Source organism: Scedosporium apiospermum (assembly GCF_000732125.1).
Source record: "Scedosporium apiospermum strain IHEM 14462 chromosome Unknown SEQ_SAPIO_0097, whole genome shotgun sequence".
Lineage (NCBI taxonomy): Eukaryota > Fungi > Ascomycota > Sordariomycetes > Microascales > Microascaceae > Scedosporium > Scedosporium apiospermum.
The window spans coordinates 54,677-191,089 of record NW_015971798.1 but is presented as its reverse complement, the minus strand read 5'-3'; the positions used below and the strand labels follow the sequence as shown (position 1 = coordinate 191,089).

At 51.3% G+C, this 136,413-nt stretch overlaps 30 protein-coding genes and 5 pseudogenes across 30 annotated transcripts; 21 read left to right on the top strand and 14 right to left on the bottom strand.

Annotated features, from left to right (window-relative positions):
- Positions 1–1,678: 1,678 nt before the first annotated feature.
- On the bottom strand, positions 1,679–2,782 carry SAPIO_CDS5124 (uncharacterized protein; the record flags this gene model as incomplete). The annotated part of the gene is made up of 3 exons (XM_016787515.1): positions 1,679–1,878; positions 1,980–2,642; positions 2,716–2,782. The coding sequence occupies 3 exons, from the start codon at positions 2,780–2,782 to the stop codon at positions 1,679–1,681; spliced, it is 930 nt and encodes a 309-aa protein (XP_016642846.1).
- A 1,655-nt stretch (positions 2,783–4,437) lies between these two features.
- Positions 4,438–5,842, top strand: SAPIO_CDS5123 (uncharacterized protein; the record flags this gene model as incomplete). The annotated part of the gene is made up of 5 exons (XM_016787514.1): positions 4,438–4,542; positions 4,700–4,799; positions 4,961–5,471; positions 5,536–5,585; positions 5,658–5,842. The coding sequence occupies 5 exons, from the start codon at positions 4,438–4,440 to the stop codon at positions 5,840–5,842; spliced, it is 951 nt and encodes a 316-aa protein (XP_016642845.1).
- A 744-nt stretch (positions 5,843–6,586) lies between these two features.
- Positions 6,587–7,469, bottom strand: SAPIO_CDS5122 (uncharacterized protein; the record flags this gene model as incomplete). The annotated part of the gene is made up of 3 exons (XM_016787513.1): positions 6,587–6,896; positions 7,027–7,085; positions 7,224–7,469. 3 exons carry the CDS (start codon positions 7,467–7,469, stop codon positions 6,587–6,589), a joined length of 615 nt encoding a protein of 204 aa, XP_016642844.1.
- A 1,059-nt stretch (positions 7,470–8,528) lies between these two features.
- On the bottom strand, positions 8,529–9,102 carry SAPIO_CDS5121 (uncharacterized protein; the record flags this gene model as incomplete). The annotated part of the gene is made up of 2 exons (XM_016787512.1): positions 8,529–8,837; positions 8,974–9,102. 2 exons carry the CDS (start codon positions 9,100–9,102, stop codon positions 8,529–8,531), a joined length of 438 nt encoding a protein of 145 aa, XP_016642843.1.
- A 1,573-nt stretch (positions 9,103–10,675) lies between these two features.
- SAPIO_CDS5120 (uncharacterized protein) lies at positions 10,676–11,270 on the top strand (the record flags this gene model as incomplete). Its single annotated transcript, XM_016787511.1, has 3 exons — positions 10,676–10,687; positions 10,784–11,098; positions 11,187–11,270. The coding sequence occupies 3 exons, from the start codon at positions 10,676–10,678 to the stop codon at positions 11,268–11,270; spliced, it is 411 nt and encodes a 136-aa protein (XP_016642842.1).
- Positions 11,271–11,947: 677 nt separating this feature from the next.
- On the bottom strand, positions 11,948–12,465 carry SAPIO_CDS5119 (uncharacterized protein; the record flags this gene model as incomplete). The annotated part of the gene is made up of 3 exons (XM_016787510.1): positions 11,948–11,980; positions 12,036–12,316; positions 12,456–12,465. The coding sequence occupies 3 exons, from the start codon at positions 12,463–12,465 to the stop codon at positions 11,948–11,950; spliced, it is 324 nt and encodes a 107-aa protein (XP_016642841.1).
- Positions 12,466–13,696: 1,231 nt separating this feature from the next.
- Positions 13,697–15,321, top strand: SAPIO_CDS5118 (Fumarate hydratase, mitochondrial; the record flags this gene model as incomplete). The annotated part of the gene is made up of 3 exons (XM_016787509.1): positions 13,697–13,895; positions 14,040–15,063; positions 15,132–15,321. The coding sequence occupies 3 exons, from the start codon at positions 13,697–13,699 to the stop codon at positions 15,319–15,321; spliced, it is 1,413 nt and encodes a 470-aa protein (XP_016642840.1).
- Positions 15,322–17,373: 2,052 nt separating this feature from the next.
- SAPIO_CDS5117 (Acetyltransferase) lies at positions 17,374–18,014 on the top strand (the record flags this gene model as incomplete). The annotated part of the gene is made up of 2 exons (XM_016787508.1): positions 17,374–17,654; positions 17,771–18,014. 2 exons carry the CDS (start codon positions 17,374–17,376, stop codon positions 18,012–18,014), a joined length of 525 nt encoding a protein of 174 aa, XP_016642839.1.
- Positions 18,015–19,670: 1,656 nt separating this feature from the next.
- SAPIO_CDS5116 (uncharacterized protein) lies at positions 19,671–21,207 on the top strand (the record flags this gene model as incomplete). Its single annotated transcript, XM_016787507.1, has 4 exons — positions 19,671–19,784; positions 19,987–20,726; positions 20,825–20,957; positions 21,034–21,207. 4 exons carry the CDS (start codon positions 19,671–19,673, stop codon positions 21,205–21,207), a joined length of 1,161 nt encoding a protein of 386 aa, XP_016642838.1.
- Positions 21,208–21,350: 143 nt separating this feature from the next.
- On the bottom strand, positions 21,351–22,361 carry SAPIO_CDS5115 (2-dehydro-3-deoxy-D-gluconate 5-dehydrogenase; the record flags this gene model as incomplete). The annotated part of the gene is made up of 3 exons (XM_016787506.1): positions 21,351–21,797; positions 21,897–22,109; positions 22,239–22,361. The coding sequence occupies 3 exons, from the start codon at positions 22,359–22,361 to the stop codon at positions 21,351–21,353; spliced, it is 783 nt and encodes a 260-aa protein (XP_016642837.1).
- A 2,047-nt stretch (positions 22,362–24,408) lies between these two features.
- Positions 24,409–27,682, bottom strand: SAPIO_CDS5114 (uncharacterized protein; the record flags this gene model as incomplete). The annotated part of the gene is made up of 2 exons (XM_016787505.1): positions 24,409–27,160; positions 27,231–27,682. 2 exons carry the CDS (start codon positions 27,680–27,682, stop codon positions 24,409–24,411), a joined length of 3,204 nt encoding a protein of 1,067 aa, XP_016642836.1.
- Positions 27,683–28,624: 942 nt separating this feature from the next.
- On the top strand, positions 28,625–29,746 carry SAPIO_CDS5113 (Uncharacterized protein; the record flags this gene model as incomplete). The annotated part of the gene is made up of 3 exons (XM_016787504.1): positions 28,625–28,757; positions 28,834–29,164; positions 29,290–29,746. 3 exons carry the CDS (start codon positions 28,625–28,627, stop codon positions 29,744–29,746), a joined length of 921 nt encoding a protein of 306 aa, XP_016642835.1.
- Positions 29,747–30,256: 510 nt separating this feature from the next.
- On the top strand, positions 30,257–31,778 carry SAPIO_CDS5112 (uncharacterized protein; the record flags this gene model as incomplete). The annotated part of the gene is made up of 4 exons (XM_016787503.1): positions 30,257–30,316; positions 30,498–30,868; positions 30,975–31,395; positions 31,455–31,778. 4 exons carry the CDS (start codon positions 30,257–30,259, stop codon positions 31,776–31,778), a joined length of 1,176 nt encoding a protein of 391 aa, XP_016642834.1.
- A 199-nt stretch (positions 31,779–31,977) lies between these two features.
- Positions 31,978–33,210, bottom strand: SAPIO_CDS5111 (20-alpha-hydroxysteroid dehydrogenase; the record flags this gene model as incomplete). The annotated part of the gene is made up of 4 exons (XM_016787502.1): positions 31,978–32,174; positions 32,285–32,531; positions 32,596–33,032; positions 33,153–33,210. 4 exons carry the CDS (start codon positions 33,208–33,210, stop codon positions 31,978–31,980), a joined length of 939 nt encoding a protein of 312 aa, XP_016642833.1.
- Positions 33,211–34,563: 1,353 nt separating this feature from the next.
- Positions 34,564–35,698, bottom strand: SAPIO_CDS5110 (Integral membrane protein sed5; the record flags this gene model as incomplete). The annotated part of the gene is made up of 3 exons (XM_016787501.1): positions 34,564–34,588; positions 34,652–35,381; positions 35,461–35,698. The coding sequence occupies 3 exons, from the start codon at positions 35,696–35,698 to the stop codon at positions 34,564–34,566; spliced, it is 993 nt and encodes a 330-aa protein (XP_016642832.1).
- Positions 35,699–37,483: 1,785 nt separating this feature from the next.
- SAPIO_CDS5109 (Uncharacterized protein) lies at positions 37,484–39,254 on the top strand (the record flags this gene model as incomplete). Its single annotated transcript, XM_016787500.1, has 2 exons — positions 37,484–38,846; positions 38,935–39,254. The coding sequence occupies 2 exons, from the start codon at positions 37,484–37,486 to the stop codon at positions 39,252–39,254; spliced, it is 1,683 nt and encodes a 560-aa protein (XP_016642831.1).
- Positions 39,255–42,161: 2,907 nt separating this feature from the next.
- Positions 42,162–43,649, top strand: SAPIO_CDS5108 (annotated as a pseudogene; the record flags this gene model as incomplete).
- A 4,605-nt stretch (positions 43,650–48,254) lies between these two features.
- On the top strand, positions 48,255–48,966 carry SAPIO_CDS5107 (uncharacterized protein; the record flags this gene model as incomplete). The annotated part of the gene is made up of 2 exons (XM_016787499.1): positions 48,255–48,341; positions 48,451–48,966. The coding sequence occupies 2 exons, from the start codon at positions 48,255–48,257 to the stop codon at positions 48,964–48,966; spliced, it is 603 nt and encodes a 200-aa protein (XP_016642830.1).
- A 462-nt stretch (positions 48,967–49,428) lies between these two features.
- On the bottom strand, positions 49,429–50,673 carry SAPIO_CDS5106 (annotated as a pseudogene; the record flags this gene model as incomplete).
- A 5,606-nt stretch (positions 50,674–56,279) lies between these two features.
- On the top strand, positions 56,280–58,538 carry SAPIO_CDS5105 (annotated as a pseudogene; the record flags this gene model as incomplete).
- A 1,521-nt stretch (positions 58,539–60,059) lies between these two features.
- Positions 60,060–60,525, top strand: SAPIO_CDS5104 (uncharacterized protein; the record flags this gene model as incomplete). The annotated part of the gene is made up of 2 exons (XM_016787498.1): positions 60,060–60,173; positions 60,292–60,525. The coding sequence occupies 2 exons, from the start codon at positions 60,060–60,062 to the stop codon at positions 60,523–60,525; spliced, it is 348 nt and encodes a 115-aa protein (XP_016642829.1).
- A 1,759-nt stretch (positions 60,526–62,284) lies between these two features.
- On the top strand, positions 62,285–62,774 carry SAPIO_CDS5103 (uncharacterized protein; the record flags this gene model as incomplete). The annotated part of the gene is made up of 2 exons (XM_016787497.1): positions 62,285–62,383; positions 62,502–62,774. 2 exons carry the CDS (start codon positions 62,285–62,287, stop codon positions 62,772–62,774), a joined length of 372 nt encoding a protein of 123 aa, XP_016642828.1.
- Positions 62,775–64,002: 1,228 nt separating this feature from the next.
- Positions 64,003–73,686, top strand: SAPIO_CDS5102 (uncharacterized protein; the record flags this gene model as incomplete). Its single annotated transcript, XM_016787496.1, has 2 exons — positions 64,003–66,753; positions 67,348–73,686. The coding sequence occupies 2 exons, from the start codon at positions 64,003–64,005 to the stop codon at positions 73,684–73,686; spliced, it is 9,090 nt and encodes a 3,029-aa protein (XP_016642827.1).
- A 2,941-nt stretch (positions 73,687–76,627) lies between these two features.
- SAPIO_CDS5101 (uncharacterized protein) lies at positions 76,628–77,339 on the bottom strand (the record flags this gene model as incomplete). The annotated part of the gene is made up of 2 exons (XM_016787495.1): positions 76,628–77,139; positions 77,225–77,339. The coding sequence occupies 2 exons, from the start codon at positions 77,337–77,339 to the stop codon at positions 76,628–76,630; spliced, it is 627 nt and encodes a 208-aa protein (XP_016642826.1).
- A 10,622-nt stretch (positions 77,340–87,961) lies between these two features.
- SAPIO_CDS5100 (uncharacterized protein) lies at positions 87,962–89,475 on the top strand (the record flags this gene model as incomplete). The annotated part of the gene is made up of 2 exons (XM_016787494.1): positions 87,962–88,995; positions 89,109–89,475. 2 exons carry the CDS (start codon positions 87,962–87,964, stop codon positions 89,473–89,475), a joined length of 1,401 nt encoding a protein of 466 aa, XP_016642825.1.
- A 2,438-nt stretch (positions 89,476–91,913) lies between these two features.
- Positions 91,914–95,086, top strand: SAPIO_CDS5099 (Dolichyl-phosphate-mannose-proteinmannosyltransferase; the record flags this gene model as incomplete). Its single annotated transcript, XM_016787493.1, has 4 exons — positions 91,914–92,167; positions 92,267–92,556; positions 92,621–94,374; positions 94,475–95,086. The coding sequence occupies 4 exons, from the start codon at positions 91,914–91,916 to the stop codon at positions 95,084–95,086; spliced, it is 2,910 nt and encodes a 969-aa protein (XP_016642824.1).
- Positions 95,087–96,628: 1,542 nt separating this feature from the next.
- Positions 96,629–99,307, top strand: SAPIO_CDS5098 (Uncharacterized protein; the record flags this gene model as incomplete). The annotated part of the gene is made up of 2 exons (XM_016787492.1): positions 96,629–97,195; positions 97,256–99,307. The coding sequence occupies 2 exons, from the start codon at positions 96,629–96,631 to the stop codon at positions 99,305–99,307; spliced, it is 2,619 nt and encodes an 872-aa protein (XP_016642823.1).
- A 911-nt stretch (positions 99,308–100,218) lies between these two features.
- On the bottom strand, positions 100,219–102,349 carry SAPIO_CDS5097 (uncharacterized protein; the record flags this gene model as incomplete). Its single annotated transcript, XM_016787491.1, has 2 exons — positions 100,219–102,277; positions 102,342–102,349. The coding sequence occupies 2 exons, from the start codon at positions 102,347–102,349 to the stop codon at positions 100,219–100,221; spliced, it is 2,067 nt and encodes a 688-aa protein (XP_016642822.1).
- Positions 102,350–105,564: 3,215 nt separating this feature from the next.
- Positions 105,565–106,500, top strand: SAPIO_CDS5096 (annotated as a pseudogene; the record flags this gene model as incomplete).
- A 1,692-nt stretch (positions 106,501–108,192) lies between these two features.
- On the bottom strand, positions 108,193–110,454 carry SAPIO_CDS5095 (uncharacterized protein; the record flags this gene model as incomplete). Its single annotated transcript, XM_016787490.1, has 4 exons — positions 108,193–109,618; positions 109,733–109,934; positions 110,016–110,108; positions 110,193–110,454. 4 exons carry the CDS (start codon positions 110,452–110,454, stop codon positions 108,193–108,195), a joined length of 1,983 nt encoding a protein of 660 aa, XP_016642821.1.
- Positions 110,455–111,178: 724 nt separating this feature from the next.
- On the top strand, positions 111,179–112,048 carry SAPIO_CDS5094 (annotated as a pseudogene; the record flags this gene model as incomplete).
- A 975-nt stretch (positions 112,049–113,023) lies between these two features.
- Positions 113,024–115,737, bottom strand: SAPIO_CDS5093 (uncharacterized protein; the record flags this gene model as incomplete). Its single annotated transcript, XM_016787489.1, has 8 exons — positions 113,024–114,069; positions 114,135–114,287; positions 114,355–114,496; positions 114,553–114,744; positions 114,802–114,917; positions 114,982–115,100; positions 115,384–115,540; positions 115,668–115,737. The coding sequence occupies 8 exons, from the start codon at positions 115,735–115,737 to the stop codon at positions 113,024–113,026; spliced, it is 1,995 nt and encodes a 664-aa protein (XP_016642820.1).
- Positions 115,738–117,304: 1,567 nt separating this feature from the next.
- Positions 117,305–118,906, top strand: SAPIO_CDS5092 (UBX domain-containing protein; the record flags this gene model as incomplete). The annotated part of the gene is made up of 2 exons (XM_016787488.1): positions 117,305–117,433; positions 117,530–118,906. The coding sequence occupies 2 exons, from the start codon at positions 117,305–117,307 to the stop codon at positions 118,904–118,906; spliced, it is 1,506 nt and encodes a 501-aa protein (XP_016642819.1).
- Positions 118,907–121,502: 2,596 nt separating this feature from the next.
- On the top strand, positions 121,503–122,554 carry SAPIO_CDS5091 (uncharacterized protein; the record flags this gene model as incomplete). Its single annotated transcript, XM_016787487.1, has 4 exons — positions 121,503–121,684; positions 121,753–122,031; positions 122,118–122,333; positions 122,446–122,554. 4 exons carry the CDS (start codon positions 121,503–121,505, stop codon positions 122,552–122,554), a joined length of 786 nt encoding a protein of 261 aa, XP_016642818.1.
- A 149-nt stretch (positions 122,555–122,703) lies between these two features.
- SAPIO_CDS5090 (uncharacterized protein) lies at positions 122,704–124,712 on the bottom strand (the record flags this gene model as incomplete). Its single annotated transcript, XM_016787486.1, has 4 exons — positions 122,704–123,150; positions 123,497–123,583; positions 123,714–123,906; positions 124,672–124,712. 4 exons carry the CDS (start codon positions 124,710–124,712, stop codon positions 122,704–122,706), a joined length of 768 nt encoding a protein of 255 aa, XP_016642817.1.
- Positions 124,713–136,413: the final 11,701 nt, after the last annotated feature.

The window sequence follows — 136,413 nt, the reverse complement described above, 5'->3', positions numbered from 1 at the left end:
ACACTTCAATACTTCAATACACTCAATGTTGTTCGTCGATCTGGCTAAACGGCTCTCTCCAGATTGATCGTCTCTGTCCTCTGGAACGGAGAACATTGTTGATGTTTACCACTCATGTCGATCTATATATTATATCCGGTTGCAGTTGTATTTTTTTTTTCTTTTTTTTTACCCTTCTCAATGCATCAACTTCCTCGATATCAGTTGATTCTTTAGCTGCAAAATCCCGTCTTTTCCGGATCACATATCTCCCAAGACCCCTTCTCTTGATGTGATTTCAATCTCGATCCCCCGTCCGCCTTGCTCGCCGGCCCGAAACTCTAAGTGCAGACCCGACCAGGAGAACAAGGTTTCGTCGCACCTTGGAACAAACCCTTCTCTTTCCCCGATTTCTTCTTGCCTTGCAAATTTTAAGCTAAAGGAGAGACAAGCCCCTTATTCTCTCAGCCCTTGGAAGACACAAGAAAAACGTGGGATTCTGTGAGTAACGAAGCAGGGTATCTGCAACCAGGATGCATTGTCCAGTCTGATACAAACCTCGTGTTTTGAGCCCACGGGTATGAAACGAAGTTTACCTTTGCCCTTGGACACAGGCACACTCTTCTCCCTCTCACTCCTAAACCTTGCATCCCCACATGACAGGTTTGAGAAAAGACAAATAATTGTCAACTATTACATATCGGCCCCTCGCTAAAGACCGCTGTCAGATTGCTCTACTGCTACTGTAACGTAAAAAGAGATGAGATTGGAGCCCCCTCTTGCCTTGCCCTTGTCCCTTTCACCGATTGAGGACTCGGGGACCACGAGTACGAGGGAATCATCCTCGCCGATCTGCAAACTCGATTCCTCCCTCTTCTTGGAACATAGTGAAACGTTCAAGTTGAAAGAAAGCCAGACGAATAAAAGAGAAACGTGAAGGAGGATTCCTGCCCAACCCCGGCGCGTCCAAATCTTTGAGGATCTCATGAGAAGGTCACAGCTTCAGAATCCTGGTTTTCGTTGGCAAAAGAATCTCACAGTGCAATAGATTATATTTATTGTGTTAATTTTTCTCCCTGAGGTTAATGGTATAGGAGGGTGTGGGATTCGGTGTTATTCCTTCCCTCTAACTGCCCTTTGAACGAAGGCTGCGTACGGAGAATGCCAAACGTATGTTCACTCTCAAAACACTGAATGTTTGTGATATTTCACAGCTCTGGATTTTCTATATTTTATCCCAGAAAACCAGCAAGTGCTGCCGACAAAAAAAAAAAATGATCCTCACGTTTCGTTCCGGCTCATTGCCTTTTTTTATGGCGAACGATCTCGCATCATCCGGCTGGCCGGAAGGGCAATCGATAGCGACATTGATTCTCACCCCGTCGATCAGCTTATTGTGGGGTGTTCTACATGATCGACTTGCTCGTTTGTAGTAGATCGAAGCCCGGAAACAGAGGGCTTCTACTATCAAGTGTTATGCATACTTTTCCAACATCGCTGGAATTGGGTAATGGGATTATCGTGAGATCTGAACATTGAGTTCTATGGTATGGCAACTGCGCCAAGTGCTGACTTCATCATTGTCGTCTCTATACCTGTTGCAATAAATTATATCCTAGCAGTGATCCTGACTTGTACATGCCCGTGTCAAAAGAAATCCAAAACTTTCATCAAAAATCCAGAAAATCGGAACTCCATCTTATAGTTCCTCTGAGATGACATTGCTGCTGGCGCTGCCATGGCTCGTCTTCTCGAGGTAACCGTCCACAATGAGGTCAAGGAAGGCAGCAAGCCTATAACCGGCCTGTGCCACGAGGAGCTCCACGACGGGAGCGGCGCGCTCGTAGTAATCACCGGATAGCTCTTTGCCTTGGATGGCGACGGGGCCCTCAGGGAATACTAGATAAGAGATGAAGAGGTTAGCATCAAGCTCCGACTTTGTCGAGCCACCTATCCCCCATCCAACTAAATCGGGATGTAGGGATAAAGAAAATACTCACCATGAGAACAGACGTAAGCATTGCACTCCCTCGACCAAGTAAGCGCCGTGCCGACAACATCATCAATATTGACATCCTTCAGCCAGGCGTCCTTCTGCGCAGCGTACTTTCCCTCCCTAATCTCACGAGCGAGCTGCTCTGACCACCTCTTCGCCATCTCAAACGGCTTTCCCCTCCTCCTCCCATTAACCCACTGCTCAGCAATAGAGCTATCCCACACCCGATGGAGATTCACCTCCGAGCCATGCCACAGCACATGTATCCCATTCCCACCCCTCGCCACATTCTCGTTATGTAGCGGCTGGTGCAAGTCGCCAATAAAGTGAATAACAAACTTGGCCGCAATATTCCGGTCGGGCCACCCCAAAGAGGCATCGAGAGACTGCTGGGTATAGTTCGCAAGCGATGTGACGACGCAGCCGGTCTCCTTGCAATCGCGCTCGAGGTCGACGTTGCACGATCGGGGCGGGTCGTCCTTGGCGTCGATGAAGTGGAAGGTTTTGGTGAAGCGGCCCCAGCGGGTGTAGCGGACGGAATCGGCCCAGGTGGCGATGTTGGCCATGTAGTCGGAGGTTTCGTTGTAGAGGAGGTCTTTGAGGTAGGCTTCCGTGGTGTTGGAGACGAATTCGGAGGCGAGGTAGGCGGTGGTGATGTGACCCAGACCTTGAAGGGATTCTTTGTTAGCTAAAGGGGCCTTTCGGGAATGCCTTCTGGGTTCTGGTGATTTTTAACATACTTCCCCAGGCGAGAGCCTGTGGTAGGCCGAGGGCACCGAGTGCCAGGAGGCCGGAAGAGAGCCTCATGGTCGGCGATCAAAGAGACCTGACAGCTTGGGGTAGCTAGTTATGGCTTGATTTTGGAAGAGGGCTCGAGATATTGGCGCGTCGCGAAATATTTATACGACGATTGATGATTATCCAAGAACAACAAGGTTTTCGCAAAGAGGACCAAAAAGGCAAAAATAAAAACAAAGATTCTGTCGTCTACGAGTCGGAATCCTTGGGTGAGTTGTGATAGAGGAGCTGGCCTTGTCAAGCGGCCGCGCAGAGTTGCTGGAGGAACAGGCACCAGACGATCACCAGTTAGAGTTCAGGCTTCTCTGACGTGGAGCCGCAGCTAGGATTGCTGACGGGCGTGGGGTGCATGGGGTGCAGTTCAGTTGGTGTTGTCAGAAGGCAGCACAGGACCTCAGCTCCAAGGAATGGCGCATGGCGGCCCCACGTGAAGCCTCAGTGGTGTGCAATTGTGTTCTGGCGGTTCCCTTTTTATCCAGTCGCGGTGGTCGTGTGGAGAGCCTGCAGGACCCTTTCCGGCCGTGTCGTCATCACGTCACCAGTCACCAGTCACCGGCCTTCCGAGAAGGGTCTTCCAGATTTTGACAAGATTGGCGGGAAGAGAACTTTACTTGTGCAAGTTCGGATCCGGGTTTGGTGCGGGTGGTGCTGCATAATAAAACTGGGGATCAACATGAACATGTTGCGATCGTATCGAGATTATGTGATCGCGAACTCAATCGGAGATTTTAAGTGTGAGGCACTCTGAGTCAATGCCGAAGTCAATCATGGGGAAAAGTTGTGGGATCAAATGTGTTTACTTTGGATATCTTGTAAATCGCTGAAGACTCCAAGACTCCGTGTACTCATGGTCATTCCCCGACGTTGCTAACTAGTATCGCATCGGGAGAATACATCGAAGATGCCCATCTCTTACGCATAGTTCAGATGCACTCGGTGCATATTGGATGTTCTCTTGTGCAAGTGGCAAAAGTGGTCTCGGAGGATTAGCCAGCCCTTGTCTCTGGACTTTATCAGTGGTGCCGGTCTCGGTCGGATTGGCTCCCACCAAAAAGGACAAGCCAAGCCTGCCTGGGCACCACTTTTGCACTTATCGCGTGGCCTATGATAAGTCTCTTATTCCCGATTATGGTATCAATACTCAATACTCGCTGCTGAAAGGTACAACTTCTCGACAGATGAGCACTCAAGTCCGATTGTCCGTCGAAAAGACCCCAAGTGTTCAGACTTCTTCGTAGCCTAGCCAGCCACTCGGCAGCCGTTCTTCTTTCTTATCAGTCCCGCCGCGCGACTTGGACTTGCCAGAATAAAGCACGAGCAGCGCAAGCACAGGCTCTTTGCGCTTGCAAGGGTCTTTCTTTCTTACCCCACACACCAACGCCTCCCACACAAACCCTTGCAATCTCCAACTCTCCAACTCCCGCCCTGGATGACTCTACCTATCTGCGCAGGTGACCACTTCTCTGCCTCCCTCCTCGATTTCTTGTTTCCTCTCCTCTTCTTCCTCTCTTCTAGCTAAATACCCTTGATCTTCTTACTCTGGGCCTCTCGCTCCTCGAACCTATCCGATTGTCTCGTTTGCCCATGCCCCTTTAAGGACAGCCTTCTGCCTCTCTCAGAATTCACCCTTGCTCGCGGTCCTTGCAAGGCCCTTACCCTCGACGATGGTATTACCCAGCATCGCGGCCTTCGTTAAGCCGCCTACTCTTGACGAGGCTCTTTCTGGTATTTTTGGAAGCATTAGTTTGACAGCATGGATTTGCTTACTGGTAAGTTTTAAAATTTCCTCGTTGCGATAAGTTAATTTTTGGTGGATCGGGGACGCCGCGATAGTGAATGGCGATGATTAGTGGGATGAACTCAAAATTCTCAAATCCCAAGTTGCGCGTGACAATGACGCTGACATCATACTCGAATCCGCCCTAGCTCCCACAACTCATCACCAACTACAAGGCCCAGCGAGCAGATGCTCTGTCAATGGGATTCCTGTTTATCTGGCTCCTCGGTGATGTTTCGAATTTAACCGGTGCGTTGCTAACTTTACTCAATCCGTCCCAAAATGAGCCCGCGACGGGCGAGGTCCCTTGTGTCACCTTGTGTGCCGAGTTCGGCGCACACGGCTCGAGATAGGGAAGGATGGTTCATAGAAGAGAGTCGACTAACAAACTGGCGGGGAATCCCAAACAGGCGCTCTCTTTACGAACCTAGCACCCACCGCGATCGCCCTGGCGAGTTACTTCTGCATGGCCGACCTGATCCTCATTAGCCAGGTCGCCTACTACAACGCCAAGAACGCCCGCGCTGCCCTCCGTCCCCGTGGTCGACGAGTTTCTCGAGAGGACACCATTTCGCCCGACTCCACCGAGCACTCTCCCCTCCTTGCCCGACGACGAAGCACGTCCTTGGGCCTCCCCGGGTCGTACCGCCGACACTCGACCCATCATGAGTCGAGTCTCGAGCCGCTCCGGAAAGTGGTCACCGGAGAGGATGAGACCCCCGATAGTAACCCTTGGCTCCATAATAGCATTAGCTTGCTCGCTGTCTACACCGTTGGCGCCCTAGGGTGGTTCATCTCCTACAAGGCTGGTGCCTGGGACACAGGGGCCAGCCCCGGCCAGTCGCCTGCCGTTCCTGAAGATGAGCCCACGCACCAGATTGGAAGTGTTTTGGGCTATATCAGCGCTCTGTGCTATCTCTGGTAAGTTTGCTCTTACCTGTAAGCTTCTGCGATGCCTGGAAATGAAGCTGACCTGATGTTCTAGCGCCCGAGTTCCTCAGATTATCAAGAACTACCGTGACAAGTCGTGCGAAGGTGAGACATACTGTTAAACAACTTCCGCAACATATCTTCTTCCGGAATATTCTAACCTTTATGCTTATTTAGGGCTCGCCTTGCTTTTCTTCCTGCTCTCCCTCACCGGAAACATGACGTACGGGCTCAGCCTCCTCTCTTATTCCCAGGACCCCAAGTATCTTCTCACCGCGTTACCCTGGCTCCTTGGCTCCCTTGGCACTATGGTCGAAGACTGCATTATCTTTGTTCAGTTCCGCATCTATGCGTCCTCCTGATGAGGCTCACCACAACCTCCGTTACCGGGGTCCCCCAAATTACTTTGCATTAAACTCCCTCCTCTAGGGGGTACGGCGCATATTCGCCACTGGGTAGATGGGTAGATGTTGTGTTTGCATTCTTCTGGTTCTGCATCATTTTGTTTCTGGGCGTTGGGCGACGCTTCATGGCACGCGCTGCGATCATATGTTTCCGCACCTCCGTTTCATCGAAGTCTGGCTTTTTCGGATCTTGGATTTTGGGTTTAATATAGGGGTTTGCATAACTCGCGGCAGTTCATTGACGGTTCGTTTTCTTCGGGAAGAGCTCGGATATTGCCTGTATGGTGAATGGGATACTTTACATTCAATCTTCGTTCTAGATACGACTACTGTGACCTTGGACTTTACCTGATGTGACTACCCCTGAAGGACGCAAATAACCGTTCATGGCACCATCTGAATGCGTTTAGCCATATCCTCAGGAACTGGTTTGGCCTTAGTCATGTTCATGGTCACATTTACAGACGAGCAGCAAGGCCAAAAGGATGGTTTCAACCGGTCTTCAGACACGGTCCTTTTTTTATTCTCCATGATTTCTATACCTTCACGAGGAAAAGACCAAGGAAAGAAAAGAAAAAGGTAACTAAAAACCAAATACAGCTGTTTTCCTCAGCCTGAAATTCCATTTTTGTTTCAACGCAAACGATTGAAATCCACGCCCTTTCCGATCCAGCACATAAACCTACCCCGGTCCTACAAGTACTAGATACTCAAAGCCATGATAGAGTTGACGATATCGTTATCGTTCTCCTTGAGGGCCTTGATAGCCTTGTTTCGGGAGACGTTGGCCTGGGTCATGACGAGTTCGATATCCTTGTCCTCGATGCCATCGGCGTCGACCTCCTCCTCGTCTTCCTCGTCCTTCTTGTCCTCGGCTACCTCCTTGCCCTTGCTGGACTCGCCGTGGTTGTGGCCGGTGTGGTCTTCCTGGGCGGCGGCGTGGGAGAGCTGGGCGGCGGCGGCCTGCTGAGCGGCAGCGTTAATGTCCTCAATCTTGGCGTCGCCGAAGACACTGGAATTTCCTTATGTTAGCAGACAGGTTTGCCCCCCATTATGCGAGTAAGATAGATCGGCGGCAGCGTAGATATCGCATTCCAAGTAAGAAGGGTCTTAAATCCATAGACTTGGGCAGGTCCACTTACATGTAGGTGTTGCTGTTGGGCGACTTGTAGACCTCGGGCTGGTTGATGACGAAGAGGATCTATAAAGATAGCCGCATTAGCAAACCGGTTCCTTAACTAAACCCCTCCCACGCGACAGCATCTCCTCTCCCCCGCTCATTCGAGAGCCGGCAACCACGCCAAATCTCCAAATCCTCCATTCGGAATGAAACACTCACGTTCTTGGGTCGGCGGAGAGTAACACGGGTGATACCGGGCACACGGGTCAAGTGAAGCTTCTCGATAGCCTTGCGAGCCTTCTTCTCGTTACGGGAGAGAACGAGACCGGTAGATCCGGCAGGGAGATCACCGCCGGCCTCCTCGACCTCGGACTCATCCTCGCTGACGTCGTCCTCCTGCTCCTCGACGGTGGGGTTCTTAGTGGGCTCGTCGCTAGGGAGCTCCTCGACGCGGGGGTTCGCCATGTTGGATGGTATTTAAAAGGAGGATTTTTCTGTAGAAAATTTGCAAAAATTCGTCTGGTTAGCTCGAAATTGCGCTCCTTCTCGTTTTTCCCCCGATATTCCCTTTCTGTTTGCAGCCATCAACTTCCACCCTGCCGCCCGCACCAAAAGCTCTTCGGATTTTTACGATCAATTGAACTCAGGCCGAGATGACATGGGGGCCTGCAATTGACGGTCTGCTTCCATGATTGGGCTCCCGATGCAAGGGACGCTTACCGGATACGAAGTCGGAGATATGGAGGTTGGCTTGGGAGAGAGCCGTTACGTCGTTTTCAATGGACGGGGTTAGTTTGGGGTTGAAGGTGATGGTTGAAAACTATGTTCCCAAATGCCAAAAAATCTAGGGCTTGGGTACGTACTTTCGCACTGCTTTGCCATGCAGTGAATCACCCACTTCCTGCACAGCAAAAAGAGTGGTCATTATGTAAGCACACTCTGATGAGCCAACCTCATCGTCGCGGTTGATTTCACCATTTACTACGAAGTGAGAATGCCGAAGAGGGGAGCATGAATGCGGTCAAGCAAGGGACAAACATAAAGGATCATTGGGTTTCAAAACAGGCGTTGCATACGCCGCTCACGAATTGGGAATCATCCATATACCGTAGTTGTGTTTAACCGCTTTCCTTTTTGTAACGCAGAATTTCATGACTCTTGTTTGCCGTTTTGACGCCGTTCATCTGTGATGAATATGACATACAAAGCCTTCCAAAACGGGAGTTAAACGAGAAGCAGGCAACTCCTGCGTTGCCATGCCGATGCAGTCCTGACCCATCTAAAAACCAGGCTTTGTCCTTTCATCCACTGCTTTAACGCCTCCCCCCATAATTTTGTGTGTTTTCCCCTTTATTCGCGCGCGTGGTTAAGGGAAAAGAAAAGGATATTCGATTAATTTTCTTTTCGCTGTTCCGGCAAAAAGAAAACATGTTGCAAAGTATCCGACGTTTCCCCCCCCCCTCCACCCAATCGCGTCCAAAGAGTTGGAAAAGTGTCGAGAAGTTTAAACGAAGAGAATGGAGTTTACGCCTTGGCCCTGATCTTGGCGAGCACGAGACGCTCCTCGAACCTCCTCTGCTTCTTGAGCCTCATGAGCTTGAATCGGTCGAAGTCGGTAAGGGCCTTTCGGCGCTCGATCTGCTGGCGGCGCTTGAACCAGTTGGTCTCCTTCCACTTGGCGTCAATCTGGTTCTTCTCCCAGAACTTCTGGACGGTGGGGCCGCGGGCGCCTCGGGGTAGGCCCTCGACGACGAGCTGAGAGATGAGGCACCGCGAGAGGCTCACGGCGTGGCGGGGGACTTCGGCGCCCTTGGCGGGTCCGTCGACGAGAACCTGCGATAACTTCATGTCAACCAAACATTGCTCTCTCTTTCACCAATTCTGTTTCCCCATTTCCTTGTCCAACTTTCGCACCCCATCCTCCTTCGCGGGATTCCTCTGCCAACAATTCCTTGGAAAATGAACGTACTCGCTTGTGGTCGACGATCTCGACGATGGTGGCAAGGCGGCCAGCGTAGGGGCTGTCACCCTGGAGGAGGACGACACGGCCGACCTCGACGAGGCGCCAGTTGGATTCCGTGATCGAAGCTTCACCCATTGTGACTGTGGTTTCTGTCGGGATGTTGGTGGATTAGTTAGCGGCGGAGTCGAATTAACGAAAGGGGGAAGAAGAAGAAAGAAAAACGCGGGAAAGAGAAAACGAAAAAAGAAAAGGGGAGATCGGAATTTGGAATTTTGGATGAGGGGGAAAAAACGTACCGAGACTGTGATGTTCCGAAAGATGATGTGTGGTGAAGTTGGTTGCAGTACGCCGGCGGTATCTGGACGTCGTCAGCTAGTCGTGTGTGAGTAAAAAAAATGGATTTGCCCTAACACCAGTCAATGGCTTTGGAGGGGCTGTATTTCCGACACGTGACTGGTTGATTTCTGTGGCAAGCCGCAATGGCGCTTGATGTCGTTGCGGTGATGAGGATTATGTCAGCAATTTCAGTTCCCAAACAAAATCTTGCAATAAATTTCGCTGGTGGAAATTTCTAGTGCCTCCAGCTTCTTCCTCACTGTTTATCTGCAGAACAGACTGAGCTCTGCCAATTCAACTCGACGCGGGAGTCTGGCCCGCCGAGGCCATGACTCCCGACTGCTCTTGAGGTTAGTATTATCTACTTCTTTTCCCCGACTCTTTCGACTTCCTGATGAGGTAATTTGCGATTGATTTTGCTTGGTGGCGCTCTCGCCGGAGCTGCTATACCCTGCGAATATCTGATATTATGTTCTTACATATTCTGATTGTCGAGATTGCATCCGCTTTTGTATCTGCGAAGCATCTTCACTCGAGCTTGCTAACATACAATTGTCAGGTTATCGAGAGGCTTAACTAAGGTGTTGGTTTACGAGCCCGGAACATCGATTATGAATCTCCCTGGCCTGGGAACTGTTTGATCTGAAAAGAGACGGGTGACTAGTTACCACCGTCGCGGATTAACTGAAGCCTACTAGATGGCCATTAATTTCATCGCCTGAGCCGTGGAAACTGGACCTGGGTATTAAGTCATACCCGACGTCCTCACAACCTGATGGCTGGCTCGAGAAGTTTCTCTTCGCCAGGCGAGAGGGATCAAGCTTTGTGGCTGATCGGCAGTGGGTGGATCCTAATTGTTGGACAGGATAATAGACTAGAGGACAATATACTATCGTATTGCTAGTTGAATAGCTGGTGGACGTAGACATCCCCAGAACATCACTACCCCAGAATGATAGGAATCTCTCAACAGGGACCGTTTCAAGCTTCTTAAGCTCTTAGTGCCGACGTTAACGTGGTATCAAATGACACCAACCGACGGCAACTAAGGCCTCACACGGAGCCGACGTCGAGTAAGTCCCATTGCCGACCGTAGACTTCAGTGTCCAATTTATTCATGCTCTTGCTCCTTCATGTTAGCATCCCGCTTCATTCCAGGAGCTTCATCAATTGATCTGTGCTGTCTGCTGAGTGGGGTATCTTACTCATCCATCATTGTGACGAAACCCCACGTGGTTGGCTGTCGCGACCTCACCTGAGATCATTGCTATTAGCCAAGCTTCTTGCACATCAAGAAATCCTCCCTTCAGACCCGGGAGCTCCAATACACCAACCAAACACCCTAAAGAGCTTCAACTCACCTCCTGCCAATATGTTCCGATTCGTAAGCCTCACACTTCCCAGACGCAAGAGAAAAAGCCCCAGCTCGACCCTAAAGCTAACCACAAGCTCCACTCTTTCCCTGTCCCCCATGAATTAGCACAAGACCCTCGACATTGTCACCCTCTTCCACAAGGCCAACTCCCCGGCCTCCACCCGGATCGTCAACCTCCTCAAGACGGCCTCGGCCAACGCCAGCCAAGCCGCCAACGAGGCGACGAACTCGACTCCCGCCAAGGCCCGTGAGCCATTCGAGCTCAACATCACCGAGGAGCCGCCGACTGAGGACCAGGTGAAGACTATCCTGGAATACATTGGCCCTGCGGAAATTCCTCATGTCGTTAAGGGCGCGAATAATGTTACGGAGGCGTTGAAGAGGTTTAAGCAGGATAGGAACAGCTTCCAGAGGCCGTTGGTGAGTGATTTCACATGGGAGCTCCGCTCTGCGTAGAGATAGAGAGAGACGTATGCATGGAATGGTTCGCTAATGAGAGATTTTTCAGGTTGTTGATTGGAATAATGGAAAGGCTGTTGTGGGAGAGAATGAGTCCGAGATTCTCAAGATGCTCGAGTCGGTCAAGAGGTGATAGGATTTGAGGGATTGCTATGCTTTGTCCTTTTTACTATGTTACGCTTGTATTTGATTTGTACATCACCACTCTTGATGAGAAAATACGCAATAGAGACCTATCCTGGTGATATAGAGGGTTAGGCTGGGATCGGGAAAGGGACAAAGGAAATCGGATCCAAATATACCGGCAGTTTCGACACATTTACCTCGACCCCTACCGCTGTTTTGCCCTTCAAGTGAACTACAAGTGAATGAGGTGCTCTGGATACAAGGGTGGAGGTGATATGGTTATTGAGGTTCTAGGCCCCCTAACTTGCTTCTACGTCACCCGTTGAAACCTTTAGCTTTGGAGGGAAGAAGCATGTGGGAGCTGACTGTCAAGAGAGTGGATGGATTATAGTCATGCACGAAGCAGCCCTGATCCAGGCTTCAGTATCCAGAGGTGCATGATGATCAGGCCAAGAAAAACGAATTGCTTCCCAGTGCTACGTGTTAATGGGCATATATCACTATCATTGAGAGCACATGGTTCGCCCCCCGTCTTCACCACAACGTGGTTAACATTTCTATGGGTATGTGTCTAAGAAACAGTAACTTTTAATAACCAGAGTACGCCATGCTGATGCAAACCAAACGAAGACCACAGCCTCGTATCCTTTGATCCTTGGCCCGACAAGAAAACAGCTGTAACCACTAATCTCTCCATCGTCCACCGCAAGTCATACACTAGAGGAAACGTCAGTAAACGTTGAAGAGCATAAAGGCACATCGAACAACCCACCTTGTAGAACGTCGTCATAGGCTCATCAGCACTCCTGATCTGCACCTGGAAGAAAGCCGCTTCATTCCCTTCACAGCCCTCCTTCGGACACTGCACCGTAGCCTTGGCTGCATTGGACCAATCAGTAGGACCAATCTCGTCCTCCCTAGCCTTGCGCTCAAAGTAGGTACGCGAGTACAGAGGATGCGTGATGGGGTAGATGTAAGGACAAGCCCGGCACTCCAAACGGTTGTGACCGGATCTGGTTCCGACGGTCAAGAGCGACCCGTCGTAGGGGCAGACTGGATGGATGAGAGCACGGTCAGTCAGCTTCGCGTGTTGAGCTTAGTGGAACGAAAGTGGGACAGGGATATGTGATTAGATGGGGGCATGTTGGGGTGATGCGAGTCGGGCTATCGGATGTTGGGGGTGGGGCCTCACAGGTAAGCATGGTTTGGGGGGACGCAACAGCTGGGAAGGGGTATTCCGATGGGCGTGTCTTGTAAGGGGGGAAATAGTTTCAATATTAGAGGGTAAAACGTGCTTTTCAGGGACAAGCCGGCTCAAAGGATTACGACGGGATAGTATCCTCGGGTATTGGGGGATGTGGGAGAGTCCATGGCACGGAACTGGAGAGAATTATAGGTGGGGAGCGCCTCCCGAAATTTTTCCTGGGCGCAAGTTCCCGGTAACCTAAGGCGCCGCGTCGTTCACTTGTTGGTTCCAGGTTTTAGTGCGAGCCGCCACGCTCCCACAGCGACAACCGCCGTGGATGCCGTTGGGGGCCTTTGCGGGCAAGAACGGAGCTGGCGGGATTCTCTCGGTTTTAAAATCTTGGAAGCCCCACCAAAATCAGGGAGCCAGTTCGGCAAGAACGGTACTGTGGAAGAAGGGAGGAAGGGGGCTTTACGGCACCTTGTTGGACGGAGGGTCTGCGCGATTTTAAGACTGGGGGAGCAAAAATTTTTTCACTTTAAACAAAGAAAATAGTATAAGTGGTTTTTGATCTTTTATTAGATATTCGGGTCTATTTCCTCCTTTTTCCGACTCTTGGATTCCTTCTCCTGGTCCCTGTGCTCGATTCAATTGTTATCAATCTCTCCCTACAATTTGACATTGACATCATTCCCTTCGGCAACAAATTTGTTGGTTGTCCGAAAAACATTGAGGTCCCGCTTACGTAAACTCGGAAGGAGCTCCGAGTTTGTTTCCGAAGGTCTCGAGCTTGGTCCAGCAAGCTTCCATTGGCCTCTGCTTTTTTTCCCATCTTACCCTGGGAGCTTTGTCTCGTTCGATTTTCCCTCGCTTTTGAACAAGTTTGTTGGTCAATCCCCCAATTCCCAAGTCACAAGCGAAAACGTGATACTGCCGACCGAGGCAACCCGCTGTAAACCACGCCACACTGCTCTAACAATTGAACCAGATTCAAGGCCAATTGTCGTGACTAAGACAAACCACCGAGGCCCCCTTTGACACTTGACAACAGAAGCCGCCGATTCGCCCTGCCGAAGCTTACCCACAAAATGCGACCTAGTGTACGACTTCCCCAAGTTCTCCTCGCCGCTGCGCGGGGAAACACACTTCTCCCGAGGTGCACTCTATCCACCACCGCGAGGATATCGACGAGACTCCCTACGACGTATAAACCTACCTACCGAAGCCTGCACACTACGACATTGAAGATGGCCGCTACCAGAACCGAGACCGACGCCTTTGGCGAGATTCAGGTCCCCGCGGACAAGTACTGGGGTGCTCAGACCGAGAGGTCCCTCGAGAACTTCCGTATTAACCAGCCCCAGGACCGGATGCCTTTCCCTATAATCAGGGCTTTCGGTATCCTTAAGGGAGCTGCTGCTGCCGTCAATGTGCGATTTGGGCTGGGTATGTGAAACCAAAGCTTCATTCTGTCAATTTACAGCCAGCCCCAAGGAGGGGTTCCCCTTTCCAAAAAAGCGGAGCTCCCTTAGCGGGCGACGTCATTTTGTAGATCATGTACCCATGAGCTTGCTAACATCAACTACCTAGACCCCAAGATTGCTCAGGCCATCCAGCAGGCCGCCGCTGAGGTTGCCGAAGGCAAGCTCAACGACCACTTCCCCCTTGTCGTCTGGCAGACTGGTTCTGGTACCCAGTCCAACATGAACGCCAACGAGGTCATTTCCAACCGTGCCATTGAGATCCTCGGCGGCCAGATGGGCAGCAAGAAGCCCGTCCACCCCAACGACCACGTCAACCGAAGCGCCTCCTCCAACGATACCTTCCCCACCGTCATGCACATTGCCGGTGTCCTCGAGCTCGAGGGCGACCTCATCCCCGCCCTCAAGAGCCTCCGCGACGCTCTCCAGAAGAAGGTTGACGAATTCGAGGCCAAGAACATAATCAAGATCGGCCGCACTCACCTTCAGGACGCCACCCCTTTGACTCTCGCCCAGGAGTTCTCCGGCTACGTCGCCCAGCTCGACTCTAGCATCAAGCGCGTCGAGTCCTCCCTCCCCGACCTCAGGCTCCTCGCCCAGGGTGGTACCGCCGTCGGCACCGGCATCAACACCTTCGAGGGCTTCGCCGAGGCCATCGCTGAAGAGGTGTCCAAGATGACCGGCACCGAGTTCAAGACGGCCCCCAACAAGTTCGAGGTCCTAGCCGCTCACGACGCTATCGTCCAGGCCCACGGCAGCCTCAACACCCTCGCCGCCGTGCTCACCAAGATTGCTCAGGACATCCGATACCTCGGTAGCGGACCCCGTTGCGGTCTCGGCGAGCTCGTCCTCCCCGAGAACGAGCCCGGCAGCAGCATCATGCCTGGCAAGGTCAACCCCACTCAGTGCGAGGCCTTGACCATGGTGTGCGCCCAGGTCATGGGCAACAACGTTGCGACTAGCATTGGCGGCATGAACGGCCAGTTCGAGCTCAACGTTTACAAGCCCCTGATGATCAGGAACTTGCTCCACAGCATTAGGATCCTCTCGGATGGCATGCGCTCGTTCGAGAAGAACCTTGTTGTTGGTCTCCAGGCTAACGAGGAGAAGATTGCCAGCATCATGAAGGAATCGTGAGTCCCCTCATAATTCGCCCTGTACAAACTATTGTCAGCCATCCTTGCTAACCGCATTGTTCTAGTCTCATGCTCGTCACCTGCCTTAACCCCAAGATCGGCTACGACATGGCCTCCAAGGTTGCCAAGAACGCTCACAAGAAGGGTCTCACCCTCAAGCAGAGCGCTCTCGAGCTCAACGCCCTCACCGAGGAGGAGTTCGATACCCTTGTCCGACCCGAACTCATGATCGGCCCTAAGCCCTACAAGATTTAGATGAAATACTCTAACCTTGTTCTTGATGCTCGGTCAGAGTATCTGTAACTTCACCTTTTTTTGCATATTATATTATTTCTATTCTGTTCAAAGCGGCATTTTTAGGGGTAAGAGGCGTCGGCATGGTGGTGTTACAAAAAAAACGATCTGTTATGTATATAGAGTATTCGAGATACCACTGATGTCGAGCCCTGAATAAATCTAGTTCTGGCTTTACTTGTCTGGGCTGGCGATCAACTTGTGTGATGTGCGTGGTGCAGTAAGTGCAACTTGAGCTCTTGGGCCGTGCCTCCCGCGGGGAGGCCTGGGCGTATTCGAAGCGGTTAGACAGGCATCATCAGTCATTTGCTATACCTCATGGCTAGAAGGAAGTTTGAGATCAAATGCCTCGGTAGTGTGCTAGGGGTTCCAGGCGGGATCCATCACTAGAGGATGTGCCTCTTCGCTCGTATGTGGTCGGATGGATGGCCAAAAGCTGCATCAGCTGTAGCACCAGCATGCCTCGGTCAACATCGGGTTCCCGGCCATGGGAGGGTTTCGCTACACGTGGGTCGAGACGTGCTGGTAACGCTTCCCTCGCCTGGTTCAATACAGCTTTCGCTTGGTGTTCGCGCTTAGCCTCCAATGGCGGGGTGACTTACGCAAGAAGTAACCGCTAGAATAGCCGCGCCTGCGATCAAAAGTGTCGGTGCCAAATACGACGGTCCTCGGTATGCTGCATCTTATTCGGTTTCCCTTAATTAGCGGCCCCCTCCCCCCCTCCCCCTTCCTCACGCATATCCCAATGATATCTTTTCCTGCCCGGAGACCCCTCCGTTCATGGGCCAGCCTAAGGATTCCATCTTCGGCCTGGCAGTCTCGGCAAGGACATCTTTTCGATGTACATACACTCTCGGCTCTGATATAGGACCACCTCGAAGATGCCTTCTTGTTGCCGGCAGCTGGTTCCAGCTATTTAAGCACCTCTACTCCGTATCATAACCCTTTCCTTCTCTTGGACTGTTAGATGGATGAAGAAGTGTGGAGGGATAGACGCTTGTTGAAAGTTAGCTGTCCATGATTCCCATTTTTCTTCACTTTTCTCTTTTGGATTTATAGAGAGTCTTTAAGCTATCCGTCCAAAGTTGTGTCCAGCATTTCATCTTATATCTCCTCAAGGGAAGGAACCCTCCCCATCCCTCCTTCCCTTATCCTCTCCCCTCAAAATGGACCCCAACATAACTTTATATATGAGGGTACAGCGCAAACCTACCAGCCGAGTTGTTCAAGCGAGCCTGCACTCGTGATGGTCTGGCGGGCCAAGACCAGCGACTCACAAGGCTAGAAAACGACCCCGGATCGTTTTCATAGGCAAAGGGTTCGATCCTGGAGCTGAACTTTTTTGCCATCTTTTTTTTTTTTTTTTTTCTACTACTTTTCATTCCGCTTCACAGGAGACCCTGGACTATTTTGGAATTTACTCGTCCTTGCTATATTCATATTTTTTTTCCTTTATATTTTCTTTTGCTAAATATTTACAGGGGAACATGGAGGAACATGCAGTCGGCCGCCGGGAATGTATTTCGCAGTGTACCTTTGTACTCCGGCTTCAACGTTCCCATTGTTCTAAATCGGGACGCGCCCAGGATCCCCAAGCTCAACTGTCAACTCGTACCTCTCAGTATGGCCTGGTACTCTCCACTCTCGTCGTAGCGCTGACTTGTTAGCCAGGGGGCTGAGCCAGTCAGGGACGAATACGAAGACACAGGGGCCAAAACAGGGCAGGGTCGATTCCAGCTCCTGCCCCTCCCTCCTCTTCCAGCCCATCAATTGAGCCCAGTCCATTGATCAATGCTGTGCTGCTAACTACCCCTCCTCTCCATCTTCCCGCAGCACTCAGCCCAGCAGCTCCTCCGAAACCCCTTTTCTCCAAGAAGAGGCTGAACTCTAATTTTTTTTTTTCTATTCTCGCCCAACCAGCCCAAAGGCAAAATAAACCCGTCTGCCGAGCCCAATTATCCCAATCCCCCACTCTCCAGTCCCCCTTTTCGACATCCAAAGACCAACGTGAAAATGACCGACCAAGGCCTCTTCTCCAACGACCTCATCTCTCCTGAGGTTGCGGCCTCCCTCCCCGAAGGCTATTCCGTCCGCGCCCTCCGTCGCTCCGACTACGATGTGGGATTCCTCGACTGCTTACGCGTGCTGACGACGGTGGGCGATGTGTCGCGCGAGGCCTTCGACGAGCGGTATGAGTGGATGGCGGGTCAGGATGGGTACTATATTCTTGTGGTAGAGGATACAGCGAGGAAGACCGTTGTTGGTACGGGGGCTTTGATTGTTGAGAAGAAGTTGTACGTTTATCATTTTCTTTCCCTTTTTCACTATTTTTTCTCTTTTTTTTATATATATATATATATAAAAAAAGACCGCTTATGAAACATGTCTGCTAACTTTGATCTCTTTATAGCATCCACAGCTTGGGCCAGGTCGGCCACATCGAAGACATCGCCGTCGCCAAGGACCAGCAAGGCAAGAAGCTCGGCCTACGAATCATCCAGGCCCTCGACTACGTCGCCGAGAAGGTGGGCTGCTATAAGAGCATTCTTGACTGCAGCGAGGCGAACGAGGGCTTTTATATCAAGTGCGGTTTTAAGAGGGCCGGCCTGCAGATGGCGCATTACTACGAGGGATCCAAGAGTAAATCTTCGTGATTCTTTTTATTTTTCCTTCTCTCCTCTTTTTACACCCCGGAACTTCCTTGTTTTGACGGCCAGTGGCCTTCTGATACCCTCTTGTGAGACTCCCGCTGCTCGCGTAATTCCCTTATGGAGGGAATAGAGCGCGGATTTTCGCGGCATAAAGGGGGAGGTGGTTCGGGGCATGACGGTTCTGGCTTGTTTTCGGGAATATTTTTAGCCATTATGGGACTAATTCTTGTTGTTGGTGTTTTCGCGTTAGATGGAAAGTTATGAACGTATAGAAGCCCGAGGGTAGAGGGTTTGGCGAAAGGTGAAGATGTATGTGTCTTCCTGTTCCTCCATGCTTTGTCGTCACCGTTTCGTGGGAGCGGATTTACAGATATAGATACCGAGGCGCTTTTTATAGAATTACATGCCCAGGAAGTCAGCCCGAAGCTTATCCTACCCAGAATACCCTGGAGAAAGATTTGATTTCTTTCCCTGGGGAAGACCTTTCGGGAATCCCCTCTCTCCCAGACAATGTCCGAAAATCTGGTCACAAGCATCGAGATTGATTCAAGTGTCATCCCGCAAGACATCAGCATTACTTCTTCGGGGCGGAGACAGTCTTGGATACTTCCCATTGGCTCGGACAAGATGACAGTCTTCTGCAGAAACTGGTTGGCGAATTTTTACGAAGAACGTCGGCCATCTCGTCTATTTTTCTTTTTGTCGGAGAACCGAGCTGACGGCCTTGGCGGAGGTCGGGGGAGCTATTTGATGTTGTGTCACCCCGAGTCAGGATCCCTTTGCGTCCTCTGACTTCCACGAATTATTCTGTCTGGCTGGCGAACGAGGGTCAGACCAGCCAGCCACCCTGAAGCAAGCGAACATGAAATAATAACGTAGTCGTGGACTGTTCTTGGCTCATCGTACTCTGATCATCAATAGAACACACAATGGAAGTGAAGATAACTAGAGCTATTGATCACTCCCTTGCGTTCCCCCCCTTCTCTCGTGAATGACATCCCGGATATCCCCAACGCCCTATTTACAATAATTCCAGTTCCACCGCCCCGGAATTTCAATATTCCCAAGACTGCTTTCTCTTTCGTTTCTTGGCGTTTATTACTGGACTTCGTTAATTCTCGTATTTTAGAGGATTTCCCCGTTTCTCTGTCCTCGTCTTGCGGCTCGTAGTTTCATCTCGGTACTACCTCCTCTCAACCCGATACGGTCATATTTTGCTTTTTAAGAGGACTATTAGGTCTTTATAACTCTGCCCTCGTCCCAATATGTTGCAGGACTTACATGTTGCGTTTACGCGCGTGAGGATCGCTTCGCTGCAGTCTTAGTCCGTCCTTCTTCCTTCCCTTTACTCCCTCGAGTCTTCTATAACTCCAAGCTGACCATCGTTCATAGCGTCCTACTCAACGCAGAAGACAAGAAGCGGGCCAGGCTTGTCAGGAAGCAGACGCAGGTTACTCCCGTCACGACTAACACAGGACGTCGCCTGTTTGCAAAACACCGGGCCGTACGCGTGGCCAACCTCAATCATTACTGACAGAGAATTTTTTTTTTTTTCCTTTGGTGGGATATTCTCTCTCGTTCCTCTTCTTCTTTTCTTTCCCTTTTGCCCTTTCTTTTTTTCCCTTTTACTTGTTAGCCATGAAAGTCTTGGAGTCCAAGATGTTGGGGCCAGTGGAGCCCAGGGTGTGGCTTATGGGGACGAACGCATTTGAGCGGACGATGGAGCATCATTCTGGGATGAAGGCGCTTTGGGAGACGAAGTGGAAGCTGCCGGTATGTCTACGCCCTTGATCCCGGGTTGAGGAGTTGAAGGGAGAGTATTTTGTGTGCTGAAGACTTGCAGTGCACCAAGAGTGTGTATCCATTCCACGACGGCCAATTTGAAGACTTTGAACCCATCTTCCAATACTTGATCAAGGCAAGTTCATTCCCTCCCCCAATTTCTAACCCCAGGACCTCTAACACATTTCTCCAGTACAACATCAACGACGGCACCTCCCCCTCGTACACCCAAGCTTTCTTCCCCACCGCAGCCTCCCTAACCACCAAGGGCGACGAAGCCCTCTCTTCGGGAGACACCGCCACCGCAAGCGCCCTCTACCTCCGCGCCGCCAGCGTCCTCCGCATCGCGCGCTTCCCCTACATCACTTCCTTCCCCACCATAAACTGCCCCATAAAATGGCGCGCCTGGGAGCAGCAAAAGCTCGTATACATGAAAGCAGCCGCCCTCTGGCCCAACCCCGTCGAAGACATTTCCATCCCGCACAAATACGCCTCCGGGCTCGACCGTCCAACCATCCCCGTCTACGTCCGGGCCCCCTCGACGACGAACCCCTGCCCCGTCGTGATACTCATGACGGGGCTGGACGGGTACAGGCCCGACAACACGGTACGGTGCGACGAGTTCCTCGCGCGGGGGTGGGCTAGCGTCGTCGTGGAGATTCCGGGAACGGCGGATTGTCCGGCCGATTCGGCGGATCCGATGAGTCCAGAGAGGCTGTGGGATAGCGTGCTGGCGTGGATGGAGGAGGATGGGAGGTTTGATATGGGGAGGGTCATGGTTTGGGGATTGAGTTCGGGGGGTTACTATGCGGTGAGGATCGCGCATACGCATAGGGAGAGGCTGGTTGGGTGTGTTGCGCAGGGGGCGGGGTGTCATTATTTTTTTGATGAGGCGTGGTTGGAGAGGGTTGATGGGCATGAGTATCCATTTAAGTGAGTTTCGTTTCCTTTTCTACGTTTTGGCTTTTCTTTCGTGGTTGGAGAATAAATCCTTTCTTCTGAAGGATCATGGGCTAATCGGGTTGATATAGACTTACACCGGCCATGGCGATGAAGCATGGGTATGATTCGGTGGAGGAGTACAAAAAAGGCGTGCAGAAGAAGTTTTCCCTTCTTGAGACGGGCATCATTCAGAAGCCATCGACAAGGCTACTGCTCATCAATGTGAGAGACTAGCCCTAGCCCGCCTTCCCCTTCTTCATATTTATCGAAGTCGCCATCACTAACGAAAAGGGGATAGGGCACGCTAGACGGCCTCATGCCGATTGAGGACTCGATGATGTTGTTCGAGTACGGGTCGCCAAAGGAGGCGAGGTTCTTCAGCGGAGCATTGCACATGGGCTATCCCATGGCCAACTCCTCCGTGTACCCCTGGATGGAGAGCGTCATGGATGGAGCCAAGAGGACTGCTTGAGTTAATGGAAGATTGAAGGTTATGAGGCATCTATCTTAGATCTAGTGAATATACCAATCTTCTTGTATTTCCCTCCTTTCTCGTCACTGTCCTCTCTCAAAACACTCAACCGTCTATAAATGTCATTGCATCCCTCTCCAATCTCACCTCCCCATCCATCCCCCATCAACAACCAACACATGCCCCGAAACATACGCACTCCCCCTCCCCGCCAAAAAAACAACCGATCCCTTAAAATCCTCCGGGGTGCCCCACCTCCCCGCCGGAATCCTCTCATTAATACTCCTCAACCGATTCTCGTCCTTGAGCAACGCCTCGTTCATGTCCGTCTCGATGTACCCGGGAGCGATAGCGTTCACGGTAACACCCTTGGACGTCCACTCGTTCGCGAAGCTCTTGGTCAACTGCGCGACGGCGCCCTTGGACGCCGTGTAGGCGGGGACGGTGAAGCCGCCCTGGAAAGAGAGTAACGAGGCGATGTTGATGATGGAACCGCGGCGGCCTGTCACGGGGGATGGGAGGAGGGAGAGCATGTGGCGGCCGAGGTCGCGGGTGAGGGAAAAGACTACGTTGAGATTGATTTGGATGACCTGTGAGAGTTATTTTTTAGCTTACTTTTTAAACTGATCTTTTCCCCTTTTTTCTTCCTTTGGCGGGGGAAGGGCTGGGAATGAAAGAGAGAGAGTTACTTCGTTAAAGTCACCATCGGGGAATTCTTCACAGGGATGTCGGCGCTGGATTCCCGCGCAGTTGACAAGGATGCGGACTTCATGACCGTCGGCGAAGATGCGGGGGGCCAGAGAGGAGACTTGGTCTTGGATTGAGAGGTCGGCCGTGTAAATGATAGCTTTGCGGCCCAGCTTTTCGATGGCTTCTTTAGTTTCGGTGTTGGAGGTGTCTCTCTATGTATACAAAGATAATTAGGAATTGGGAATCAGAAAGCTATTTTCGAATTTTGCGTCTTGATAAAATAGGTAATGGCTTGTCCATGATTTCGGAAGCTAAGTGAACCTGTGTTGGTTCTGGCATACCTGGATGAGAAGAATGTCGGCGCCCGCTTCGGCGAGCCCGATGGCGATGGCTTGGCCGATGCCCCGGGTGCAACCGGTGACGACGGCGGTGTGCCCTTCAAGGGAGAATAGGTTGGCAGCCATGATTACCGTGGACTTGGAGATGTTGGAGATACCTGGTGTCAGAGCCGCGTGCTACAAGGTGACGCCAAAATGGGAGCGGGGGAGGGGTAATAAGTGACCTAATGGGAGAGAACGTGGAACGTGGGACGGGAACGAGCTTTGGGCCTACTGTATGAACCAACTACAGATATAAATGCGTGTTCTCTATAGCTCCCTCGCTCCTTCCATGACTGGGTCCTTACAACCCGCATCTCGACCATTACTCGCAAGTGGGATAAGGAAGCTACGAAGAGATGGAATCCCAAAGGGGCAATTGGAGGGGTCCATTTTCGGCACCCTTGACCCCTTAACAAAGTTATCAATTAGAAATTCAGGCACGCGGAAACGATATCTGCAAGGAAGGAGCAAATCGATCGGAGGTTGATGCACTCGGACCCAACTAATCCATCACGTGCGGGCCCGTTGAGGCACGCTATCGCGCCTTTCCACGGCCCGAGACTCGGACCCGTTTTTCCTCTCCTCATCCTCAACTTACACGGATCATCGTACTTGTAGTTTCGACGACTTTCGGCATGTTCACGGTCGCCCTCTCACAACCGCGATCTGAACCGGCTCTCTGGTCTATCGAGTTCCCACATCGCCGGTGCTACACCAACAGTCACGGATACACACAGGAAGGAAAGCCTCGAGGTCATAGCATACAGCTAGTAGCAACTAAGAACAACCATCGTTGGCATGTTCGTGTTATCCTTGAATATGGAGTTGGAAACATCTCTGGACTGCCAGCGCGGAAAAAGGCATTAATGGATCTTTGCTCTGCTATTGACTTCGACTCTTTATTACACGACACAGTAACAGAGGTTTACATCAGTACAAAAAACACAAACAGCACAGCGACGAAACTTGTTTATCGCCAACTTCTGAAAGATCACCCCTTTGCGGGGGTTGGTGGGTTCTGGGTCAATATCTGTGAACACCCAGCTCGGTATCAGTATCCCACCTACACTGGTGACGGTAGCACGCCGCGGATTGAACTATCAAAAGTTAAACCCATTACCGAAATCAGCCAAGCAGTCTTCACTGCCCAAATCCAACCCGAGAGTCAAACATATATACTAAAGCAGGTCGAGCGGCTAATATATCTACCCCAAGACAGTCAAGCCCTCGAACGAGAACTGCAGGTCCTCGAAAAAGTAGGCGGCCAGCGCTATATTATCCGATTTGTTGCAGCTATTGTCTCAATAAATCCCTATGCGACCGATCCCTTGAAGGAGGCACCCCAGGTATTACGTGGGCTTCTCCTCGAGCACCATCCTGGAGGAACCCTTGCCGAGGCTTTGGACTCGAAAACTGCTGATGCTCCTTGGCAGCAATGGGGAACTCAGCTATGTACTGCGGTTGCCACTCTTCACCAGCATGATATAACCCATATGGATATCAAAACGTCTAATGTAGTAATTGATAAGGACAGGAATCTCGTTCTTATTGACGTTGGCGGAGCTGGTGGTGTAACCTATGGATGGCTGTCGCCTAAAATGGAAAACATTCTAGAGCCGCTCTCAGCTAGCCTCCAAGACCGGAAGGAGAACGATGCTTGGGCGGTCGGTAAAGTTCTGTCCAAGATGGCAGAAGTTGCGGAAACACAAGAGCAGAGAGGCCAAGAAGCGCAATTGCTGCGAAGGGCGGCGGCTGAGGCAATGAGAAGCCAAGCTTCCTTGATGGAGGTTCTCTCAATGCTGCTTTCAGGATAAATCTGCCCGGGCCAAGAGGAGGGCCTTGAACTGGGTGGGATGGGGTGATGCTGGTGCGATCTGCGAGGGCCATCGTTTTTTCTGTTGATACGCTCAGAGGACGGAAGAGATTGTTGACAGACTTGCCGATGAAGTCTTCTGCATCCGGCGTCCCTACCCACAAACCTTAATGGTGTGTCAAAGGGCGGTCACTTTCCTGCTACCATAGAGAGGAAGCACATGATTTCGGGCCACGACAAATGTTAATATACAATATAATACAATGCCACTCAAGTTGGGTTCTCTGTCGTAATCCATCCCGTGCGCAGGAGGATCCGTCAGGGCTTTCTCCGAACAGTCCTCCCATTCCCGTCCCTGTCACGCTTTCTTTTCTTGCCTTTGGCTCCACGGCCATCCTTTGCTCCTTGACTGAGCCTCGTATACCGGAGTCGAATCTGGGCTCTCAACTGCGGCGGGAAAACCTTGTCAACCACGCGCCATATGTCAGCCATGGGCCATTCCAACCCAACCTTGTGCGCCTTCGACAGCAGCACATTGGTAACTTCGGCCAGGAGGGGAAGGTTGTATTGGCTCGACTCGGCGACCGGCCCACGTTCGAGTAGGCCGAAAAACTTTTCGTGGACGGTGCTTCCCCCTTTGGCGTGTTTGACCTCTTCTTCTGAAAGTGAAAACACAGCTGTTTTCAGGTCTGCGCCTGCGTTGATGAAATCAGCAAGAACTTTTAGGAAGAGTGATTCGTGGGCGGGATTTGCCGAGATGTCGAAGGAAAGAAGCAGGAAGTCTATCCAGGCTGTCGAATACACAAAAGACCCCATTTTGCGACGCCGAACTAGGGCATTGGGATCCGCCCCGTTCTTCAGGGCGAGTGATATGTTGCTAGACTCTAGCATGGTCCAAAATCGAGCCTTCCATTCGTAACACTCGAATACACACTCTGCTGCTGCCCATGAGGTGATATGACCAATCAAAATCGCCCAGGGGCTGCTGCCAAACCGACCCGCCTTATTGTCATCAATGTTCAACCCCGTCTCTAGAAGGCAGCGGAGTACGTCGGCCCATCTGCCTTTCCACTGTTTGAAGGTATAAAAACGAGGAGATTCTGGTAAGACCAGCTTGATGAGATCCTGGCCGAAACGTGCTGCATAGTTTCGTTCATTGAGAAACTTGCGGCGAAGATAGCCGACTAGATGGCAGCCCACCAGGCAGTGCCGAAATTTGGTCCTACTTGGTAAACCGTAAAAGCATTGATAGACTTCCATGGACTTCATCTTCTTAATGCTTTGCTCGACATCATCGAGTATTTTGTAGGTGGAATCCTCATGGCCGTTCTTCTGCTCATCAATTCGTGCGGCATAGGTCATTAAGCATGTGAGGAGGTTGTCTGGGAATTCGGTTCTCTCGAGAGCACCGTCAGAGGTTGTGATTTCCTTGTAGCTTTCCGGCGTCAGGCGACGAACACCCAACTTGAAAGCCGCCGTGAAGGCTTTAACGAGGCAGAGATCCGCATTAAAGTTGGGCGGCCCTTTAGCGCTCAAGAAGTCGGACATCTCTCGTGTTTGCAAAAAGTCCATGACCGTCCGATGAAGGAAAGTGACAGCCCCGGAGTTCTCGTGGATTTCGATAAGACCGCGGCACCTACTCTTGAGCCGCCAACTGATCCGCTCTATCATCTGACCAAGTTCAGCCTCCGTGAGTGGTCGCAACGGAAGGCAAAGGGCATAATTAGGGTCGTCGTATTCCATATCGTGAAATTCAAAGATGGGAGGGTGTAATAGCCCCACCGCGGCGAGCGTTATCTGAAGCGTAGTCGACATTTTGCAGTGGTAAAAGGGATCAACGGATTCCAGTATATGCCTGAAGAAGGCGTCAAGCTCCAGAGGAAAAGCTTCTAGACGTCGAACAAGATCTGAAAAGCTATCTCTGTTTGTAAGACCCTCCCGAAGCAGCTTTGTGACCAAGAAGACCCAGAGGAACACGCCGCTTGCTCTCTCCGTGATTTCTTCAAGCAGCCATCGCGCTTGTGCGGGATCTGAAGCGAGATGTGACCATCGGGGGTGCTCTTGAAGACGACTGTTGGAGTACCGCTGGATATCGCCTCTCGTCAACTCATGGACGTGGATTTTATACAAAGGGTCGCTGCCAAACGCTTCCTCGAACACTGGCCAGGGCCGACTCGAGAGGCAAATTTTGATATTCGGAGACTCTGCAAGATCTTGTAAAATGCGACAGAGCTCGAAATGATCGCCGTCGTATTCATCTAACCCGTCTACGAAAAAGCAAATGTTGCTAGAGAGAATTCCTTCCTTTGCCACTCTTCGAAGAGTTTTGTGAAGCTCGGAAGGTGTCCAAAAACTCGAGTGGCTAGTGTTAACTTGCGTTTGGCGGTTGATATTTGCTAACCATTCCTCGGGACATGACTGCTCAATGAGATCGGGACATTGGCGGAAGATGTCATAGAGGAGGGATCGTAGGAGACCCTCCTGGGATTTTTGAATCGCAGTTCCAGCGCTCCAGAAGAAGTGACTTGCGATGACGACACTCTTCGGTTCTGCCCAGGTGGATAGAATTGTTTGCGTGCAATCTTCGTCGGTGATGAACTTCATCAGTGTTGATTTGCCAGAGCCCGGTTTTCCGGAGATCCAAAATATCCCATTACCCTTTCCTAACCAGGTACAAAACTTGGATTCATGAGTCACGTCCTCGCTGGGCTGTTGAAAGATCCATCGGAAAGTTTGCTTGTGGGCTTCTGGGATCAAACTGTGCCTGACTGGCATAGATTCGTAGCGCAGGGTTTCCAAAACCGCCTTCTCTCTCGCAACGTCGTCTTCTGATACTGCCAACTGGCGGAACTGGTCCTCCAATTTGACGATTTCTGTGCCAATGAATGGGTTATCGTGGGGATTGGACTGGACTGAAGCAATATGTGTTTCTAGTCGTGACAGGGCGTCGGAAATTTGGTTGAGTTTCTTGGACTGGTTTAGATGCAGAACGTGGGCATCGAGCTGCAGCCGCTGTAGTTCCCGGTTGTGGTCGCTGTGCCAATGACTGCCAGAACCGGGGCCAGACCGGCTATGTGTAAGTGACGATACCCTCAAACTACAGGGTGAGGCGTGATGCAAGTGTACATGATAATACGAACCTGGAAATCGCACAGATTTGGAGAGTCAATGCCACCTGAGTCTTGCTCAGTCGTTCCTCCAATTGAGTAATGTGTTTCTTCTCCCAGACTGTCTTTAGAGCCACTCGAAAACTCTTCCACATACTCTTCGATCCACTATTTGTCTTGAGCTTTTGAACGATACCCAGGAGTTTATCGCAATCCTCCTTGCAGGAGCGGGACAGGTTCTTGATAGTGGCCACACTCTTGGCTAGCTCCCTGGCTGAGAAGTGTACGCCGCTATTGGAAGTTGCGTCCAGACCGGCACTTAGATCGCCCAGTTGTCCATACACTGCGTCGAGGGCAAGTACTCCTTCGGAACACCCACTCATGGAGCCATGGATCTCGGTGCTGGCCGAGATCAAGTCTGATGCAAAGCTAATGAATTGGACAACATTTCCGGCGAGGCCGACTGCGGCCAAGGCTTCTAACATTCTCAGATAGGATAGAGGTGTGGATGAGAAATGGCGTTAATTACGGTCTCGATATTCGGTGACATTGATCTGAATGCCCCAGGGGAGTGGGATTTAAGTAGATGGGATGGGAGAGTGGTGGAAAGCCTTCTTCGTCGGCGAAAGCGAGGACATTGGGAGCTGGAGAGACTTAAATGTCATTTTTTTCATCAGCAATTTTACATCCGCTCCTTTCTCCTCCTGCGCCACCACCATGGGCTGTGTCGGGCCTTTTCAACGCCCGCCTGGTTAGGTAGCCTTGTCATCTTCATCCAGCAATGCCATTGCCACTGTTGGCTTGGACAACGGGTCAACGCCGCGTCGCGTCCCCGGCTCATGCATCAGCGGGCAAGTTGCCCACCTCGAAACTTGCGAAGAGGGGCCTTAAACAGGCAGAACAAGGGCTGCTGGAGTTGGTGTTATTTCGCTGGACCATCAGGTTTCGTTCGACAACTCCATCCGACTCGGTTCCCGTCCTTCCAAGATGTCCAACAGCAGACGCCGACAATCGAGTCTTCGAACTCTTTGGTCCTGACAATCGTGCATTAATATGACGAAGGAGAAGAAAAGAAGAAAATAAAATCGCAAGAGTAAAAAGCAACCCCAGAAATTGTCAGTGCCTCGCTGGACTCTTGCAAACACCGCTGACTCCACATGACACTAAATCGCTAAATCCGTCCGGGGTAATTTACAGCGCTGTCGCACTGCCGCGCCTCCGCAAACCTCGGCTCGCATCCGGACTTGGAACATGCATTCCCCAAGCTCTGGAACTACTAGAACCCGTCCTCTTCTCTCCACGTCCACTCATCCAAGCAGGGCGGGAGACTACTTTGATAACTAAGTACATTACTATATTCAGTTGTGGTATAAAGAGGAACCCCTCGACTACGAATCTACTCAGGCTTGCTGGCTCGCTTAGTTGCAATGGCGGAGAAAGCCAAGGATCGCATCGCGGCCATCGGCCAGCACCTCAATTCCACAGACTTGCCGCCCATTCGTAAGGTTGCTCCGGGATCGAGTGCTCCCCGGGTCAAGGACAAGGTTGTCATCATCACCGGTAATCCCCTTCCTCCCCTGTCCCTCTTCTCCCCTGCACATTTCCACCCTTCATCCAAGTCTAAACCCCGTTTAAGGAGCCAACTCACTCCTCGGCATCGGTCGCGCCACCGCTCACCAATTCGCCGAAAGCGGCGCCCGCGCAATCTACATCTGCGACTATGACGGAACACATCTGGAAGCCCACAAGGCCGAGATTGTCGCCGCCTTCCCCTCCGTCGAGGTCCACGCCCGGCGTTTCGACGCCGCCGATGAGGCGAGCGTGAAGGAAGTCGTCGACGACGCTATCAAGCGCTACGGACGGCTCGATGTCTTTTTCGCTAACGCGGGCATCGTGGGTAAGACTGTTGCTTTTACCGAGTTCAGCGAAGAGGAGTTTATGACTGTCTTGAGGACGAACACCTTGAGGTGAGTGAACTGTATTTCTTATCTGACGGCAGACACCCACCCTCCCCCGCAATTCCTTTCATTCTTTTATATTATTTTCTCTTCTTTATTTATGATTAACACTCTCACTCCTTCCCTCCCACCAGCGTCTTTCTAGCAGCCAAATACGCCGCCCCAGCCATGACCAAAACCTCCCCCACAAAACCCCAAGCAGGCGGCAGCATAATCGGCACCGCCTCCGTAGCAGGCCTCCGCTCCAACGCCGGCTCGACCCCCTATTCCGCTTCCAAAGCCGCCGTCATCTCCCTCGTGCAGACGACGGCCTACCAGCTGACCGGCACGGGCGTGCGTGTCAACGCCATCTGCCCGGGCCTCATCGAGACGGGCATGACGGCGCCCGTGTTCAACGCCGCGAGGGCCAGGGGAACGGAGAAGAAGATTGGGCAGCTGAACCCTTTGAGGAGGGGCGGGCACGCGGATGAGATTGCGAGGGTGGCGCTGTTTTTGGGGAGTGATGAGAGTAGCTATGTTAATGGGCAGGCTTGGGCTGTTGATGGGGGGTTGAGTGCGGGACATCCGTATGTTCCTGGAAAGTTGGGTTAAGAAGAGGTGATGAAGAGAGAGTGATTTTGATAATAATCTCTCTTTATTTTATCGTTATTGTTTTTTATCTTATGAGTCCAGTGAAGCTTTGCAACCGGTTGCGTGTATCGATGAGCTCAAGTCATGATTTTGCTGAAGTGCAGACCATTTGTCGAACAAGATCAATTATGGCATGAGTGAAATGGACTGAATTTCTCCAAGATCCAATAAACCTCACAATCCAAGAGAGCCGACTCGTTTATCCAACTTGTTACGGCGCAATGCACTACCAAGTCCGGCGTAACATGCCCACGATATGGAGCGATGGCCGCATCAATTGATCCACAGTCTTTGGGTAGCATTAGACCAATAGGCCGGTTATAATATCCCCCGTGACGCTTTAGCAGATCTCACCCTCAAGCTCAAGACTTCTATCTGGGAATTCCTACATCAAGAATCTCGGCCTGTATCTTCTTTATTTCCGTAATCCTCCAAAATCAATTGTAGCCGGGCTAACTACAAGCTAAAGTCATGGATTCCTCCACCTCCGTAAAAGCGTCAGTTCTCTACGCTGCTCGCGATATTCGAGTTGTAAGTAAGATCAGACACAGACACACACTCTCACTCACTCTCTCACTTACCAACTCTCATCTCTCATCCCCGCTCTCCCTCCTCCCTCATTTCCGCTCTCACCCACAATAGACGCCGTGCGCCCCAGACTACATCAATTGATATCCAAAAACCAAAACTAGCTAACCCACGCCCTCCTCAGACACCCCGCACCCTCCCTCCCCCCTCCCCCGGCGAAGTCCAAGTCTCCATCCTCTCCACCGGCCTCTGCGGCTCCGACCTCCACTACTTCACCCACTTCCGCAACGGCGACATCCCCGTCCTCGAACCCTTCTCCCTCGGCCACGAATCCAACGCTCGCGTCGTCGCCCTGGGACCCGATGTTGTTGACCTTCAAGTCGGTGACTTAGTCGCCCTCGAAGTCGGCCTACCTTGCGGCACGTGCGATCGTTGCCTCGAAGGGCGGTATAACATCTGTCAGGGGATTAGGTTCCGGAGCTCGGCGAAGGCGTTTCCGCATCCTCAGGGGACTTTACAGGAGAGGATTAACCATCCTGCGAAATGGTGCCATAAGTGAGTGTAATCCTTAAAGGCTCCTCCGCTATCACGATTCAAAAAAGAGTCTCAAATAAAAGGACGATATATATGTGTGTGCGAAAGGATAGTGCTAATAATCTAGACTCCCTCCCGACACTCCCCCCGAACTAGGCGCCCTCATCGAACCCCTCTCCGTCGCAATCCACGCCCACACCCGCGCCTCAACAAACCTATCCTCCACCCCCGTCCTCATCATGGGCGCCGGCCCCGTCGGCCTCCTCTGCGCCGCCGTCAGCAAAGTCCACGGCGCCTTCCCCGTCATCATTGCCGACATCCAGCGCCGCCGTCTCGACTTTGCCCTCGAGCACGGCTTCGCCGACGCCGTCGTCGAGGTACCCCGTATGGACGCGGGCCAGGCGGCTTTGGTTGAGGGGAGGTTGGCGTTTGCGAGGGAGGTGGCTGAGAGGGTGAAGGGGGTGGAGGTGTCTGGGAGGAAGGTTGGGGAAGTGGGGGTTTGTTTTGAGGGGACGGGAGTGGAGGGTTCTTTACAGACGGCCATCTATGTGAGTTTCTTTACTTCATTTTTTTGTTATTGGGGTTTATGAACTAATGAGTGAGATAGGCGACGAGGCCAGGCGGCAAGATCATGTTGATCGGAATGGGGAATCCCGTGCAGACGCTGCCTATATCGGCGGCTCATCTGAGAGAGGTGGATTTGATAGGGGTGTTTAGATATGCCAATGCGTATCCGAAAGCTATTCAGTTGATCGCGGAATCGCCGAAGGAGATGCCTGATTTGAGGGCTTTGGTGACGCATAGGTTTAGGGGGATTGATAGTACGCCTGAGGCATTTGCCATGGCTGCGAGAGTTGAGGATGATGAGGGTAAGTTGGTCATGAAGGTGTTTGTTGATGTGGATGATGATGAAAGGGGGTCGACTTCATAGGGAGTAAACGGTGTATATACCGCTCTTGGATATGAGTATCTTACGGACATATAAGCTAGAGCGAAGAGAAAAGAATAAGAGAAAGTAGAGCATAAATGCCATTGGCAAAGGGGCCGTCATCTCATCATTCGAATCTATATACGTCCTTCTACCCATATACGACCCTATGCTCACCAATCGACACATCTCCCAGGTCAAGCTAAGACTTATCGGGGAAGCCAAAGTCAATACCAAACGGCGGGTACACGTATCGCTTCAACTCTCCCTTCTTAGCCAACTCATCCGAGTAGTCATTCAGCGTCTTGAGATCCTCCTCATCGAGGTCGACGATCTGGAGGTTCTGCAGGATGCGCTCGGGTGTGACGGACTTGGCGATGACGGTGCTTCCGCGGGCCACTAGATTCGGAAGCCCTATTAGCCATTTCGATTTTACACCCATGAAAGAGAAGGAAAAAAAAAAGAAAAAAAAAAGAAAAAAAAAAAGGAAAGGCTCAGTAAGAACATACCGTTGTAGCTGAGGAGAATAGTTCCGGGGCTGACACCCTTCTTCTCGGCAACCTTGACCACCGGCTCAGCCTTGAACATGGGGCTGCCTGTGCTGCCGAACGGGCTGTACGCCATGATGTGGATGCCCTTCTCCTTGCAGAAATCAACAATCTCTTGCTGGGGCAGCGAAGGGTGGTTCTCGATTTGGTTGACGGCCGGCGTGACTGTGACGTGGGGAAGAAGCTGTTCAAGGTATCGCTTGCTATACTATCCATCCCGAGTTTGTTAGTCTTCAGAACGATGGGGGAAAAGGGTAGAAAGGGATACATACGTTAGAAACCCCAATCGCCTTAGCCTTCCCCGTAGCCAACAACTTCTCTAACGACTTCCACGTATCGATATGCGAGTGCCCATGAATAATATCCCTCTTCCCATCCGGCAACGTCGGAAACCGATCATGGTTCCCCTCCGGATTCATCGCCACGGGCCAATGAATCATGACTAAATCGAGATAATCCAACCCCAAGCTCTTCAGGCTCTTGTCCACTCCTTCCTCGACCCTCTCGGGCGACGTCTGGTACGTGCACCATACTTTGGTCGTGATGAAGATGTCCGAGCGCTTCACACCGGACGCGAAGGCCTCGCGGAGTCCTTCGCCTACGGCGTCTTCGTTGGCGTAGCAGTAGGCGCAGTCGACGGCTTTGTAGCCGTTTTGGAGGGCGTAGGAGACGGCTGCTTTTACTTTGTCGCCTTCGCCTTGCCAGGTTCCTGGTTTGGGGGTTCCCCAGATGGGACAGGGTTAGATGCCTAGTAATGCTCGCTTCATTGTTTGAAGATAGAGGTGGGAGAACTCTATGTTGACGATTGGTGGGAGAGCAGGTTCCTTACCGAAAGCGAGGGCCGGAATCTCGGCGCCGGTGTTGAGCTTAAAGATCTTGTTCGCCATCGTGTCCCAAATTGTGAAAGTCGTAAGTTCCAATGGCAGATGCTTCGTGTTCAATTCGTTTCGTCGTTTTCAGATTCTCGTCGCACGCTCAGAAAGTTCGAATTCCTGAGAACGATTCTAGAGTACTTTCTAAAAGAAGAGGGAGGGAAGAACGGGGCAAAGTGCTTTCAACCTCGTGAAATCCACGCTTCCCTCGCCTATATATATACCTGCTGGGAGATCATAAATTCTTTCCGGAAAATACTTTATTAATTCAATGGTATCATCCCGCCTTTCCTTTTCCCCCTCTTCTTCGTTCACTCATTATTTACTTTCCCCCCTCAAGCACGCTTTGCATTCCCATATTTACTCTGTAACCCCCGGGTAACAAGACCCAGAGATGTCCAGCAGAGTCCAGCACCCCGCTCTTCTGTGCCAGTTGGCGGGACAAAGACTGTTTCGTCTATTAGGCAGAATCAGGAAGGGGCCGAAATATGGAGCTTTTCAACTTCCCGGTTGGACAAGCTGTGGATGGGTTGCATTGAAACCCGTCTTGGTACCTCTTCCTCGCAGTCGAGCCGGTCCATTCCCTTTTCTGTTAGTGAGCTGTTGGTATGATCAGCCCAGCATCCACGTGCGCAATGTGGACGTTGAACGGGAGCGCAGATGCGCCAATTTGAAAGTGCTTCCGAAGGCTTTTTGATGCGGGGTCAATGTTATAGCTGGAAGAATACTGAGGAATGGCTCGGTGGGAGGAACGTGGGGGAACTTGAGAAGAAGAGGGGTGACACTTGAGGCCTGGGCAATACTAAACTACACCTACTTGAAGAGCCTTTAGTACGTATGCTTGGCTGGTTTTAACACATGTTCTGACGACCGTTTCCCCGGCTTGTGCTAGAGGCAGAAGGCGTGAGAATCCGAAGGATTGGAATTCACTTTCGAATCGGCCCAGAGCTCAATTGTCGTTCTCGAAGGAACTCCAGGGGCACATACACATGGCAGAATCAATCAATACTCCGAGTGTCCATCAGACAAAGGAACATGAACGCATATCCATAGCATCGCCTGCTCGGCTATGGCATCAGATTTCGATTCTATGAATGAACCTCTTACTGACCAACCCCTTGCTCTGTAATAATGTACAACGAAAAAAAAAAGAAAAAAAAAAAAAAAGAAAGAAAATACGAAAATAAGAAGAAAAATGCCCTGCCGTTGTGGCTATTATAACAAATACTGTGATGTATGCCCTTCTTTCTCTTTCTCTATCGTGCCTGTCCTTGCTGTTTAATTCCTCGGGCAAGTAGGTTCCTCCTCTCTAGTGAGGTGGTGCTATCTTGATTCATTCACGAGGGATCCAAAACCTCGTACGCCGCCTTAACCAGCAATCAATACCCAGAGTCTAAAAGGTAATGTTAGCAAACGTCCCGGAGAAAAAGATAATAGTAAGAGACTCAACACTCACAAGAAGAAAATCATCAAAACGCCAAACATCTTGGCAACAAGCCACCTATTCCCAGATACCCTCGACCAATACTTCAGCAGCTCCCTCTGCGCCCCCTCGACATTATCCACCACATCCTCCGTATTTGCGTCGATCCTCTGCACCATCTCACCCTGCTCCTGCACCATCGTCGCCAGCTGTCCGAAGATGCTGCCCAGCTCGCTAATCGTCTTTTCGATCGCCTCGATCGCCTGGCCTCGCTGCTGTATGTACGCGTTCTGCTGCTCCCCTTCCTCCATGATGAGAAGCTGCCTGTCGCTCACGGGCTCTAGCGATAGCAAATCAGCGCTGCCCGCACTTTGGCTCGGTGGTAGAATACCGGGTGCCGGCGTGCCGGTTTTAGGGGTTCCGTATAGCGGCGAGGCGGATTGCTGCTGGAGGGATGGCTGCGCGTGCTGAGAGACTGAGGAGATAAAGTTTTCTGTCCGAGACCTCGACGCCTGGACGTTCTTGGTTCGCGCCTCGAGTACATCTTTGAAGTTGACCGATACGTCGGTGAGCTTCTCCTGCAGTAGGAACACGACGTTCTTGTTGTGCTCGCCTTCCTGGTTGCCCTTGGATTGCTGGTGTCTGGTGATTTCCTGGAGGCCGGAAATCTGCTTGTTGAGGGACGCGAGATCTTGCTTGATAATGTATGTGAGCTCGTTTACTTCGACGGGCCTGTCGTCGAACAAGGTCCTTCGCTTAGCCACTGCGGTTTTGTTAGAATTTCAAACGAACACACCCCCCATTATATGTCATGACATGTTTCAAGTTGCGGTGGAACCTACACTGCGCGAGCTTCTCCAGCTTTCCCATGGTGGCAGCAATCCCCCTCCCAATCTCCGCCGCCCTCCTCGCAAACTCCGATCTCCTCGGAGTCGCCGTGCCATTAGCCGCCGCCTTCTGGGAGTCGGTCAGGAGAGATCTCCTCTGCGCGCCGACCTTGCCGGACGCTTGTCGCTTTTGCGCCTGCGCGAGGACCGCCTTGAATTCGGACGTCCTGTCCTGTATCGAAGTCACCGCCATTTTTGTGAAATCTGGTAAATTTGGGGTCGCGTTCGAAAACTCGAGTGGGGAAGCCCCTGATCTGATGGGGAGCGAGTTGCGCAGGGGAGATTTGCGTAGCAAATCAACCAAAGCGCCACGAATGAATGTCGCTTGGAATTTCTTTGCGCGCGTTCTTTGGATAAATCCTTTGGCTGATGGGTGCTAGCAGCCTTTCTTGGATCGGGAATCGAAGGCGGGATCCTTCGGTCGTGACGAGGTAATTAATCGGTCTCGCGGAGTATTTCGTAGGCTCGTCACGAAGGACTACGCGGCTCACTCGATCGAAATCGTCGTCGATAAAAAGGAAGAAAATTATCAAAAAATTCTCGATAATCAGGGTCTTGCGGCGCTGGTGGGCGGATCGAAATCGTACAAGATGGGGTACGTGGCCTCGGAAGTGGAAGTCTCGGATTTCTGGATAGGTGGGTTCGGCAATCGGCTGATGATACGAGAAGATGGAAGAAAGAGTCGCGAAATCGTTTGCAAAAAGTATTAGAAGGTAAGTAGTAGTAGTAGTAGTCACTTGGTGAGAAAATGACAGGCTAGAAAGGAAGAAGGCAGTCGAAGATTAAAAAGAGGGCGAACAAAGGAATGAACAGATGAAGTCGAAACGCAGCAGCCTACGTAACGTCAAACGAGTCGAATAGGAGTGGCCTTTTTCGCGCCAATCTTCGAAGGGGGCGCAGAACACGTTGGAGACGTTTCTTAGGTAAGGTCCAGATCGCTTCCAATTCCGGGCAGTCCAACTTGTCACCAAGTGTTGTCACATGTCAAGGATGGACTGTACCAACAAGTACAGGTACTTGTCTCGCCACGTTTACCACTTACACCCGCCCAATATCATTCGAATCTCCCTGCATGGAAACCTTCACATGTTTTTTTTTTTTTTTTTTTTTTTTTTTTTTTTTTCGACCTTGAGCTAAAGAGGCTAGAGTTGAAGAGGCCAGGTCCCGCTTCCCGAATCTTGTGGCATATCTGGTGGTTCCGGTTGATGACCCATCTCCTCAAGAAGGGCGGACGAGCGCGCGACATTCCGGGCGAGGGCCTGCTCAACGCCTAGGAACCACGTCTACCTAGGTTCCTCTCCTGTCTAAGACGTTGAAGTAACTGTTGATACCCGATAGGTGACAAACCTCGAGGGAGTGGGCGACTACGAGGAGATGTCGTTATTCTACGACAATGACTGACTATTCCCCTGACAGTGGCGCGAGGCAGACTTGTTGAGTACGAGGAAGTATACACAAGCCATTGCCGATGTTGCATACACCACCAGCTACGAAGTACTCCGAAGGAGGATCGGGACTAATCTTTTTCAATGGTGACGAGCTGGGAGCATGCTACCCCGAGCTTCACCTGTTTTTGACGTAGCTGCTGGGACGGGCGATGTCTTGCGGCAGGCGAAGTAAGCCCGCCGGAAATTGAATGGCTTCTCTACGAGAAAAAAAAAAAAAAAAAAAAAAAAAAAAAAAAGGGAAGATTTATCCATCATCTTCACTGCCCGGTGTGGACGAAGGTCGAGGTTGAAGATTTTTGGTCACGTGATAAACTAGCACCCCTGCAGCTCAACTTCATTTGTACCAGTAACTTTTGAGCTCTGCCTGGTTGCAACCTGATTTTCCTGCCTCGTCTTCAGCCTCGACACGAATTTTATCACCAAGTCGCGACGACAGCCCTCCGGTCTTCACCCACGCCAATTCCCACACGCAACGGCCGTTTCATCATCTCCGACCTTCTTCAAGAGAGTAACCCGACCGAATCCCCCCAATGGCTGCCGCAGTGGCAAACGGCGACCCCACCGCCGCCCTCGATGAATTCAAGCCTCCCTCCGGCGTCGTCCTCCCTCCCCGCGAAATCCGCAACGTCCTCGAAAAGACAGCCGGCTACGTAGCGCGAAACGGCCCCGTATTCGAAGACCGCATACGAGAAAAGGAAGAACAGAACCCCAAGTTCAGCTTCCTCAACCCCCAGGATGCCTACCACGCCTTCTACCAGTGGCGGCTCGACGAGATCCGGGCCGGACGCGGCACTGCCATCGCCGCGGGTCGCGCGGGCGAGGGAGCGGCAGCGGCCGTGGAGAAGAAACCCAACGGACCTCCGAAACCGCCGGATTTTGAGTTTTCGGCTCGGATGCCCAGACTAAACCAGAAGGATCTAGACGTGATTCGATTGACGGCCATGTTCGTCGCGAGAAATGGGAGACAGTGGATGACGACGTTGGCGCAGCGCGAGGCGGGGAACGCGCAGTTCCAGTTTTTGATCCCGAGTCATACGTTTCACAATTTCTTCCAGCATTTGGTCGACCAGTATACGACGTTGATTCGGGCCCACGGGCTGGCGGGTGAAGGGGGCAAGGTAAAGGACGAGCGCGTTGCCGAGCTGAAGAAGAATGTTGAGAATAAGTATCACGTTCTTGAGAGGGCGAGGCAAAGGGCAGAGTATGCAAAGTACGAGCAGGCGGAGAAGGCGAAGAAGGAGGAGGAAGAGGCGGAGATGAAGCGCAAGTTTGAAAGGATAGATTGGAACGACTTTGTGGTTGTCGAGACGATTACTTTTACGCAATCAGATTCCACGGCGAACTTACCTCCCCCGACAACACTCTCGGACCTTCAGTACGCGTCTCTCGAGGATAAGAATAAGCGATCCATCGCGCCTAGTATGCGCATCGAAGAGGCGATGCCGACAGATGAAGAAATCCCAGTCACTACTCCCGCTGCGATGCCCCAACCCTTCCCTCTCCCCGTGCATACGGGCTACGCTCCTCACCACGTTCCATCTCCCGCTCCGCAAATCCCACACTACCCCGCCGGTCCGGCCGCATACCCCAGCGCCATGCCGGTCTCTACACCAACACCACCTACAGTATCGTCTCTACCAGTTCCTCCAGTCGGCGGTCGCCGTGTGACCGAAGAGGACGAGGAAGAGAGGAGGATACGGGAGAGGGCGGAAGCTCGCGAGCGCGCACAGCAGGCGCAGGCGAGCGCGGTGGGTGGCGCCCCGATGAAGATCAAGGAGCACTACGTGCCGAGGGCAGCGCAACGCGGTGCCGCCAAAGCCGGCGGGCCGTCAGCATTGTGTCCTAACTGCAAGCAGATGATTCCGCTGAATGAGATGGAGGAACACATGAGAAGTTAGTTTTCCCCCCCCCCCCAAACCCAACCCAACCCAACCCAACAATGTACCATGAAATGAAACTTGTTTGCTAACCCCACGAACAGTTGAACTCCTCGACCCGAGGTGGAAGGAACAAAAGGCCAAGGCCGAAGCTCGCCACCTCATAACGGATCTCTCGCAGGTCGATGTAGCACACAACCTCAAGCGATTGGCGAGTCAGCGGACGGACGTGTTCGACGGGGTCACGGGCGAGCCCATCTCGGAAGAGGAGCAGGCGCGGCGCAAGAAGGCGGCTATTCATAGCTTCGATGGGAATCCGGAGGGGAAGAGCCAGGCGCATATCAGTCATCTGCAGAGGATGACGATGGAGGAGCAGATTAAGGCCATTCATGATAAGTTTGGTGGTGGGGGTGGGGATAAGTAGCAGTAGTAGTAGTTTTGGGAGAACCATATTAGGGGGATCGCAAGTTTTATACTGGGCCAGGCGATAGGGCGTATTCCGAGGAAGTTTTCGACTGATCTCATTAGTTTTGATCGGGGGATCATATATATCTGTACGGTTGGGAGAGATTCGAGGCATAGAATCCAAAAAGAAGAGAATCGGATGATCTGACGAGGTGGATAGGGCATCCAAACCCTTCCATCCCATTGACAAAGTTGGCCCTTGGGGTTCTTCATTCACGATATACTAAGTTCCGCGACCACGAAAAACCAACCTGGGAAAAGAGCGCCTTCCTCGCCTTCCTCGTCTTCCGCACCTTCCCCATCACACTCGGCCCTGGATATATATGCTTTATATACGAGTCCACGGCAAGAACTTCCAACCGAGCAGCTCAAGTGGTAAGACCACGACCAGTGGCCAAGTGGTCATTGGAGCACTCAGAAGGTTAGAAAATTGCAAATTTTCGTAGCTCGCGGCAAGCAAACCAGGATTCGATCCTGGGAGCGAACCCCGAGCGAGCTTTTTGCCCCCTTCGACTTTTTTCTATTTCCTTTATTTACTTTTGTTTCCTCCCCTTGTGCCCCTAATTTCTAGAGATTATGTTCAAGATTCTTATTGTACGTCTCGAGTGTGATTCTCGTCTCTAACCCGATGGCTGAAGAGGATGTTAATCTATCGACTTGCTTGATAAAGAGCTTCAACGCCTTACCATAAGAGGCGACCTGCATGTTCACTCCATCTTCGAACCCTTGAAATATTGATGACGCCTTCGTAACAGGTTAAGTCAACTCATACCGCATATCGCCTCCTTCTTCTAAACCTGGTCATGTGCAAAAAGTGAAAAGCAATAACATGAAGAAGTCTTGATATCTACCCCCGCAGCTCCCGCAGTTCGTTGTGTCCAGCTTGAGTTAGAATGGGGTATTTAAAAAGAGGGTGTGATGCTGAGCCTATTCTCGCTCATTATTCCCATGCGGGAAGCAAGGACGGGAAGAACTCGTGGCACTCGAACACAGATGTTCTTGCTCGGACCCATGAGTCGAAGTGTTCAAACCAGGTCCAACTAGCATGCACGATTGTGAGGGCCGCGCGCACGCCCGGTCTTAGCCTGAGATGCGGGAGCTAGGCTGATGCAATGCCGACGGGGTTCTGCTAGCTTCATGCTTGGCCTGGCCAATCCCAGCAAGTGTGCTTGAATTCTCAAGCGGGTGTTTGGCATGATCCTAGTAACGACACGGGGGAAAGAAGCCCCGAAGAATCGATAAACACTTTCGCCATTGCCTGCTCAAGCTCCAGGATCGACAGATAGAGGAAGCAGTATATCAGTGGGTAACATGGTGAGCACAGCGGCATTAGTACGCATGAGCACTTTTCCTCCGTGGAGGGAGATACCAGTGATGCTCGGGGAAGATTCTGGCGATAGTGCCCTTGGCACGAGCTCTCTATCCGCTCAGCCCTACGGAAACTTGGGCGCGGTATCTTGCAACTTAATCTTGGATGGCCCCCCTGCCAAGAGATGTGTCTTCCGACTGTAAATGCCAGGACCCACCGCGATGCGCGACAGGTGGCTTCATATCACTTCCTATTATAGTTCATGCTTTGTTCATGCAGAGAGCAATGCGGATGCATTTCCGGGCTACTTCCACATCTCTAGGAACACCGACGATGAATATACCAGCCCCCTTCGCTCCTTAATAGAGGCAGGTGGCGCGCCGACCAGCTTAATGAAGACCTAGTTATCCATGTAACCTGTGGTGGCGCGCTTCATCGCTTTGATAGGGGATGAGCTTATTCTCAATGAGGCAGCGATCAACCGCTCCGTGTTCCACGATGGAGTTCAGATATTACATTAAATCCCTACACTTATTTTGTGATATCCACATATTAACCTGTAACATCACACCAAGTCTGGCTGCAAAAGAACAGAAACGGAGACCACTCAGTGATTCTTGACAAGGTTGACTAGGTTCAAGCTGCGGGGAAGCTTCTTCGAAAGCCGCGAAGAGGAGGGTGGAAGCGGTGAGAGTACTTGCTTTTTCTCAAGTCGGGTTTCTACCACTTTGGTATTCTTCACAGAGGGTATTTCAGGTTGAAACCCCATCCTGGAAGGCGAATTACTTGGATCGATCCAGATGCTTACTTCGTACATGAACCATGAACTCAGCAATATCCGCGGATGCGAGTTGTATCGATCCGGAAATGCTTTGCTTTTTGCTGTCTCTCGCAGGGCGTCGGATCATCATTTTAGGAAAGACCGGTGTACGAGTCCGTCAAGGCCTTGTTCTTTTTATCGTGATAAAGATGGGCTTCCAGGTCGCCTCCGTCCAGCCCGAGGGTAGCATTAAACTATTAACAAGGACAGGGAAGTCCTGGCCATCTGGGGTTGGGTGGTCTCGTGGGGGTTGAAGCTTATGGAGAGAAAAAGACGTGGCCAAATGGTATCTCGGTCCTCTGCTCTGAATCAAATGGAATGATCGCCTCAGTGTCTGACATGGCCACTCTGGTATTTGGAGGGAAGGGGCAAGGAGATGGATGAGGGTGGTCGAAGAAACATTTATTGAGACCTGCATCCCTTCTCCTGCTGCGGATGAGGGTTCCGTTCTCTGCCCGCTTCTGCCCAACTCGGTGCTCATCATCAACCATCAGAATATCAGATCGAATAACTCTTTGGCGTCAATGCAATTATTATAGATTATTTGCCCATGTTCGACCAACCTCGGAATAGAATTTCGTCTGTGGCGAGATCAACTTCGTCGCTCACTCGCTCACCCCCACTCTGGTAAGTCGGACTTGGGAGAAGTCCGCAAGATCACCAGCTACCTCTTGTCACCCCGGATCTCCCAATAGAGCAACGCTGCCGTGTCACAAAAGGTGGGGAATTGGTTCAAAATGACGCCTCCTTGGAAGCACGATTCGGAGTTCGACAGGCCTTGTGGTGAGCTTGTGCTACGACGGATATCGCCCCAGCCCCGCCAGGATGACCGCGATGACCACATGCATTCCGGAGGGAACGGAGCTCCTACACTTCTCTTAACTTATCCCTCGAGACGAGCCGTTGAGACCGCTATCACTCGGGGACCCCCTTCCATCACTATCACGGCGCCCGAGTTGATGGTTAATGCCACGCTGGTGGTCCCAAAAGCACCCGGAATCAGGTTTTGCCCAGAGGTTCAGAGGCCAACCTTGGCTCGAGGGGCTGAAGTGGCTGCAGCCCGGTCTATTGATCATGCGCCGTCGGATTTCTTGGCCTTGCCTCAGTCTCCGCATACCGTGTCTCTGTTGATGGAGTTGAAGTGCAGCTTGTCGGCAGTCTTGGTGCGGGAGGAGCGCGGATACGAGCCGCTGTGTTCTAATGTGCCTGGAATGGATGAGGTGGTTCCTACTCCGGGAAATAGCATTATCGGTTCGCCGACGTGTGACGACCTCGAATCGTGTTCGAAAATAAGCCGGAGGCTACTAAACCCGGGGACTCCTGGTGATATCTGTTATTCAGGGAAATACAATCGAGCATGGATGACGAAGAGAGCGTCACCGTCCCTGCCCAGTCCGCCACTCCTATGCCAGGACTGCCCATCTTCTTCTCAGGGGTTATCCTCCGGCTCACGAAACCCGTCTGCCAAGGCAATAACGGGACCAGTTGACGAAGGAGAGGGCTGGGAGTTTCTTTCTACGCCAGTGATGGACCATGCTCAAACCTCGGATACCGAGTGTGAAATTGACTGCGCTGCCGATTCTTCTCTCCCTGGAACGCCGCGGTCATGCGCAACTTCAGACTCGGAGGAGGTACCTCTCGTACCTGGAAGCCCTTTAGAGTCTACATTGGAGAACTGGTATAAGAATTACAACAGCCGAGGCCTCGGCCTTTGCGAGAAGACTGAAGAAGAAGAATCGGACGATGACTTTTTATACATGGCACCAACAAAGATCCTGAAGCAAAAATTCGAGCGTCGGAACACGAATGCGCCCCCGCCGCAGACCACTGGACTCATCCGCGAATTACTCGCACAAGCACCAGGTGTGGACCAGCAACAAGAGAGCAGCAGCCACCAAAACGAGCCCAGTGATGGGACCACCGAACAGGAAAACACAGATGCCCAGGAAAGAGGAACGGAGAATAACAGCCCGCCCGACCCGCGGGGACAACAATCAATATATGCCTTCCGCACGGGACCGGTGGGATATTACAACGGCGCGGAGATCACGATTCCGATGGTCCGGGACCCGCAGCTTCTGGCCGGTCTAATGGGCGATGAGGCGGACGGCTTGGCGGGGGATGTTGGGCCGCTGGGGAGGCGACCGATGGGGATTTTCGAGATGACGAGGAGTCGGAGGATGTTTGAGAGGCGGGTGTCTGAGATGCATCTTAGGGGGTCGTGAAAGTGCTGTTAGGAAACGAGGGTTCTGTTTGGGCGCGGGTGTGGGGGGGGGGATGGGGACATAATGAGATTTCCACGTTTTGCGTACACGTCGAGGTTGGGTATTGGGATTGGGATTTTTTGGTGGGGTGGCTTCTTTTGATTTGATTCAGATTGGATGGGCTATTTGGTGCTCAATGTTTTAATGGTAATGTCTTTAACCCTGCAGGATTTGAAGTTTCCTAGCTGCGTTTGTCACGATTGATGGAGGATGAGGGAAGTGAGTTATTATGTGTTTGCTTAGAGCTGAGACCATCCCTCATTACTGTTCGTCTCATGTCTTTCACCAGTCTGCGGTGTATCAACCACACGAGTACTTCCGGAGACTCTGTCCAAGACCTGAGGGAAGAATTACAAAAAGGATCATAATTTAGGAAGGTTTGTGGGTGACCGGTCCCATCGCTATATATCTAACTGAATTTGATGTTTTCTACGGCGCATAAGGGAATCTTTTTTCAATGTTCCTCTTCTTTGCTCTCAGAGACCGGCTTCGGATCGGGCACGGAGTGGGCACCGCCAATCAATTTTTCGTCGGCGGCAGCGGCGACTAACCCCACCCCGGGCCGGTCTTGGAGCTGTGGCTCGGCTGGGGTTGACGGATCCCAGGCCGGTCCGTAACACTAGAATACAACCAAAATTCATTTAAAGCGTGACACGATTACTATTATGAAGTAAATACTGAGGGTACTTTGCAAGATGAAACTCTGTCTATTAGTTTGAATGCCACTCGTCATGCGGTCCTTCATACCTTTGTAAGGCTAAGTTGATTTTTGGACCGACATCAACTGTCTCGCCACAGTACTGAGTACTTCGTCTCTCTTGGGGAGCTATGACTCGCCAGGTTTTTCCTGAGACAATCAGGTATCTGAGCTCTGATTCGTGTTTTCACCAAATACTATCCCGAGTAGACTGAAGCTGTTCTTTACTTTACTCATGTGGCGAATTGTAGTTAGGATCAAGGTGCCCTCAATCTCTCCCTCCCTCTCCATCTCCGTCTTTTGATCATAATCCAGTGACTACTACACCTCAATACTTCGTCCTTTGTCCTGACTTCCAAGCACGAGGTTAGGCGATTGGTGAGTCGGCTTGCAATTAGTATGCCAGGGGTGGAAAGGAATATGTACGAAGTACGAAGTAGTCCGGGTCTTGGACAGTGATCGCCGATGTGACTTGGCAGACGCCAGACGACATTCGAGGGCAAGGTGAATGGACAGGACAACTGAACAGGGGCGGGCAGAGGTACCCCGGGTGCGTGGGACAGGGGGATGGTGGATCTCTGGGCCCAACTCCCGAGATTACGTGTGCTTCTCATGGACATAGGTACGTACATACAGGTACTTGTGTACATTACCATTTACAGTGCGTAAACTACGAATACACGTTCGAGTTACCTCAAACATTTGATCCTGCCCATCTCGACCTTCCATGCTAAAAGTAGTTTACTTGGACTGTCACAGGGCGAGACCGAAGCTTTAGTGGACCCAGTGAACCCAATCAAACAGGGATCATTCCAGGTTCTAAATTCATGAGACCTGATGTCTGCAATACGAAGTGTACAGTCTCGACCCCAGGGTAATCTTAGCTGGTGCTTCTTCAGGGTCCTATCCTGTTGTTGATCAAGGATTGAAAGAGAGCTCTCAGCTGCCCGGGTTGTTGGACTACAAGTACAGACGAGGACAACCCCTGGCGATCAGGTTCAAGAAATGCAGGCCCTTCCTTTCTAGTCGTGCAAGAGCTGGCCATGACGTGGAACGGTTGTGAATACGAGGTTTTTGGGATAAACTCGAGGCCTCCATATGCGGTGGCGGGTTGGCAATTCGGTCGGCATGCAGTTCCGTGAGGCTGGAGCGGGACAGTTTCGGCAGAGGTTGCATACTCCGTCCAAGTATACGGAGGGACCAGGTCAGGGTTGGTGTGATGGCCAGACCAGTAAGTTGAACGTTTTATTGATTACGAGGTAATATTACGCTGGAGACAATTGGAGTGGAATCCCCGAACCTTGTCTGAACTGTTGCGCAGTTGGGTATTGGATTCTGGGCGTTGGGACTCTCTGCCTTGGAATCACTTTCCCGGTTATCCCTGATGCTGGGTGCCTCGGCGGCCGACTTTGTTTTTTCGGGCCTCGACTTGGAGAATCCTTGTGTCTGAGGGCAGGATGCTGCTGGGGCGCGGCCATCGACTGAGCTCTTCATCGAGCTGTATGTGTACGAAGGTACTCACTGCAACCGATCAAGACGTCGGCGGAGCCTGTCCTGTCCGTAGTGGAAGGTAAGCAATGCATTGCAGATTTAGCATCAATCATGTCACTGGCACTCTAGTATTCCAACCTCGTTGTACTTCGTACTTCATGTTTTCTTCCTCGACCTCTATGAACTAGAGCCTCTGGGGACTACTGGTTGGAAGTTCTATCCCAGTCCAAGAGCTGTTGGCAGTTCCTGATCTGAATTGTGGTTTCAAAGATGTTGGTGCTCCTCTTGCATTCCTTCCAATCAAGACAAATCTTTTTGGTCGCTGTTAATGTTCTGCCTTGGTTGTGATTTGTTCTCCTCTGGACACTAGCTCACTGTGGAGATTGCAGGCGAGCTAGTCTAATTGTATGCGTACTATTGATAGGCGTGAAGCAAGAAGGAAAGCTTGATTGGTGTTGGACATCTCTTCTGACCTACTTGCGCTTCGTAGAGCAGGAATGAGGTATCGGCGAGAAGATGCGTCGTTGCCCTCGTAAAACTACGTGGTATTTCTGGATTATGCCATGCTCTCTCATGATAGAAGAAGAGGAAGCCGACGCCTTGTGGGGCATTGGAGGACATGTTGCAAAACGTGAACACTACAAGGAGGGAGATGAAGGTGAGGCCACGGACGTTGGTTTGCCCAGTCCTACAGTAGCACATTACCTTCACACGTTACCGAAATTGTCGTGGATAGACAACTAAATGGCCTGTTTGGTCGACTCTGCGCTTCAATTGGCGCATTTTACTTCGTAGTTTACATCCATTCCCTGCACCCTGGCCAGATGGCCCGCCAAAACATTGAACACAGCCCATCGACTGGATGAGAAGCAGCCCCTGAAGTTCAAGAAGAAAATAGGCGGCCAAGGATGCGTACGCAATCAACTGCTCAGCTTTCGTCCGTTGCTGAGCGTTGCTGGTTTCATTTGAGTGGGCGCCAACATCATGAGTCCAGGAAAACTCCAAAGGGAACATGATGAAACTCTTCAATGCATGCTCCTTTGGTGGGCCAGGACAGATGAGGGCCCCCTGTCGTGTCGTCGAGTTGATGCAGGATTCTGTGGGATTCGAATGTTGCAGAATGTACACAGGTACTTCGTAGACATCCACTAGAGGGAATTAGCTGCAGGTGCTGCTGTGAACAGACCTCAACGAAGTAAATCATATTAATGCTCAGTTAATTGAACCAAGTTTCTGTCTTGATCTCGTTTATGACTACGACATTGCCTCGAAATATTGATCTTGCCATCGAACAAGATGCCCTTTCTCCTCGACCCAAGATTGAGTTGATCTGTCGGGAAGGCCTCCGTTTCGTATCCTGCACGCATCGGACATGAACGAAGCATCCATAAGTGGATACTTCCGAGCCACGATCCGAAATCAGCCGTGAAGTCGTCGTTGTCGGTCGACGCAGAGATTGGAATCCAGCACTGAAAAGGTCCAAGTACCCATTGAAATTGCAGATCACTAATCCGTACTGTGTACTTCCCACGTCAACTTCCTTCTCAGTTTAGCGCAAAAGAACCCCTGGTCCCTGACAAGATTGAATGGTGCGCGGTGGCCCTGTTGGGTTGGTTGAGAAACATGTCAAGCCGAAATAGTGTGGATGGTCAATTTTAAGCTTTCCTCACCCTCCTGACGCGACAGAATGGTGATAGTTCAGAGACCTGAGTTCTGAAGTCGGCGAGGAAACGAGCCTCTCAAACCTGGGGAGATGTCTCGGTGGATTTGACAAGAGAGGGGCCAACAACAGGCCATGGCGTGTGGAGGATCACAAAATCAATTCGGATCAGCATGGTGGAGAAAGGTTCATATAATCTAATCCTGAGCTGCGTAAACCCAGACAATCATCCAGCTGGCTGGCTGGGTGGGCTGGCTGGGGGTGTGGGCGAAAGCCGGGACAGGCACAGACCGGGAAAAAGGGGGGTGGAAAAGTGGCGCGCCTGTGCTATGGCAACCACAAACTGGGAACGAATCCGGGGGCGGGAATGCGGAATGACAATGTGGGTGTGGGACAAGCAAACGAGACCAGTGTCCCGGTCTGCTCTTTGCAACAGACAGGGAGTGAGGCGAGTTTGTGGAAACGAGCAAATTAAAGCAACAAAAAAACCAATGGAACCAACCGAGCAGTGACAGTCGAAGAAAGAGTACAAGAACCCCCCTTTCTCTCCCACCTGCAGCCCCAGTCTTGGTTCCCTTTTTCTTTTTTCTTCTTTATCTCTCGTTAAGCTTGTCTCAACTGCCTATTTTCCGGTCCGACGCGTCTCAATCCACTCTCCAGCTCCAACCCCAACGACCTCTTCCAACGACCTTTCGTCTCTCACATCACAACTGCCAAAATGAAGTACTCTGCTGCCACCCTCGCCCTTCTCGCCGGCCTTGTCGCCGCCCAGAACCCCTTCGGCGATGCCGTCCCCGACTGCGCTGTACGTCCCAAATCCCCCAATCTCTGAACGACGCACCATCACGTCGTCTCCCCCCAGAAGCTATCTTTAACACGTTCCCCCGCTAACATACTCTCTTCAACACTCCCAGGCTAAGTGCGTCGTCGACGGAATCACCGCCATCGGCTGCACGGTCGAAGACACCGCCTGCGCCTGCACCACCGAGAACCTCGCCAAGCTCGCCTCCAACCCCACCCTCGTCACCTGCCTCACCACCTCCTGCACCGACCCCGCCGACCTCGCCAAGGCCGCCCAGGCCGCCAACGTCCTCTGCGCCGGTGCCGGCGGTGCCTCCTCCGAGGCTCCCCCCGCTTCTTCCTCCGAGGCCGCCTCCGCCACCGATGATGCTACCGCCTCTGCCACCGAGAGCGGCGAGGCTTCTGCCACTGCTAGCGATTCCGCTGCGCCTACTGGTGGTGCTAGCAACTCTACTGCTACTGGTACCGGTGGCTCTGGAAGGCCCACTCCTTCCAAGTCCTCGGGTGGCTCTGAGGAGACTGGTTCGGGTTCGGGCGACGACAACGGCAATGGCTCTGGAACCAGCGGAGCTGTTGTCAACGCTGCGTTCGGCGGTGTTGCTTTCCTTGCTGCCCTTCTCGCCCTCTAAATTGGGACTGCCGTGGTAGCGGGTGATTTTGAAGTTGTTGCCGGAGTTGTTGATTACACTTAATGGGATGTGGGTAACAAAACGTGTTATTTAATGTATGGATACGATTCGATGTATGGGACCGATGAAAAAGCTTCATTCACACAACTTTAGTAATTAATAGCCCTTCGAGGTTCCGCTGGTGCTTCCGAGAAAGCGCCAGTGGAATCCCGGAAGAAAAACTTTCTGAGAATATCTTTCTCTCGTCTGTGCTTTGAAAATAACCTTGGATATTGATGATGCCTTAAGTGATGCTATGGTCGTTGCGAGTTGTGGAAACCAAACAAACCGACGGAATAAGTCTACATGAGCATTAACTTTTCTTCATAACACTTAATCGTACCCTCCCACAATATGGGCTTCTGCTCTCTCCTGGCTTTCCCTCCTATGAATACTGTTCTTCACCCCCATCCGGCTCCATCTTTACGCCTTGGGCAGGTCAATTTCCACCAGCCAAGGGAAATGCGCAATCTTGTATCTCCGATCCAATATCGCCGCATTAAGAAACAAAGTCTGCTTCCCCCGCTCCACGAACGTATCACCCTCCGGCGTAATATCGAGCGGATAGCATCCCTCGGAAGAGAACTTGGCGTACTTCTCCTTCTTCTTCGCAATCTCCTCCGCGGAGTCATGTCGGTGGAGCTGTATCGAACTGACGTTTTCTATTGTGCGCGAGCGTTCAGCGTCGAACGATCCTAGGGTCTGCGGCGGCGGTCTCTCGGCGTCCGACTCCGAGTCGGAGAAATTATCGTGGTATGAATTCGTATACGTCGCGCTCGTACCGCACGTAGTACTGCCGGCGAAACCCTCGGTCCCGGAGGCACCCGCTTGTGAGCTGGGCGTGGTCTCCGCAGCCCAATGGCCGTAGTACGCTCCCCACGCCTCGTGGATGTGCCCGAAGCAATGGACACGTGGACGCGCCTTTCGAATGGACGAGAAGAGGATGGGACAACCTGCGTAGTCGCCGCTCGTAGCGTAGTCGAGGACGCCCAGCGGAGGGCCATGCGTGACGGCCAAGTCTACGCCTGGGGGTATATTGAAAGGATGGCCGCCGTCATACTGGAAGGCCCAGGAGCCATACGAGGGTGTCCAGGGACTCGTATAAAGCCGAAGCTTGGCGCCATTGGGCAGCTCGATCTCCTGCGCGCCCTCCTCGAGATACGTGATGCCCTTGTTCTCGGCGACGATGCTCTTCGCTTCCGCGTGCGAGGCGACGTGGCGGGCAAGCCAGACGAGGCTGGGCTGGTCCTTGCGCACGTCGTCGATGTTCTCCTTGATGTATTCCTGGTGCAGCGACAGGTCGTGGTTCCCCGCTATGGCGATCTTGACGGGCGCATCGATCTGGCGCAGCATGGATATCGTCGAGCGGTACTCGTCGGCCGACGACCGTTTCGTGAGATCGCCGCAGTGGATGACGACATCAGCGGCGGGGAGGGGATAGTGGAATGCCGAGCGCGAGGATGTGTGGCCGTAGAGCGTGCACGGCGACGAGGTGGTTTCGGTTTGCGCGGGGAAATGCTCGGTTGGTTTGATGCCGTGGGTGTCTGATATGATAAGGATTCTCGTCTTGATGGTGGGTGCTGCGGGGTCGGTGTGGAAGAAATTGGAGGTGGTGCCCGTGCCTGGAGGAGGGGCAGAGACGGCGGAGGAGGATGGTATCGGATCCATTGCAACCGTGGCCGTTGGATTTCCCTGCGTTTGATGAGAGGACGAGAGGCGGCGGGAAGCAGAGGAAGAAGAAGAGGTAGAGGCAAAGGAAGGGAAGGGGAGGCAGAGGCAGGTCCTTCTGAGTTTTCTCTTTCTTGTGCGATGCGGCGTAGTCTGAATGTCGCTGGCTGCTGTCGAATTGGATGCGGGTAAGGCGTTGGGCACAGCGGCCCGGACCCTCATGGAAAACCGATAAGACAGGGCGGACACCTTAAAAGTGGGAAGTGAATGGTTTGTTGTTTGTTGATTGTTTTTCTATTTTTTCCCTTCTTTTTTTGTCTGGTGTATTCCCCTCCCGGGGTCGCCGGAGGAAGGAGCGATATTAGAATGAAGTGGTTGGATGTGGTCTCTTTTAGGTAGCCGAGGAACCCATTAAAAAAGAGTCAAGTCTTCAAATAGCGGTAAGGCAATCTCCGAGCCTAGAATTCTGTTGGTCAAGACTAGAAATTGGCCAGGTTGGCAGGATCAATTTCGATAGACTGGATGGGGAGAGGATTCGTGTTGACAATGGGCGAATATACGAAGTATCGTGGCGGTTTGAGGAAGGCGATGTTGGGAAAGGTTAAATGTTTGTTTGTTCTCTGGGAACCCTCGGAAATGCTCATGTGTACAAAGTAGATGCCAAGATATTTGGCAGGAATACGACACCGAAGTAGCATCAATTGGGGGGAGTTGAGTTTTTGGAAGGGTCACTGGTCAGTTGGCAGTTCGCTGTCAGAAGGTGGGTGGCATCAATGCGAGCGATCAATGACGACAATGGCGGCGGCAGTGGGGCAGCAGCGACCAGACCTTTGCCTCGCTTCGCTAGAATGGATGACAGCTTCGGGCGCAAGGGTTTTACAGTGCTGCCTGTCGCTTGCTTCTGCCTCGTGCCGCACGATGCACGCCGCAGCCCAAGCGCAAGTCTAATGCTTCAGAACGTGGGAATGTGGTAACGACAGATGCAGGAATACCACTCTAACCTTGGGGGCTACGCAAACATCGGATGTGACATGTTGGGGTTGTGTGTTCCATGTTGGGTTCTAGAAGTGGTGTGTCAACTGTTTGTCACGGGGATGCCCCGCGTCATCTCATCAGCCGGCACGTGTTGAGAGATGGAGAGTTGAGAAATGAGAATTGACAATTGAGAAGAAGCCTACTGAGGTAAACTAATTGTTTGAAATGACGACACTTGTGTGGACTGGGTCGATTGGAATTTGAACTGGCCCAATTGAGCTTCTCACACTCAATGTCACTTCGTTTCCGGTCCTCCCTTTCATTTCACACCGTTTCTTCTTCGAATTTACCGTTAACTCTCCTTATGTAGCAGAACCTTTTATAGGGAAAATCTGACCACTGTCTGCTACATAGAATACGACCATAGCTCACAGGAGGTTCCTGGCCCCGTTTGCTCTACTGTAGGGGCGCTTATAAAACAAGCCTTGGTCTCAGCCTTGACAAACCCAGATAACGAGGCTGTCCTTGATCCCAGATCTACGCCTTGACAATCCCGGATGATGGAGTTGTCCTCGATCCCGGATCCGGGCGGAAGCTCGGCGTAGCTGGGCCTCCTAGTATCGGGTTTGCGGTTTGCTGCGCATTTTCCCAGCGAGTCTTTCACCTCGGTGCCAAGGATGCCGAAGATGTAAGCTCATGAGTCCAGAAAATAGGATACGATGTCTAGATGGGATGTATCTGAAGCTAGAAAGAGTGACCGCCCGTAGACCTAAGGCCCTGAACTTCTCATGTCAAAAATTTTTTTGAGACAGGAAAAGATACCTCCCAACACCTAGCAACTTTTTATAGGTCCAATCGATATATCTTTTATCCCTCGCCACATACATACTCCACCTATTTAAGGACTACAGATACTTACTACCTACTATTTTAGGATTATAAATATCTAGAAAATTTTAAGCTTTATTAGTATAGTAATTATATTATAAAATATAATAGAAAATATTTTTTTTATTTAAATTTTTTAATTTATTTTTATTAATTAAAATAGCTTATCTTTAACTTATTTTTATTAATTAAAATAGCTTATTTTTAGTTTTTTTTTATTAATTAAAATAGTCTAGTTTTAGTTCTTTTTTATTAATTAAAATAGCTTAATTTTAATTTTTTTTTATTAATTAAAATAACTTAATTTTAATTTTTTTTTATTAATTAAAATAGTTTAATTTTAATTCTTTTTTATTAATTAAAATAATTTAATTTTAACTTTTTTCTATTAATTAAAATAATATATTTTTAAAACTTTAATAATATTATAAATATATTATTATTAAAAATAGATTTTTTATCTAAGTAAAAAAAGCTTATTAAACTACCCTCCTTACTACTACCCCTTTTACTATTACTTATATCAATTTCTCTCTCCTTACTACTATTTCCCTTACTACTACCTATATTAATTCCTCCCTCCTTACTACTACCTCTCTTACTACTACCTATATTAATTCTACTTCCCTTACTATTACTATTATAATTATTATTATAAGTAAGCCCTATAATAAAAACTCCTAATAAACTAAAAGATAAAAGCTATATTCTATAATCTATAAATCTTAAAATTAATTAATACTTATTTAGCTAAATACTTAATAGCTATAAAGCTAGCTATATTATAAAGTTAAAAACCTTATTAACTACTAATTAGTTTTTCTAAAATATAATTATAATTTTAAAAAAAAAGTTTTTAAAATTCTTTTTTATTTTAAAAAAACTATATAATTAATATTAAATTTTCTTTTAATATTATTAATAGATATTATAATAATAAACTTTTAATAATAAATAAAGATCTAATATTTACTATAATAAAAAAATAAAAATAATATTAATATTATTTACTTTTTTTAATTAGTTTAAATAATTTTATCTAATTATAAAGTATATATATATTTTTAAATTTTTATATTTTTTATTTTTTAAAATAGTTTTTAAAATTAAATATTTAATAAATAAAGTTATTATTTTATTTATAATATTTATTTAACTTTAAACTTTTCTAAAAATTAATTTTAATATTATTAATAATAATAATTATAATAATAATAATATTAATAATATCTTTATTATTATTAAAAATAAATAACTTCTTTATTTTTATTTTACTAGCTATATTAATAAATAAAAGAAAAAAGAAGATAGTTTTTTAATTTTATTATAATAATTTAAAATAATAAAGATATTTACTAAAAGCTTTAAAGAAGTTTTATTTTTCTTTATAATTTAATTATTAGACTAATAAATATTAAAAATACTTTTTTAAATAATAGATTTAGATACTTTATTTATTATTATTACTATTAATAAGTTATTTATATTATTTAAAAATAAATTTAATTTATTTATTTATATTAAAGCTATTATTTATTTTAATAACTTTAAGCTAATAGAGATTTTCTTATATTTTAAAAATAAAGAAATTAAATAAATATAATTTATTTTAAAAGATATTTTTTTAAAAGATTTTATTTAATTACTTTAATTATATAATTTTAAAGATATATTTAATATAAGTTTTAATTTTACTAAATAATTTAATATTTTAATTAATATATACTTAATCTTATTATTTTATAATCTATTTATTTTTTTACTATTTTAATAATTTTAATTTCTATTTAAATTATAAACTATCTCTTTAATAAAAAGTAATTATATAAAATAATATAAATATATATAATTTATATCTAAATTAATAACCTATATTAAAAAGTAGATAATTAAATAATCTTCTATTATTATTTTATTTATTTAAAGACTTACTTAATAATAATTTAAATATTTAAATAGTAAAAATTATATAATTTTTTTTAAATTATAGAAAAATTAATTACTTTATATTAATCTTAAAAATAATATCTTTATTATAAATATAAAATTAAAATTTCTTTTACTTAACTAAAGCTTTAGTTAACTAAATAAAACCTTTTTAAAAGTATTAAAAAGCTTTTTATTATAATATATATTAATAATATTATATTATTTACTAATCTTTTTATTTTAGCTAAAATAAATATTATCTACTTATTTAACTATATAATAGTAAAAATATTTTATAATAAAATACTTTTCTAATTTTAAAAATATTTTTAAAATTTATAAAAAATAAAAGCTAATATATAAATATTATTAATAATTTTAATATAATTATTAAATTAATAAAGTTATAAATTAAGCTTAATCTTTAGTAATATATATAATAGATATAGTAGTTTAATTTACTTAAATATAAAGTTTTATAATATCTAAAAGACTTTATAAAATATATTTTATATTATATTTTAAATTATTTTAAATTTTAAAATTATATATTACTAAAATTTATTATAAGTTAATATCTAAAAAAAGATTATAATTTTTTATAATAGAAAGATATAATAAATAATATAAATTATTATATTATAAATAAATTAATAAATAAAGCTATTAAATTATAAATAGCTTATATAAAATAGAATATAAAACTAATAATTATTAAGCTAGTAATAAAAGTAATTAATATATAAAAGAGTAGACTAAAAACTACTAAGATTTTAGATAATATATTTAACTTTATTATTATTATCTTTAATAGTATTTAAATATATTATAGATATTAGATATAGTTTAAAGATAGATATTAAATAAATATAGATTATCTAAGCTATCTATATAAACTATTAGATAAAAAGATTTTAATTTAAACTATAGTTTTTAAATATTTTTATTTTTTAGTAGAATCTATAAAAGCTTAACTCTTTTAAATAATAGAAGTAAGAAATTAATTCTTATCTAGTATAATATATAGAAGACTTTATATAACTTTTTAATAAGAAAAAAAGATAGAAGTACCTACTTTATGTATATATTTACTATGGTAAAAGAGGTATAGTCTGTCCTTCTAGTCGATCTTAGCAGTTTTTAGTGTCTTGGCGATGAAATGCAGTATATGAAAAATAGTCAAAAAAATTTTTGACGCGAGAAGTTCAGGGCCTAAACGGGGTGCGGAAAATCCCGTTGTCCAAGTCACTCAATGGACTCGGAAGTCATTTAGGCCCCGAAATGGAACGCGCTGGGTTCGGCTGGCCTGTCGTCGTGATGCTGCACACACCTCAGCTTCTTCTCATGGCAACAACTAGTCAGCTAATGCAGCTTTGATGTCCCTCCAGTGACATCTTTCCTCCCAAGCTAAGCAGTTGACCCAAAGAAATCGAGACTCATTACCAGGAGGTAGATGTCCACGAAGCCAATTTCCTTTCCAAACTAAAGGTCTCCCTATACGTACCACCATCTCGACCAGCGGCCTTCGCCATCCACCTGATGTAGAATCGCAGACAATGCCCGGGGAAGAAGAGGTATCTTGTATTCGGCGAAAAGAAACATTCGACCTCATCCCAGAGCTGGGGCCACCAGGCTTGCAAATGGCGAGATTTGGAGGATTGAAAATGGGCATGCTTGGCACTTTCCCCCAAGATTCCAGTTGCATCTTCTGTTAAAAACTCCCGCTTGTCCTTGTCAGGCTTCACAAGGACAATATTTCCTTTATGCTTCGGAGGCTGTGCTAATCTCAAAACCCACTTGATCTCTATCTCGACATGACGTCGAACTTTATTTATCCTTCACTCGATACCTCGCGGCCGTCCATTCGCTTACTAGCCGTTCATGAGCCCACCGAAATCAACGGCCCGCTGATATGCCATTTAGAGCCGTCAGATCTAGACCATCACCCACCATTTGCGGCGCTGTCTTACGTTTGGGGAAGTCCATCACTGGGATCAGAACTTATCACGCTTGACAACCAGCCATTCAGGGTTGGTATTAACCTAGCGGTTGCGCTTCGATTCTTTCGCGACGAATTCAAGACTTCGGCGAAGCCAGATTTCAACCCTCCGGTATTTATCTGGGTCGATGCCCTGTGCATCAACCAAGCCGACAATGCTGAGAAAGCGGATCAGATTGGGCGCATGGACTTGATTTACAAGTCTGCTTCAATCGTCATTTCCCACTTAGGCTTGGGGAATGATTTGGCAAAGCATGGCGCTGAAGCCATACGGGAACTTGGTCGCGCATGGAACCGTCTTTGGAGCGAGGCTGGCCGGAAAACGTCGCCTAGTCAGGATCCTAAGGACCCCCGCGCGGACATATTCCAGCGGTCCACCCTACAACTTGACGAAGGAAAAACAGCAGAGATACTTCAAGAACTTGCATCGGCCTTACAGGAAAACGCTTGGGAGTCTGTTCAAGCGTTTCTTGACCTATCCTATTGGACCAGGATATGGATCATCCAGGAAATAGTTCTTGCTCGAGATGTCGTTTTGGTCTTACCTGGCACAGCGCCATTGTCATGGACAGAGCTCAGGGACGCCAAGACATTCGCCAGCCAAATTCCAACAATTCTGGACGGTTTCAGAGTGTACGATTCCAGCCTCTGGTCGCCATTCGAAGGCACATCCAAATTACGGTGGGATAACATCGAACTTATCCGAGAGTATAAGGAAGGGAGCCGGTGGAGCCTGCAAATGAACGGGAAGATCCTTTTGCCGTACGCCCTACACATGCTCTTCGGAACATCGGCGCATCGTGCAACTGATCCCAGAGACAAGCTTTTCGGGCTCCTGGGAATTTGTGAGCTCCCTATCCAACCCGACTATCAGCTCCCTGTTAGGGAAGTGTACATGAAGTTTGGGCTCGGGTGCGTATGGTATGAGCTCTTCAACGTCCTCCTTTGGGCGGGTAACGGCTTGGGCATTGCAACGTCACCGGGCCTTCCATCCTGGATTCCGGACTGGCAAGCCATATCCAATTCACACTGGCGAAACCCGATTAGGCCCGAATGGTACGAGGCTAGCGGGTGGATCGATCCTTTTCCCGGTCCTCCTCGGTCGACGCAGCTGGCGAACCTTTCGCATGGGTTCGCATTGACCCTGCGAGGCTACCACTGTGGTAGCATATCGAAGATCTGGCGGAGCACTCCGTTAAAGTCGAGGGCGCTTTTCGACATGTGTTGCGACCTTCGCGGGTCATCTCCCGAACAGCCACCTCGCTACAAAACCGGTATTCCACTCATGCAGGGTATCTTGAGAACATTCTGTCTTGATCATGCACTGGGGGAATTTGAAAAATCTTTCGACTTTGATGACGGAGATTTCGACCAGGTCATTTCCACGGTTCTAGATTTCCTTTCCTTTATCCTCCCCGAGGAAGCTTTCCACGACGAAACTGGCAAACTCCTCGAGGAGTCCCTTACCAAGCTTGGGCTAGACCCGAATTTCCACTTCCCGAAGACACTCAAGGATGAGTATTTCCCTAATCATACCCATAATATTCGAACGGAGATAGACTTGAGCACATTCGGCGATGATGCTCTGCGCCAGGGCTTTCCTGGCCAGAGTCTCTCGGAGCTGCGTAATCACCCAGTCATACGAAGACGGGGTGTTGGCGTTGTCAAGGGAGGCGGCGGGATGCCCTCTCAGGAGCATTTTTTGTCCAGAATCTCGTCCTGGATGGACCGTGAATATAGCATCTATCAGACAACCACGGGCTATCTTGGCGTTGGCCCACCGGGAATGCAGGAAGGAGACGACATATATGTGATTTGGCGCTGTTCTACGCCACTCGTCCTGCGCCATTTTGACGATAACTTACCGGTCACACCGCCCGCGGGTTGCGGCTCGGAACGGACCTACCAACTGGTAGGATCCTGCTTTCTGCTCGGGTTCATGAACAACGAACTTGGCGTGAAGGACGATTCTGACTTCCCCTCGGTGGACCCCGCCGACGATGAGATGTCCCGGCCACCAGAGCTTGACGACTATATCGACTCGATGTTCCCTTCTGTTCTCATTGTTAAATAGTCCCCTGTTCGCTGCTAACTTCGGTCGGCCTATTTTATTCATGGCACTTCGCAATTTTAGCCAGCTGGTGAACATACTGGTAGCCGTCAGTCCCAATTCCAAATTCACTTGGCTAGCCCTCCCCTCCGCAGGAGTTCCTTATGCCCCGAAGGCTGTGGGGGACGACCACGTACTATTTCACGGCAGCGGCGTGCTGGGATGCGTGGACGTAGATTCCTGTATGGTGGCGAATGGTGATCGAGGACTTCTTTAGCAAGAGCTCGGAAAAGAGACCCCCATGTGCATCCTAAAAAAAAAACAAGTGATATAGGGATCAATTATAGGGATATGTGCGCAGAGTCGCCTCTAGAGCCATCTACTGTAGGAATCTTGGTGAGAAAGACAATAAGGCCGCCGAAGCCTCCTGCCTGCTTCCTCTCATTCTGCCATACTGACCTACAGCCTCTTCACCCCATGTTCCTAATCTCCAACATGTCCCGACTGCCAACCCTCTCGAGCCTGATCCACTTACACGACTTTATTGATATAATCATCTAGTGAATGCCACGTCCAGTACACTCCATATTTGCGATAAGATACTGGCGGCCCAATTTGCCACCCTTGCTCGAAGTGTCACTGGCTCAATAGATAAGTCGTCGCCGACGTTATATAGAAATGAATATTAGCTCAGAGGAGAATTCCGATCCTCTTCCACAAATACAAGCCGGAGACATGCGAATACCTCGCGCTTCAGGTGTGAAAATGAACAACAATACCTTTGTGATGACGAAGAGAAGTCAGATGGAGGCTTTGCGAAGCGAGCTGTATCATACCTGGGTGGTGAATACTTGGGCGGCGACTTCTGGGACAGGGAATATGACTCCGAAGAAGACGGCCTATTGGAAAAGAGAAGCCGTCCCAGGACTTATCAGATCACTCTACAAAGACTTGCACCACTTATACCGAAAGCCGCGGACTACCCTACAGCAGGTCCATTGTTGAAGAGGCTAGCCGAGAGTGAAATCCCCAGGCTCCCAATAGCGTGGCAGTAAGTACTACCTTCCCACCACTTTGCTCGGTATCTGTCATGTTACCTAACCTAAGGAGATATAAATCTAGCCACTAATACCAACTTCGACAGTATGATCAAAGACCTCTGCACCAAACCTGGGATTCAGCTATTCAACCCCTATGATCTGCTCAAGAAGGCTGAATTCCCAATTATTGCGCCAAAGATGGCCACAGGACACCCGGTGTGAGGTTCAGCTCATTAAACAATTCTTCCGGACCGCGGTAACGAGAGTTCTCCCTTCTGGAGCGGTAACCAACACCCCTGCCATTGACGAGGAACCTCTCTCTTTCGCCTGGTATGCGGCGGCATCAAAGACAGATTTACTGCCTATCGGAGAAGAGAATAACACTCCCACCACGCTCGGTGACCGGTTCGCTCAAGCCGTCGGATTCGACAGGAACATTTTACCCTTTTTATTTCTCCAGCAGTCTGTGAACGCGAAGATGGGCTTACTATTCAAAGGCTTCAAAATGGTCGGAAAGAAGAAGATCACTACACTGGTAGACCAGCTCAAACATGCCGGAGCAAAAAAAAAGTTGGGCTTAGATATCGCCAAGGAGCTCCTTCTCGAAGGTGTAAGAGAGGTAAGTAAGAGACAGCTCTAGCACCATCAATCCCAGGGACCCCATCTGCTGGCTACGAGCTCGCCACCTGAACACCAAGTCACCCATCACAGACCATTAACTCCTGCTCTCTGCAAAGATCCCAGCCGTGTTCCAGTACATGAACGACGAGACCTTCAAGAGCGTCTTTGGCACCATTAATCTCCTTCGCAATGAAGCAACCCTTGCTGAGCACATCTGGGGCCTGGCTGGATTGAGGGACTTGTGGGATGAGTTCGAATGTGACGTGTTTACGCATTACGCCAGCAAGGCAAAACTGCATTACGGAATCATCATCGATCAGGTTGGGAGCATAGATGGAGATACTGTGTGATGAGTCTGGCTTCTGAGTTGGATAAACTAAGGAGCTGGAGCAACAAGAAATCAGAGTGCGAGGAGAAAGCCAAACTTTATCGGAGAGACAAACTCACAAATACTCCGGGTGTTCAACGCCGAAGCAAAGAAGGATAGGGCCAATATTACGTTCATTCAATCGCGAAAGCTTGTCTAGCATGAGGTCACCAACAACACAGACTTGCACTCTTTAGCGCTCGGATGCGCGAAATCTTGACGGTTTGCGCCCCCCTCCCAGCCTGGCCTGGCTGCCGGGATTAGATCGTTCTAGGAGTCTTCGTGATTATACGGTGTTGACTCAGCTAAGTATCAGTATCCGAGCCATCCTTGGCGAATTCATATTTAATTCGGTAACCCTACGCAACCCGCCTGCGTTCCGCCTCGTTGACGCACTCCCTCTCAATCTAGAGTATCTTTGTCTATACGGGTACGAAAAAGGGAAAAGTGCGGATATGGACGGCCATGGGATGGAGCTCATTGAGAGGAAAGGAGAGAGACTCCCAAAGCTGAAAGAGATAGTCGGAGTGGACGAAATGGTACCTGGGACATTCGTCAAGCTAGAGGGGTGGACAGGTGACCTAGACGAAGAGGGCTTCTGGGAACGCGAGGTGGGCACACTGGGATGGGTGGAAGTGTAGATGTTTCTCGATCATATTCCAGACGGGTCATGAAGTGAGTTTAAACAGACGACTGCTTCTTCTAGTAGGCAGTTACTGGAAGGCTGGATTAGGAATTCCCCAGATATAACGGCTTCGGCAATGAGACTCGGTTGCTGGTCGCGTCGTATACCATTCACTCGAGAGATAAGAAAACCTCCAAGTCGAGTGCTGGCTGTCGGCAAATTCTTTCTTTATAGTGCAGATACGGGTCCTTTCCTGCTATATACGACCATAGCTCGCAGAATATTGAGGGTCCCGTCCGCTCCCCTGTACACAAGCTGCGAAGCGCCAGACTAGTAGTTGGGTCGGTGACGACCAGCGAATCCCTGGTGTTGTATGTTTCTTTTTGTCAATTTTTCTCTATTTCTTTTTTGACAATTTTGTTTAGCGTCCTCGACAAGTATTTTGGTACTGAGGTAGGGGTCGTTTACTTTCATGCGGGGTGCAGGGCACGGTAGACAACGCACAATGGCAGGCACGATAAGTATACTACCAAGATCCATCTGACTTGGTATCTACGAAGTATTGATCAACGTTTTGGAATTGTAAGTGCTCGGGAAAGCGGGCGACATTATGTCTTCATATGATAATGCGGCGGCGTTTGCCAGACGCGGCCAGCAAACTTGGGTCCACTGCTTCAGCACCTCCCTTCGTATCAACAAGACGGATGAACCGTTGGCCCCAATCGATCCCACTGAGAAGGAGATTGATAATTTGGCACAAACCAAAGCCGCCAAACCTCAACGTTGCAAAACGTTTGTGGGTTTGACGTTGATCTCTTGGTGGGATGAAGTGCAACACGAGCACGTGCTGCTTGTTCCGTTCGGGGGCGGCAGTGACATTCTCCGATCGGTGGCGCTCGCATTGTCGTTGATTGATTTGTTGCCCTGACATCATTGGACGCAGCTTCTCCAACTGTTCAACGTTTCCATTCTGCCCGAAACATTCACCGCCCACTACCTTTCACCATTTCCAGCCACAGTCCAAAGCTGAATAAAGCACACGAGCAAAACGAGAGGAAGCTTCGTTGACTTCGGCTTGTTTCGTGGCAGCACGGCGATGAGCGAGAGCGGACCAGCTATGCAGCCGCCTAATGTCCCAGGGTCTGCGATGGAGGTTGATGCTGGCGGAGAAGAGCCGAAGTATGGTGGTTTTACGCGATTCGAGATAGAGCTCGAGGTAAACCACCCCTCCACTCTGCCTAAATTTCCTCTTCTTGACCCGGAAAACATTCTAGCCCGCCTCAAAAGCTTCGAGCATTGTATTGGAAGCTAACCTGCAGTGATTTCTTTTCTAGTTTGTCCAGTGCCTCGCCAACCCTTACTACCTCAACCACCTCGCCGCGCAGAAATACCTTTCCAAACCCGAGTTCGTCGCGTACCTCGATTACCTGCAGTATTGGTCGCGGCCGCCCTACGTGAAATATCTTACGTATCCCGGCCCGACGTTGAAGCATCTCGAACTATTGCAGCAGGAGAGATTTCGGAGAGACATACTGAGCCCGGATCTGGTGCAGGGGCTTGTGGAGGAGGGGATGAAGGCTGCCGTTGTGTGGCATGCGCAAGGCTGAGGGAATTGCGGCGTATGCATGTGTGTGTGTGATTTTGGAGGAAAAATATGATACCCAAGAAGACTATGATTGTTATGATGTTGGCCGCCTTTTGGAAATGTGGATTGATGCTGAAGGTGTGAAGATACTGCCTCGGATTCTACACTTTACACCCCCGTAACCCCGAGGATCCTTCGGCAAGAATATGTCCTAATTGCCATATCAGAGATGATTCTCTGATATCAGGGCCTTACTGACCGCATGATGTCTACCGGGAGCTCTGCTGGACAGACCACGTACAAGTAATGGAATCCCGAGAATCTAGCGGAATGCGGATCGGGAGGCAGCCTGTCGAGAAGGGATTTTTAGATGGATCGCCAAATATATGAGCCTGGATGGGCTGTTTGCTGTGTAAAGGTAAAAGGCATGCTGGCCTCGTACAAGTGCCACTGAGGACGACCTGGAACCAAATTCGGCCTCGGAACCTTGTAGCAACGCGGCGGTTGTGCTTACTTCCCGGGGCTATGGTGGTGGGCGGTTTTGCTGTGCACCCTGGCCTGCCAAATATAAGCACTAGCAAATCCTGTGAGAACCAATGTACCATTTAGCGGACCTTGACCGAAGGAATACAAAATAACTGCGAGACAGTGTTAAAATGGCCAGTTCCTTCTCATGTTGCACCGCCTCCTGGATTCTCGAACCATGCCTAGAATAGCAGGCAAGCCAAAATCATTGGGGGAAATTATTCCCTCGAAAAAGGTACATGAAGGAAATGGAAGCCGTGTCGCCTCTCCTGCCCACCACACGCGCATACGTGGTCCTCGTCGTTCCATTACCCTCCAACCTCGTTATTTGTCCATCTCACCACATCGTCGGATTGTTGTCTTCTTTGTGACCAATTTACAGATCATCTCGACTATCAGATAGCGAGCCCGTTCGAATCCGTTTCGGGTTTTTTTCCCCTTCCCATTTCATTACCGTTCACATCTTAACGAAACGTTGCCGCCAGCCTCCCCGGTCTCACCATCTAATTCCCCTGGCCGGCAATCTATTTTTTATTTTCTTTTCTCCCCTTTCCGAGACACGACGATCCTGCCACACCTATTGCCCTCCCCCATCGCCACTCGCTAGCGACTTGTTTCTCGTGCTTGGAATTGTACTTCTTCAACCTGCCGTAGTCCGATAATACGTTCGACGTCTTTCGAGAAAGTATGGTGAATTAAAAACGCCGTCGAGTGTCGCCTTCACCATGAGCGCCCAAGATAAAGCCAGCAAATGGGCCAAATTCAAGGCACCCAACTATGATGGCGAGGGCTGGGGAGACGACATCCCTAGTTCTCCGCCAAAACCAGCCGTATCCGAGCAGCGAAGCCCACCTCCAACGACATCGAGTCCCGTGTACAATGTCGGCCCCGTAGCTTCCCCGCCAGCACAGACGTCTCCCACCTCACCAAATGCCCAACAACCGACACCCTCGCCTTCCCAATTTCCACCTCGAAAGGCGAGCTTGAGCCGACGGGACGGGAGGGATCGCTCTGAGAATTCTTCGCCGGCAGAGTCGGGCCACAAGCCTTGGGTCGAACAACGATCCGCATCGCCGCAAAACAACAAGTCACCGACGTTAGCACCGAGGGCTTCGCCTTTCATTAGACCTGCCGATATATACCGCCGAATGGAAGAGGAGAAGGAGAAGGAGCGTCGGTCGTTGGATTCTTCGAGACCTAGTTTGGATAGCAACTCGCCCTCGGTCGTGGGGCGGGACACCTCCAGCGCCCCTCTCGCCAAGGCTGCATCAACCGTGCATCCTGCTGCTGGACCCGTAGCACCTTCAATTCCTGTAGCACTAGCGAGGGATGAGGTGGTCGATAGTCCGTCATCGCGAACGCTGCGACCATCGCTTGAGCCGGTGACCGAAAGAAAGAGCGAATACGGATTTGACTCGTTCCTAAACAAGTCAGTCGCTCCTTCCCAACCCCAAGAGCCTCCTAGCTCGGCGGGCGTTGCGCCACCCATTTCCGGTCTGCCTGCTTCGCCTATCTCTGCAACCTCTGAGGCGTCCCGGCGATTTTCCAGGAGTCCACAGCTTCCCGATGTGGCGCGTATGTCTGGCTTTGGCGAAGATTTCTTTTCATCTGCATCTCTCATGCCGAGTGCTCCAAACCCTCCCGTACCTGAAATTTCTTCCTCGATCGCACCTACGCAACCGCCTTTGACGGTTGAGGAGGAAGAAAATCCTACGAATTCGATTGACGCTACGGCATCCTCAGCCCAGGCGCCTTTTCAGCCGCAGCCTGCAGCCATTGACTCGCCACCCACTTCGCCGAGCCCCAGCGCAGCTGTGCAGCCCAACCTGCCGCCAGCCAACGAAAATCCTGCGCAGGCTGCCCCAGTGCGATTATCCCCCGTTTCCGAGCAAAAGTCTCCACAATCCGTATCCATGAATGGGCATGCTGGGCTACAAATTCCAGCTGAACCCAAGGCTAACGTAGAGGAGTATACTAATGTCGGCACTGGCAAGGACTCAGCAGAGCCTCCCGCATCGACCGACTTGCCCAAACCCGTCGTCGCTACGGCTGTACCTGACGCGATGGACAACGAGTCGCCGCCAACCATCGACATCACACCGACGGCTCCGCTCAATCCCAGGGCATCGCCGAGAACGGGTGACCATTTCGAGCCTATGGCGTTACCCCACCGACAATCCACATTCGATACCACCGCCTCGTCTCCCGTCAAGGAGAGCGACGTCCTTCGCGAAGAAATTATCCAGAGCCTTAGTCCCGTTGGGGGTGCTCCTCCATCCGATTCCTTGCGGGTACATCAACCAAGAGATAGTGGAATCCGCGAGAGCACCTACCTCCCTGCCGTCTATGATGACTACTGGGCGTCAACAACCGAGGACAAAGATGACGCAGGGCTGGAGGTGGCTCCGCCGTTAGAGGCACCTGTGGTGGCACCTCTCCAGCCTAGAGCCCAATCGCCAGAAATTGCTCCTCCTCCAGCGCCAGAGCAGACTGGGAACCTGAGACGTCGTTTTTCGTGGGAGGCGGAACCTGCAGATGAGCCCGCCCGACCTCATCTTCCCGTAGATAACTCACAGGCTCCTGCATCACCTGCCCACCTTTCTGCGGATGCGGCAAAGACGTCACCTGTTGCAGAGGCCACTGTTGAAACTCCGGCTGACCTCCCTGCCCAACCCGACGCTTCTCGGACTACGGACGAGGATGCCGATAATAATGAATCCCGACCGGATTCCCAGGGCAGCAATACTCTTAGCCCAAGTGCCGCCGCGGCGCTTGTCGGTGCTGTAGCAGCTGGTTCACCTACGGAAGGAGATCCTCGCCGGCTGTCTCTGGCTGCCGAAAAGGAAATCATACAGATGTCGACCGATGAGGTAGCGAACGATCTCTCTAGCGATCACCCCGCCTTGAAAGACCAGGCCCAGGCCCAGGCCCAGGCCCAACCCCAATCCCAGCCTCGTCCAGAGACTGCCGCTGGTCCTTCGGCTTTGAAACTTGCTGGCTTCCGCGAGATCATGTCCCTGGCCACTCCTCAGGATCGAATCCAAAAATTCGACGAGACACGGTCCCAGTTTGCCAGCATGGATCAAGGTCTTGCTGACTGGATCCTTACTGTCCGGTCGCACCCCGACCACGCCAATGTCTCAGCAGTATTCCAGGCACCAACACGGATGGCCGTTGCTTCCGGAGAGCCGGGTGCAGTCCGCGTCGCTTCGCCAACCGGCGCTGGGCCCAACCAACACGCTCAGCAACCCTACTTCCAGCAGTATCTTAATGCCAGCTCGTCGCATACCGGCGCACCGGGAGGTCATTCCCACACCGCGACCTCGGGATCTCATAGCCATCACGGTAACGATTTTAGACACTCGAGCCAACAGATGGGTACTAAGAGCAAGGAGTTGCTTCTAGCTGCAGGAAAGGCAGGGAAGGGACTGCTTAGCAAAGGGAAGAACAAGTTCAGAGGATCAACTGGGGATAAGGTATTTCTTTGATTGTTTTTTTCTCCCGTTTTTTTTTTCTTCCTTTTCTTTTGTAGAGAGCACGGTCATTACGGGGCATTCTTCATGTTTTTCTTCTTCCCTTCTTGTATGGAAATTGTGATCTTTTTCTTTTGCACATATGCTACTTACACTCACTCACAGTTGTTTTTATCCCTTGCATTCCTTTGTCCCTTTTTCACTCCTTTCACTTCACTGCAATTCCATGAACTATCCATCTACACTAGTTTAGATGGATGGCTATGATTATATTTTTCTTCTTCTATATTGGGGATACAAGGGGGGAAACTACAAAAGAGACGTAATGTATATGCTGGTCTAATGATGAGATGGCACATGAATTTTAAGGGTATTTTGTTTCTCTTATCGAGGGTTCTATTAGGTCTCACTTTTTGTATCCCCGAGATTCCCTCTTCTCCATTTTTCATCCTCACGCCACTTTTGTCACTCCCATTTTTGTTTTCTGAAACCAAACAAAAGAACAGACCAAAAAAGCAAAAGAAGAGAAACACGAAAACAGAAACTCCGCTTTTTGTGCAACAGAATGTTTTATTAATGGTTCTTGTTTGTCTGTAGCAGAACGAGTCTTCTCCGCCCCCGCCCGCCCAACCTTATCCCGTTAAGACCCAACACGATAGGCGCACCTCATGGGGCATCAAGTTTGGCACCGGCGCCAAGGCTAGTCCTCATCCGGAGAGGGCCGGCCAACCACCACCGCAGAACGCTGCCGCCACCGACCCGAACCATCCGGGAGCGTCGCCCCAACAGCAGCAGCAACTGCCGCCGATCCACCCGCCGCCGCCGGGACCTAGCTTCGCGAACCCGGACCTGGTCTCGCCCGTTTCGGAGTTTAACTCGAAGCCTTCCTCGGCGGACGGCGATGATGTCTTTGCCGTGCAGGCCCCGGGGCAAGGGGCCGGTGGTTCACCGAAGACGCCGCCGCCGATGGGGAGGTCGAGGTGGGTCCCTGTTGGGCAGAGTCCGTTGGCGCAGAGGGATAGTCCCGGGGAGGAGAGGAGGGACGATCCTGGTGCCACGCCGACGAGGTCGAATCTCAATGCTAGGAAACGAGCGAGCGATGCTCCGTCGGAGGACTGGGTTGTTGTCTCGCCTCAGCGGGAGTCTGAGCAGAATGGGGATGGTGGTGTTCCTGTGCGGGCTGCTGTCGATGTTCAGGATCAGTCTGATGTTCCTCAGCGGCAGTCTTCGTTTATTGGGTTGCCTCCTATTCGGCGATCTTCTACCTTTGGCGTTGGCAGACTTTCCTCCGAGTTTGCCGAGGAGAGTGCCGAGGCAGCTCCGGCTCAGCCCGAAAACAGGGTGGGTGAGGCACCTGCCGTTCCGCCTGTGCCGGAGGATGAGGTCCTCGCCGCGGCCCTAGAGGGCCAGACATTAGGGAACGATTACAGCCGATCCGACGAGGGAATCTTGGACAAGGGCAAAGAGCTGGCCGAGCGGTCACCGACTCCGCAGCACGCGGTTCTCGCACAAGATGGCGCCGTAGCTCAACCCCCTCAGCAAGTTCCCGCTCCGCCAACCCTAACGCCGCCTCTCGAGAACCGCCCCACCCTTGAGGAGTCCTCGTCCCTCGCCGTACCTGGCCCTTCGCTCTCGCGGAACCTGCCGCCTGCCATAACTGGAAATCCCATCCAATTGCTACCCCCGGGCCGTGGTCAATGGAACTTGCAGGAGTCACACCTCTCGGAGCCGTTGATCTCACCTTCGAGGAAGCGCCCTTCGAGCTCGGCGTCTCAGACGCCCTCGTTTGTGGGCTACGATAAGGAGACGGGGGTCGGTGGGCCTTCTAAGGATGAGTCGAGTGATGAGGATTCGGGCGATGAGAACGCTGGTGTGGTGTTAACAAAGGAGGAGCCTGAGGAGGTTGAACAGCCGGAACCGAAACGGAAAAGTGTGCCGGAAGCCGTGGATGTGTCATCTGATGTTGCTGCTTCGCGTGCCGTGCCCGCCAATTCCGAACAGCCTACGCCCGTGGCTCCGCCAGTCGCTGTTGAACCTGCTCCCGCTCCATCTAATGCTGTCCCGCCGAGTACCGAGCTTGTTAATACTGCACAACCACCGATTGCCGCTCAGCCAACTAATATTATAACACCTGCCGCCGCCGCTGTGCCTCCACCTCAGCAGCCCACCCTCACTAGGCCCCAAGGCCCCGATCGATTCAGTTCCACTCCTCCGATATCTGCGCACCGGTACCCGAACCTATTTTTGCCGGGCCAGCCCCGCCAGGGACAACCGCAGCCGCATATTTACAACCAGCCTGTCCAGGTACCCGGCCAGCCTTTTATTCAGGGCCAACCCAATGCCTACGGACCTGGCGGTGTAGCTCTTCCTCCTGGCGCACGGCCTCCATCTTCCGGAGGCGAATCGAGGCGAAACTCTGGTCTCTTCAGCCAAATCGGAGACCGTATTACTAGAGTCACCTCGCGACCCTCATCTCAAGTCGGACCCAAAGCGCCAGGCGAAGCAGCAGGAGACTCCGGTTCCGTGGCTAGCGTCGCGACCGGAGAGGCCGCGACGGGGCGAGAACGACGCCTCTCGAGCTTTTTCCTCAACCTTAAGGGCTCCAACACTGGCGGCTCCGGCGACGCGCCACCCCATAGTCGGGACAGCATGATTGCGCATTCGCCGTCTACCATGGACCAGAGGAGCCCGGCTACGCCCGACATGCCACCTCCGGATAGGAAGCGGTTGTTCTTTAGTAGTGCTTCCAAGGCGAACAAGCCTGTTGAGCCCAGGGCGGCTCAGGGTGGTCCTGGGAAGTTCATCCCTTCATTTTCTAGGTCGTCTACGGCGGGGCTTGAGGGTGAGGGAGGTAGAGATCCGAAGCAGCCGCGGTTGTCGAGCTTTGGGGGGCTGTTTAGGCGATCTACTGGGCTGCAGGAGGGTGCACCAAGACAGCAACAGCAGCCTCAAGTATACCAGCAGAAGCCGGGAACCCCTAACTCGATGGCGTCATCCGTCCCGGCTCGTCCCGGAACTGGGCCACCCGCGTCGCAGCAACATCATTCGCCGAGTCACTCCACGCAACTCCCTGCTACACAACCACCGCAGAGTGCCGGAGGAGGTGCCTCGGTGGGACCGCAACCTCAGGCGCGTGGTAGGAGCGGAACGACCGGATCATTACCACATGCGCCTGTTGGGCCTAGCCCTCTCAGTCAGCAAGCGCGCCCTGTTGGAACTCCTGCCCCTACTCCTGTTCCTGCGCCGGGACCCACCCCTACGCACGATGAGCGTGGCAGGAGGGTTTCTGGGGCGGGAGCTTTCTTGTCGAATATTTTCCATTCGAGATCGCCTTCTAAGCTGAAGGAGAATAGACTCCCTAGCCCGGCGGCACCGGGTGTATTCCCCGGTCAGCCGGGAGGACCTCCACTCGGGCAGATGCCGTATGGCCAGTTTGGACCTGGGCCTGGGCAAGTCCCGCCAGGATATCGGGGGCCGATCCAGGGGCAGCAAGGTGGGCCGTTTATGCAGGGAGCTGTTGGCGTACCTGGGAGTGTTCCTCCTGGCTTTATGCAACAGCGGCCCGGGCTTCAACCGGGCCAGCCTGCTCCTGGACAGCGGGTTGGGCCACCTGTGAACCAGCAGGGCCCTCCTGGGTTCCAACAGCTGCAGCCGCAGCAGCTAGGACAGCAGGCAGGACAGGCGCCTTTCCTGCAGCAAGGACCTGCGCCCGTGCCTCAACAGGGACCAACTCAACAGAGCTCTGTTATTGCTCCGGGAGTAGTCCGTCAACAGAGCCCGGTCAACCAGCAGGGACCTGTCGCCCTTCCTGGGCAGCAACAAGAACGCGCGGCTCCACAAAATCCCATCAACCAACAAGGACAGGTTCTACCCCCGATTCTTCCTGGTCCGGCTGGCGCGCCGGGCCAGATGCAGGACTGGAGACCCGTTGCTGTTCAGCAGGGACAAGAACAGGCTGCCCCAGAGCAGAAGTCGTTACAGGCTGAAGTCCAAGGTAGACCTGCAGAACCAGTCAACAGAGATGCCAATCAGGAGCTCGTTACTGCTCGTAAAGAAGTGACTGGTGTAGATGGGAACGTGTCTGCTCCTCTGATTGTTGCGCCAACTGCTGAGGTTCGGGAGAGGAGTCCTGAGGTTGCCGCACCTCAGCAAGGAGCGTCTCAACCGGCCAGCGCCAGTCAAGAGATCAACCCGCCATTCCAAGGAACTGTGACAGTTACTACTCCTCTCGCATCTCCAGTCCCTCATTCTACCAAGGAGCAGCGACCTGCCTTCGTCGCGGCCGCCGCCGAGTCATCTGGAGTCTCGTCGCCTACTCCATCGGTACCGACTCCGACTCAGCAGCATGCCACTGAGTCCACTCGCAGCTCCCAAGTCCAAGTTCAGAACCAACCGGCATCCAGCGGCGTCTCCATCACTTCCGTCCCTGGCAAGCCTCAAAGCCCTCCCCCCGCGTCCTTCGAGCAGCACCAGCCATCCGATTTGCTAGGTGTCAGGAAGACGGCATCTCCCGTCGCGAGCCAGAGTCAATCTTCCGCTTCAGGAGCAGATGCCGCTACCGTGAGTCCGCCGCAGGTGCCGACTCATTCGGTTTCGCCGTCGCAGACGCCTGTGTCGCAGGTTTCGCCTTTGGTTAGCCAGGGTGGGTTCGTGGCGGGGCAGACGCCGCCGCTTGGACAAGGTGTGCAGCAGGGGAGGACTACTACTCCTCAGGGACAACCGGTTGGTCTCGCTCAGCAAGCTCCTCCTCAGGGCCAGGGAGTTGTCCAAGGACAACAGGTTACGCCGCAAGGTCCAACAATCCGGCCTGTCCAGCCGGTCCAGCCGGTCCAGGCGACGCCTCAGGGCCAGCGAATGCCGCAGGTCCAGCCTTCCCCTCAAGGTCAGCCAATTCAGTCTCTTCATCAACCGGTGCAACCTGGCCAGCAATTCTATGGACAGCCGATTCCCGGACAGTGGAGGCCTGGACCTGGCCAGCCTCTACCAGGCAGCGCGCAATACCCGGGTCCGCCGGCACCTTGGGCTGTTAATCGCACGTCTACGCAGACGTCCACTGCCTCTGCTCCCCAGCAAGGAGCTAGTGTTCCCCCTCAGTTTAGGCCCGGACAGCCGCCTTTCGTCCACCAGCAGACTGCGCCGCCTGAAGGAGGCTCGAAGTGGTATAGACCCAGCGCGAGTCCCCAGCAGGCACAGCTAGCTCCTGCGCCGGGCGCCAAGCCGGAGAGATCGTCTATGAAGTCGTTCTTGAGCGCGTTTAAGAGGTCGTCTAAGAACCCTGAGCCGCGGCCGCAGCAGCAGGTACCTCAGGGATTCCCACATGGTCAGCATCCTGGGCAGGCGGGGCAGCAGTTCGTGTATGGACAGCCTATCCCCGGTCAACCTGTGCCCGCACAGTTTGCTCGCCAACCTGCTGGGACTTCGGGTCCTGTTCAAGTAGGCCCAGGACAGATGTATCCTCCTGGGTTCGTACCGCAGCCTGGCATGTATGGACGGCCAGTTCCTGGGATGCAGTATGGGGTGATGCCTCAGGGACCGCCGCCGCCGCAGCAGCAGCAGCAGTTGCTTGCTCCCGGACAGCAACAGCGTACTGTGTCTGGCGGTGTCATGACGTTACCATCCCAGCAACAACAACAGCAGCCGCACCCTGGTATGTACGGGGCACCACCACAGGCGGGCCAACAACACCCTGTGCAGCAGGCACCTCCTACTTCGGGGCCGTCGCCACCGGCACAAAGCGCGGACAGGTCTCCTCCGCCTCAGGGACAATACCAGCTGCTATATAGGCTGAGCATGGGGTCTACCTCCGCTCTGGGATCGCCGGCCACGAGTGCGCCTTCTCGACAGACTTCTATCCAGTCGGGCCATAATCAGGTTCAAGTGCAGTCCCAGCCACAGCCACAGCCGCAGTCTGCTGGTCCCTACCCAAGATCGCCAAGTCAACAAAGCGAGGTTCATCCCGCTTTGAGGGAGGGTGGAGCGATGGTATCGCCGCCTCCCCAGCAACAACAACATCAACAACAGGGAATTGCCCCACCGGCCTCCTCGTCGCCTGCCAACGGGGGTGTTAGCGGTGTGGTGCAGCCAACCATCCCACCGCAGGTGGTCACTCCTTCTGCTCTCGTTTCTCCCGGTGGCCCTCCCGCGGTTAGTGTGGCACCCACGACGGTGGTAACCGACATTAACAAACCTCTGCCTCTGCCGCTTCCGAACCTCCACCTTGCGCCAGAGCGTCCAGTCAGCGGAGTCAGCCAAGTTTCAACAGACAGTCCGAGGTCGCAGTCGCCGTCACAGCAGCAACAGCGGGGCGGCGAGTCAAAGACGGCTCCTCTCGGCGGTCACAGCAGGAACGTGTCGCAGATGACGACGAACGAGGAGAGCGCTGTGTCGGAGGACACGACAAGCGCTAATCCTGCTACCCCGATCGATGGAGCTAACAGGACGAAGCAGCTTACTGTCGATACGGCAGCTGCTGTTGTCACGAATCGGTTCTCGCAGGAGGATTTGTACAATGCTACGCCTAGAAAGTTACCTGATGGCTCGGCTACTGAAGAGAAGAAAGTTGAGCCGCCAACGGTGGCGGTGCTTGCCGAGGAAACGCAAGATACGACCCAAGCTACGCAGGCCACCGATACCACTCAAGCTACTACGTCTACTACCGATGGCCAGGCCTTAGTCACGCAAGCCACGGACGTGACTGAGGCAGAGGAGCAAGAAGACGAGGACCCGGCTCTTAAGGAGTGGAAGGCTGCGCAGGAGGAGAAGAGGCAGAAGATGCTCATGGAGGCGCAGCAGGAGAAGATTCTGGTGGAGGGCCAGGAGGGATTGCCCGGTGGTGACGTGGATGAGGACGTGCCGCAGATGAGTGCGACGAGTTATCCAGGGCAGGAGTGGAATCCTTATGCGATGGGCTATGAGTTTTATTATAGCCGGGAGTGAGGAGAGGTCTTGTATATGAGAATGGAGAGACATACACATACACACAGAGAAGGAGAGAGGGTAATAGTTTGTCCTTCGGGGATGTTGTTCATTTGTTCTTTTTTGCTTTCGTTTTATATTGTATCGAGAAGATACCCTTTTTTAGTTTGTCATATTTGAGATGTATACATAATAGCTAGTTCCTTGGAAGGATGGTATCGTGGCAGAAAGGTTAATCATAGTCTCACAGGTTGGGTTTTGACCTGGATGTCTCTGATGTCCAAACGGAGCCGTACTTGTAGCAAGGGCGAATTATTTTCTATTATAATACTGCCTGGAGATACCGAGATGCCCTTTGCCTTTGCCGTAACAGTTTTGATGGATCCTCTACGGCAAGGACATACACATCGGCACATTTGTTAGTGTGGGCCTATCCTGCTCAACGCCTGCGCGAGTCTACCCTTTCTTTGTTTCTAAGGAGAAGTCTGTGGAGTTATTCAAACTTATACAAGTAAATATCCACCTCCTTCGCAATGCCAGACTTGAATTTGGGGCCTGTCGGAGAATAAGACATGCTGATGAGCATAGCGAACCAGCATGTCTTGAGGCTGCAGGTCAGATGTGCTGATGATGGCGGTGAGGACGAAGTTCTTTTTCGTTCCCCCCCGGCTCTCTTCTATATTCTCTATCATTTCTCTTCCTTTTCTTTGGTGTTAGTTTACTAGCGAAGGCCTAAGATGATACGTGGTTCTCTAGATTTGGGTAGGTTTCGCTTCTTAGCTCGAGACCAATGAGGAATGTGATCTTCGCTATTTTGGGGACGTGATGTATCTAACTAAAAGCTCTCGAAAGATAGCCGGTGAGAGATGGCATGAGAGGCTGTGGCAGATTCAGCTCGGTAGTTGAAAGACGTAGAGAGTCATCCAATAGATAGCAGGCTTAGAGAGAGGCGCCCGGGGGGGGGGGGTTAAGACATATATCCTCTGGTACTCACGGAGTGGGCGAGAGACGTAATGTATCCCTGGACGAGAGCGGCATCTTTTGGAGCTTTAAGGAGGGAAAGAGCTGTGTTACCGGGATACCCGAGATTCGTGACGTGATGTGACCGTACACAGTAGTTCTGTGACATACGAAGTAGTCGTGGGTATTTGAGCTATCCATCACCCATGGATTGTTCTCCATCTTATCAGAAGCCGGGAATTAGCTTAGAAGAAGTCAACAGCTACATCCGGAGCAGCGGCCACACTCCCAAGCCCGTCCCTACTTCGGATACGCTTCCCCATTGAGAAGCACACAAACGAGACAAGGTTCGAACTGTACGAAGTAGACCCATCAGAAGACCTGAATGACATTCGATAGGTACCCAGGGTGGTCCATGCTCCGAGCTAATTTGGACTCCCGTCTACCTCAGACACCCTCCCAAACCCTTCCCGTATATCATCCACTTAGACAAGAATTTGCTCTCCCCTCGAGAACCGGTCTACGCTTCCCTGTTCAAGTCTACGCGGATTCCGGGAAGATGGTGTACGGGTTGTAGCCGACGATACCCTCCATCTCATGAGATGTGACGGGAGCGATTACGGTGTGGCCTATCGAGATGAGGGCCAAGGGGAACATTCTACAAAGATACATTGTTGTTGATTGAAGGGTCGTTTGTTTCTTTTTTGACGAGACTATTCATAAATTCTACCTTCCGCCTTCAGAGAGGCCTGGAGAGTGCCGAAAGGGAGGGCGGCGCGAGGCCTCTTTTTTCTCGGTGAGGAACGCGAATACATCCAGGTATTGGCTAGGGGTAGCAGGCTTTCGTCGGTGTATCGAAACCAAGTATGGAGGAGCCCTTGGGAACCCCGGATCCAGCGCCCTCAAAAACTCGCCGGGGACGGGGGGAAGCGGGGAAGGGGCTCTAAGTGGATGATAGATCACTCTGTTTCAGCCGAGCAGGGGTTTTTTTTTTCCTTTTCTACAATGGCAATTCAAGACGATGGGAAATCTCGGCCTCGGTGAAAAGGATGGCAAGCGGGGGCCCAACGTCTGCTCATAGCTTTTGCTCTCCGAGAAGGGCTACATCTGGAATAGGAAGGAGCTCCAAGAAGTGAACGTCACCATTTGGGGTTGGGGGCGGGTGGACATGCTTCCCCGGCAGGCATATCACAAAACGAAGGAGCTTCCGCTTCTGGGACAAGAAACGAGGCATATCAGAAAGCAAACATCTAGCGATTTCAATTCCTCCTACTTTGCATGGTTAGGCCACGAAGGCTGGGCTGAGCTTCACGCCCACCGTCATCGTCAAGGATGTTCGCCCAGTGCTTTTAGATTGGAATGAACCAAGATCTCTTCCTGAATTGCCATCAAGGCCAATCACACCGGCTACTCTGCGGGTTGACAAGCGGTTAGGTCGCTTTCTGCCTTCCAATGGTCTACAAGCTGGTCTCTCAAGGCACATGAGTAGTTCCACGCATCCTCCTGCATATTCCTGAGCTGTCTCCGGCCCTTCTTCCATTCTCCATATGAGTTCGTCATGTTTGTACTGCATATGGGATACTGGTGATACTCTATCTTTCCGGTAATTTCCGATCGATCTGCGTAATGCGCAAAAAAACTAAGGTTTATCCCATCTGAAGTAAAAGTTGTGATAACTGAGTGACCTCGAGGGTCGGATTTTCCGACATAGTTGAGGGCTTTGTTCCTTGCGTAGACCAGGGCGGCCCCATCATAGGCACCTCGAGCCCTTGCCCACAGTAGATTTCCGCCCGGGGCTTCCCACTCCCCGGCCATATGGGGCAGGGCAACTGAGTTTCTTGCCTCCGGGACTTGGATTGCAGCTCCACCAAGTTCATCTGTGATGGGGAAAGGGTTAAAGTCGCTGACCCTCAACCCCTCGGCCACGTCGGGCCTTGGGGCCAGGAGATGATGGTTGAAGCCCACGTCGGGGAATGCTGTGAACGCCTGAGTATAGACTTTGCTATGGCCGGGTTCCCAGGGACGACCTTTTAGAAGTGGGCATCGCGAACATTAATGTGGCTTTATTGGGGGAAAACTCGGCGGCATCAAGGTATTGTAGCCACTCCGATTCTGGTGGAGGGGGACTCAACCTCGACCTATCCAGGCGCGTGCGTTCGTCTTCGAGGTTTTTTGGTAGCTTGGAGCCCATACGGTCTAGTACACCGTTGTATATAGCCTTCATTTCAAAGTCGGATGGGAAAGATGATGGTGTGGAGGTAGTTTCTGATGCTGACTCGTTTCCTTCAGTGGGTGGCCTCGAGGGAGGTGTGGACTTGGCGGGTCGCGTGGAATTCGTCTTGTCGAGTCTTCCCAAGTTCTCTTGGGTCAGCGCTACCGGAATACTCTCGACACGAACGTTCGTCTGCGGGTAGACTGAAGCCGAGCGAGGCGCCGCCTGAGGAGGGTCTGGGTCCCGGTTGCCCTCCAGCGGGAATTGCGCTTGAAGTATTCGTTCAATAGGCCTCTGAGATCCTATTGTCACCACATGACCATATTAAACTTATTTTTTTTCCGCCCAATATGATATATATATATGTGACAGTGTAAGAATACTTACCGGAATCTTCATCATTCAATGGATGCTGCACTCTCTTGATGAGCCCATCGTTTGTGGACGCTCTATCAGTTTGTGGCTGCTCTACGCTGCGAGGCCGTTGTGCCCTTTCCGACATCTTTGCTGGTTAGGGTGGATACTTTCGTAGCTCGAAGTAGGCTCTGCTCCCCTCCAAGCCAAGAGATACAGGCAGATATATATATATATGTGTGTGTGTGTGTGTGTGTGTGTCTTCTAAGTCCCCGAAGACGAAAGGAAATTATCGACATTCATACTTGCAATCTTGGTGGGAAGAATGCTAGACAACCCTTGATGAGAGCCAAGGAACAAGACTACGACGAGAACGACGGGATCTAGCAAATCCTCCCAGACATGATGAGGAACGCACCTTTGTCTGAAAGAAGAATTCATGGATTTCTGTATTGCCTTACACTAAATGGCTGCCTATGAGGCCGTGCACCACCCGGGTATGTTTGGCCGTTGTGTTTGTGTCTCGTCAAAGTCGGGTCAAAAAAGACCGGAGGTCCTTGATTCATACAGAGCGCATCTCCTCCCTCGTTTCTGCCACCACTAGAATCACCCATGAACCTCAACATTCCACATGTTGCCGGATGCGGAATCCGTAGAATCCCCAAGTCTTCATCCAGGGACGGGACGTCGGCGCCCGCACGTGACGAGATCTAAAGCGACGAAAAAAAAAAAAAAAAAAAAAAAAAAAAAAAAAAAGAAAAAAAAATTGAGCGGCAGGCTTAGCCCCAACCTCGGGCGACACAACGTCGGAGACTAAGACCGGGCCTCCGGTGAACCAGGCTTTTCAAGAAGAGCCCCCCGTGTCCCCCTCAATTCCTTCATCCGCCGCGCCTCTTCACCACATTCCGCCCCTCCCGCCTATTCCGGTGCGCTTCCGCCCAGAATCAGATCTCTTAGCTTTCATGCCCGCTATTATGCGACTCGAAGGCAAGCATGCTCGCTTGGCATCAAAGTATGGGGGATGAGGAAGGAGGGAGGGATATGTAGGATATCTATCATATTCAGTCAGGGTTGGCGATCATTCAGCTTGGCATGGAGCGCATGGTTTGGTGCTTGGATTGGATTTGATTGATTATTGATGGCTGAACGATCCTATAAAAATATGTTAAGGTAAATGTATCTCACTAGTGAAATAGTGTTCACAGTACATAAAAATCCACTGAATACTAACGGATCCTCTGAGAACCACCGGAACCAGAGGGAAGATAGTCGACTGCAGCAGGAGCTGACCGCGCTACAACATTGATATCGATCGATCGACCGCAAACGTTGCAGTCGTGGTCCTGCTTTCCCTGGCCAAGTCCAGGCTACTGACGTACACTCCTCTCTAGTTAGAACAGGACTGATACCAAAGATCAAGATCAGTCACAATTAACATTTCAGATCCGGAGATATGTCGCTGTTCAGCTGGCGGATTCGACAGCATGGAAGCAAAAGAACGTCCTAGCGGCAAGTTGAGGGTATTCCCAGCCATTTACTTCGTACGTACATGCCAAGGACGATTGGTCGGACAATAACGATCTCCGATGCATCTCGTCCACATCTATGCGTAGTTTACTAGTGGGATCATCCTTCCTGCCGGATCGAAGAGAGGAAAAAATAAGGGTAACGGCATGCCGATCTCCATGCAAGGCAACGAGATCGACGGAGACCTAGCGGATGGGATGAATGCATGCCAAACCGAGGGGCTGAACATGAGATAAATAGTGGTGTCACACTCTGCGGGATGGGTCAAATCCTTACTAGGGTGTAGATGGGCTCGGAGTTCGGTTCCCTTATTTTTAGGATAGATCATACTGCGCAGATAATGTGCGCTAAAGGAGAAAAAAAAAAACCCGCGCAAGACTCGATGAGACTATCACATATCATCCACAGGAAGAAAAGAACAACAACAACGACAACAACAAGAAGAAGAATTAGAAGAATGAAATGCACTTCTAGTGTACACATATCAGCTGAACAAGGGTAAGGGGCCTCTTCACGGCGACCTCGCACGAAACTTGATGCAGTAGTTTGGGGGAAAGATGGGTAGCTTGTTATTATATGTAACTAGCCACCGAAAGGATAGTGCGGTGGATAATCTCAGCGTGAGAGCAGCGGGATGCCAAGAAGAGAAGTTCGGATGACGTCCGAGACTTGGGACCATCCCGAAACTCAACTTAAGACCGGCTTCCAGATTTCGAGGAAGGGCGGTTGTGCCTTCTGGTCATGTTATTTAGTTCGTAGGCTAAAATACACACGCGTTAAGGGTGAAGAGAAAAAAAAAAAAAAAAAAAAGACGATTCATGTCGAAGCCAGGAGGCCAGGTGAGAAATGAATGAGTAAGAGGAGTCTCATATCGTATGGCGGAAGGGCTAGGCGGAGATGCCTTCCAACACCCGGCATTGGCTGGTAAAGTCGAAGCCACGATGCGGTTGAGGGTACTCAGAGCCATGCGACGACGATCCTTACTGGAATCTGATTGCCCTGCACGAAATGGCGACACTACCATGTGGAGGCCAAGGAGCCACTCCTTTGTGTCTCCGCAGGTAGGAGATTTCATGATAACTAGTTTAGTCGAGGGTTGAGGGGGAAATGACAGGTGCGGTGGTGGACAGCGGAAACCCTTGGTGCGTGGGTATAGTGGATGATTTCCAGAGCTACTGCCGGGTGAGAGAGGGATGGGCACACACACACACACAGTTGCATGGACTAAACAGGTAATAGAAGCAATTGGATGATTGTGATGCCGAAATCCAGGTTGGTGGGAACGTGGGAGCTGTCAGAGTCATGCCCCCATGTTCTTTTAATGCGGCCTTCCTGCAGTGGCTGAGACCAAGACTCCAAGACTAAGACACCAAGATCACTCAACCCACTCCACTCCGCTCCACTCAATCCTGCTTCGATGTTCGCCTGCAGGTGCAATTAATTGTACACTATTACCTCGTCCCTGGTCTACTATGTAATAATACTAGTGATACGTGAGTAATGAAATGCAAATCCCCTGTTTCCTGATCTGTCGAGGCTCGCCCTGCGATTGGAGGTGCATGACTTCATGCAAGCGGAGCCACGTTGATGCTCGACCTGCGCTGTTACTTGCTCTAATTTCTTATACTCCTTTCGTACAGCTAAGAACGGGGGAGAATGTGATCTTCTCCCAGCGCCGTTTATGTATCAATTGATCAGATGGATCAATCAATGTTTCGTAGTTTGGTGAAGCACCACAGTAATGTATCCTAAGCGCGAGAAGGAATGAGGGACCAGCTTGGGGCACCTCGTGATAGAATAACCCTTGCCAGCAACCCCACCACCATGACAGTTAACAGTAGCAGTATCATTACTTAGGTGCCATGCGGAAACACTAGACGAGGGAAGCAGGGTTGATATGATCAACGGCATGACCACTAGGGAGGGCTACCCGATACTGCTCCATCTTCCATAGTGCGGCCGCCAAGAGGAGGGATATTCCTGAAGCGGTGGAGGAAGCAGGCTCGGTTGGAGGAAGAAAGAGAGAACAGATGTGGTTCGTGACTGGCACGGCTTGGAAGACCGGTCGAGGAATACTCTAGTGTATGGGTATCTCAGGGGATCCAGATCCCTTGGAAGGCACAAGGCTGCGCTGCATTATACACTTACACACGCCCACTTCCGCCTTTGGCTGTATGATCTACCTACACCGGCCTGAGTGAGACATAAAACCGTCTTTTCATTTCAATATCGAACATCATGAGCACGCTGGGCGGGGCCGCGGAATTTTGTGGGCTCTGCGGTGCATCGTTCATTGCTGCTATTTGGGGATGGGGCGGGTGGATCTCTGTGAACTAAACATGAGCGAGCAAGATGACTGAGCTCTCTAGAAGAGGCTGGAGGCTGTGCTTGATGAAGGGAGGGGGCGAAAGATGATATATGATATATAGTCTTGAGACCTGGGCTTGTCTCGGAAGTGGTAACCGGCAGCCGACTCCACTCAAGAGTGTACCTACATACTTGACTTGTCCTACGAACTACTAGTCTATCAAAAATGTCAACCGTCTGATATATCTGCATTAACAGTCATCCCATGAAGCGCTAGTTTGGGTCGCAGCCTAGGCCGGGCAGTAGTGGATTGGTTTCGGAGGAGAATACCGTGATGATCGAGACGGAATCCCGTTAAGACGCGGCGGCATCAAGGCATAGCCGCAGGCGGGATCGATCTATAGACGACTCGCTAATACGGGAAGAGACACGAACGGTATCATTGAGAGCCTTGCTATACGAATGATGGCATATTGAGTGACATGAAGCTTTCCGAGTTATACAAGAGGCAGATCCATCTACACGCCACCTTCGTTCGGAGGAGGTTTTCGACACAACCCGGAGATCAGATGGTACCCCCCTCGTCTATCTCCGGGCTCGTCAGAAGATACGGGGATTGGGACCCATGCAAAAGCCCGGATTTGTGACAACTGTAACACAGGGCGTTCTAGGACTTCTGCCTTTGCAAGTTTTTTGCAAGTTTATTTCCCTTCTAGGTCATCGACACCGAGATTTGACGTAAATACGAAGAACGGGCTTGCCTCACCTCACACCGAACCGTGGCGAATGTTGGGGGATCTGATCAACCTACATATAACGGTGAATACGTACTGCGCCGATCCGTATCGTACCAGGCGGAAAATAACCCAATGGGTTATCTGCATCAGTGGAAAAAACGTATGAGGAATTGACGAGACCCAGCAGTTAGGGAACAAAAGAATGCGGAAGTGCGGACAAGAGGTCTCCCATCACCAAAAGAAAAGACGCTCTTTAACCCACCTTCCGTTACCGGAAGTCTACGAGGTACGAAGTAATCATAGTCCGTCCCTTCATGGTTCTAGATGACCCTATTCTCCACAAACCCGGCCTCGAGAACACCATGAAGTTGTAACTTCGGGTTATGTCTCGTGGTAATCAAAAGACCTCGGAGACTTCCCCTGAAGGAGAGAGCCGACTATTAGATTATATTCGAAAGGCGAATCATTCCTAAAGCAAGGCTTATTGGTGGTTCCGGCTCGATTGCATGATTCAGTCGCTCCCCAAGTGGCAACGAGACGGATTGGATTGTGGAAATATACCGGATGTCACTGGCTGGACCGTAACTTCGTAATATCACTGGCAAGACATCCGGATTGATTTCATGGCTCCTTTTTTTTTTGCCCTTTCGTAACCGGCGAGGTCTCTCCACTTATACTGGATTTATTACAGGTCACATTTTGAGAGTGAGCTGAAGCACACTAGCGTCCACCTTTCCCAGCAATACTGGCTGATTGAAGTTGACAGACCAGTTGGAGACGGCCCCGGTAGGCTGGACATGGGTGTCTCAAACAGCACACTGATGCCCGCACCCCAAAGGCTGTCTCCCCTCTTGCTTCGGCGTCGATGCCACAACGAAGAGAGGTGTTAAGATACGAAGTGCAGGTAACCATCCAGTCGATCTCTTGATTCAGGGGCGTGACGCGTCCCGAGCGCCAGACTAGCTCGGCAGCGGAGATCCAGAAAGCATCATTACATATATGGGTGTGTATCGTGGCGATCTGTTCCTCGCATAGAACACTTCTCGGCGGATGGTATTATCTATCGGTCTGGCACAGGCTCGACGTGGAGATGGAGGGCTCCTGCCCACCCTGGTCGATACCAATCCCCAATGCCGTTCTATGTAGTTATGCTCATCTCCCCTATCCGTGTACGAAGAAGTATTATCACCTCCATCTCGAGGATGCATCCAACCCAGCGCGACTGGTAAAAGAGGCCTTAGGCTTGTGGCAATCCTTTTAGCACTGCTACCCTTCCTAAGTCCAGCTTGCAACAGCCCGTTCTTGAAGGCGGCGTCTTATCGTTTGGGTGGTTAGAGAGGGATGCGTCACTAGGGTTTCCGTCCAGGGACCCTCGCCAGTCTAAACTTGAAATCCGTTGGCTTGGAGGGTTCTGAAAAGTTGGTCCAGCCAATCGGTTTTTAGCACTCCGAATACTCCACTTGGCCCTAGAGATTTTCTTGCAAGGGCTGTTCCTTTCATGTGTCCTGCTGGACAGGCATCTCCAGCGTAGTTGTAATCTACGTACTACGAAGCTACGAAGCAGCACAAGTACGATCTGGACAAGATCCAAAACAAGATGCGTTGTATTAATGTTGACCCTTCCCTTCAATCTGCGATTCAACCGGACAGACCGCCACGCTCTTGTCAAGCTCTGCATTCTGACCACTGTAACTCAACCGAATCTATTGGCCATTTCCCTTCTCGTCCTTTCCACCACCATGTCATTTGACTTCCTGGCAGAGCAGGAAAGTAAGTACGAAGAAGTAGGAACCTTGAAGCCACATCATATGAATACGAAGTCGTTGGCAGATCTGGCGAAGTATTACCGAAGGAAAGCCATTTGAGAGTGCACGGATCAAGCGCATACTTTGTACTATTAACAAAGTTATGTCACCGCTTCTGGATAATATGAAGAGAGATCAAATAAAAATCAGTGAAACCAACAATCAAATAAAACGGCCCGCAGCACGTCCCACGGATACGGCCCGCTTTGATCCTCCAATCCCTCCGCCCCCGCGCCTGTTGTGCCCCGTTGAGGGACTCTCTTTAAAGTGGCACGGCTCAGGCTCGGCGCCGCCCCCCATCAGGGCATCTGTCGATGAAACGACAGCTTGTTGATCGACGCAGAGCAATCCACGGTGACGGTATGAAGAAAATCGATGCAAATCTTTGATCTGCGAAGTACGTGGAACATGTAATCGACTGGTATTTCATACGCTCACATTCCTGAGCCTACAACGGTAAGGTCTACTCGTGTGGGGATATTCCTGACATTGCTACCAACCTCTCCATCAACTTCGACAGGTCAATTTTTGAAGTAGCCAAACAGAATCCGATCACTGCGAGTCCACGTATTCGATGGAGAAGGGAAAATGAGTAGTGCTAGGTGAGTAGTGCTCGTAGTACTCGGGATGATACATTACTTGTAAAGAAACCGGGAGATCCCCCTCTCAATGTCCACAGAAGGATATTAACAAAAAGCAAAGAACATCGCATGAAACGCAAAAGAGAGCAAGTCCGCCGTGCTGAGTCCGCCTTCCCCGGCGCCACACCATCATTTTTCTACGCACCGGTCATTGGTTAAGAGCCTCTCTTAATTCGTCGAGGTGCAGCCGAGACCCCGGGCGAAGCAGGGTCTTTGATGCTAACCGAAGCCATCGAGTTCAACCATTTTCAACCGGTGCTTGTGAAGGAGGAGAGCGAGATCTATTACTATGTTGGCTAAGAACTCGCAAGCCGCCGCACTGCAAATAGACGCCGCCCGTAGATGCTCCGGGGCCGCAAGCCTTGAGAAAGGGGACCAGCTGCAGGAGTATAAGGCCACTTACTTGTAGTTAGTAACAGCACTTCAGGGAGGCACGGTGGAACAGCTTCTTCTGAGAAGACTTCCGCGTAATTGGGCGGTACGCTACTGCTGCAAGATGTGCTTTCAATGTAGCATCGATGAAGTCACCAGGTCTGACTTATATGTATTGTGACAATGCAGTGGGATTGGGAATCGAGAGATTTGTATCGCTGGACCAGTTTTCGGGGACGATGGCGACTTCGTGGGTCCCCCTAATGCTCGCCCCTCCCCAGGAACGGGGCGGGTCAGGGTCGTTAAGCCCGGAAGGGGCAAGTGCTGTGCTGCATGTCCAGCCAACTCAGATCAACATGGAGATCGGAGCTGAGCCGTTGTCGATCTCTCGACTTAGCGCCTTGGACTCTACTCTACTCTGTGTGAACCAAGTAATAGACACATGCCATTCCTCCCTCCACAGAGGACACTATGCCCTTGTTAAGCTGTTGAAACTAGGGAAACCCGCACAAATGAGCTGTAATTCGTGTCATTCGTCTCATTGGTTCCTGCCTGTTGCGTTATAGTACCTTCTCAGACTTCTCCAGTGCTGTTTCCACCTCGTCTCCCCCCCTGCCCCTGACTTCCCTAAACCTTACTTGCTCCACAGTATTTCCTGCCTCCATTTGATCATACCTTGACCCATTCCTAGCATGGCGGAGGCATTTCCAGGTACAATGCCACAAGACTCAGGAGCTAACCCCGCACTCCCCCCCTCCATTGCCCCTTCCCATTTTGATACGATTTGATGCCGTGGGTCGCCCATGTCAAGGTGAATCCCAATCCAGTCTTCACACACCGGGTTGTCGTGGCCTTCCACCGCAGACCATCATTACTATCTATGTAAACTAGTAACCTCTTTCCTGGGGCCTTTCCCCAAGGATCGGTGATCTGGAGGCCACCGTGCAACATAACACCAATTGACTTTCTCGTTAAATAAACTCGTCGACGAGGGCTCAGGCCTCCCATGTCAGCCACGGACAGACTGCCCCTTGCTGCCCTATTCACAGGGATGCGATACTGAGGGCCTAGCCACTTCACACTCCCATTCAACAGCGTCTACTACTTCGTACGAAGAGACAATGGGATAAAGCCAGGATGGGGGTACTCGGCTCCCAGCCATACTGCAGGAGAAGTGCCGTCTTGACCTGATTGGTCTCCGGCACCCTACGCTAGCCTACCCGACTTTTAGGGCAGCCACGAATATCCCCGGCAAAGATACTTCGTAGATGTGGTCTGACCAGCCCTGGCCAGGCCTCTGCTGCGAGTATTACTTGGTAATATCCCCAGTCCCAGCTTGTGCCCTGGAGGTATAGCTCCAGAGTGGATTCCTCTTCAACGACGAAGCAATCCTGAGAAGGGGGTGCAGAATGACATTGATGACATTGATTGCGGTAAACAGAGCAGCGAAGAGAGGACAGCCAATCCATCCGTCTCTCCACACTTCTGCTGCGAGAGGACTCGGATTAGCCAATGCTTGGAAGTTATTACGGATTATTTCCATTATTTCCTGCCAGAGACACTCTTCCCGCATCCCATCTCATCTAGGCCAACCAAGGTCGCTTGTTGCTTCCTTTTTCTGCTTCCTCATCCTGCAACCCTCCCTATCTGTCAGATTCTGGCGTCCAACTAATCTTCCTATGTGGGCAACGGCTGGTTTGAAAGGAAAGAAAAAATTTTTCCATTTTTTCTTCCTGTTGAGACTAACAGGCGGACCCTGAGTCAATATGTGGTCTACTATTTCTTCAAGCAGTCTCACTCGGGATAAACATCCGTAAGTGCAGCAAGAATGACGGCCAGGCCCGTACCGAGGCTTTAATGAATCTGAAGAGGGAAAAAGTCTCTATGACGGACACATAGGGCTGGCTGTGTGTTTCTGCGGCAAATGCACAGAATCTCGGACGGTTGGATACTCACAGCAAGCCCCAACACGGGCTTACCGTCGGGGCTTGTTGCGGCGGCGAATCCGGCATGGCCAAACGGACTCCGGAGTGAGGGCAGCGTCCCGGCCCTGAGCTTTTTTTTTCGAAGAATCCCGAGCGGCCAAGTGGCCAGTGGCTAACGAAGAACGGGATAGAACAGTACCGTCGGTGAGTCCATGCCGGACGGTGACTGGGTGAAGCAACCTGCTGCTTTGGGATGGCGGAATATTCGCACAGAAGATTGCCTAGGCTGTTACACATTCCTATTCCCCCCTGGCTAGATCTGTAGATCCCTTCTTCTAGGCCACGTTTTCATGCATCTCGACCATGGGTAGATTATCTCACATGCAAAGATGTGTGTGTGTGTGTCTGTGTATCCTTTGAGTGAGTGGCGAAGAAGTTGTTCAGTGCTTGCTCAGCGAAAGTGAATTCTCATTCCGAGAGACGATGTGTATTCACGGCGACATCATCGCCAGGCAATTCACCATAACTATTGTAGTCTCTGTATTAAGCTTCATGCCCACATTTATTTAAGGTCGATGCGCCTAAATCCTCCTCAAGCTCACGGCAACTAACTTCTGAACGCTGCACATCTTCACTTGGAATTGGATGCCACTAAGTAATATTATGATACCTTTCGTCAACACCAGACCTGTCTCCTCACGTACCCCAAGTGCACAGACTAGGAGAAGCGGAAACTACGATATACCAGTACACCATGCACTCGGAGGAAGGGGAGGGGACGGGGGTCGAGGAGGGGTGCTGGAGATAAAGGGAAGGGGGTGTGTTCATGGAGAAGAGGAGTGGGCTGGACATGGAGGTGTCGCTGGTGGCTCCCTCGTACATACATTCCCGCCCACTTACCTCCATCAAATCGACTCGAGCTTACACCCCCTACTCAAAGCCTTCTGGCTGCCGAGTCGGTCCGCGAGAAGGGGAGGGCTCCAGTGGCTGCCATCAGGAGGTACTATTGATGCGGAATTGTTTTTTCTTTGGGAGCGAAGAAAGGTGATCAATTTCATCACTTTCGAAGCCGTAGAATTCGACTGCAGCACCGAGCCATGTTAGCTTGCATCGGAATCTATAATAAACTGAGACGCTGCTACTGGCTAGAGGCGTTTTCGTTTTTGGAATCCCGCTCCCTTCATTATTCACCAAGTGTGATGGCATATATACGGGCTTCGTCCATTTGTCCTAGTCATTTGCTATCTCTCTGAGTTAACAGTTCATATTCCAAGATCGTCAGAAACAGTCCGCTCCCTCCTACATCTTTGTATACACCTCAAGTCGCATGTATCATCCATCCTCAAACCACTTAAACACACACCATTTTAGGTCTATTTCCAGTTCTCTTTCTCTTTAAGAAAAGACCACTCAAGAGACAAAGCGTTCCTCGGATTACTTTTTTTCGCCGGCCACCATGGAGAGTCACATCATGATCGGTGTTGGTGAATGTCGCAGTCACCAGAGCCACCAACTCCCGAGCTTTGCGACCTTCGTGAGCGCCTCTACCGGAGAGGTAGGAACGCCTTTCCTCCCTGCCTCTGGCCCTGCAACTGGCAGCATTCCTCTTTCACGATCATCATCTTCCTCATCACCTTCTCCGTCTTCGAAACCCCGCACTGCATTTCCTCGCCAATACGGTGCGAGTTCCGCCCCCATGGAGAGCGGGTGCGGCAACGCCATGTGTTCGAACCCGAATCCCTATGCCGGCATGGCTCCTCCAAGCAGCGCCGGCGACCGCTTTCGCGACTGGTTCCCCGGCGTAGAACGTATCCCTGGATCATCTCCTACCGACCCGCGAGCGTACAGATCATCCAGGACAGGCCACTCCCCTCCTGACTGCAAGTACAGCTCGGGCGCTACCGCCGCCGCCACTCTCCAGCTGGACCAGCCCCGGAGGATAAGTCTTCCCTCCATCTCGGCACTTACGGCACCGTCCCAGCCAGCCGAAGTTCGGCGGAACTCGCACGTCGACATCTCGGAGAATACCCTGTCGGCACCAAGCGGCCCAGCGGTTTCCAACTATGGCGCCGCTTCAAGCTTCACCAGTAATAACCCGGCCCAAACAGGTTCGGTTAGATCGGGGGCCCCCAACTGCGGCAGCAGCGCCGACTCTCACCCCCATGGCTCTCTACCTACCTTCAATTTCCCATCCCCCGGTCCCGGAGGACTTACACCGGACCAAATGCCCGAGGCTGTCAAGATGGCGCTCTCTGCGTTGGCGGGAGCCGCGGCCGGCGGTGATCGACGAGGTAGTGCTGACTCTGCGTCGAGCCAAGAGCGGGCTACGCGAAGCAAGAGGAAAGCTAGTGCCATCAGCGCGGGCAAAGGCCGATCGAAGGATCATTCAGGAGATGAGGAGAGCGGAGGTAACAAGAGGTTCAAGTGTCCGCACAAGGGCTGTGGCAAGTCCTACAGCTGGAAGGAGAACCTCACTCGACACATGACGACGTAAGCTTCATTTCCTCTTCCTCCGACGAGAAAAAGACTCGATCCCCGCCTCTCACCCGGCAGAAGCAGTACGATGTTTGAATTAGCTAGCTGACACCATCTCTCCTCAATAGATGGCACTCGCCCATGCAGAACCGATGCCCATTTTGCAAGGACAACGCCATGAGACCGAGCTTCAACAGGCTGGACAACTTCAAGGAGCACATCCTCCGACATTTCCGCGACCGGAACAACTGCCGCGCGAGGACCGGGTTCGACCCGGCGGCCGAGGAATTCTACCTCGGCATCACGGAGATGGTCAAGCAGAGACGACAACAGCAGCAACAACAGCACCAACAGCAACAGCAGCAGACTTTGACGGCATCTCAGAGGAAGAGGCTCGGCGCGATGAATATCGAGAGTCCCGGGAGTACGGATACTTGTGATACGGGGAGCGATGTGGCTAGTGATGTTGATGGGGATGTTGGAATGATGGGGTGAGCCTTAAGTGATGGGTTCCTTGGGAAATATCCGAGGAAGTTGGCTGCTTCGTGGTTTCTGGCTTCGAGAAGTTACGCCTGCTGATGCCTATTGAATCGCTAAGAAGCAAATGGGCCACTTTTCTGTACTACTACTGGTTTTCTTAGCGTGCGAGGGACTTCCTGTCCCTTTCCTGTCCTTTCCGTTTTCCTTTTTCCTTCTCCTATTTATGGTACGACATTTGTATTTCGGGGTGTCCAAGAAAGAGGAGGAAATTAAGAGGAGGATGTTCATTCCGAGTTGTTTGTGGATTGAGGTGATGGATATGTTTTGGGAGGCAGAGCTTACGACGTCTTATGAATTATATCGACACAAAAAATAACAGCATGGGCGGACAGAACAGAACAGAGCAAGCAAAGTTGATCTCTGGTTAACGGAAGAGGTGTTTTTGTAAGTTGAAATATGGAGGTTTCAGAAGTCATAATCTATGATAATGGGATGGGACGGGATGGGACGGGATGGGCTAAGGAGGGAGGCAGGTTTCCTTTATTATATAGGGTTCGATAGGTTCTTACTATTAATGTCAGTGTGAGGATAATGGGAATTGACCTCGGATATCAAGTATGATTTTAATACTCTCGCTGAAGTCGAGGTGACTCTGTGATTATACGATTCCCACAAAGCTCAAAAGCGTCCCTGGGCTTGGACCTGGATCTTCCTTTTCCCCCTCTGTCTTAGTATCTCCGTCTCTGCTATCCCCTCCCTCTCTATATATATCTATCTTTCTAGTTTAACTTAGTGGTAGGATTGATGAGTGGGCGGGTAGTACACAGAACAGCGAGGCTTCTAGATGGAAGAGCCAGAGGTGCGTAGACTTAGACGTGAAGTAGAGATAATTACGAAGTACACCCCCTCTAGATGGATGACGACTCCGAACCCACAGTTGATGGCGATTCACAATGCACTAACTACGTTTACGAGTCGTACTGAATAAACTAGTCGATTCGGATATAAAAGAACACGCCGAACGAGGTCGGAGGACGGCCCACGTGATGTTGAGGTAGAACCTGGCTTGAATCCAAAGAATCCAATATTGGCAGATTGACAGATGAGTCCTTGAAAGCCTTGAAAGACATTCTAGCGGTCCGATTCAGGGGTTTTGCTTCGCAAACCGCCTGGGTCGCCAGGCTGTGAGTTCCAAAAGCATGAAACATAAGGGTGGAGGTAGAAAGCTCGATGACATGGCCGAAGCTAACAGGTGGCCTGATCGGATGTGTAGCACCAAATGCGCTCTCCTAGCTCAATCGTGAGACAAAATGTTTCTGTCAGCGGCATGGTGGAACAACCGGCCTTCCCTCTCATCGATTTTAGGAGACGGGAAGGAATTAGTAGTATTGCTGGGTTCAGCTGAAATGTTGTACCTGGAAAGAGGTGTTTCTTCTGTCGAATCTGGATATTTTGGGGTTCAGCGTGTTAATGGGACCAGGAGATCAATAGCTGTTTTGAGAAGCTGGGTCCTTGCTGGGCGACCGGGCTGATCAATGGACAAGAATAGAACATTTTATGGCCGGTTCAAGGATAGTGTGATAATATCCGGGACGGGATCGATAAAGGGAAATGGAACACGAGAATTGGGCGTTCAGGAGCTTAGCCAGGAGTACCTGTGTACCTTCCTGGAAATTTGGAGCCAGAAGGGTACTTTGAATATTGGCGTGGTGGACAACGTAATCAGACTTGGTTCAGCCTAGCGCGGGTGGCGACCGGGAACTTGCACTGTGGATGAGGAAGGAGTTGGCGAAAACTATACAGTGTGAAATATAGACGTCATCCTCATCGTACTTGCCATCTCAGAGTGCGTCCCCTATTCAGAGACAGATACTTTGTACTTGGGAGTACGAAGACGAAGTACCTCCACGTCCTCGTTGTCTTGCTCCAGAGTCCAGAGTCGCACAGCCGCAGCTCCACGAATTCCACCTCGCATCGTTGTCCTTTTTTTGGTGTCAACCTTCAGCCTTCACCCCTTTAATCCATCCCCTCCATCTCCCTTCCGCTTCCTCAACCCAACCGAAACGAACAATCCTCTTCCTTCAACCTTCTTTTAGAGTTTCTTCGCCGGAGTTCTGCATTGGGACTGCCGGGGGGAATCTTGGAATTTTGATGGCATCGCGGGTCTAACGGCTCTCGACGTCGGATTGTATTTCCCTTCCATACAGCTCTTTTTCTTTTTTTTTTACCCCATGACCTTTTCAGACCTTACGACCTAATACGTTTCTTCCACTTCTCGACTCTCGTTAATTCCCAGTTAACTACCTGTTCTCTACCGTACAATTGGCGACGTAACCGCCCTCGAATTTGAACCGAATTGCGTGGTTGACGCCGAACGAAGCTCTACCCTGATCGACAGCCAAATCCCCCACGATAGTCGATCGACAGCCGCGTTCACAATACTCTAGCCCGTGATGGCCCGATCACGGACGCCCAAACCCGCCGAGAGTGGGAGCAGCGCCGTTGCCCCTCCTCCCACCGCCTCGAAGAACAAGTCCAAGAAGTCCAAGGCCTCGCAGTCGTATGCGTCCGAGGGCGTAGAGGACCATGACGTCTTCCTCCTACCAAGCTCGGATTACCAGGTGATGCTTGGTATTACCGTGATTTCTGCTATTGTGAGGCTGTTTAGGATTTACCAACCTACTAGCGTCGTCTTTGATGAGGTCCAGTGAGTTTCCCTTTGTCACCTGCTGAGAAGCTTTGTTCTCATGTGCACTATGCTTGAAAGAAATGTGAAGCTGACTTTGCCCATTTTTTTGTAATGCAGTTTCGGTGGATTCGCGACAAAATACATCAAGGGCAAATTCTTCATGGATGTACATCCTCCCCTGGCCAAGATGCTGATTGCCCTTACAGGCTGGCTCGCTGGCTTCAAGGGTGACTTCGACTTCAAGGAGATTGGAAAGGATTATATTGAGCCTGGTGTACCTTACGTCGCCATGCGTCTGTTCCCTGCTATTTGCGGTATTCTGCTGGCTCCCACCATGTTCTTGACTCTCAAGGCCACTGGATGCCGAACTGTGACTGCTGCTATGGGTGCTCTCTTCATTGTTTTTGGTATGTATTCGATAGATGGAGCTGATACTTCCAGACAAACACTAATACGGCTTCTTTTCCCCAGAGAATGGTCTCTTGACTCAGGCCCGCCTCATCCTCCTCGACTCGCCTCTCATGATTGCCACTGCCTTCACCGCCATGGCATTTTCGTCCTTCACCAACCAGCATGAGCAGGGTCCTGAGAAGGCCTTCCAGCTTAGCTGGTGGTTCTGGCTCGCCTTGACCGGCCTCGGTCTAGGCGTCACGGTCAGCATCAAGTGGGTTGGTCTGTTCACCATTGCCTGGGTTGGCAGCTTGACCTTGGTTCAGCTCTGGGTTCTTCTCGGCGACACCAAGAACGTCTCTGTCCGTCTTTGGTTCAAGCACTTCCTCGCCCGCGCCTTCTGCCTCATCGTTATTCCCCTCACCTTCTACATGGCGATGTTCGCGATCCACTTCCAGTGTCTGCGCAACCCCGGCGACGGCGACGGTTTTATGAGCTCCGAGTTCCAGTCCACTCTTAACTCGAAGGGAATGCGTGACGTCCCCGCCGATGTCATGCTTGGCAGCCGAGTCACCATCCGCCACGTCAACACCCAGGGCGGCTACCTCCACTCGCACCCCTTGATGTACCCTACGGGAAGCAAGCAGCAACAGATCACTCTGTACCCCCACAAGGATGACAACAACCGCTGGCTGCTCGAGAACCAGACTCAGCCTCTCGATATCCATGGCGAGCCTATTAACGGCACCCATGCCTGGGATAGCCTCCCCGAGCCTCAGTACATCAAGAATGGTGCTATCCTCCGTCTCTACCACACCGCCACCCACCGCCGCCTCCATTCCCACGATGTCCGGCCCCCTGTCACGGAAGCTGACTGGCAGAATGAGGTTTCGGCGTACGGTTACGAGGGCTTCGAGGGCGATGCCAACGACTACTTCCGCATCGAGATTGTTAAGTCCAAGTCTAAGGGTGCTGTGGCCAAGGAGCGACTCCGAACCATCCAGACCAAGTTCAAGCTCGTCCACGTCATGACTGGCTGTGTCCTCTTCTCGCACAAGGTCAAACTTCCTGACTGGGCTTCTGAGCAGCAGGAGGTTACTTGCGCCCGTGGTGGTACTCTTCCCAACTCCCTCTGGTATGTCGAGTACAACGAGCATCCTCAGCTCGGCGATAACGCCGAGAAGGTGAACTACGCCAACCCTGGATTTCTCGGCAAGTTCTTTGAGCTCCACAAGGTTATGTGGAAGACCAATGCCGGTCTTACGGACTCTCACGCGTGGGATTCGCGCCCCGAGTCGTGGCCCATCCTCCGTCGCGGTATCAATTTCTGGGGCCGCAACCACCGCCAAGTCTACCTCCTCGGAAACCCGGTCGTCTGGTGGAGCTCTACTCTTGCTGTCGTCGTTTATGTTCTTTTCAAGGGCATCGCCGTCCTCCGATGGCAGCGCAGCTGCGGCGACTACAACCACGTCCTTTTCAAGCGCTTCGACTACGAGATTGGCACATCAGTCCTCGGCTGGGCGTTCCACTACTTCCCATTTTACCTCATGAAGCGCCAGCTCTTCCTGCACCACTACTTCCCGGCCCTTTACTTCGCCATTGTCGCCTTCTCCCAGGTGTTTGACTTCTTGACCGCCCGTACCGCTCCTGGTACTGGCGCTCGCGGCGGCAGCATCTTTAACAAGACCGGCGCCGTTGTTCTGCTAGCCCTTTCCGTTGTCGTCTTTGGTCTATACTCGCCCCTTGCTTATGGCAACACTTGGACTAAGGCCCAGTGCAAGCGCGTCAAGCTTTTCCCTACTTGGGACTTTGACTGCAACACTTTCCTCGAGAGCGTAAGTCTTCAGTCGCCTTCCCCCCCCCCCCCCCCCCCCCCCCCCACAAACCGCCTGATATTAGAGTAATAAAGCATAACTTATACTGACTCCGAAACAGTACGACGCATACAACAGCTTGCCCGCCCCTAGCTCGAGCGCTGCGCAGTCCACTTCCGCCAAGCCCGTCGAGGCCAAGCAGCCTCCTCCTCAGGTCCCCGTGGCCCAAGATGCGCAGCCGGCCGTGGGAGAGCAGGCGGGTATTAGCGGTGCGCCTGCCGTACCGGCGGGTCAGCGCATCCTCGCCCAGGAGGAGCGGATAGAGTACCGCGACCAGGACGGCAACCTCCTCGACGAAGAGCAGGTCAAGGCCCTCGAGGGCAAGGTCGAGTTCAAGACGCGCTACGAGACCCGCACGCGCATTGTCGACCAGGACGGCAATGAGGTCATTCTGGGCGAAGACGGCCAGCCCATCCCCCAGGAATATGCGCCCCCTCACCCGGACGTCGACGGCGTTGACCCCAACACCAAGAAGTCGCTCGGCCGCCCCGACGACCCGATCCCCCGCGAGGAGGTTCCCAGCAGGGAGGGCAAGGCTGAAGCTAAGGCTAGCGAGGCGAAGCCTGCTAGTGAGGGAAATGAGGCGACTGGTCAGGGTGCCGTTGTTGAGGAGAAGGCGGAGGAGCCGGCGGTGGTGGTGGAAGATGTCGTGGTAGAGGACATTGCTGCTTGAGTCCTGGGATACGATGTCGATTATCTCTTGAGACTTGTGTGGAAAATGGGTTTCATGATTTTAACCCTCCATGAGTTGTGAGATGATGTGTCTCAGGGGATCTGTGTACTTGACCTTTTCTCCCCCCGTTCCTTTTCTTTTACTCAATGTCTCGTTACCAAAAACCCTCTTATTCCAAACGCGGAAACTCTTCTTTGTGTCTAGTTAATTTTTTTCCCCTCCTTCTATCTTGTGTTTCTTGTCATTGGTTTCCAACTCCCCTCGACGTAGGATGGATTAGAAGGGTTATTATGTATGGGATGGGACTTCAAAAGGATCGAACGGGTATAGATGTAAGTTTGTAGTTTAGTTGTGAGAAAGCTTTATGATGCCATTGCAGAACTATCCGCTACCATCGTCCTGAAAACATGGGGAGGAAATACAATCTGGCTCGCCTAAGGAGACCATGACCCTTGCAGCCAGCGGGACAGGCCTAGAGATACTGATTCTCGTTGAGGTGGGAGCCTGTTTATTCGTCGATCCAACCAAACTCGACCGCTTCCTCACCAAGATCAGCCACCCCCATCAAGTGTCACCATGAGACCCCCGAGCGCTGTGTCTCCCAAAGCCAATCGCGGCGCGGCGCTACTCTTTCACTGGGCTAAATCACACATTATGTCCCGCCATGGCTTTGGCTCGTTTCGGGTATCCTTAGTCGCAGCTATATTCACCAAACGTGTAAAAGTCAGGGTTAGAAATTGAGCCGAGGATATGATGACTTACACCATGGACAACTCAAAATGAGTGGGTTTGAGCAGGCTGTAGGCATTCCCACGAGTTAGGGTATGGGTTAAAGGGGCTGAGAACCGGGGCGCCACAGCCACCAACGCTCGAATTGTTCAAGAATCTACGAAAGGAGGTAAATGTTGCGGAGTAGTTTGACAGGTCAAACTCCCGAGGTCAAACTCCCGATCAGCCTGTCGCCCAATCCGAAGTCGCGAAATTGCTGGAAGAACATGAGCCATTCGTTCGGGCCAGGATTATGCTTTCTACTAGCCTAGATAGACCGTTTGCTTCGGAGTAAACTTGAGAAACGATTCTGTTCTGAACCACAAACACAATATCTCGAGCTAGGTCAAGGAATTGGGATGGCTAGTGATGTGCTATCTGTACGCAATGGTTTATGGCTCGATTCTAGAGGAGACAAGTAGGAAAGATGACCACAACACTACCGTGGCTGTCTGGCCCAATATAGCGCCAGAGCCTGGCCGGGAGTTCGGAACCGCCTTCTGTATCTGTAAAGGTGTGTGGTGCTCTCTTCTTCACCCTTCTCGATCAGATGTGGCGCAGCCTGCATGCTCATAGACCTATTGATCTGGCTTGCATCAGGCAGCAACCCGCAGCCTCCTTACAAAACGCATTAATCGGAATTGGAAGCCAGAGGGTCTTGAGAACACTCAAGAAGATGCAACGAGCAACAAAAAAAAGTCAACGATCACATCTCCAAAAACAACATTTGTCAGTTCGAACTTCGCGCTTCATTCAGTACACCTTCTCTTAGCCATGTCTTCATACTCGTACTCTTCTTTGCCGGAGGGCAGTATTCGCCTAATCCGGCTTCTGCCACATCAAGACAAGAATTCCCCCATCCAGTGCCAGCTCTTCGACTGCCCTCTCTTTGAGTCAGAAAGCACTTATCCGTACGAGGCTTTATCCTACGTATGGGGCTCTGAGGAAAAGCCTCAGTCTATCTCTATGGATAATCATAGCTTCCTAGTCGGCCAAAACCTTCACGCGGCGTTGTTGCATCTTCGAAGTCGCTTTTTGGAGCGAATCCTATGGATAGATGCTGTTTGTATCGACCAAGGAAACCTAGCTGAAAAGGGACTTCAAGTTCAGTCTATGGCGAAGATCTTCGCTAAAGCAAGTCGTGTAATTGTATGGCTTGGAGAGGCCGCTGCCGACAGTAATCAAGCCCTTGAAGATATACGCGTTGCTGCAGCCAAGCAGTCTAGGACACCCTCAACCGACGAAGCGAACGCGTGGAGTAGAGCGTATCGCGGCGGCAGAGGACTCGACCAGAAAGCGATTCTCACGCTGCTTCAGCGGCCATGGTTTGAACGTATCTGGGTAAGGGAACGGACGTTACAAAAATAACAATATTAGCTGAGGTTGTTGACAATGTTATAGGTACTTCAAGAGGTTGCCGCAGCCCGGCATATACTGATCAAGTGTGGCCACACGGAGATTGACGGATATGCCTTCTGCTCAGGCCTGAGCGCATTGAAACTATCCTACGAAACTTGCCCAGACCGGCAAGCTCTGATCTATTCGGCAACCTACCTTATAAGGGATGCAGCGCTCCGGCCTAGATGCGCGACTAGTCATCACCTTGACAGGTTTTCACTCAACATATGCACCCTCGGTGAGCTGGTAGATATGTACCACACTCGCAAAGCCACCGATCCCCGCGATAAGGTCTACGCATTACTCGGCATGTGCTCCGATAGTCCTGGGTTAGCAGGGTTATCAGCCGACTATGGCATATTATGGAGAGAGCTCTTCCGGCGACTGGTTAACTTCCTCATCTCTGAACAGATGTCAGTGCACACCCGGGATGATACGGAGATGGCGATTATTGAGGGCAAGGGCCTCATTCTCGGCGAAGTATTGTCAGCTATGAGGGATACCAACTGGGAAGACAGACAGATTGTGGAAATTGCCTGGGGGGATCATCCTTACTGTATTGGCATAGAAGAGACACCGGAGTCCAGCTGGACCTTCCAGGCCCCTGCAAAGTCTATTCAAGGAGGAGATCTCGTCTGCCTTCTACAAGGAGCGTCGCGGCCTACAATCATCCGGCTATACAACGATCATTGGATCGTTATAATGACTGCGGTGCCCCCGACAGACGATCTACATGGACCAACTAGAGATACCAAATGGACTGAACTTTTACATTCGACAACAACCTTTCCGCATGATTTTCTGCTTGTGTGGGACTGGGATATGGACCCTAGCAAGTCACAAGACGGAGAAGATCGCGAATACTTCGTACACCGTCGACCTCATGAATGCTCCAAAACAGAGTTGGAGGATAATTTGAACAAAGCGATCAGGTTGGGGAAAGTTGGAATGGCGTTGCAAGGAGTCAACGGCCGCGAAAAGAGCCGGAAATATCTCCGAAAAGCAATGAAGATCTTTGAGGCTGCTTCGAGAGACATGGTCAGCCGTTGGAGAAATGTTGATGGAAAGTTAAAAAGAATGACAGACCTTCTTATCATGTACAAGGACGCATGGGCGCCGTTAATGGCGGCAGAGGCCTGGCACGAAGTTGTCGTTAAGCTGCTGCTTGATGCTATCAAGGTTGCCCTAGACGCTGATCGAACGCGGCTGCTGTCTTGGGCGGCCGAAAAGGGGGTCGAGGTGCTTGTCAAGACACCGCTGTCTTGGGCGGCCGAGAATGGGCACAGGGTAGTCGTCAAGCTGCTCCTTGATACCTACAATCTCGACCTAAATGATGAATATACATTAGGAAAAAAAGCACTACTGTTCTGGGCGGCACAGAATGGGCATGAGGCAGTCGTTAAGCTGCTACTTGATACTGGAAAGGCTGACTTAGAAGCTAAGAACTGGCATGGCCAGACGCCGCTAAGCTTAGCAGCAAAGAATGGGCACGAGGCAGTTGTTAAGCAGCTGGTTGATACTGGAAAGATTGACTTAGTTACTTTGGACCGGCGCATGCAGACGCCACTAAGCTTAGCAGCAGAGAATGGGCATGAGGCAGTCGTTAAGCTGCTACTTGATACTGGAAAGATTGACTTAGATGCCGAGAAGAACTGGGGTGGCCAGACGATGCTAAGCTTAGCAGCAGAGAATGGGCGTGAGGCAGTTGTCAAGCTACTACTCGATACTGGGAAGGTCAACCCCAATGTTCGGGATAGGTCAGATAGGATGTCGCCGCTATCGTGGGCAGCTAAAAACGGCCATGAGGGGGTTGTTAAGCTGCTGCTTGATACTGGAAAGGCTGACTTAGAAGCTAAGAACTGGCGTGGGCAGACGCCACTAAGCTTAGCAGCAAAGAATGGGCACGAGGCAGTTGTTAAGCTGCTACTTGATACTGGAAAGGCTGACTTAGAAGCTAAGAACTGGCATGGCCAGACGCCGCTAAGCTTAGCAGTAGAGAATGGGCACCAGGCAGTTGTTGAGCTGCTACGAAGTAAACGGCAACGTCTATCATAGCGTAATACATGAAGAGTCTTTGGGGATGTATGGATTTATGGGAATTGGATATTTCAAGTACTTTCCGCGGATATACACTGATGGTGTGGAACCCTCACATCTTGAAGCTTGATGGCTGCGCACAAGTCGCGCACCTTTCGGCACGTTTGATAGCAAACAACTTTATGGGACGGCTATGGGATGAGGTGATATATGTCCTAAGTGGATTTCAGGTTGGTGTGTTATGGACCGGCTGACTCTGGCCATCTGGGGACTTGGTGTGCGCGGAAGATGCGTGGGAGTTCCACGCGGAGCGGTTGGGGCGCGAGCAACGGTGGTGAGTATAGGAAGGACAGGCGAGAAGTTGGACTTGATTCATCCTCTAGAGGATGTCAGACTATACCAGGAGGCAAGGTACGGGGCACGGGCAGCATACTTACAACCGCGACGAAAGATCACATCACGCAAAGCTTCAGAAAAAGAAGAAGAAAATGTATTACTTATCCATGTATGGAATCCCCTTTCGTCTCGTTGTTTTCCTTTCTTCTTTTCCAATCCATCAAGTTTCCAAGTCTATATGCCGCGAAAAGGACAACAAAGCTGTAAAACTCCCTTCGAATTCCAAAGCTGGTTTGTTATACCCCATAAAACCCATTCCAATCCGTTTCGATCCTTCCGTTTGAGCCCATAACCCCATTGATACCTAGAGAGAAGAAGAAGAAAAGAGAGGAAAAGACAAGGCAAGAAAACCCATTCCCTGATGTAAAGGAGTCTCCAAACGCCAAATATGCCATGCAAGCGAGTGATGAATGCCAAAAACCCTGTTCTCGAAAGATCCAAAACGAGCGACCGTAAGCCAAACAACAGCAAAAAAGAGCAAAAAGACTAGAAAACCAAACAAGCAAAAGAAAGTGATAAAAAAAAAAAAAAGCTCAACTCTTCAAAGCAGCAAGAACCTCCGAGACGTTCCCCATCCCGGGACTCGTCACATTAATCTCCAAGCCCTTGACTCCCTGGGTCGAGTTCCTCGGGCTCGGGCTCGGTGTAACCACCTCCCCTTCTCCCTCCGCATCGCCATCGTCCTCTCCGACCCCTTCTTGTCGAGGGCTTTCCTTTTCCTTTTCGCCTTCCTCAGCGACATCCGCCACCGCTGAAGCTGGTAAAGAGGCAGCAGAGGACGCGACAACAGCGTGTCCCGTAGGAACCACGCCGCCGCCGACCCTGGCCCAAAACATTTGCTCGCGGAGCCTCACGCTCTCCTCCCACGCCGCCTTTTCCGAATCGGCATCATCGGTCCTCCAGAGACCATCTTTGAGCATCCTCAAGAAGCCGAGGAAATCGCACGTCGAACGTACACGACCGAGGCAGTAGGCGCACAGGGGATATCGCTGCGCCGAGTCGGATTCGCTCGTCCGGAATCGGTGGGTACGGAGGTGCTCGGGTTCCTTGCGGGACTCGCCGCAGAGGGAGCATGGGTGGTGCTGGGGGTGAATGGCTGTGGGGTACGGGAGCGTGGAAGGGGCCGGCTCGACGACGAGGGTACCTTCAGTCATGGCGCTGAGGACGCCGCGGCGGGCGAGCCAAGAGATACCTGGGGCGGTGTCGAGGCGGAGAGTGGGGTCGATGTCTTCGACGAGGGCGCGCTTGTAGAATTTGGTGTCCTTGAGGGAGCCCGTCGTTGTTGGCGTGGGCGTCTGCGAACCTTCCTTGGGGGAGGCGGCGGCGGATCCGATACCACTGGGCAGGGACGACGTGGAGGGAGAGGAGGAGTGATTTGCTGAACCGTTCCCGTTGCCATTGGGAGCAGAGGAGGAGGAAGTGGAGGACCCCGTCACGCTGAGGCCGAGATTCATACCATTGATGCCGCTGAGCGATGACGCCGAGGCACGGCTGCCGGAGCGGTTGTGCTTGGCAGTGCGGCTAAGTAGTCTAAAGTCCTCGTAGGCAGCTAAATCGGTCCGCAACACGGGCTGAATAAGGTGGACAAAGCTTGTCGGGGATGCGGGCGAGACGGGTTCGACAAAGGGGGAAGACAGCAGACCGCCGTCGCCGCTCAAACTCCTCTCCTGGTCCTTGGCATCGAACCTGCTGAAGCCAGGGGAAGACGGTGCGGTAAGGTTCGTCTGGTCGTCGTGATCGGCCGTCATCTGCTCCATGACGATCTTGAGCTCGGCGAGCTGCTCTTGCTGCGACTGCAGGAGACTCTCGGTGTCTACAATCTGGGCGCGTAGCTGCTCGTTCTTCTTCTCCATGGCCTCCTGCTGCCTCAGCGCCTCCTCCTTCGCGGCCACGACCATCTTGTTAGCCTCCTCGAAGAGCGCGGTCGTCAGGTTCTCCAGCTCGTGCTCGATCTTGCGCTTTTCCTTTTCTACCTCCTGCTTCGCCTTCTTCTCCTCGGCGACCTTGGCGGCCCAGGCCTTCTTTTCCGACTCAACTGTCTTGCGCCGTACCCAGACGTCGCCGGCCAGCATTTCGCGCTGCGACGCTACTAACGCCTCGAGCTGGCGTATGCGCTCACGGGCCTGCTCAAGTTCCTGCCTCGCTTCGGCGAGACTGTTGTCCAGCGCTGTCTGGTGGTTGATAGCGCGGATGAGTTTCGTGCTGAGGGCGGTCACTTCATCCTGGGGCTCAGCCTCGCCGTCGCTCACCACGGAACCGTTACCGTTCGCTTGGGGGCTCATGGCACGGATGCGCGGATCGGGAAGAGTGCTCAAATCGGAGTCGTCATCGGCGGTTGGTGATGTCGGCGTTATGGGAGGCGAAGTCTTGAGAGGGAAGCTGAAGTCGGGAAGCTGCGGCGTCGATGGGGAGCGGCCATGGCGTAGAGGTGAGGGCCGAGTGGGACTCGATGACTTGGTGGTGGTTGTGGAGGTTATAGAGGAGAGGGAGCGGAAGTGGCCAAAGGTACGACGACCGGTGGGCTTCGGGGAGGAATTTTGGGGCTCGGGGGACTCGGACGTGAAGGCTGTCCAGGGCGAGACGCGGATGAAGCTGGGATCTCGTTAACAAAGAAAGCGGAGGGTTAGCTGGGAAAGAGAAGATTTATTCTACTCACGCTTCCATCTTGTCCTACCCTCAAGGGCCAGGCCTAGCTACCAGTGGCTATCGGTGAGCAACGGTGTTAAGGGGGCGAGAACGAAGCGCCCGGCGGCGGAAGCCGTGGACTTGGATTCCCCCTAGTTATTCGTGCTCAAGAGAAAAAAAAATATCGTGGAAATTGGTTTTGTTAAGCGGGATGCTAAGATTGCTTCGCGGTCGGTCGTGAGTCGATCCGGTCTCGCAGATTGGCTCGAGAGAGCGATTTAAGCTCACGGGCTGGCGGCAAGGGCAGAGCGTTTGTTTGGGGGGCAATAGCAATGAATAAATGTTAATTAAGCTGCGAGGGCTATTTTCCCTGCTAGCAATTATAAGCTACTGCAATGAATACGCAGGACGGTTGAGAATCGGCGAGATGAGAGTTATCGATGCGGAGGTGGAGAGGAGGAGAGCACCGGAGTGAGCAGGTGATGTCGGGATGTGAAGAACAAGAGACTCAAGAGACTCAGTTTGGGATTCGAGTTTGGTTGAGTTGAGTTAAGCACAGAGCAGGAAAGGAAAGAGCTTTGAGGAGTAGCAGAGGGTACGGAAGTACATGTAGTAGCGCCAATGTACCCCGATGTTGCAGTGGAGAGAACAGACCAGCCAGAACGAGCAGCTGAGGACTTTGCTCAGTGGCGAGGTTTCCTATACATGAAGTTCAAGTGTTATATACTATTGAGGTAAAGTATTAGATACATTTCCGCGAAGTTAGCGTCGTACTAGTCGGTGGGGAAAATGAAGTCAAAGTGCGTACTTCGTACTTCTGCCCGCTTTTCCGTCACTGGATCAGTAGCGTCGCAGTGACGGAACTTGGACCTGCCAAATCCTGGAATTGTCACAGGCGGTTACGTCAATCACGGGATTCGCTGAGACTCCGATCCGAGTCCGGGAAACGGACCACTTGGAGCAATTGCGAGCACCAGAGGACAGATGACAACTGACAGCTGACCGAGGCGATATCCAGCCTACGATTATCATAGCGCAAAAGCAATAATGCTGCACGGGAATAAATGAATCAATCAATGAACGAATTAATCCCACTTGTAAGTTTATCAGCTCGATCATAACCCGGATTCTCGGTTCTGATGAAACATGGGCCCAGTTAACCAATACGAGCTTCAATTGCGCTCTGAACCCCAAAGAATCAAAGAATCCATCAATGATCTCGCCAGATCCGTCCAAAAACTGCTCTTAGCCCCAAAATCAAAATTAAACCCCATAAAATACGAACTAACACGAGAAATCACCTCGCGTCCTCCCTCACAATTCAGCTCGCATCTGGCGTAAAGTCGCGTTTTACCAACCAGGGATCGACAGGGACTTAGAGGGTCTACGACTGGGGCTGCCATGTGCGCACATCAACTACTCTCCAATAATACGACTCTATCGAATGTTAAAGGGTTGGGGAATCGGCCAGTAAAGTGGCTCGAGAAAAACCCCTCTCCAAAGCCTGTCGAAAAAAGAAGTAAGCCTCCGGTTTGACTGAGGTCGTAGGCATTCTTACCCCTCTCCCTCTCCCACGTTGAGCATCCAGGCGTGGGCGGGTTACTCCAAGCTTCTTATGCCCGGTGAGGGAAGCCACCCATCTTCCATGCGTGCCATGCACTGCGCACATGCATGCGGCGTATGTAGCCTTTGCGGGAGGGGAGCTTTGGGAGATGAGATGCTCCGCGAACTCAAGATCTCATCTAATATACCGTTTTAGTCCAACTTGGAAATATGGGCCGAAAAAGTGGGCTATTTTTGGATTTCTGGAACATCGACGTGTCTTGCCAAAATCCCAGCATCGGAAACCTTGACATCGGAAATCTCGACATTAGACGGCGCGGGAGAACATTGAGATTGGTGTCTTTACGATGTCGAGCAAGGAAGGTGAGACAAATGGGAGTTTAAGTGATCGGGTCAGCCTCCGCCTTGTTGCTGGACGAACTTCGTGCCTGACGAGAATTCATTCGAGCATAAACGCCAGTATCGCGTAGTTTTTGGACTTGGACGATCTAGAAATATAGACTCGTTCCCGTCTCGGCCCAGCCGTCATCACATAAATTCTTCGAATCAGACATCATGGACACTCTTCTCGTGCAAGGCGAGGAAGGAATCTCCGGACCTGGGAGACGGGCAACTTCATTTTTTCTTGCTTCCTTTTCGTTTCCCTTCCTCGCCATTGTTTGCAGGACATCACCAATATCGTATTATCAAGTTTCCAGCAGTCAGTTCTACAGTCTTTTTGAAGTTCTTCATAAGCTCCTTTCTTCGCCAGTTCCGATTCCAAAAGACTGGAATCCAACCCTCTTGTCGTCAACCCTCTTCGGGGAGATCTGTGTCTTACAAGGCATGGTGTAATCTTGCTGAATTAATGGGCTGGATTAAAAATTGGATTTTGCCCTTCCGTACGCATCAAGACTTGGGCATCCGCGCGGACCTAAATTCTGCTTCCGGCAACTTCGGAATGTCGAAGTTGATGGGTGGATTCCAGTTGGCATACGAAATGGGGAACAAGCGTTGTGGTGAAGGATCGTCTTTATCGTCTTCGTCGTCTTGGGATCGGCGTCGGCGTGGATCCGCTGCCGAAAACAGAAGCAACCAAGATGTATGCAGACTCCCCAGCAGTCCGCCCTCTTTATATCGGCCAGCCTGAGCAGACAGTTCTCTTCCTTATAAAGTCGCCCTCGTCGTCATGACACCTCGAGTTGGCAATTCAAGTTGTGGTCACTCTCGTCTTCAACTGTCCAACAAAGGTCGCCTAGTGTTGCCGTGAATGAGACTCCAGTCTGCCTGTTGACAACGCCTTTGTCTCTGGAGTTTGGAAGACGTACATAAATCGAAGGTTCCCGTCAAGTGTCACAAAGGCCTACCGCAATGGACAGAGGCGTCGGAGAAAGCGCGAAGACCCGGCAGGCAAGAAATTCACAGCAAGACGGAACATCCACGACCAATCGACCGCAGAAGACTGCTCAGTTAGCAGCGATAGGCGAAGGTCCAGGTAAGAATGCCAATGTGACATGTTTGTGTGTGAGAGGGCTTCTCGATATGCTAAGGCAATAGGAATAGGAATAGGAATAGGGCCTCGGAGGCGGCAGGCAGGACTTCGGCGACAACCTCCATCGGCAAGTGGCCCAGATGCTACCGGAGCAGTCCCTTCGGTCAGCGGCTCTATCCCGGCAGCACTTACCCACGAGAACTTGTCTAAGCTTAACAAGATGAATGCGAAACGATCATACAAGCCCATTCCCGGGAAGAGGGCTGCTGATGAAGACGAGTCGACGGCGAAATCAACCTCCACGACATCAATGGGGTTCAAAAAGCAGACCTTTAAAAACGGCATCCTAAATCGTGCAACATCCAGGGCGCCAAACAACTTTGAAGATGAACTCCAACGTATCAACAGACGCAGGGGGAGCATCGATCCTCCAGAATCAGTCTGGCGGGCTTACGTGAGAGCCATCGAGTCAGCTAAGAATGAAGCCACGATACAAATGCACATCACCCTCCTTCTAAAGAATGTCTTAGACGAGAATTCTGGTTATACCAGGGTCATCGACCAGGCGTTTACAGCCTTACCCGATAATCTTGGCTTTAACAATGGTCTTGCCACTCCACAGCCGGGCATGGCTGAAGGACTGATGGCTGGAGAGTTTATGCCATTTCCCATCGATGACCAGCTTGGGGGGGTTGCGGTTTTAATCGAAGATGAGGGCGATTCCATCACCCTGCCACATCTAGCAGCAGAATTCAAGGGTCCGGGAAAAGATATGTTGCAGGCAAGGATTCAAAGCGCCTATGATGGCGCTGCACTCGTCTACGCAAGAAACCAAGCCCTTAAGTACATTGGCAAACCCGACCCTCGGGGCCATGCTACCATCACGACCTTCACTTCAGACGGAACTAGCGTCTGTTTTTTTGCACACTATGCAGATCAATCGGAAACTGATGGAAAGATAAAGTATCATCAGTACTCCCTAGGGACTACAAGCCTCACAGACTCATATGATGCCTGGATGAAGGCTCGAAGGCAGCTCAGGAATGTCCAGGAGGATGCGAGGAATCGGTCCTATGACTTGAGAGATCAGCTTGTGGACTATTGGAATGCAGAAAGTGGCTCTGCTGGAGAAACCAGCGTGAGCGATCTCGATTGAATTGGGGAAGAATACTAGGCCTACCTACACTCTGCCTCAGCCTTCACGGCGGCAGTAGGCCCTCTTCTCCGGCATGTGTTGAGGGATCCGAACGTTTTCTTTTTATTCTCTTTTTGATTTCGATACACCTTGGAAAGTCTACTATCCCCAGTCCTGGTCTCCTTCGTACACGGTACCCGGATTCAATTTGCGTTTTACTCTTAGAGAATAGAATAAACAAAAGAAGAAAAACAAGCGAATCTGACTTAAAAAAATTCCCTCCCTCTGTTCTCCGTTTCCGTATTACAAAATGAATGTCCTCGTCCTAAAAGAACTCAAGACTCGTTCATCCGCAATAACGTGGAGAGTTGGGGTGTTTCCCCTGGCTCTGCCGCTACGATAGGTTACACCGCAATCACTCCAGCCATACCTGACCAAAAGGAGATACGAGAGGGATGGAGGGAGTGTCCACTATAACCTACATATCATCTTGAAATATGCACGGAGATATTATGGGAGAGGGAAGGGCGGAGCTCGTTTCGGAATGGGGGAGCAAATCGTCGTCTAAGTGAGTGGGTGGGGGAACGGGAAGGCTTTGGGGGGGGTGTGAGGTATATAAAAGTTCACATTATCGCCGGAGATGGACTCCCCATTGGATGTCATTCAACTCTTCTGATGGGCTTATGGTTGTAGGGGGATCTCGAAGGTTGCCTAGTAGTCGCGGCGATATGATGGATGGTCAGGATCTGGGCATCTTGTTTTCTTCTCAGTTCGTCCCCAATTTCCGATAAGATTGGGGAGAACCCATGGGCGATGGACGGCTCGAATATTCACGCAATATTATAGGAATATAGAAACTGCCGTCACACTGTCTCGTCAATCTCAGAGGCTCTCGTGGAATATGCTGGTTCCAACCGGAAGCCTTGAGAGTCTGCGGCGCTCCAATATGAGGCTCTCTTTTCAAGGCACACACCCAACACATCTCATGTATCCTGTGAGCGCCCGAGGACATGCTTCACTTCATCATCCCCCTCTCTTTCTACAGCCCTGCCATCTATCTAACCTGCGGCCCCAAGCAAGGTATCAAATGCTGATTTGCGTTTCTCCATCCCCATCGAAACCCTCTGTCCTCATCAGTTTGTCTTATTCTCCGACAGACCGTCAGCTCCAGCAGGCGATTGCGGGGTGGGCATTTACACGTTTTAAAGGCCGTTGATCACTTCAAACGGATTTCTCCTCAACAACAAAGAAGGAACAGAGACTCGTGCAGGCCTTGGACAGGATCCATGATGTATTGTAACAGTAAAGGGCAGGCGTCGGCATTTTCATAGAGTGTTATTATACAGGATAATTCGTCCTCGATTAGAGGATCGCTTCATACACGTCAGAGTAGAAAAGCAAAGCCTCGAACCTATAGCAAGTTGGCTCAGTACAAGTAGATAAGTCCACCCATTCCTCCGCGTTCCCCTGGCAAGAAATATCAATGTGTTATCCCCAATGCCTAGCCGTTATAAGACAATGCCGTCCGAGCACGAGTACCTAAGAATGGTCAGAAGTAAGCCCCGTCCAAGAATATGCCAGCTCTAATGCCCACCCTATCCATACCGCAAGGAATACGCTTCCATAAACGAGTTCCCTAATGAATCAATCCGAATGAATGACCTTCAACTCCCACGAGACTCCCTCCCATCCTCATCCACAAACAAACTAGCCTTAACAAATTAGAATTGTTTCCACGGGCACCGATCCCCAATCCTTCTCCACATGAAAAGCATGAAGCGCAAGTCCCCTCCGCGCATATACCCCCAACCCTTCGGGGGATGTTCCGAGTTTCACAAGAATAATCGCCACGACCTCCGTAGACGCCGTCGACCACGTACCCTTCCAGATGTACCTCCCTGCCCTCAAGAGAGCGTAACTTTCCCCACCAGCCAGCACGTCAGGACTGACGGCAGGTGACTCCTCTAGCACATCAAAAATGAAGGTTGGTTCCACTACCCCAACCTGCGTCTCTCTGGCGGCTTCGGCGGCCCCAGTCCCGGCCCCAATCCCGGCCTCGATTCCGCCCTCGGGACTGAAAGTCGGAGGAAGCACATTCTCAGCATCGAGAGCAGCACCAAAAGCGGCAACAGCAGCTTCGAAATCTCCTGCCTCATCATTGGACCCGCCCATCAGCTTCCACGTATTGGCCTCGACATCAAACTCCACTGGCAAAATCTGTCCGATAGCAGCAACAAAGCAATTCTCGGCCGGTCCAAACTCATTCACCGTCATAGGATTTGCCGTCCCCGCCGAAACCCTCAGAATAGGTATGACCTCGTCCTTCCCACTCCTCCGGTACGAAAACTGATCCAAATGGCGAGGAATGTACTTGACGGGGCCGAGGACCGAAGCCCACGAGTAACTTGGGGCGTAGGGAAACGTTGGCAGCCTCTCAATCATCTCCCCCCTTTTCAGCGCAGCCTCGTGATCGCTCCTCCAGAGCAAAGAATAGGGCAAGTCGACACACCACATGCCGGCTTGATATCCCGAATCCAAATGGTCCCGCACAAACCTTGCCAGCCCCGAAACCGCTGGCAACCTATCTGTTGCGACAGTCAACTTTCTTTGCGTCACAACCTGGACGGATTTAGTCCAGACTTGCAGTAGTGACGCCGGATGGGGATTTCCATCCTCCGAGAGTAGTTTGCGAAATGGGTTGCGGGGGGCAGCGGCCGAGCTGAGGATGCGGCATTCATAACGCTGCACGGAAAAGCAGGACCAAACGATTTCCTCGTTGTAAAAGTGAAGGATTCGTGTGGGAAGAATAGATTCTTGAAGAGCCCATGATCGAGCCCCAAGCTGGTCGACGAGGTTTCCGACGCTTGAATGCGGGGCCGTGTCAGTGTGTGAAGGGAGGCGCGATCGCCGTCGGGCGTAGACACCAGAGAGCGTCATCTCAGCAGGGCCTTGGGTGGCAATGAGCCGAGTCTGATGGGCCGAGGCGCGTATATTGCAGCTTCCTAACAGTGAGCAGGATGGATCCTTCGCTGTATTGGCAGCAATTGTCAATACAGCATTACCGTATATATCCCTCATCCGGGAGGTCTCGCGAGCCCAGTCCTCCTCATCATCTTGAATGATGCACAGCGCGTCAATCCTACGGCAATAAGCTCTCGTGTTAGTCGGGAAATAAAAAAGTGAAAACAAAGACAGAAAGAAAGAAGTCTGGTCAACAAGAGTGATGTAGGAGAGGGGCAAGTTCCTCACTTACCAGAGATACCTGACACCTAGCCTTCTTGTTATCTCCGCGACTTCCTTGAACAACCGTTCCGTTTTGCCAAAGATTATCCTCTGCTCGTGTTCCGAAATGTTGGCTGTGGTAGTGGTGACACCTTCATAACGACCCCAGCAGTAGCTGAGGGCGAAGTACCTGTCTTCATCGCCCTCCTCGGTAATGCGAAGCCTCGTATCGCCTGGGTAAATGCCCACATCAATGAGCCGAGTCGGCAATCTGCTGGTACTATGGTAATCACAGAGCCTGTGCCGCGTCTTACAATCAATGATCCAGCTGCGTATCAGCGGCAAAGCCCTGTATTTAAAGTCAAGAAGTCGGCCTCGTCCGATGTTCTTCCATCTTGTCGGCTGGCCTGAATCAAACGAATGTCGTCAGCTCGGTACCAAGCCCCTGCATAAGAAGTATCAGCAATGACGGGAGAATGTCGCATTCCTACCATCTATTGTGAAGAGTTCAATGACAAAATCTACGCCACCGGGCTTCATCGTCAACGAGAGATAGAGCGGACCGTCGATCATGCCAGAGACACGCTGAACCTTGTTCACATCGACAAAATTTTCGATGCTCTCCTTGAGGAGGGCGCAGGAGTCGCATCTGGCTGCACATGCTAGTATGACGGATATTTCTGCTTCGAAATGGGGACTCCGGAGATTGTGGCATCCGTTGCATGGCATGACATCTGGTGTAGCCTCAGCCATTGCGGAACGAGAACTCGGAGGTTGGCACGATTTTGCCGATGAGATCCGGGGACTGGGGAATAGAGACAACCGAAAGGCAGCGTAGGAGGCGATCGGAGATTGAAGAGTGGCTATGATATGAGAACGACCTTCGAATGGCGGACAAATCGATTTATAGGGAGACCCCATCAAGGTCAGGACTTTCATGTCTACGGCGGGTCCCTGAAACCTCAGGGGAAAGACGAACGAGAATCAAGACCTGGGTTGAAGAAGGAAGAGATCGATGCTAGGCTGTTGGTTCAAGGTGGGAAGGTATCTCGGAATTGACACGAATTCTGTCGGCCTTGCCATCTTGAGCTGCTGCGGTCCCCATGGCGATGGGCCCTCTCAGTGGAGAGTGTATGGAGGATGGATTGTCGATCTAGCCTCTCAGAAGGAGTGACAGATAAGCGGCAGATACTCGGCCCGATTAAGGAAGCCTTCGATGCGCAACGAAGACAGTCACGAGGCAGAGAGTTTCGAGCCAGGAAAGAGCGACATCTATTGCTCCTTCCCACCTCCTAGCCTTCCTGTTGTGACTTACCCCCGCAAGGTATTCCTACCTCATCGTCTTCTTTCCGCTCTTTGTCTCCATGTCATTGATCTCTCTTATAGAATCACTTCATCAGGAAAGCCATCACCAGAATCCAACTCTACCCGGCCAGCAATCCTTTTTTCGACATCTCTCATCTGAATCTGCTGATCAATGAATCCAACACACTCGCCCACGTCAGAGGGGATCATCCCCACTCCCCAGGATCCAGCTACACCCGAGTCGGACCCTGTAGACCCCCAGTCACTGAATCCCACGACTGTATCCGAGCCAGAGGGGATCGTCCCCCCACCCCAGGGTCCAACCTCGACCGAGTCTGAGCCCGCAACCTCCCAACCCACACTCTACGCACCGGCTGCCACCCAGCCTTCAGTCCCTCAACTCGATGAAGCCATAGACTCCGGCCGCGCCCACAACGCCTTCGACCTCTTCGGCCAGCGCGGCATAACACCGCTCAAACGCATCCTCCCCAAAGACTGGCCCAACACCCCCTTCCGCCACCCCCAATCATCCCGATTCCTCATCCAACTCCTCCCCTCCGACATCCCCCTCCTAGCCCTCGGCTTCCTACCGACCGTCCTAGACACCCACCTCCCTCCCCCCCACGCCCCCGGCCCCGATGGCCAACTCGACCGCACCGTTCCCATGGCCCATACCCTCCCCACGCGCGTGATGGAGGAAGAAACCCGCGCCACGGACGACATGTGGTTCATCTACAGTGATGGCCCTGATAGCCAAGGTCTGCTCCGCGTCAATTTCCACCGCAGCTGGACGGGGGTCAAGGTGTTTGAGCTTATTATCGATGTCGGATGCGAGGGCGCGCATCATGATATGTTTCGGGGCCAGATTCTGGGGCAGAACGGCGAGCCGAGGGTCTTGACTATTGCTTGGGAGACGCAGCCGGAGTATGTGTTTTTGGATGGGAGGGAGAAGACGGTGAAGGATGTGGCGAGGAAGGTTTGTGGCTGGGTGCTTGGTGTCGCTTTGGGTCCTGAGGAGGGTACGGAGGGAACTACTGCGTAACGGGATGGCTGAATCGGAGACTGGTTTCCCCAGAGGCAAGCGGCAAGGGGTGAAGCACCCGAAAGATTAAAACACTTGGAACCCGGTAGAAGCAAAGGCGTTGGCGAGGAGATATCGATGCTGGTAGGCATGGAAGGGTGACAGGGGCTATGACTTACTACGGGGAAGCCTGTTATCGGGGACTTGATCCATCCTGTAGCGATTTCACCACATCACACTTAACACGAGGTCATCATGAGAGTATAACTCGGCGTTGAGGCCAAAAGAAAATCAGAAAAACAGAGTCAAAAAAGAAAATAGAGACCGCATGCTACTACCCACACAATCTCCAAACCTATCCCATCCCTTTCCTTCATCATGAAGTGTATCCCTACCACAACGTCCTCGTTTTTCCCTTACCTCCCCTTGAACCGGGCCGGCCATATGTGCTCCCCCTCCCGCTTCCCATTGTTATTTTTCTTTTCGTACCTTTCCGCCATAGGAGGTGTACTCGTTTTCTAGCCAGAAACTCCGTTCCGTTTGGCAGCGGGTAAAAACACAAAAACAAAAACAAAACCTATTTGTTTCTTCATTTCCGGCCTAGACTCCCCCGTTTCCACCCTCCTTCATTCCTTGACGCCCCCGAATAACGCTCAAGACGCGCTCGAGTTTAAAAACCGCTTTATACAAACCTCATGTTTCGACTCCTAAAGCTCCTCTTGCAGTTTGTGCAAGGAGAACGCTGTCAACCGACGTATTTGTATACACACATACTCCTTCACCATCCATTCATCCATCATCATTCCTCATCGCTGTTTCAAAAAGAGCATAAACAAGGTATACTATATAAAAATCCGGGGGTGCTTTCCGTAAGCTTGCTCAAATAGGATATGAAAAGTGTCTCGGGGGAGGACCAAAGTAGCGGTGGTAGCAGTGAATCGGCACCATGGACATGTGCCTCGGGGGTGGGGGGTAGTACAGACGAGGGCGCATCCTCTACAGACCTCCGCGGCCTCCCTTCGACGCCCGCGTGAGGTCGGTGAACACAGCCCTCAGCTGGTCCCGGACGCTTTTGTACGTGACAATGAAGACGGTTTGGTCGTCGCGGCTCGTCAGGCAGATGCGTTCGTCCACGCCCGCATCGAGCTTGTTGAGGCACGAAATCATGTGCCCAATGTCTACGACAGGGTGGCCGTTGGCATCGACCTGGTGGAAGACGTAGTCGCGGAAGAGCTTGAGGGTATATCTCTCCCCGTTCTCGGCCCATTCAGTGTCGCCGTTGAACTCGGGCCGCTCGTTGATCGTGGCGAGTTTCATCATCAGACGGGCGATGCGCCCGTTTTCGAGGCTGGTCGCCAGCTCCGACCTAAGTGTGTCGGCCTGGTGAAGGGACTGGTCGAACGAGGTGACGAAGTGCGTTGCGATTCCTCGGACGAACTCGTCAATGTTCTTTACTTGCTGCTGTTGGGGCGTCAGGAGCCACAAGACCGTATCTCGTAGCTCTACCGAGTAGTGTCGGCTCAGATGCTCCATAGCCGCATTAGGGTTTGTAAGGAGTGAAGGAGGTGTGAGGGACGCCAGTGATAGGACTGCTCTCCCGAATTGGAGAAGATCTTCTTGCTGCAGATCTTGAACCGGACGTCTCGCCTCGAACTGGACTACGTCCAGAATGGAGCAGGCATTAAGGCGAATCCTGTTCTTATCCGTCGAGATAATCTTCCCCAAGTCTACGCAACGCGCCGCCAAGTTTGCGGAGTGGATCGCTTTTAGCGCATTTGCGATCTGTGTTATGTACCCCCAAAGAACATTCTCCGTAACCAACGACTGCTGCTTATATCTAACCCCATGGCCCGTCGACTGGTTGGGGAAGTGAAGTTCTAGGAGGGTCTTGGATAGCGGGAAGTACTCCTGGACGAAAACGATGGAGCTGTCTCCGAAGGCGCGCGTCGTAAAGGCATCAAAGATTGGCACCACGCCTCCGCAGTCAACTCGGCGCCATTCTTTGACTGTCCGGATCGCGTGCTCGTTAGAGAGACGGAAGCCTAAATGCAGTTAGCTTAACCTACTCCGCCCAGCAACATTAGAAATAGTAAGTAGTTGATAATACCTTCAAGTCTCCTCAGGCACCGGATATGACCAGTCTTCCCATCAACTGCCTTGTACACCCAGCTTGGGTAGCCAAACATATTGGCATTCTTCCTATTCGTCGTATCTAGTGCGACGAGGCTGTGGAAGTTGTCGAGCTGTGGGAGGCTAGTATCTAGTTAAGGTGTATCATTAGTATGAGGGGAAGAAGGACTACGGCGGCTAAGTAGGCAAAGACGTACTAATAACTTGGCGGGCTGCCTCAGCCTTCTTTTGGAGGTCTTGCCTCAGCTTCTCGGACATGAAAAAGTCATGGGATGTCCTCTGATAGGGAAGCAAGTCTTCCTTGTGAGGGCCCGCGGGGAAGTATAAGTGATGGAGCAACTAGAGCGCATAATTAGAGAAGGAAATCGGATAATCGGGCCATAGTAGACACATACAGGTTGAGTATGGGTCGCATACGCATTCTGCTGGAAGAACGCTTGGTTGGTCGCGCCAAGAGCAGCGGCGGCGGCAGCTGCGCTATGATCCTCTACGTAGGGGTTGTAAGGGGCGGCTGGCATGGCTTGGCCAACCGTGCCCATTGAAAAAGTATCGTAAGCTATGCTCGCATCTTGGCTCACTGGTGTTGTCTGCATCATTGTCAGCCACAGGCGCATCCTCATCCTCCATGGGCCATTACAACTCACTGTAGTAGTGCTGAGACCATAGTTCTGTGGGGTAAACTCCGGGACGGCCGCTGCGTTCGGATTGAAGACGCTCGGCTCTCCATTATGCTGTAATGTGGCGCCAGTAGATGCGCCGCCTAATGCTGGAAGGGTTGTCAGCGTCTGGAAGGCTGGGTAGCGCAGATCTTTCCCACGACTTACCAGAACTCGCCCTGGGAGTGAAAGGAGCGGCGCTGAGGGCCTGAGAGGAGAAGGTGGGTTTCTTTGCGATACTAGAAGGGGTAAAAGATGGAGATTCAACATTCAACGTCTTCTTAGGCCTAGATGCATGATCAGCGTCAGCTATGTCGGATGGCAATATTGCTGCGAGTTAACACCGGCTTGAGCCGCCCCCCACACACACAGGTCTGGCAGAACACCAGAGAATGGCCAAAGGGTCGCAAGTCCCAAGCTTCCATGTGAGAAAAGTGAGTCCGGCGACACGGCGCATTCCAAAAAGTTGTGTCTTGGCGCGCAGCCAACCACAACAGATAGCTGCTGCGAGAGCACGTGCAAATGCGATATCGGAGTCTGGCGACGAAGAAGAAGAGAGGTGAGACCTACGCTTCGGAGGGAGTATTCGGGGTAGCATTGGCGGTATTGTTATTCGCGTTCGCGGCAGAGGAGTTCTTGCCTTGGTCATGGTTGAAGGTACAACCCGAGTTTTCGTACCGACAGTGGCCGTATATCAGAATGTTTCGGCAGAGGGTATCCTTGTGATCTGGAGGAAGGAGAGAGAAACAACAATGTCAGCAGTCTGACGTTTACAAGAAGCACGTCCCCGAGGGATGGGACACGTAAACACGTCGTACCGGCGCGGGAATGCGTGTGGGATATGAGCAACGAACCTCGCCCTTTAGGTTTAGGAGACCCAACCTGCCTCCGCAGATCGTTATTCTGGTATCCCCGCGCAGCCATTCTAGAAATGCTGAGGCCGGGGGGAAGAGGGTGCGCTACTCGGTTCGATCTAGGCTATCTGTAGTCGGAGCGAAAGGAGAGAACGAGAGAGACAGCGATGGTCAGCATAGGTCCGACTGTCGAAGGCATATGGGGGCGCGACGCCAAGGTGCGAGGGGCCGCGGAGGAAAGGCGGGAAGACAACGGCAGCGAGAACACTCAATTGGCCGTACCAGCGACAGCTCGTCACACGGGTGCCGGCTTCGAGGGTATCGGAATCGTTACCCGGCGAGTCTTGAGAATGAAGAGAGGGGAGACGCGGGGTTATGGTAGCGTGTTTTGGCCCACAAGTTGCCTTTCGGTTTTGTATGCTAAGGCTGGTCCGGCAAGGGAAGCGAAGGCACCTGCAGGGGGAAGTTTCATACCTAGCTCGCACAAGAGTCGCCCATGATTCAATCCTTAAGGGTAACCGGTTACACATGGACAATATCAAGCCAAGCAAGCCAGGCGACAAGGCTATGTCAAGGCCAAGGCACGGGATCAGGGGATAACGGGGGTTGGCGACTGGAGGTTGCTAGGAAGGCTTTGGCCGGAGACTAGAGGTACGGCCGGTGTCGCGCATAGGCAGTGCGCAGTGCCCAGAGGTAGGACAAGGCACAGATGCAAAGATTGGGCACACAGGGATCAAAGATCTCGGAGATAGCACAGGTATAGTTGTGGGAGGGCTGGCGGATTTGTTGTTGTTGAACCCAGCACAAGCACAGGTTATTCGGAAAGCGGGAAGCGATCCCTATCAATATTGAATTGGTGGTTGACAAGCAGCTGTGGCGGGGGAACAATGCTGAATTAACTGAATTAACGAAGTGTCCTTGTGCCAGCTTAAGGTGGATATGGCCCTAAGCAAGGGGCAATCCTTCAAGCAAGTGACAAGGCGAAATGCCTTGTCAAAGGCGGGTTGATTGAATGCATGATTAATGATTACCTCTCAGACACCATTATCGGGGTTATTATTTCAATAGGGGCCTGGCTTGTGTCTTGTTCAAAACCAATTGCCACCAGTTGGCAAATCATGAAAGTAGTGTCCTCTGTGACATGTGTCGTCACCTCCCACACGCCACGGTGGAACCTAGAGTAGCTTGAATCCATCTGGCCTTGTGCTCACGGCTCTACTAATACTAACTGGCTTGCCATTTAGCTTTTCTTTTTGTCTTGCATACCTTGCTCCATCTTGAGGAAGCGTGTATTAGCACTTATTATTGATTTCTCTCCTCAAAGCTGACATCCTATCCTCTGCTCACCTCGAGTCCCTTTGCCACCTCGAACTTTCGTCTTTACATTCCCTTCCGAGACTTGGAAACCGGTCGGCGGACAGTTGCAGGACGACGGCCTACGTCGCTTTGATTTCGTTTGCCCCGTTGGCACTTTTCGAACGATCTCTTCCAACGACTTGCCGAGCTCTCAGCTTTTCCTTCGACAACCTAGTACCGACGCGGGGTGACGAGCGACGCCACGGCGGACCAGTTGCGCATCAAGACGCTTGCTCACGCTAGGAACCGGATTTATATCGCATTCATCGGGCGCTGAAAAGATGGCGAGCGACGTCGCCGAGCAGGCCGATTTGGCCCCGACCCAGCGGGAAGCTCTAGATCAATACATTCAAGTCACGGCCCAGGACATAAAAGATGCCATTCCTCTCCTACAAAGGTCGGAATGGAACGTACAGGTAGAGTACCTGAAGTATCTCGCCGGATATGAATCAAGGCAGCTTAAGCTTGTTACGTTTCCTAAGCTAACTCGTCTCCTTCCTTCCTAGATTGCGATAGCAAAGTACTTTGATGGTGAAGGACCCGATCATCTCGCGGAGGCTCGGGCCGCCCAGCAAGGTCCGGCGGCCTCTGCTCGATTCGACAATCTCCAAGAATCTCTCCACAACTCTCCTCGAACAAGTACAAGCCGTCCCAGAGAACCGCAACCCGACCCAGCGCCTCGCATCGTACCCCAACCTCAAAGGACCCACCGACCGCCCTTCCTTCTAACGCTCTTGTTCGCGCCCTTTACGATTGGATATCGAGTTGCAGCAGTGGGCGTGAGGCTAGCCCTTTACATACTTTCATTCCTGCCTCATCCCATACGGCCCAGGCTACTCACAAACGCTGTGGTTACGGGCTTCCGTAGCTCGTCGGGCCGAAGGATGTTGATGCCCGCCGACACCGCGTCGAGATTCAAGCGTGAATTTGAGGAGGAATACGGCCCCAACGAGCTACCGTGGTTCGAAGGTGGCTTTGCCCAGGCACAGGACTTGGCCAAGAAGGAGCTGAAGTTCCTTTTGTTTGTCCTAGTGTCGCCGGAACACGACGATACGGAGTCGTTTACGAAAGAAACTCTCCTGTCACCAGAAGTTGTCTCTTTCATTCGGGACCCCTCTAATAACATCATTCTTTGGGGCGGAAATGTCCTCGACTCCGAGGCGTACCAGGTGTCGACGGAATATAACTGCACAAAGTTCCCCTTCTCCGCCCTCGTCTGCCTTACTCCCAAGCACGGCAGCACTCGTATGGGCACGGTCAAGCGACTTGTAGGCTCTATGCCTCCATCGCAGTACATCGGCGAGCTCCGATCCGCCATCGAAAAGTACGCCCCCGAGCTATCCGCCGTCCGCAACGAACGTGCCGCCCGCGACGCGGCCCGAAACATACGATCCGAACAAGATTCCGCCTACGAACGATCTCTCGCCGTCGACAGGGAACGAGCCCGAAAGCGACGAGAGGAGCAGGCCGCGGCTGCCGAAGCCGAAAGGCGGGCGGCGCAAGAGGCCGAGGAGGCAGCTAGGAGGGCCGAACTGCGGGAGCAATGGAGGCGCTGGAGGGCGGGCACGATTGCGCCCGAACCTGCGGCCGGTACTAAGGGTACCGTGCGCATAGCGCTGAAGTTCCCTGAGCGAGCCGGCGGCGAAAGAGTCGTCCGTCGGTTTGACGGAGATACGACCATGGAGGAGCTCTACGCCTTCGCGGAGTGCCATGACCTTCTTTCCTCCGAGGATGGCCCGGCTGATAGGCCCGAGGGATATGACCACGAGTATGAGTTTGCTATTGCGTCGCTTATGCCGAGGCAGGTTTACGAACCGAGCGAGACTGATACGATGCGCGATGTGATCGGCGCGTCGGGAAATCTAATTATAGAGGATCTCTAAGCGGCTCGATTTCTCTTACCCTTCTTTCTTCATTCACGTTGTTCGGGGGGAGGGGTCCTCGATGCATTCGCCAATTCGTATCGCGTCACAAGCCGCCCAGTCGAAGACCGGAAGCAGTAAGCAACGATTTTAGGAGAAGGTATTGCAAGATAACAATAGACATCAGGCGAGCAAGGGAGAAGAGGAGAGCAATTGAATAACAAAAATTAATACATCTTACACAGTTCCTCTCAGTATCTCAGGATGTGACAATAATTTTCGATGGTATCCATTAACTCAATGATCCCTCTAGCGAAGGCTACAGGGGTCAACGTTGCCTGCCATGGCCAGATTGATCCCCAGGGATGTCCATGAAGCTGGTCTGAGCTTGTAGCTGTCGCAAAGTTACGGAGAACAAACTGGCATAGCATTTTCGCTCAGCATCATGACCGAAACCGCACTTCGTTCGGGGCAAGGTAGCAAGGCCAAGCTATTTATTTGTCCTTGGTCGTCCTCACTTTCCCAATCTCCCCGCTATCGCTTCATGGATGAAGACCAAGCGATCCCCAAATCGACAAGTTTCTTACTTGCTGCACAGAAGTCAAGCGCCCCAAAGTCTTCCTATCCAGATCCAAGAACGAAAAGTGACCCCTTAATTTACGAATAATAATAGGTCGAGTCCATCCCCAACTCAGCTTCTGTCAGAGCGCTCTGTGATCCCGGGGATCTGACGCCGTGTTCTTGTCTCCTTACACTCTTTCTACGCTTACCAATGTCATGTCTATGGGTAAAAAACCCCGTTCCAGATCGGTCTCTAAGATGGCCTAGCTAGGATCTCGGCAGATATCTTCGACTTGTAGAAGATAGTGAGTCGGGAGGCCCTGTCGGCGATCTCGGTATTGCCGGGGCGGGAGGTAGGATCTCGGTTCATTGGTCGCAATTCTTCCTTATTGGCCATGAAGGGACATTGATATTAGGAAATACTTCGAGGTGATCTCTCAAGAAACGCCCAAGAAGAAACTCCAACCAACAGAAATGCCTACGCCCCGTCTGGAAATATCCAGGCTGACTTGGAGATCTCTAAAGTAACGGCAAAGTCCCACTGTATGTGGATGATGAGTCGAGATACTCTTTCTACATCTGTTTCAAAGAGGGATTTCGAGATATCGGACTTCCTATGGTGCCATGTGGTGTAGACATTTCTGGGAGCACCCTTGGACGCCATCGCGAGAGTTGACCTTGTGTTTTCAATTTCTCTTCGGCGTCATTCGACTTGGACCACTCTCCAACTGGGCTTCTGTTTGCGAAAACTTCGGAAAAGACCCTCTTGGTACACTCTCGGTGAGCTCATCGATCGGTCGTCTACCAACATAGCCTCGAGGCGGGGCGAGTACACACAGTCTTTGTCACATTGGACTGCCAGATATTCAAGGAAGACGTCCACTTGTAGTTCTCCTGACTGGTCATGCCAGCTTTCTCCAGTGCAAGATGGCGAGAGGCAGAGGTATATTCAGCTAATTTATTGCCGCGCGAACGTTGCTGGACTTGGGCTATGCCGGGGATTGATATTGCTGGGTCGGCCGCCGAGATCCCCGCCAGCCTCCATCAGGCCAAGCTTGGGTGAAAGCTTAGGCAGCACTTTGGCCATTTCGGACGGGATACAGGCAGGAAAACTTAGAATGATGTCAATGGATAGTTTGCAGGGACAACGGGGTAGTACTGTATTCATGCACACCGGCTAATGATAGAACAGGGACACGGATGGTGATGCAGCCCGTGGCGATGCCCGCGGCGATGCCCGCATTTGCGTTGACGTCTTAGGCTTAGTCATAGATGACATCTTGATTGAAATGCTTGGTAAAAAGTGGGGAGCTTCAATTCGGAGCAACGTGGAGGGGGCTAAAGTTGAGATGATCCAAGTCCGGTTCGAATAGATCTACGAAGTAGGAGCGAGGAGGACCTTGAGGCTTGAAGCTTGAGGGAGGTAATCTTAGGCATCTGCTGTGAATCCAACCGACTGAAAAGACAATTTCTTTTTTTTCCAGGTTTCAATGAGTTACATGAACCGCGTCCCAAGGTTGTTCTCCCCATTGCACGTCGGGGGTGATTACAAGACCTTCCGGCAGCGTGCCGCCCGCAATCCAACCCAAACCGTGAAGGCACGCCTTTGAATCCAAGCTCGAGATATTGCTCCCAGGCCCCCGTCCATTCTATGGATTCAATGTCAAGCAAGAGCTGATCGTAAAATAAGTCAGCTGCTATACATAACTCCCATCTCTCAAGCCAAAACAAGTCTATATCGATCGCTCCAAGACACCGCCCAACATCAGGAACATCGTTTAAGAATCACAGCTGAGCTCCACACATTGCAAGCTCAAATTCGGCAAGCCATCCTGCTGACAGATTGATCAGTCAACACGGAACATTGAAGCATTCATCAACCCAAAATCGACCCAAAAACCCCCGCGGTTGCCGTCTCACTCATAGACTCTGAATCTCTCATTTCACTCTCATATCCTCCCGGTTCACCTCTTTGCCTCCCAGAAGGGCCGAAGAAGAAATAGAAAGAAAGAATAGAAATAAACCCCCCTCAAAAAAGAAAGAAATAACAGAAGCCATGCCCGCCACGCCACGAGTCTTCATTGTCCGTCACGGCGAGACGGAATGGTCCCTCTCAGGTCGCCACACATCTACCTCCGACATCCCCCTCACTGCCAACGGCGAGCGCCGAGTCCGCGCAACGGGGAAAGCCCTCGTCGGGCATGATCGCCTCATCGTCCCTCGCAAGCTCGCCCACATGTAAGTGACTTTCTGTCCCCCTATTTTTTAAGCCCATTCTCCATCTCATTTCGAACTCACACATCTAGCTACGTCTCCCCCCGCAAACGCGCCCAACGCACCTTCGAACTCCTCAACCTCCACCCTCAAAACCCCCTCCCCTGGCCCCAGCGCGGCACGCCCTGCCCGGCCACCGAGCCTAACGACAGCCTAGCCTGCCCCGCAGAAGTCCAAGTCACCGACGTCATCCGCGAGTGGGACTACGGCGAGTACGAGGGTCTTACGAGCGCTGCGATTCGCAAGGGGAGGGCCGAGGCTGGGATTGAAGGGTGGTGGGATATTTGGAAGGATGGATGTCCCGGGGGAGAGTAAGTACAAAACATTCCGTATTATTGTGAAGAAACGTGAGAGAAAAGTTTGATGTTGAAAAAGTGATTTTGGAACGTTTGTATAGGAGCCCCGAACAGGTGACCGAGAGACTTGACGCTCTTGTCAATGAGATCCGCGAAAAGTGGCATCGTCCTGCCTTTGAGGATCCTAGCAAAAATGGGGACGTCCTCATCGTTGCGCATGGCCATATTCTGAGGGCTTTTGCTATGCGCTGGGGCGGGAGAGGGTTGGATGAGGGCTTGACGTTTTTGATGGAGGCTGGTGGTGTGGGAACACTGAGGTAAGTCTGAATTTGCTCGTTCTGCATTTTCTCATTATCACACTCGGCCCCTCCGTTTTCTTGTTATTTGATGGAGAGGGAGGTGGCAGACTGAGAGCTAACGCAGAATCAGTTATGAACATCATAACATCAAGGAACCGGCTCTCCTGCTCGGAGGAGCCTTCGTGGTCGATCTCAAGGACGAAGAGGACGAGGTATACACGAACGCGCAAAAGAACTAAAAGCCTTCCACAACTTGCGCGTCAGATCTGGGATATGATGCCAGGGGTTCGTCATATATAAGCCATTTCGCGTATAGCCATCTATGTCATCATATATAAACCTAGACGTTCATATAAACAAAATTCAGCGTGTCCCCCACGACGCCTTATTAAAGGCAGCTACCACTCTCCTTCTCCCCCCTCGCAAGAAAAACCCTCCTCTCCATCTCCTTCCCATCCTTCCCCATCCCCGCAAAAACAACCCCGCTCCCCATCTCTACCATGGCAAACCCCTTCCCAACTCCGGCGGCAGTAAACATCTCCCGGACCCTCTCCTCCGAGAACCCGTGATGCGTCACCGTGTGCGCCGCCTTGTGCGCGTGTCCGTCGACGTGATCGTGAGGTAGGAAGTCGACGATGAAGAACACGCCGCCGGGGCGGAGCCGGGCCGCGATCTGGCGGGCCGCGAAGTCGGGGTCCTCGAAGTGGTGGGCTCCGAGGCCGACGGCGGCGACGTCAAAGTTGAAGAGATCGGCGGAGGAGAGGGAGGATGGGTTAGGGTCTTCTTTGTTGAGGAGGTTGCCTTGGTAGGCGTGCATTTCATCCTTGCTAAGGCCCTGGTGTGATGTATGTTTCAGCATAGGCTAACCAAGGGGTGGGGGATTCTCTGGGAAAGAGGGAGGAGGAATGAGATGAAAAAGGATGAACGTTAGACTGCGGGTACGTATGGTGAGAAAGAGGCGGCTAGGGGCAAGGCCTGAGGGAGTGGGAGTCGTTGGGACAGGCACTCCGAGTCTGATGCAACCAACAAGACTAGTAGTCAAACCCGGAACGCCAATCCTTGTCCAGGGATCTCAGCTGCGCCGCGGGGGGGAGTGTGAAAAGTGGAAAGGAATCACGAAGTGTGGGATGTTCGGGTCTTCGGGGCTTTACGGAGTGTAAAAGATATTAGGGCCTAATTACCTGGTTCTGGGCGCGTGCGTTATAAGACGCTACCATGTTCTCCGAGATGTCGATACCCACGCACTGGGTTGTATAAGGGGCAAGCGCCTATCACGCACCCCAACGTCGTCAGCTTCGAGCACGACTTTTTCGCGTCCACTCCCCGGGTTCATGCTCCCAGACAGGCACCCGCGCACCCGAGATCCAGATCCAGCTGAATGTTAGGACCCGAACTTACCCTGGAAACTAACCCAGTCCCACAAGCATAGTCAAGGAACCTCACGGGTTTCCCGTCCGCGTGGGACCCATCATCATTCTCATCGTCGTCTGCAACCCAGCGGGCGCCGATGAAGTCCTTGCGCTTCTGGATATGCGCAATCAATTGATCAATGGTCTTCTGATGCCGGGTGTCGTAGGACGATGCCTGCTCACTGCAACAGAGAAATAATAAGTCGGTATCAGTTAACCTGTGCTGTTCTTCTCCTCGACTACTTGTGATAAAATCATGCCTCCATATTGAAAGGGAACCCTTGGGCAAGGGACGGGACGCAATCCTAGAATCCAACTTCTTTTCCACCAACGCCATGGGAGCGTTGCCACCAAGTCCAAAAACCCATCTGGGGCTGTCTGGTCCACTTGGAATTCCGCCCCCGGCATTGTGTAATAGGAGTTGCAGGGGTCGGGGAAACGCCCAACAGGAGCCGGGTCTGGCCAGAGCTCTCGCCCTTCTCGGGGGTCGGGGAACCCTTAGAGCCGAGGCCGTTCCGTCCGTTTCACTAACCGTTGTTGCTCAATTTCTGGCAACGTTGGCGTGGGGGGCGGCGGCAAGTACAGCACTCAACGCCCGGGGACTGGACTGGGGGCTGTTCCGAGCCAGTTTTCTTCTCTCCCGTCCCTCCGAGTGCCAAATGGTAACAAAAGGAAGGTGTTCGAATTGCTAACACTTTTCACCAAACACCAATAACATGGGATAATGGTGTCAGGGATCCCGGCCAAGACTTTCTTGGGAAGGCAATGATCAAGCATCAGCTGAGAAGGCAGGCTTCGGGGGAGGGTGTGGGGAGGTTGAGCCAATAATGGCATGCAAGCAAGAAAAAAGCAATATGGAATATGGAGCGAGCGTTGCTCCTCTGGACAGCTTGGGTCCGAGAATGCAGAAAGAAACGAAAAATACAAAGGGAGGAAATCGGACTTACTTGAAGAACTGTTGGTTCTTAGAGGCAGTAGTCTCGGTCATGTTGGGGTTGGGCAGTTTTTGCTGGACAATATTGAAGCGGGATCGGTGCGTGCGGGGCTGATCAACGATCAATTCACGCGTCTTGCAGCGGCACCAATTGAGGGATATGGATTGATATTGATGAATTGACCAAATAATAGTTCGGGCAGAGTTTCCTTCAATTGATACTCCGTAGATTTCCTTCTTGGATGTTATTTATCTGATCTGTTGCTCCCAAGGAAATCCGTGCGCTTATAAGGTCCCATCGATTCCCCCGAGCGGGGAGATCTGATCGGCGACATTTACTCCGTACACTACAACTGTCCAGGGCCCTCGTCCATTGCGGAGACTTTCTCGGAGACATCAATTGATCAATCGGCAAGTTTATTTCCCCCAGGCGGTAAAAGTGACAACATTGACCGGTGAAAAAAATGGACTGAACATGTTGAAAAGACCCTCGACGAGTTTAAACTTGATCAATAACGCATCAATTGATTGTGTTGTACTTCGTAAATTGGACATGGTTGCGTCTTTGGCAAAGCCCCCAAACTAAACCAGGCTTTCCCCGCTGTGACGCTGCCTCCTGGGGACGCGGGAGCGTCATGTGACCCCCCGTTGATGCCGCTCACCGCACCACTGGAACATCAGTGGACGGACCAGACCAGGGCCCTAACAGGGGCTAATCCCACTAACAACCTCCCGCGAAGCGCCTCAGGTCTCAACTAATATAGCGCTCCACTGATCGCACAGACTCGATCCGTCTCTATATCGGGCAGATTCATCACTAACCAACCAACGATACCTTCAGTTTTCGCCTCGACATTTTTTTTTCCAATGCCGCTTTTTTTTCCTTTAATAGATCAAAGTTGATCACGAATGGAGAATAATGGCAATATTTCCTAATCTAGAATTAAGTACTAGATCGAACCATTCAGCACACCAAGGTTAGTTGCCTTGGCTTGCTCCATCTAAGTCTCCCGCTCTGCCCAGTGGGAGATCTGGTCCGCTCCACCTCGACCACATTGCACTCGGCCCATCATCGTCATCCAGCTCAAACGATTTCCATCATCACGGAGCCTTTATTCGCAGTTTTGGTCTAACGTTATCCGGAATGGCATAATGTCGAACACTTGACTGATGAATTCTGTATACAAACCAACCCGGACATCGCCGGCCCATGTAGTGAAGTTCGAGGACCCAGAATGCACAAAGACACACACAACTAGGCAGAACGTCAGGACACTCTTTCCGGCTTTTCCTCGAGACGGCAGGTAATGTTAGAACGAGAATCAGACGAGATTGGACAAACAGTGACACGTCGTACGCTCTCATGCTCGCCGAATTTCACTTACACAACGGCAAGACTCCAAAGAGCAAACATGCTCTTCATCGAACATTTCACTCGCCTTCGTAAAACCATCCACAAGAACATGCCTTCTCCTTTTCCCCGAACGACCTTCTATCACGTAGCACAGACCTGCCGTCCCGTGCCCCTCCAAATTAGGCAAGGAAAAAGTGTTCTATCGCCTTCCGTCGGACAAGGGACGGCACGCCGCAGCACCGGCTTCTATCCGGCGCTACAATGTTCCCCAAGATGGAGCCATCAGTGGGACTCCTGGGGACTTCGTGTTTGGATCCCTCGTGCCACTTATTTCATTTCTCCCTTTTGCCACACCCCCTTCCTAGACTCGGGTTAGGGTAAAACTCTTCCCATGATCTGATCGAGTTATTGCCCTCATCAGAGGCTCAAGACCGTGGCTATCTCGCATGCATGTACCCACGGAATGGTGGATTGTGCCAGGTTCCAATCAATACGATGTTCATCACAAAGAATATGACCCCCAAACAGCATAGTAACCAAGAAATGCATAAGCCGACTCTAGGTCACACTGCTCAACTTCACGAGAAAAGGAGAAACGTGGACGTGAAACGCCTGCCGACATCCATGTTGACAGCCCGCTCTGGCAAACATGCGTCGACGTTTATTTCTCCGTGTCGTGTGTCTTTATGGTTTCGTCGCAGGCAATACGAGTACTGGTCGATGGCAAGTGAAATCCTCTGTGAGCCTCTGCTGGGAAATCATAAAGGAACAGAGCAACTCGGTAATTGAACTCAGTACCAATCTGTGACATCCTTGATCTTACATCTAACCGTGGCGTGGCTAGACGGGAACCAGTTACAATAGTTCATCAATTGGCGCCCATGGCTGCCCCGTCTCACCCAATACATGGCACACACACCCTTTGACTCTCGTCTGACAACCTAACAAGCCGAGTAAAGTGTTTTCGGGCGAGCCGCTGCTGCTGGCAGCACGGGTGATCTGCGGGAGATGATCCGCCCGATCAAAGGGCGTGAGAAAAGGCACGGCACGAAGTATTGGGGTGAAGCCTCTTTGCGGACACGCTATCCTGGTCTAGCAACACATTGGCTCACCCGACCATGCCCGAGCATCAGGACAGAGCACACCCCCACCCCTTTCTTTCACCTCTCGCATCATTAAACCTGCACCTTATGAAGTAGCGACTAGAAGAAGCTGCATTGCCGTTCGTGTATAGCAGAAGCCAGCTAGTTCCTAGACGCCAGTTCTCATGCCCAGCTGCGCCAGATCCGAACCAGCATTTGTTAACCCCTGCCTGGTGTTAGAAATGTGATCCGGTCAGAGTTTACGCCCAGAAACGGAGGCACTCTTTCACGGCTTTCCATGAGAAGATTGGAATCCAAAAACCAAGACTCTACCAGGCGAGGGTGGGGGAAGCCCCCCGAAACCATGCCGGAAATTACGTGCCGTTCCTATTTTGACAAGTCGCGGTGTGCCTACACCCGCATCATCCGCCGTCCTAGACTTGTCTGTTTGCATACTTTTCCTGACAAGCGCTTCCTGTGCGTAGTGGATTGCATTCTCCTAGATGATGAGTGGATGAAAGTGTGCAGCTTTCACTCCCGTGCCACCTCCGCTTCTGTTGACAGAGAGCGAAACGGTTATCTCCTCGGCTTCTTTTCTCCTGTACTTGGATCGGGGGCCTCCCGGTACTTCTTCGAGTCGACAGTCCCGTCCTCGATCTGCCTGTAGGGGTTAATTACTTCATAGTTCCCACGATGGGTTGACAGGGGAGTATCCACTCTCATTTCAGTTCACAGGGTTAAATCGATGGTGGAACGGGCACTTGCGGGACAATTCGTTATGCTCGTGCTACTTCGTCGACTGTTCTTGTTGGATTCTTGCAGAATAACAAAACAACGACAAAACCAAGGGAAGCATGATATAATGCGAAGCAACTGGAAGAGCGGAGTTCGTTGTCCTCTGCCTTTCTTGAGAAGATAATGTACCTCGGACCGACAGCTAGCATTTCTTCTAGGAATGGACCCCGTCCAATCCTCATCGTTGAACCGGGACCCCAATATGCCTGATGCTGCATACCCCTCCCTCATCCATTAACTACCCTGGTTGGCTTCAACGAAGTGAATCGAGGAAAACGACCGCCGGGATTCACGTCAATTAGTGCATGTTGTCTAGCCATGGAGAACCACAGAGTGCAAGAGGTAAATATCGAGTTCAAAAGCAGGCACAGCTCTTTCCACGGCTAAATCGGAACACGAGGAATCGAGCAGAGCTTCCAGGTATTATACGATACGAAAGAAGTGAGACGGTGGCTGAAGGTACACTAGTGGTGGTGGGTGCGTGCAGGACATTTGTCAAACTCGACATGGATTTGGCGGCGATGCAACTTCGACCTGCGATATGGTAGGGTCCGGATGCATCACGGCACGGAACAGGAATGACCGACCCCGTCGCTGGATGGTGGCCCGCATATTGGGCTGTACATAAAGAACAGACGATCTGCGGATAGGCCAAATCGGGTGCCGCCGCTGTCGGAACCCCCGCCTGGCATACAGCACATTCTGTATACTGCATGCAGGCGGAACTTTCTAAGCGTCTATCTCAATGGCTCCTCCGATAGGTTGTGGATGCGTCTTGATATGGAGGTAGGTGTCATGCAAAAAGATCGAAGCTGGCCACGTCGTCGCGTTCCTATTGTTCGAACCCGGAGTTTTCTCGTGAAATGGTAAGGAAACGGAGGAGGGAAGAGGGCAGCAATGATGGGAAGATTGCAAGGTAGACGCGAAGGAGATGAGCAATTTCGGCGCTTCGATTTGCCAACTGTGACAGGGGAGATGAGAAGAAGCATGGGATACGGGATAAATGCAGTTGCTAGGGTGGTAGCTGACAACAACCGCGGTTGTACTAAGCCAGGTGAATGATGGGGCAACAGTGCACACCATGAAAAGCAAGGTGCAGAAAGAGGAGATGGAAAAGGGGAGCAACTTGATGGGATGATGGGATGGACAGATTGATGGTGTATGTACGAAGTAGAACCCTTCCCATCAAAGCTCAACAAGAAAAGAGAGCGATGAGTTGAGTCGACGTGGTGTGGTGGAATTGAACCACACTCAACACTGAGCTTCAATTCCGAAATAAGGACTCTCGAGCAAGTGTTGCTTGAAGACGACATTGAAGAAAGCGCGCCCAAGGACGTTCCTGATAGTACGACGTAAGACACTGCACCGGCTCATCTCCTGCGGGAACGCCAGGGCGCGGGAGGCGTTATTGAGAAGGTGCGAACGGGAACATGGGGAGATGAGAGACAGAATGGGGCGAGCCACGGCGATCCGGGGCTTGTTTGGGCTGGTCTGGCCCTTATTGTTCAGGGGCACCCGGAAGCGACCAGTTGGTCTCGAGGGGGTTCTGGACCACGTTACTCCACAGGAGTCGTCTCAGAGATCGGGTTCGGGAAGGAGCGCCTTCTCACTCGCTGGTAAAGTGGGAAGGGCCACTGGGATTTCCAGGCTTCCTCAACAGCAACAGGGCAACGGTAGACAACGCTGGTAACTGGTACAGCCGGCGTGAGTCAGTGCACCAGACATTGATCGATCTTGCCTACTTCCGACATGGGAGGTTCAGCCGCTAATAGTGTAGAAGCACCTGAAAACATATCCTCTTGTACCTGCGGACAGGGAAGGTGAAGGGGACAATCAAAGGAGGAAGGGTCGGCTCGCAGGTTACAACCGTACTAGTACCGGAAGGCAAGTGCAACTCTTACCTGGCGGTCCCAAATTAGCCAGGAGGGATTACGAAGTTGGGGAATGGAGCAGTACCCCAACGCTGTCCCTGTTCCCTGCTTGAGCCGGGTCTCGCAGGAGATTGGCGTCCGAGAGCATACAGGTAGTGAAACTAGAAGGATTAATGATGTTGCCAGCGATTTCGAAGCATCTGCGCCAGTGTTTCCTGGAAATGGGCCCAACTCACAAACGTTACCTGCGCGGGCCACAAACGCGCTACTTGAGCGTTGTGAACCCGACTGTTGGGAGGACTCTGTGCGTAGTCTACCCTATCGGTTCACTAGTGCTTTCACCAGAGAACATGGCGCCCACACTCTCAGTGTACAAAAAGTGTAGAGTCCAAAGTTTGGCCCGACTTTGTACTTTCTCGCCTGCCCGATCCGCACTTCACCCAGTGTCCTGAGGCAGTCTAGCCCTCTCTTGGCAGTGCTGATCAGAGTAGCATCGCAAGTCCGTCACCTTGTAACGTTCGCAAGGGGTATTGATCTAGCACTCCACTTATGCAAACTAAGGGGGCCGGTTCCCAACTTTGCAGAGGCCCCGAGCTGTCGCTTTTGCCATGGAGCGTGGCGCGATAACTGGAGCTGGATCTCTTTTGGTGCAGTCGCTTGGACAGACAGGCGAGGAAGAAAGCTAGAAGGTCTTCCAGTACACATTAATATGCGTAATAATCCCTTCACTAGGGCCCCTAATTACGAAGTCCGAAGCAGTCCATGTCGCGGTACGCCACTTAATTACTTCGTATCGTTCTCTGTAGACTCGCTTCTGGTCAGTATTGCTGGTTCTCTCAAGAGCTGAGCGCTGTCTCGGGGCTCCTCGCTAGCTCGGGCTTCATCTTAGTTAGTTTGTACCAGAGGGCAGCCACACGTGGGACGGACAGACTACTGAAGATCCTAGCATCCGAGGCATTACTGCTTGGCCCAGACAGGTACCCGGGGCCAGTTCAGTTGAGCTAATATACATGCCAATTCCGAATACGCTCTCCATCACTCGTGCATAAGGCCATCTTTAAGAAGGGGGATGAGAACCTTCGTGGAGTCCAACAACCCCTTGCCGCTCGCCTAAGGCTTGAATCAGGTTTATCAATTGATCTCTGGAGATACGCAAGGACCTTAGGAACTACCCGCCCACGCACGCCACTAGAACTGGGACCACGCCCCGCCATAACCGTGGTGATGGTACCATTCACTGGGGTAGACTGATTGATTAATGTGTTGACCCAGGATTGGAACATCGGACTGATAGAGGCGTGTGTGTAGAACCAAGCGTGGTCGTCTTTACAAGCGGCCTCAAGAGTTGGGTTGACAGGATACTCATTCATACCTGAATTGCCGAGCAACCTGAAAACTCATGGCAAGTTAATCCAGCTCAGTTGAGCCAGGCAGGCACTTAGGCGCCACGGAATGGCGAACACGAAAGACGAGAAGCAAGTAGTGTCCTACCAGCTGTCGTTGCGACTACTACATTGCCAGCACATCGTTTCAACGGCCAAGGTAACAGTACGAAGCGATCTTCAAATCCCCAAGGACGAGGAAATTAACCCAAATACGCGATAATAAGAGAGAAGGAATGGGGAATGGGAGACTGGGGGGTTGTTGTCAGAAGCACCTAATCCTTTGGTGGGGGGAAATTTGGACCAGTCAAGGCCTTCGAGGCAGGACTATGCTGGCTGTTGTGTTCTCACCACCCCCTTTGAACTTGTGTCGCTGTAAATCTCTTCTTTGTGCCCGAGCCCTGGTGGGACGGGTAATAGCCTGTCATGCACTGCGTGCCGTGCTGGGCTCTAGCGTACATGAATCCCATGCATACTAGGCCGGTCTCGTGGGTTTGCTGGCTTGATGTTAGTGGCTCGCTCCCAACCCAATCACGACTTACTGCTCTCAGTCCACCCACTCCTCGCGGATGCAGAGGCATCGAGGTCGATCTTTCGCTGTTTCAATTCTTCTCCTCCCCAAGAGGCCCAATATCGTACTGCACTATATATCGTATTTCATTGCATTGGTGTTTTCCTGGGGCTCCATATATTCTCCAATGCCGGGGAATGGATCGCAAGGGCCCGAACTTATTATGTGTGCTTGTGGTTAGTGGACGTCCATTCCGACCCGTCTCGGTTAGGAGCATGAAGATTGAAACGCCCCTATTGTCCGTCATAAAACAGAAACGCACCATTTAGTTACACTACAAGCCCGATGTTCACATCTGCAGCAGCATTTCAATCAATGGCTTTCTTCCCTATTGCCAGGGGTGAGTATTATTATAATCGGTCGACTTTCTATGAAGGAGGAAGACTGGACCACTTCGCCGCGAGAGAGCTCAAAACGACCATGTCCTCTCTCCACAGCCCCCGCTCCACTAGACATGCCCACCTTCCCCGACGCTTCAAACGCATTGACCTTTCACCCTGGAGTGCCTCCTAGATTTTAGGTTTCCCAATTCCTTGTGCTTTACACTACCTTTGTACCTCATGCCTGGGGTTGGCCTGGCCACTCCCCAGCGCAAGAGGCCGATTTGGGCTCTCCTCGCTTCGCATTGATACCACATCAGGGAACAATTTGTCCCGACATTGGAGGTATACACAACAATTAAGACAATAACCAGACACTTTATCATCACGCATTGTCGCCTAAAATAATAGCTGGTGAGTAATATTTATTGCGCGCGTACATTGCCAACCATTCATTGTTCTTCTCTATTATCGAGACCTGGGGTAACCTCCACTCGCCCGAGGCTCAAGTGCTGCTTCCTTGATCCAGTGATGCTGGGTGTCAGCGCTGAGAGCGTCCGCGCTCTCCGCGTACCTCAGTACAGGCACGTCGAATCACAAACGTGCGGATCTGGTCTTCCCTTCCGCTTGCAGCTGACACTGTGCGGCCAAGTACCCTCCTTCCCATGCATGAGCGTCCAGCGGTACAGTACAGCGGTGTGTATCCTCTACTTCTCACCTACTAACACCCAGGCTCTCCCGTATTTCCGTCGCGCCATGTGGGTCCCGATTACATGCAGGCTCAGGGATGACGCGGAAGAGGCCGCTACATCGTTCGAACTTTGGGTCCTGGTCCCCCCTTTCTTTCCTTCCTATAGGCTCCCCCTCCCTTTCCCCCCCAAAAAACAGTGCGCGAATCACTGAGCAGACAGGAGGAACTTCCCAAGCACACACTGCACACTACGCTTGGCTTGGCTTTTCTTGCGATGAGGGGGCGTGTGCCGAACGGAGAAGTCACACCAGACTCGATGCTGACTGGACAAGGAACTCCCTTGCAACGTGGCGACCGTCTGACAGGTCTTTCCTTCTTTCTTTGTGAGGTTTTTCTTTTTGTTTCTCCCCAATCGTTGTGTTTCGTTTTCGGCGAAATATGTACGAGTTTTTTCCAATTTTTTGGTTCTAATTTTCTCCTTTCCTCAGCAGAGAATTTTGCTTTATTGTACCGTTTTGATACCGACTATTTGATCTCCCTTGAAAACCAAATTCCCGAGGCATCAATCTAGTTTCCCCAACTCATTCCCATTGCTCTTTACACAAGGGTGCTCTGAAAAGGTTATCCCGCTAAAGAGAAAAAGCAAATTGAGGCTCGGCGCTTGCCAACATCACCACCCTTTTCGTCAATTTCCTCCCCCCTTGTCTGCATCTCCCCCGGTGAGTATCGGGATCGACTAGTTTCAATTCCCCATCCCCCGTTCCTCACCTTGCAGGTCCTGGGATGGAAAAACGAACAAACTTGGATAGCGCTTATTCCTTCACAGCAGGGGTGTGGTAAGCACCCAAGAAAGAATGAAAGAAGAAGAAAAAACTGCATCTCGTCAGAAAACTGTCTGCCCCGCGCCAGGTTGTTGTCTGCCCACCACTGGGTTGGCAAATCACCCCTCTTTCTGCTCACCGCTTCCCGTGTCACACACCCTCACAGCGCTCCTTCAACAATGAGGAGGACTAAGAAAAAAAAAAAAAAAAAATCGACCGCGGGCCGGGGAAAGAAAAGACATCGGCGGGGGAGAAAAACCTTTTGTAATATTAATCTGAAGGTTGGACGGGTCGCGGACAAGTTCCCAGGCATGACCCATTTGAAGATTGTTGAGTAGCATTTCATCCTACGCCCGTAACCCCCCTCACCAGCAACTGCATAACCGACCGACAAGTCTGACGATACTCGTCTTCTTTGTATTGCTACACAAGCAAACTTTAAAATTACCTGGCTCCCCCCTAAAATACGAAAGGCTGGGAACCAGATCCTCACTCCCATTCCAAGGATTTTGTAGTGTTCCGGGGTTGTCTTGAATATTTTGCTCAATCGGGTTTGGCTCCAAGCCCAAGACCCGCTGCCAGAAAGGGGGGGAAGAAAAACGACACCATTGGAAAAAAGTCATTTGTAAGAGCAAAGGGAATAATCGGGGCCGCTGGGCGGGAAGCACGGGAATGCACAGGCTTGGTGCGTCCCCGTTTTGGCTTCCTCGCATGAAAAATCACTCACGTGAACTCAGACGTGACGTGCCAGACCGCTATAGTCTACATTCCAGCCAATCACGACGCCCATCAACATTGCCATCCACCCCCCTCCCCCCCCTGACCGCCATCTTGTTTGACCACCCCTCACCGGGATCTTCCCCGTCAGCACCTTTTTGTGGACAACTGTCGGTGTGGTTAGAGGCGCTGGTGGAAAAACACGAATGTCTTGACCGTTTAGGTGTCTTTGATGTCTTGGATCACCAAATAGTCTATGTCTTGGCCTGTTTTCCGGGCATCTCGCAGTGACAGATCGATCAATGCTATTCTCCGACCATCGCACGTCATGCATCATACATGATGTTATCCTGCCGCCCAACGGCGAACACGATCGTGAGCTATGTTAGAGCATGTAACGGCCCAACTCCTGTCATCGCCAATGGAGTGTTCGACGGAACAATGTCGTACCAATACGGAGTACTTCGTACTACTAATCCTCCCATCATCTCATGCCCAAAAAGGAGGCGTGGGCTAGAGAGGAAAGCCGCTCAGTCCAAGAACCAATAGAGACTTTTAGTTATCCGATCAAGCTAGCGAGTGCAGCTAACAATATTAAAGGGCCCGCCGATGCAAACCAAGGTTTTGCGCATCTTGGCGCTAGAGGCTAGGCCCGTGTTATTGGGTGACCTCGTGCCGGAGAAGCCTGCGCTATTGAACGAACGTGATATTTGGGATATTTGGCCCTCTCCTTCTATGCTTTGGCGCTAAACGTCCGGAGTCTCCGTGACTTCGTCTTCCCTTAAGAAAGTTGGGCTTTACCACTGGGACGGTAATTTCTTTTTCTCTAGTAGAGACGCTAGGTCGTTGCAGCTTCCGAGTCTAAAAAAAAATGGTTCGGATCGCCTCCGCAATTTGCCACTGGTGGGCATCAGATTACGTGTTGCAGTCGGGGGAAAGTTTCGGGGCAATAATGTGACGAGGGCTGCAGACGACTTATTCGGAGCGTTGAATGGTAAAGAGACCCTCTTCCAGACCGTTTAGAGGCGCCGTTCCCTCGAGGTATGCAAAAAAGGGCTTGTGATATCACAAGATGTTAGTTAAATTGGTTTCTTACACCAGGAATAAAGCGCATATGGAGTTGAGTTGAGTTTGCTGGGTTGATCACAATTGCTTAAATCTCGCCCAGAGGTCGATTTAGATCACACGCATGCCCGCTCGACTGGGAACCCATTGCTAAGTTGAATACGATATTGACCGCCATTTTAATCGTACAATCTCCTCATAGGGCAGATCTTGGGGCGGGAGTTAGAGTGATAAGGATATGAGGGGGCTTGAACTCCTTCGAGACGGTGAGCGTGGCCGCCGGCTGTGGGAATACCTCTCCTCAGTGGACGCAGCTGAAACGACCATTCCGTTTCTTCTCGAGAGAAGGGGTAGCAATACCGTGTGGTACAGATTACTCGCGGTTGGATACGAAGTACTCTTTCGGTGTCACGTCGACCTGGTCCTGTGGCGAGGCCCATCGAAGCCCCTCCTGCTTAAGAAGCGCTCCTGACTTTGTCTTGATTCATCTGCATTACCTCAATCCCAAAGTTTCGTGCCACGGTTCATGGGAAAGACTGCGGTAGGGGCGACAACCTCAACCTCGAGATTCTGTGGCTTTAGCGTTCTGGCATACACCCAGATTCTGCTGTTAGCCTAGTTTAATAAGAGGAGTATGTTTAGAATTCAGCTCACCCTTTCTCCGCTGCGTGAATAAGACGCTGCGAGTATTCAGGCGAAAGCTTGTCAGGGCAGGACGAGTGATGACTGCGAGACAGTAGGGAACAGAAAACAGAATCACCGAGGGAAGCCTCACGACCCAGTCCGGGCTCGAGCCCGCGAAGGCCCCTTTTAGTTCTAGTTACAGAAGAAAGTAAAAGGGAAACGGTGGCATTACTAGTTCCATATTTAGAATTCACCCCCATCGACAACATCAATAAACCTTCGTATGCTATAAAGCCACTGCAGTTTGGATATGCTCTTGGCAAATTCCTTTCTTATGCTGAGCAGCATTCCTAGCGCATCCACGATATCAAGGGAGAACCCGAGCCCGCGCTAGACGGAACCTCCAAGCCTCGCTTTGTTCGTCTCCGCGGCTTAAGAGGTAAGAGGTGGGATTACACTTTG